Below are 144,179 nucleotides of genomic sequence, written 5' to 3' on the forward strand. Positions count from 1 at the left end.
TCATACATCTGCCACAATCTAATCCAACTCATGTACAATCCCTTCTTCATCAATGGGCTTCTTTTTAAAAATATGAAATAGGTTATTTTTAAAAAATTGAAATAGACTTTTAAAAAAATTTTTTGAAGCTTTGTCACCTTTTAGCATATAATCAAGAATTAAAAGTCTCCACTTGTAAAAAGCCAGGTCATGAATTCAGAGATTAAATCAGCATTTAGAAGCTAATTTTTATAGATGCCTTGAGCAACAGAAGTCAGATGTGCTAACCAGGTTGAGAAATTGGTGAATGAGTGTTCCAGCTCTTTGCTTCAATGAGGGTGCTTGCTTTGAGTTCAAATGAAACACCGGCTGGAAATGTAATATGCTTTCCCCTGCTGTGGAAAAATAAAAATCTAATTAAGCCACAGAATGTGCCACAGAGAACTCTGTTGAAGCCATAACATAATTAACAAACTAGGGACTCAAACAAGTGCAGTTATCACATGTAGACTCAAGCTATCATGATGGAGGTTGAGGGGGGTTAACACTGGGATTTATGTAAACCTAGTAACAGTCACAAGCTACAGATATTAGAATATTGCCAAAGTACAGCATCTCAAGCCTCTGCTTGAGTTCCTCTAAGCTATAATGTGTATGTGTTGGGGGGGGCAGGGTGTGTGTGCACACATGTATCTCAGACTGGCCTCCTGATCTTCATGTTTCTCTGCCTCTCAAGTTTGGGGATTATGGTATATACCATCTAAGCCAGCCAAAGGTACATTTGGAAATCAATGTGGTGATGTTAGAAGGCAGGGTGATGATATCAAGAGGCAGAGCTTAGATGAAGGTGGATAGGTCACTGGGAGCCCAGCTAGTTCCCAGGAGAGGGAACACTCACTTGTCCTCCCCCTCTCTGCCTTCAATCTCACCACGTGGTGTCCTTGGTTCCTTGGACCCCACCACAGTGACATCTGCAACAAAGGCCCTTACCAGGACTAGTGCCATCTGCTTAGACTTTCAGCCCCCAGAACCTGAGCCAAATAAGCCAGTTTTCTTTATAAATTATCCAGCCTTGAGTATTTTATTATGGAAACAGAGAACAGACAACAACACACTCCCCAATCAAAGACAAGGACTTAGAATACTAGAAAGGAATCTTGTTTTTACTTTTCAAGGGCCCCAAATCCTAGGCAGAGAATCTTCTCCCCAGGCTAGTGCAAAATTATATAAACAAGGTGTAGGGGTTTTATCTTGGTGAAAGTCCAGCATGCAGTCATTGAAAGGCATAGTTAAGAAAATAACATGAACTTAGACAACACTATGTAATGATAGCTGTCCTGAAACTCACTTTGCAGACCAAAGTGGTCACGAACTCACAGAGATCCGATTGTCTCTGCCTCCCATGTGCTGAGATTAAAGGCATGCACCACTATGCCTGGCACAATGGGGCACTTTTGTGTACTGAGTATGATAATCACTATAATAATGGTTAATAGGTCAGACTTTGAATTTAAAGCAACTATCCCATTCTCCTCACTTATTTACATGCATATACATACATACATACATACATATATACATGCATGCATGCATGCATGTATACATTAATGCATACATACATGTGTGCATGCACGCATACATACATACATACATACATACATACATACATACATACATACATACATAAGAGCCAGCCTGACCTGGACCCAATCTGAAAGAAAGATATGATCAGTCATATCTTTCTTATAGTTTATCTGTAAATGACAAGAATGTATGTAAATTGATGAAAAATCTAGAAACCACATACTGAAGGCACTTAGGCTGCTGAGAATGAAGAAACAATAGGCTCTCAGTAAGACTTGGGGCAGAGTAAGGAAGAATTCAGTGACCCAGAGAAACATTAATAAGATTATCTTGAATATGAAAATTCCCTCAAATATATTCTTTATTAACATATTATTCATAAGGCAAATCTAGCCCAAAGAATTGCTTGTACCCAGGCACAGTCTTTATGAATATATTATATAAAATGCAATTATATGAATATATTTTCTGGAATATGGTTTGAATGAATTAATTATATCTAATGAATCTATCATCTGAAGGCTGCAGTCTCACAGGAATATTCCTTTGAATTTGTGTATAATTCCCACTCCATCTCACTCCCCGAAGGCATGTTCTCTCAGCCTCCCTTGTTCTTCACTGTTGAGCTGCTGGCTTTGGTAAGAAGGCATCAGGGCAAAGATGACTTGAACATCCTTGAAGCTAATTCTACTATGACAGAGGGAAACTCAGCACACAAAAGTATCCTATTATGCCAGGCGCAGTGGTGCATGCCTTTAATCTCAGCACAAGGGAGGCAGAGGCAATCGGATCTCTGTGAGTTCGTGACCACCTTGGTCTGCATAGTAAGTTTCAGGACAGCTAGAGTTACACAGTGAGGCCCTGTCTCAGGGAAGATGAAAAAAGTACCCCCTTTCCTATTATTTCAGTTTTGTAGAAAGCATACAGTTAACGATTGAAAATGTGGCAAATCCAATTCTCTATGTACCGAGTTATATGGAAAAGGTAGAAAGGTGTAAGATTTTAGATGGCCACCAGACCAGTGTGAACCCGCTGTGACAATTAGCTAATAAGAAAACTAACTCACATTCTGGCTGTATCGATAATGACTCTGGCCTTAACCATGGTTGGGGAGTTGTAGTTGTAGGTGGTCAATGGACCCAAACAAGGTTAGAGTTCTCACCTAACACTCTTCTGGTTGAAACTGGGAGGGAGTATGCTCCTTCCTTGAGTACAGACTTGAGAAGAAAGATGGAGCTGTGGGCAAATGAGCAATCTTATCTCCGATCCAATGAAGGAAGTTACCGCATACAAGGAGTGAACAGACTGATAATTCTCAGATTAAAGGAGAGACTAGACACTGTCTAGGCACCTGAACATTGCTCTTCCTGAAGCCCTGCTGGCCCCCAATCTACCCAAAGGAGGAAGTGACTGGCTGTGGCCTGAGGAAATTAGTCAGGTCATGTTTGGAGTGAGCCTTGGAAAATGAGTGAGGGAGACCTGCATAAAAGGCAAATGTCTGTAAGGTGGCTGCTTAGATCAGGAAGCTGAGCAGAGATAGAGTCAAGTACATAGGGCTAGTTGTTAGGGAGCCAGAGCTGGACCTGGAAAAAAAAAACCTACCATCAGGGAGTTTGAGTATGTAAGTATGTAAAGAAAGGTGCTGAGGGGCCAGTAGGGAGGCTGCTGCAGGGACTTCATGCAGCAAGGAGGCCCAAATGGAGACGTAATCGAGTATCACTTTTATCGTCCCAAACCACCCATCAGGCTTTCCTACCTCTGCATGAGCCAAACTTCCCCAAATAGAGACGTGATCAAAAGGAAGAAAAATCAGAGCTTTCTGGATAGTTCCACCTGCTATACAGAGTTCCTGAAGCGCACATACCCTTCTCTGCCCAGCCAAGGCTCTCATAGAGTTAGGTGCCCACATGCCTACTATAGGATGCCAGAATCCTGCACATGTGTTCCCAGACCACTGTCAGAGTCAGCAGAGTCCCAGGCCAGTGGCACACAGAAGACCTGGCTCTCCTTTGCATGTGGTGGTTCTAGTCTAAGAATCTAGGTCAAGAGATTTTTTTGGTCTATAGCAGAGTATAGCACAGACTCCTGTGTGAAAACTTTCCCAACAACGTGAGGTCCTATGGGGCCCAGGCCCTAATTCCAATTTCCTTCTCTGACCTTGTTTTACCCTCATGTTAGTCCAGCATGGGAAAATGGAAGCTTGTTGCCAGAACACTGGAGAGTGGCCTTGTCCAGGCCCACTAATTCTTTGTGTGACCTAATTTCCCATCCTGCCCTGGGCCACTGACAAAATGCAGGCTATTGCCAAGCCTTCTGTCCTTCCACTTAAGGCATTCTGTCCAGCTCATTCTGGGTGTGGATAGGGCACATGATAATTTATGTGTGTCTATCAAATAGGCAGATGGGCTTATTCCTCTCACCTATTTTGTTGTATTTCTGCTTCATATTGCTCTGTCTGCACTAAAACCTGATAGCAATTACATAATGATATCCCTGCTAATGTAATTTCCTATATTATGCTGTATAACCAACCCAAGCCTCTTCTGATGTGCAAAGCTCTAAAGCCCTATTGTCCTACCCAGAAGCATCTTTCCCCTCTGCAGAGAGAGGGCTCTGGTAGGCTTCTTTGTTCTGTGTCCTACATGCAAAATCCCGCCATTTGTCACAGTGGGGTTTTGAGTGCTGTGCTGTCGTAGAAGGCAGCTTTCCTTGTGAGAAGGTGAGTTTTTCTCAGGGCCCTCTGAGATGTTAGCACTGAAGTGCTTAACAGTGCCTATTCTTCACAGCAGGGATAGAGCCTGCACTAGGAACACTGTGATAGCAGCACCTCTAGGCAGAGTTCTTCACAAGAAAGCATCTCAGATACCACAACCAGTATATTCTGTTGTGGAGTCACTCCAGTATTTCCCCAACACGGGGCTGCAGGTGAGGGGTGCACACAATTCAACAGAGACATAGCATGTTCCTCAAAAGAATCTAGTGTTGACATTATTTAGCACCACAGTAATCTCAAAGTTTCTCCAGCTTCATTACAGGTAATTATATACGTTCTTACATCATGGAAGTTTTCATAACTGCACTAAATAAAATAAAATAAAATACCATAAAATGAAACTCAGAATCTCAAACACGAGTTGGGCATAGACAACTAACAGTTTAGCATCGACCAACATAGCAGGCTCACCCCGGTGATGTACCAAGAGAGCTGATCTACTCCAATTCAGTACTTTTCCATTCCTAGCCCCTCCCCTAACTCCTCCCCTAACTCCTCCCCTAGCTCATCCGCTGGCTCTACCCCTAGCCCCTTGGTCCACAAAGGCAGGATGCTTTTGCTGGAAGTGTCTCAGCAGATGCCACCTACACCTCTCCCAATGTCCATCTGAAGGGAGCCAGACACTTTCTCTATGGGTTCCTTTACTTGCACAACCATCATGAGTGAACAAAGACTGTTGTTTTCAGTCTGGCTCACAGCCCAAAAATGACCCTGTGAACCAGACCAAGCACCTTACTATATGATCATCCACCCCTGTTTACCCGTAACTCAGAGCTTCCTTAGGACTTTGCGGAACAAAACTGGCATAGACTTAGGCAGACGGGGGAGTTGAACATGCCACTACTAACAGAGGAAGAAACCACCATGCTTTAAATTCAGAAACTGTCAATCCTTGTGATTTTTTTTTTCCTCAGACCAATGGATTGTTTAGAACTGTGTAATTAGGTACAGGGGGCTGGAGAGATTGCTCGGTTATTAAAAATGCTTACTGCTTTTGCAGAGGACCCAGTACCTAACACATCAGGAAGCTCTCACCTACCTCTACTTCCAGTTCTAAGGAAGCATATGCCCATTGGCCTCTGAGGGCACACAGGGCACACAGTGCACACAGTGCACATGAACTCATGCAGGTACACATACCTATAACTTCTTTAATCTTGACGTTTGAATGTAACATTTGAAACAATGTTATTGGGTTGAGGATGTAGCTCAGTGGAGAAGCCCTTGCTTGTCACTCGAGGCCCTGGCTTCAATCCCTCGCATGGCAAAAATAAAAATAAAATGAAATTGTATTACTTAATTTCTAAATATTTGATTTTCCAGATATTTTGTTTTTGCTTTCATTCATTTTTAAGTTATCACACAAAACAATGTTTTATTATTACATATATATCATTTTTCTGTACCCATGCTTACCCCATTACTCTCTTTTCTGTCCTTTTCTCTCTTTTTGGTCCCTTCCTCTCCTACGTAATACCCCCATGTGTTCTCTTATCATGTGTATGATCTTGTGTGTGTGTGTGTGTATAAGTCATACATACATTTGAAATATAGATCCTATCAATTATAAGTAAAATATGCTTTATAGGAAAATGTATTTAACAGGATTCACAACCTTTTGAAATTCGTTAAAATTTTGTTTTGTGGTCCAGCACAAAAATCTATCCTGGTGAGTGTTCCATTTATATGGGGAAAAGACTGTTTGTTCTCGGCCAAGAGTTCTATAAATGTCATCTAGGTCAAGATGGTTGCTAGTGCTGCCATAATCTTCCAAAGCTTTTTGTTGACCATGCTCTCCGTTCTGTCAGTAACTAAGAAGGGAATAGAAATACTCCTGCGATGCCCATTGGTTTGTCCGTTTTCCCTTTTATCCTGTTTTTTTTTCTTCCTGCATTTTGAAGCTCTGTTATGAAATACACACATATTTACAAATATTACAGCTTCCGATGGATCACACGCAGACCTTTCTTTGTTTCCCCATTATAAAAGGTCCCTCTTCATCTCCAGCAGTGTTCCTTATTTTGAAGTTTGGGTTAAATAATTCATAAGCTTCTTTATGACTCTAAAAGAAAAAAGTGGAAAAAAGCATGTTTGTCCCTGAAGCTGCCTGACTCATTTATACTCAGAGTTATCTGCTTTTTCATTCCCTCTCATAGTATGACAGATCTCAAGGCTTAAAACATCAGTAATGCAAAGGCCAATGATCTGTCAGAACAGATCCTCCCAAATGTGATTCCAATGTGGCTACCAGGGAAGCAGCTGTTTCCGCTGAGCTGCCCAAATGAACTGACAGTTTAACAGATTTCAGAACCTGCATGGCTGCTCCTGGATGTATCACACTGATGAGGCAGGTGCTAATGTTACTCTCTGTAAACCTCAAAAACACGGTGACCTTCTTGGTAACACACTCCTTCCTCCATCTTGTCCATCATATTCCCTACACAGAGATAGATTGGGGTCCCGAGGATCTTGAGCCTGTAGAATCAAATGATCAGTATATCAAGACCCACTCTGATGATCAAATTTACAGACTAGGCCGAAAGGTCAAAGGCACCTCTGTCAAGAAGCAACTTGAAAGTCTATTGAGGCTTAAATGGATGCAATACATCGTAGCAGAAACGTCATGGAGAAAGATACCCACAGCCAGAAAGCAGAGAGAGACAAAATAAATGCTGGTACTCAGATGGGATTTTTTTCTTTTTCTTCAGTCTGGGACCCAGCCCATGGGATGATGTGGCGCACTTTCAAGATGGGTTTTCCTTCTTCAAGTAACACCCTCCTAGATACACTCACGGGTGTGTTTCCATGGTGATTCTAAATCCTATAAAGCTGACAATCAAGATTAACCATCGATGCACCCCTGTAGTTTTCAAGTCAGAAGATGGGAAGAGCAGTGTTCCCAAGCTATGGACCATCTCATTTTACAGCTACACACATTCAGCATAAGGGTAGAACCTTGGATGTTAGGTATATACTTTTAGATGATTTGATGAATAATTTTAAGGCCTTGCTGCCAAAATGTGTTCTCAGAGGGAAACAGGGGAGGGGATATACTGGGTGTTAAACACTCCATTGGTTTTACATACTCTATTTATCAAATTTCGATTACAGACAACAGAATCACTCTAGCTATGTATGCCAAAATGAACGTTTCAGAGAGCCATGTGGTTACAAAGAATGAATAATCTCTAAGCTACCTTACGACATCTACAGAGCTGGGCCATTGAGAGAAGAAAGCAGAAGTTGCAGGCAGTAATTAGAACTCGTAGGTCCACACCACTATTAGGTAGAGCAGGAAGAGGGACCAAGACTTCTGGCTCCAAGACTATATGTGTCTGCTAGAACTTACCACAGGAAATAGATGCTGTAACTCTTACTGCTTAACTCTGATCTGAATTCAAGACCCAAATAAGTCTATCTGATCAGTGATCTGAACCCCATTCAGAGCTACACCTGCAGAGAGTAGGGGGACACACAATGTTCAACTTTCCAGGAACTACTTGAGAGGAACTTAGCCCAGAAAGAGGCTGGAGTAGATGCTTAATGCACTAGCCAGTGATCTCTACTAGGTGCCTAGTACAAAGGAAATTTGGGTTTAAAGTGACTCAGGAATATCGTGTTGGCTCCTAACGTAACCCAAGCTGAAGAGGCTGGAGCAGAGCCTTGAGTAGATAGGGAAGAAGACAGGAAGAGAAACTGGGAAAGGAAGAGTACACATGGAGAAAAACCAGTGAGGTTGGAGTGTAACCCATCTTTAGAAAACCTAATCAGCAGTAGGATTGAGAGGTCCCTTCCCTGTAAGACCAGGAGGGCTTATGGAATTTCCCAAACTCATGTGCTGAAGATTTGGTCCTCAGTGCAGAGTGCTCAGATGCAGGTCTTTGTGGATATGACCAGATCATAAAAGCTCTGATGTCTCAATTGTTCATGATCCTGTAAGTTGATGGCATCTAAGGATGTATGTAGAGCCATCTCTGAGGAAGCAGGTCATGGGAGGTATGTACTGGGAGACTTGTCTCTGGCCTCTTCCTTCCTTCCTCTCTGCCCCACTTCTACTCTATGGGCCTCTACTCCACCATGAAGCAGGCAGTAGCTTCCATTGTGATGTTTTGTCTGACCACGGGCCCAGAAACAACCAACTATGGACTGAAACCTCTGAAATCACTGGCCAAAGTAAACCTTGTCTCCTTTTAACTTCTATGTTGTGTATTTGGTTGTCATGGTGACAGAAGGATAACATAGATTGGCATAGCATCAAAGTCCAAATGCAAAATTTGTGCATTTCATGTATACCTTAGGCACATACACCAGAGATAAGTTTATATAATATTGTATACATGAAACAAAGTTTGTTTATTGCAGTTGAAGGACCTGGGAAGATTTTTCCCCTTAGGAATGCTGAGTAAACTATATATTATGTACCTACATTTTGATCTGACAAGAAGTCAGATATGAAATTTTCCACTTTGTAGGGCAAGAACTTATGAGCACTTAAAAACTTTGAGAGTTGAGTAGTTCAAATATACATTCTACATATTCTTCATTTGCATGTTATGAGATCATATATATCAATATAGACTTTAAAAAACAATGTTAGGGGTGGGAGAGATAGTTCAGCAGTTACCCTGATCCTAACCCTAACCCTTCTGCTGTTGCAGAGGACCCAGGTTCAGTTCCCAGCACCCTCAGGTAGCTCAACTACCTATAACTTCAGTTCCAGGGGCTCCAACATCTTCTGGCCTTTTAGGATACCTGTATTCACATGATGCACATAAGTTCAAGCAGGCCCACATACATATATACATATACATACATACATACATACATACATACATACATACATACATATATTTTTTAAATGTTCAGGAACCTGTGAAACTGCTCATTGTGTAAGAATACTTGCTACCAAACCTGATGATCTGAATTTAATTCCTGGGACCCTCATAGTAGAAAGAGAGAACCAACTTCCACAAATTGTCTTTTGACCTCTATACATGTGCCATGACACTTGCACATCAAATAAATAAAACTACACCAAATTACACACATTAAATAAATGTCAAAAAAAACAAACCAAAACAAAAACAATATTGGGCTAGAGAAATAGCTCAGTGATTAAGAGCACTGACTTCCAGAGAACCTTGCCCAAAACCCATATGGCAGCTCACAACCATCTATAACTCCAGGGGTTATGGTGCCCTTTTATGGTCTCCATAGGTACTAGGCACACATATGGTACACAGACACATGCAGGCAAAATACCCATACTGGGAAAATTAATTAATTAACTAATTGTTGAACAAAAAGCAAGATGTCAAAAATTACAGACAGGATCTTTTAAAAACACAAGTACACTAATACAAGTCTTGTTAACAGACACAAGTGTGGATGTTCATGTGAAAATGTGTATTGTGAAAATTTCCTCCAAACTGAAGCATTCTCTCTAGGAGGGGTAAGGGAGTCTCATGAAACTCAAGAAGTAAACAAACTCCACAAGTCCCAGAAAAGCTGAAACGTCCAAGATTTACCAGGACCCTTCTAAGTTTATAAAAGCAGCACATTGCTGAAAGGACAAACTCTCAGGCCTAAGAAACTGTCTGCAAGTAATGGAGAGAGTTGGAAAGAGCCTGCTTCTGTGAGCCATCACTCATGTTGGGGTGGGCTTTGCAGGAATTCTGAGCTGTCTATGAGTCACCCCTGTTCCTGTATATAACCTCAATAAAAAAACAAGTTGAACTGTGGTAGAATTATTACTTTGATCTGTCCTGGGTGCTCTCTCAGGAATAAATGTCATTTCACTGGCATGTACTTCCTGGCATGTGACGACTGGAGGTTAAATCAGACGCATGAGAGAATAAAATAGAATTAGCCATTGTCATGTCAAAGAGCTTTATCTCCATTCCTAGAATTTCTTTTTTTTAAAATACATAGAAGAAAATAGACAATATATTCACAGCTATTAATTTAGGTGGATAACAATGTGATTGTCAGATCCTTTGTGTAGTTTTCTATGAAGTCTATCTTCTCTTGAAAGAGTTTAGTTTTTGAAAAGGAGAAGGTAGTGACTCTAAAGTGGTTTTACACATTTAATGCAACTTGACCAACATTTGTTTCTAGATGACATTTGGATTTGCTGTATAGCAGGGTCAAGCACTGCAATCCCTGCTCTTCTGAGGTTTAGTCAAATTGATGAGACTTCAGGTGGCTCAGCCCACATACTGAGATGCAATTCAAAATCACCATAGCTTCTACTGTCCTCTGGAAGAGAGCAGGTGGGCTAGCTCAGAGCTGTAGTAAGAGAAATTTGGTCACAAGCAAGAGAGATAGCCCTGGAGGTCAGAAGCAGAAAAGATCCTCTCCAAGGGAGACAGGTTAGCTTAGAGAAGTGACAGAAGAGCTAGAGAAATGGGGTCAGCAGAGACCCTGGGAGAAGCCCTGGGTCTGGGGAGTAACATCTCTCTGGTCTGGGCACAGTCGTGGCCACCAGAATAAAGGTCCTTGGTCATCCTGAGAGTGTTCCCACAATTGCTCAGATTGAGTATATGTCCTTCCCAGCCTTACCAAGGCAAGACACCTTGATTTCTACTCCTATGAGGGCATATACAGTAAAATGGGTTTCTCTAAAAGGAAACCAAGGAACGTTCTCCCTAGAGGGCATAATAGAAATGCTGAGAAACAGCAAGGCTGACCAAACACACAGGATGTTATTATAATTGCCCATTTTACAGATGAGAGAAGTGAGTCCCAGAGAGATTAAATAATTTTGCCAGGATCACACATGTAGGGCAGAAATAAAGTTCTAGGTCTGCTCTTTGAGCCCCAAGCTCATCTCACTCGCCACTCTAAAGACCCTCCAAAGCCCATGAGAAGAGCACAGAGAACAAGTTCCTTGCCTGACATTTTCCTCAGAATAATGCCATTTGAACGCTACTGCTTCTCAGAATGTTCGTGCTTTTTCAGTCCAGATGGAAATTAAGGCCATGACCACATGTAGGATGTGCTGCTGTGCTTCAGGGCACTGCTGAAGGCATTGTCTTATCTCAGCACAGAGATGCAATTCCTCAGTCTGTTTGGCTGGGATACGTGTCTGTGAAGGACAAATTAGATAGCCTTGGTGAGACTAATCACATAATAAATGGCAGTTGCACTCACAAGAGCACAGATTCATGGAGAAGTGGCCCTGGACACTATTAAGGAGCCTGGATAAGCAAGCCTGTGTACACCTGCCTTTATGTTCATCCTTCCCCACGAGGCATTGGAGAGGCTAAGGATAGCAGGAAATTGGGTACCAAATGGGTCACTCTGGCATAATGAAATGAGCTTGTTTGTCTCTCCTGAAGAGCCCTATTGGTCATATTTGGAAGAAAATGTTTTGGATGAAGTCCCCTGGTAATCGTGTTACCATGATAATAACAAATGCCTAGGCTGTACAGTGGGGCTGAGAATAAGCAAAAAGAAAGACAGGGAGAGGCAACATTTGTGACATCTTCATTTGAAGATTATCTTCTTCATAAGAAGCAGGCAGCCTAGAGCTAGCCAGAAAGTGCTTCAGCTAAAGAAACGGCACTGTGTATGCTCTAAGGACAATTTCCTACCAAATCATGCTGGGTTAAGTGTGTGTGTGTGTGTGTGTGTGTGTGTGTGTGTGTGTGTGTGTGTACTACATTGCAGAGAACCCATGGAACCCATATTTATGAATTTTAACAATTATTTAAGAAAAGCATACTCTATTTAAACAATCAGATAATGGATCAGAGAAATGGATTAGTGAGTGGGTAAAGCATTTGGTGTGTAACCATCAGTCCCCAAACTCCATGTAAAAAGGGCTGAGCATAGTGGTGTAATGCCAGAGCTGGAGGAAGTGGAGACAAATGATTCCTGGAGCAATCACTGACTGGCAATCCTACTGACCATACCTGAAATAAAATGTTTTAGATATGATCCCCTGATAGTCATGTTACTATCACAATAACTAATATTAAGGCTGCACAGAGGGATTAGCTATGAAAGATGGGGGATTAAGAAATCTCAGTAGGCAAAAATGTCTGCTGTCTATCCTGGCATCCTGAGTTCATCCCTGGGACCCACATAGAGAAGGCAAAGAACCAGTTCCGACAAGCTGCCCGACTTCCACATACACACTACAGTTTCCATGTGCCCAACCGCACCCACATCCACAACCTTACATAAATTAATGTAATTTTAAAGGAAGGATCAACACCCAAGGGTGATCTCATGCCTCCACTTGTACATCTATACACAGGCACTCACACACACACACATACACACACACACACACACACACACACACACACACACACACACACGCACACACACAATAAGTAACATCATCTTGCAGGATAATTCTGACTCCTATCCCAGCCTCGTTGTGGACTTTCACTCATATCAGAACACTTGTTGAAACATATATGCACTTCCATCCCTTACTTCTTTCTCTAGTGTTGAAACATTTCCCCAAGTGCTGTGGAGCCCATCACTCCTGCCTCTGTTAGAGACTCAAAAGTGGTTGGCAGGACAGTGCAGATTCACAACCCCTTATAGTCACAGCCGCCAGCTCTGCTAGTGTGGGAGCCATCTTGTTCCTGGTCCCTCACACACACAACACTGGCTTTTCACGCCAACCACCACAGACCCAGGTGTGGTGCCTTTTCTAATCCACTTCTCCATTGCTGTGATAAACACATGACCAAAAGCAATTTGGAGACCAAAGGAATTGTTTCATCTTATATTTCCAGGTAACAGTTTGTCGCTGAGCTGAAACTCGGGGCAGGAAGCTGGAGGCTAGAACTGAAGCTGGGACTACACTGCTTGTTGGTTTCTTTTCTCTGACCTGCTCAGCTTGCTCCCTACAGCTCGGGTCCACCTGCCCAGGTGTAGCACCACCCACAGTGAGCTGGTACCTCTTACATCAACTAGCAGGAAAATGCCCCACAGACAGGTCAGTCTGAGAGATACAATTCCTCAATTCAGTTTTCATCTTCCCTGGTGACTCTAATTTGTGTCAAGATGACAAAAACTAACCAGCACAGTGCCTGATTTTCAAAGCTTCACTGATTTTCATGGGAAGTCCTCTCATGCATCTCAGCTTGGGTGGGCCACTATCCCTGTGGCAGTCTTCCTATGTCTAGTTCCCACACTATCCCTGGGAGCACCAGGAATATTTGGGTGAGGCTAGAGGCTAGAATATTTAGTCTGGCCCTACCTCCTGTTTGCTCTTTACTTCCTGGCTTTTAATACAATGTAAAAACCACCAGAAGTAGCTAGAACTCCTGCTATCTGCCGTGCCTTCCCCTCAGACCTGTGAGTTAAGAAATAAATAAATAAACCTTCTGCCTTGATAAATTGTCTCTTGGCAGTGTCAGGTACTTGGTTACAGTATTGAGAAAAATAATTAATATGAGAGGCCATTAAGGTTCAGTGATGTCATGGGGTCATACGTTTTTTAGGGGTGACCTAATTCCACAGATAAGACTAGTGTCTTTAAAAGGAAGAAAATATGTGGTAAGTCCATATCAAGAAGAAAGGTATAGTGGCATACACTTTTAACCCCCAGCAATTAGAGACAGAGGTAGGCAGATATCTAAATTTGAGGCCAGCCTGGCTGTGGTAGTTTGAATGTGCTTGGCCAGGGAGTGGCACTATTCAGAGGTGTGGCCTTATTGGAGTAGGTGTGGCCTTGTTGTGGGAAGTGTGTCACTGAGGGGGTGGACTTTGAGACCCTCCTCCTAGCCACATGGAAGCCAGTCTTCTTCTTTTGCCTTCAGAACAAGATGTAGAACTCTCAGCTCCTCCAGCACCATGTCTACCTATACGCTGCCATGCTCCTGCCTTGATGATGATAGGCTGAATGTCTGAACCTATAGGACAGCTCCAATTAAATGTTGTCCTTTATAAGAATTTCCTTGGTCATGGTGTCTCTTCACAGCAATGAAAACCCTAACTAAAACACTGACCTATAGAGTGAGTTTCAGGACAGCCAACTACACAGAGAAACACTGTCTGGGGGTGGTGGGCCCATGAGAATGCACTAAGAAAGTCCTTTCTGTAAACAGGAAGAGAGGCTCACCAGGAACCTGGCCTGGAGGCCACTTGACCTTGGACATCCAGCTGGAAAACAGTGGCTGAGTCTGAGCCATCCCATCTGTTGTATTCTGCCATAGAAGTCTGTATTAACTAACATGCACACACTGTGCCCACTGTCACAGACTGTCTTTTTCATTTAGCAGTAGTACATGGCAGACATCTTTGGCTCTTTTCCTATACTGGCTTCCTTACCATTCCTAATGCTACCACTTAGGCATTCCTGACAGCAAGGATTTTCAGCTCAAAGCAGGATAGAAAGATAGAGAAACTATGGGTCTATGAAAAAGGAGCCCAATTCCTCAGAATCTGGTTGAAACCTCTCCTACCAGCTGAGAATCAAGAATTCCAATACAAGTAATGGCCTAACTGAGTATGCATTTAATCCTAGGCAAAGGCAAGAAGACTTCTGTGAGTTTGAAGCTAGTCTGGTCTACATAAACAATTAATGTTTGTTTAAGGCCTTTCTCCCTTCCCAGCTATGATCCTGCAATCTCCCAAGAATCTCAATAGGAACTTCCTTTACCATAAATAGAAATACCCTATATATTTCTCCTGCAGCCCAAGTGGCTCCTGTTTTTTTGTTTTGTTTTGTTTTGTTTTGTTTTGTTTTGTTATTTAATCTGATGCCTCTGAAGCCTACCTATAATCTCACTTATTGAAACAAAATGAAAAAAAAAAGTTTTTTACCAAGTTGAGAGGAACCAGAATGCTACCTACATCAATGGCTACACACTTAACTTTGACTCCTCTTTGAGAAGGGCATACTTTGGGAGTCCCCATTCTTTCTCTCAAGTGCCTTACTGTCTATCTTTAATGACTCCAATTCTACTTCATACAGGTTCATCCTGAAATTCCTTCCATGTAGTGTGGCCAAGGATATAATTTTACCTGAGTCAGGGCCCCTAAATATTAAGGGAACTCCTTGGGCTGCTGGCCTGACATCGTGGAGTTACATCTCTATCTTTACTGCCACTGATAGTATGTGTCCAAATACACGTGTTCTGAGTTCAACTCCCCCACCCCCAGAGCAATTCTCAGAAGTCCCATAATGCAGTTCCCACATTCTGACACTGAGTAAAAACAGATGGTACCTACACTGGGACCAGTTGGGCCCTACTACACCTACTCTGGGATAGGTTCCTTCCCAAACCTGTTTTATCTTCTCACAAAAAGCTTCTCCAGTTCTGAGGTATCCCAGGCTCACGCCTTCCCAGCCTATGCTCCAGCCACTGCAGTAGGAACTTGTTCTGGAATAGTTCAGGCCTCAGTAATGTGACAATTAGAGATAATAGCACTGCATCAGACACGGACTGGCTTTTCAGCTGGTTTTTTTTTTTTTTCAAATAGATTGGCGAAAACATTGCTACCACCTTGCTGTTATAATCCATGCTCCAACTACCACCTTCCCTCCCAGCACCAGCTTTTCAGAATAGAAACTTCTCACTTGTAACTGGAAGGTGAGAGATATACCAGAGCTGGTGGCTGGGCTACAGGCTCCCTAAGGCTATGTGCTTCCAAAATCCAGAACCAGCCCTACAATCTCTGGAGGGTCGGTAAAACCTTAATAAGAAAACCTTCCCGCAACCCTGATGAACACTCCAAGGTCCCGGCCGGAGCCCTTACAACTCTCCAGGTGAATAGTTCCACCACCATCACCACTACTTGGGAGGTGGAGAAGAAGTGATCAATGGTTCCCTGCCTCTGTTTCCTCCTCTATATCATATCCTAAGTGAGGGTCAAGGTGGATTGGGCCTCATCCCCTCAGCCATCCCAACCTTTTTTTCTCCTCAAGGGCTGAAAGCTACCTCTAAAAAGCCCACATTCCTCCTCATTCCTAGACAGTTACAATGAGCAGCAGGCACCCTGCTCCTGAACTTCACTGAAAGCTCAGTGGGTCTGTCTGGGATATGTTAATCCTCTTCCCACCCACAGGAAGAAACAGATGCTCCGGAAGATGCTCCTGAGCCCAAAGCTCTGTCTCTGTGCACTGGCAAAGCATGGATGGTCCCCAGATAATAGAGGGGAAACCCACAGGATGGAAAGAGCTTCCCTTAGATGCTGCTCCAGACTCACCTGTGTACTGAGTCCTTGATCGGGACAGATGGACTGGCCACCTCACACTGGTTGTCTAATCATAGGGGCCACAACGACACATACCCTTACCTAGGGTGGGTTTCAGTATACCCCTGAAAGACTTCATGACAACACAGTGCACCTAGATGGAGCTTCCCAAGATGGCTTAGAATCTGACTGCCCTGCTATACTCAGGAATCTGGGGTAACCCAAACAAGCCCCATATCCCAGAAGCTGCTCCATCCCCTGAGCCCACAGCACATTATCCCAAGATATTTCCGTTCTAACTTGCTTTCATCCTTGATGTATTTGCCTTGTCTTGTCTGTTCTCTACCGGAAGCCTGGGGAGAAGGTCTGTGAAGAGCCAGGTCTATATACTTTATGGCCCAAGAACCTCCATTCAATCTAAAGATACCAGGCTCAGAACTATTTCTCTCAGACTCACCGCCCCCCCCCTTCATCTACACAATAGCCGTGACACTTACCCACAACTTGAAGGTAGAGATTGGACCATGTGACCCTCTGAAGGTGTGTCCTGTCTCAGGCTCTCTAAAGTGCTGATCACAGAGTCAGGATCACCCTTTAGGTCTTAAGTGGCTTCAAGACCTGCGGGTACTCAACAAAGGCTGTGAAGTTAATTCCTTTTCCCATGGTTCCTAGATATGACTCAAACCTTGCCTGTCTGTGACAGAATCCAGGCAGTGGGGCAGGCCCTTCAGGCTTCTCCCCTCCCCTCTATACCTCCCAGCAAGAGAGGCACAGCCAGCCCACAGGACAGCCAGTCAGTCTCCAGATGAGGGCTGGATGACTACTACCATCCCTTCATTACAGCTGCCATTTGGTCAGCACCATCATCTGATAACTATGGGAGGCTCCTCCCCTACAGAAACCAGCAAGCAAAGGCACAGCAAGTGGAGGCCTCATGATCTAGTGAGGTTTGGTCTGTTGCTACGTTATAATACTAAATTCTGTACCCGAAGGTCTAATTGTACTTGTGAATTCTCACATTTACCAGCTTTTGTTGTGCAAACCTTGTTCCTTAATTTAAAACTATTGGTTAAATCAAAATAGTACAGCCAATTACTGGAGGGATTAGAGGTGGGCAGGTTTTGAGTTACCTGGTTAGGAGTCGCAGAGAGAGAGAGAGAAAAGAGAAGGGTAGAGTAGGAGAGAGGACAGGGAAGAGGGGAGGAAGCCACCATGAGAGGAAAGATACCATGACCACACAAGCAGGAGAAACAGTGAGTATTTGGGGGTACACAACTGGGGAAGTAGCCAGGCCAGCAGGTAGGAAAATAAATTAGGGGTAGCCCCCCAGTAATTGTTAAAGCCAAATAAAATAACAATCGTCTGAGTCTCATTCATTTGTAAGCTAGACTAGGATAAGTTTAAATTGGTTCAACTACAATGATCTATTCTCCATAGTTCCCCTGGCTATGGAAGAAGATAGTATGCAGATTATCAAAGGAAGACATTCAGGGCTGCTAGGATTGTAAGGAACAGGAAGGTGCTGTATTCCCACTCACTCTGACCTGCTCTGTCTTGTCAGCCAAGTGACCTCTCAGAGGTGAAACTGGGTGTGACAGGCTTTGAGCCATGGGCCTGACTGTGCCATGAACTGGCTCTGCAGGCCCTAAGGCATCTGCCTGAGCTCATGGGTCAGCCTGGCCAATATTAACCAAACTACTCATTTCTTATGCTCAAGTATCAAGTTCAACATTTAGATAAAACTATTCTGTTTTCAATCATGGTTATAGCAGATACCTCAAAGATAAGCAGGGGAAAGAGTCTGGAAATTTTGAGGGGTTCTGCGACAGTTGAGGATTCACCCAACTGCCTATGCAATCTTACTACCCACCTCTCCCTGAGTTGTCTGCAAGATCCTCCATGGGACTCTCAAATGGCCACTCACTAGAGTGAGTCATTTGCCAAGGACCAACCAACTCAGAGAAGATAAAATATCACACATGTAAATTTCATGCAAATATTTAACAAAATTAGCATAAACTCTAAACTTCTTAAGTGGAATGTGGATAATTGGCTTTCTTTCCTTTTCATAAGCTACTAACCAGCAAATCAAACATGAAATTTAGTTATGCAGACACATGGGCCATTTGGCCAATTGATGCACCCATGATTGATGGTCAGAAGGCAACCCCTTGAGGCTGCACCTTCATGAGACCCCAGAGGAGCCTTTCTGTTCTTACAGTTGGAAAAGCACTCAATTTGGAGGAAAGGTTTTCAACCAGAGTCACCACTAACTTTAAAAAGCCAAATTAGCAACAGCTGTTAATTCCAGGACCTACTTTCATTGGCCAGAATTAAGCTTCCTCAGTAGTGTGTGTGTATGTGTGTGTGTGTGTATGTGTGTAAGGTCAACCTCAGCTCTCAGCTGCCATTCCTCAGACTCTATCCACCTTAGGTTATTTTTTGGTTTTTGGTTTTTGGTTTTTTTGGTTTTGGTTTTTTTTTTTTTTTTTGGTTGATTGGTTTGATTTGGTTTGGTTTGGTTTTAAGATCACATCTCTCACTGGCCTAGAGATCACTGCTTAGGCTAGACTGGATGGCCAGTGAACTCCAGACATACACCTGTTTCCAATTCCCCAGGGCTGTGATTGCAAGCATGTGTCAGGCTTAGTATTTTTATGTTGGATCTTGGAATCAGACTCAGGTCCTTCTGCCAGATCCAGACATAGAACTCTCAGCTACCTCTCCAGCACCATGTCTGCCAGCATGCTGCCATGCTTCCTGCCATGATAAAAGCTACCCCCAATCAAGTGCTTTCCTTTATAAGAGCTGCCATGGTCATAGTATCTCTTCAGAGCAGTAGAATGCTGACTAAGATGGGGCTTGTCTTAATTGATGAGCGGATCTGGAAAGGAGGCCCTCATTTCTTAGTAAGTCCAGACAACATGGAGGCAGCTGGGGCTGGGAAAAAGGATCAGGGGACAGCATTGAAGCTCGGAACCTAGCCCCCTGCAGCTTAAAGGCAAGGTTCTGGGAGTCTGCTCAGCAACCTTTCTAGCTCTATCCTCATCAGACTACCAAGGCTCTTATTAGAAAGGGTGGCTGGGCACATACTGCGTCCCTGATTCTGGATACTTGGGAAGAGACCCAGGAATTTCATTCCTCATAAAGTCTGTGCTGGTGGACCACTACTGACCAAAGAACTCCATCTTCAGAGACAGCTTGGTATATTGTTAGTATATTCAAAGCCTCACTCTGTCCTTTATGCTGTGTGACCCTGGCAAGTAGTTGATATCTCTGTGTACTAAAGTCCCTCATCTGTCAGATAAAGCTAAGGATAGTCATTGTGCCCTAAAGCTAGTATGGAGTAAGGAAAAATGACCACAGCACAAGGAATGCTGCCAAGGGCCATTTGACAAATGGCTTTAGAACTGATGGAAAGTGGCCCACCAGTTAGGTTTGCACACCCATAGTAGGTGTGCCTTGGTTAAGAGATAATCCTGAGGACTACATGTCCTGAGCACCTCATGCTGTTATGGAATTCTGTTCTTCTCATTGCCCTCACATTCCTCTTAATATGAAAACTGTGTGAAAACTCTAAGGGGGCTTCCAGCCCCTCATTGGGCAGCATCAGGCATTCACAATAATAGTGTTTGATTTCTTTCAGGCATTGCTGCTGGAGCAGATGTAGATTGTTAAGCAATGAGCACCATCCTTAGAAAGCATTTGGAAAAAATAAAATTGTTAGTGAGTCTAGGTTAAGATGTTTTTGCTACTGGTTCTGATGTAGAAAATCCTAAGGAACAATTTGAAGTTCAGAAGGGCACTCTTATTAGCTAAGCTAGGAACCTTTTATGGTCAGGGAACAAGAACAATGGCAGCACTGCATAATGTGACTCTCACTGAGGCTGGACTGGCAATGACTGATTTCTTATACCCCCTTTTTCTCTCAACTTCCTGATATGATTTATTAAGAATTGCTGATGAGTAGATATGTTCTGAGGACCTAAGGTAGATATGACTGCTTTTATATAAAAGTTTAGATTTGTGATTCTTTTAAGATTCTTATAAGGTTACTAATAAAATAATCCTTTCTTTGTAACTGCAAACTGCTGCCTTCCAGTAGGAGTGTCTTAGTTAGGGTTTCATTGCTGTGAAAAGAAACCATGACCAGGACAACTCTTATAAAAGACAACATTTAATTGGGGCTGGCTTACAAGTTCAGAGGTTCAGTCCATTATCATTATGCATGGCAGCATCCAGGTAGGCATGGCTCTGGAGGAGCTGAGAGTTCTACCTCTTCTTCAGAAGACAGCTAAGAGAAGACTGGCTTCCAGGCAGCTAGGCCAAGGGTCTTAACAACAATGCCCACAGTGACACATCTACTCCAACAAGGCCACACCCACTCCAACAAGGCCACACCTCCTAAGAGTGCCACTCCCTGAACCAAGCATATTCAAACCACCACAAAGAGAAACTGGCTGAGAAAACTATGTTCCTTGCTCACACTTTGTTAATATATAACAAGTTGCTTTGTTACAAATGTATGTGGGTTCTTGGGAATAATTAGTTTTGTTTACCTGTACTACATAATGTTATTTATTGTAAAGATATTAGAGAGCATACTGTTTTTTCATAGTAACTCACTAGATGAAAACTAGGACATAATTACATTGTAATTTTATACTACTTGAATACTATTTTGCTGGGATATGTACGATATGGGAGAAAAAATAAAGTTGTTGGAACATTGTTCCTTCCACCCTGCAAGTATGTGTATGAGTATGCGTATGCATATGTGTAATGTGTGTGAAATGCTTGGAGCCTGCTTGTTGGAACATTGTTCCTTTCACTGAATAACTATGTATATATACATATATATGTTTGTGTATATATGTATGTATATATATATATGTAAAGTTTGTGTGAGAATGTGTTGGAAATCTGTTCCATCCATCAAATCTGTATATATGTATATGTAAAGATTATGTAGGTATGTGTTGGAGCTTGCTTCATCTACCAACTGTGTTTATGTATGTATGTGGAATGTTTGAAACCCGTTTGTTGGAGCTTTGCTCCAGTCATTCAGTGTGTAGGTTTGTATATGTCTATCTGTATGTCTGTATGCATGTATGTATGTATTTGTATGTATGAAGTTATTGAAGTCTACCTCTTGCTTCAACTACTCAGTGTGTGTGTGTGTGTGTGTATGTGTGTGTGTATAAGAATTTTCTTTCTTTCCTTTTCTTTCTCATTGGCCCCTAAGAGTTAAAAGAGTTCGGTGCTTTTTGCTGGCCACAGGTAGTGCCAGCTCCAATAAATTAAGCTTCATTCCCTCAGAGAAAAGCCTGCTGAGCAATTCTCTAACCACTGGATACCATAGACAGTAGCCCCCATTGGTATCTGGACCGACCCCTGTCAGCTGCTCTCAGCACTTACCCGCACTGGCTGTCTGCCTCAGTTTACCCTGTGGTATCAAAGCTGGGCAATGGCAGAAGGCCTCTGGTGCTAATGTGCTGAGCTACAGCACGCACTAGTCTGGAAAGTTGTGTCTGTGATCCTCTCTCCTTCCAAGGATCAAGAGCATTTCACCAAATTCTTTTTTCTTCTAGGGCAAATGCTAGTAATATTAACTTTACATATGCAAAAGCTGATCAGAGAAGCAGAGACACTTGCCCAAAGTTGCATAGCTGATAGAGTTTGAATTTAAACCCTGGCCTCAGCCTCAGTTGGCCTCCTGCCTTTTCACAGCCATGGAAGTGACCTGACCTTGAACTCACCATGTCTGGGGATGGGCTTGGGTCCAGCAGGGGCAGTAACCTCGTAACTGTTGGGCATTCATTGCATTAAATAGACATAAACTCCAGTTTCACTGGCCTTATACACAAGAATTTTAGAACATTCTCATCTGCACACAAAGTATAGCCTTCTGTACATACATATGTAAGTATGTATGTATGTATGTGTGTATTATGTATATATTATGTATGTGTATATGTGAAATGCTCCCAGTAATTCCGGGTTTTTTCAGTTGCTCCCATCCCACAATTAGAATCGATGGCTGCAGGTCAGGTGAGGTGGCTGTGCTTGTAATCCCAAGTTTAGAAGAGGCAACGACAGGCAGATCCCTGGGTCTCACTGGCCAGCCAGCCTAACCTAATCTGTAAGTGTCAGACCAATGAAAGACCTCAAAAAACAAAGTGGATGCTTTCTCAAAGTTGGCCCTCCATGTGCATACATAATCGCAGAGAAAGTGGGAAGGGATGAAGAAAGACAGGGGAAGGGATGAAGAAAGACAGATAGGGCAGATAGGGCAAAGTAGAGACTAGAACCCTAAGTCTGGGCTCATAGGTATCAGGACCCCCAAGGGTTGTCAGTATCTGATACAAACTATACAATAAATAACTGCTGCATGGACAACTGAACTAATTGGTGTGCAGGTCAGAACCAGAGCACACAGTTTGCATTTGTGTCTGATGTTTGTGTGACACTGGACTATATAGCATAACTTCTCTGGGCCTCGTGGAGCTGCTGGGAAAAGGGACATGTTGGTGGGGAGAGAGAGTTTCACACATTGCTCAAGACTGCCATAGTCACTATAATGGGGAACGGAACAATGGTTCTTCCTATCTCTTGAAGACTGGGCACCATCCAGCCTAGCCTTGTCGCCATCAGGAATCACTGACTGTGCTGATAGGCCACCATTGTTTCTGCAGAGAGGACCCTAAGCTACCAGTGAGATAATTTTGATCTCTAATGGCCAGACACCTCCTTCTTTGTCTCCTGAAGTCCAGCCTGTGACAATAGAGTGTTGTTAACCTCTCCAGCTCCTGTTCTCTTTCCCTCTGGAGAACCTTAACAGGTCACTCCCAGATTAGGTGGGCTGGGGAGCAGTTCAAAGTGAGACTTTCCAGGCAGGTTCCTGAGCCCAGAGTCTCTTGCCTCCCTTCAATACGCTCTTCTATATTAGAACCCCAGGACGCCCCTGCAAGAGATTTCCCCATTTGTATTATCTCTATAGTCGTCTAAAGACTTCAATATAAGACCCAGAGGATAAGGCACACCTTTCTAATTTGAAACTCAGTGGCTAGGGATGCCCAGGCATTGCCTAAACATCCACTCAGCATCTTATTTCCTCAAACTTATTTCCTCAAAGCCTGAGGGGCCAGTAGCATCCCTTAATCGACAGTTCTCCTCACTACACAGTCAGATTCACCAATTGCAAAATCTATGGCAAGAACAAAAATCCTATCAAACAGTCTCCTCCCCCAGCAAAGAATGGACCTGGGCCTGGTTGCCAGAGTAACCATTCAAATCTATTTAGGAAGTCAAGCATTCTGTTTACATCCATTGATATAAGCCTTTGATTGCAAAGAGCACTTGAGGAGGGGCGCTCTACCACAAAGCCAGCTAGTTGAGTAAACCTGCACTCCAGTTAGGCCAGCAGCCACTGGGGCATTCTCCCTTGAACTGATGGAAGGAGGGAGCCCTCGAAGGCCCCTCATGAGATCCCAGCTGTAAGGCTAAGGGGAGAGGCAGCATGCACTCCAATAGGGCCTTGCATGGCTTTCTGCTAGATCTACCAGGAGCCCTCAGGCTCTTCCAGCAGTTGCCACGGACTTCATCCTGTTGACCTTGTACTCTGTGTCCCCATCAGCCCTGCCCCAAGTCCTCCTCCATAAAGAGAGCTCAGGGCACAGAGTCAGAATTGAATAAAAAGGTCACACAAATTGGGAGTCTAATTTTAGCCCTAAGATGAGAAAAATTAAAAGATGACTTAAGAATTAGTCTTCAAGCGGGCTGTGGTGTCACACACCTCTGATCTCAGTACTCGGGATGTGGTGACAGTAGGCACAAGAGTTCAAAGCCAATTTGAGCTACATGAAACCCCATCTTAAAAAAAAATTAAACAACAACAACAAACCCACTTCAATTAGACAGTATGGAAACTGGAATCTGAGACTTGATCCACCTTCTGCGTCTCCAAGAAGTTAGGCTTGCTGTGCACACCAGAGTCACCTGGAGTGTGGGGCTGAAGAACAGGTATCTGGACCACTGTACATATACAGATCCAGAACCACAGCCATGAGTAATGGGCAAGGAAGCCACATGACTGTCAAACTCTCTTAGTGACAGCTCTGCTCACAGGAGCTCAAGAGCTCTCTTCTTTTGCCAGTAAAGAAACAGAAGCTAGGTGGCCAGTGTCTGGGCCAGGCAAGACCAACTGGGTCTCAACTCTAGGAAACGCAGCTGCCACTGAGCTGGGACAGCTGAGTATGCCAGACTCAATTTCTGGAAGCCTCTGGACTCTTGCAGTAAGAAGATCTTAGATGCCTATAAAGGAAACCTGGATGCCGATGCAGCTGGGTCACTGTAGTCTGTCAGGAGATCTTCAGGGAAAGTCTTTCCTCCCAATCTCATCAGATTCCTGACCTGGAAGAAATCTGCTCATACCAAGTTCAGCTGCTACTTGCTTCTCTACCTTGTCACATCTGAGTAACCACTAGAGCCACTTCAGCCAAGAGGAAAGTAAGAGTTGCTCCTGGTGCAGACAGTATTTCAATTGCTGTCAGGAGCTACCTGATGCTGATGAGCTGGCTAAGCAGCCCTAGAGAGGAATATCAGGTTCTAGCTAAAGGTCCCAAAATTCTAAATTAGCTCAGTCTTCTTCTACTGTCGCATCCCCAGACATGCAGTGTGGCCCCGTACTGAGAACTATTGGATTCAGACCCCAAGTTAGACCAAACTCTATACTCATCAGACTCTGAGAATTTAGAAGGTCATGAAATTTCTCTGAACATTTCTTTACCTGCCCTGAGCTGTAAATGTTATCAGCTCCCAAAAATGGGGATATAGCTCAGTTTGTATGCTACCTGCCACACATACAGGAGCACTGGGTGTCATTTCCCAGTGCTACATCAACTAAGAGTGATGATGCATGCCTGTAATCCCAGGAGCCTAGAGGAAGGCAGGAAGAGCAGAAGTCCAAGGTCACCCTTCACTACATAGCAAGTTTGAGGTCATCCTGGGCTACATAAGATCTGATGGGGGTGAGTTTTTTTTATTTGTTTGTTTTTGTTTTTTTTAAACACTATCAATTCCCACTTAAAAAAAAACTCTTAAAATTAAAAGTCATTGATCATAAGAGGTGTTTCTTCAGCCCAAGAGAAGAAACACTCAATAACTGGAAGCCATTCCCTGTACCCAAGGATGAGGCCTTGGTAGAACTATAACATCGTATGCATGCTTTGGATTACCATGACAATCACATAATCCAATACACAGAGGCTGCTCTTTAAGCATTCATTGAATTAAGAGAAAATAAGACTCTAATTTGAGTTCCCCCAAAAGAAAGTTTAAAAGCAACAGGAATAATGGGCTATGGCTAGACAGCATGATAATTTGGTTTTCAACACATACAGGAAACTGCTTTCCTCTAAAGAACAAAAGCCTTCTTTGCCTGCTGATTGTAGCTATGATCATTTTCTGCCAGTTCTGGACAGGATGTGTCACCTGTACCAGTGGAGATTCAGGATGGGGTTGTACAACTGCAGGGGCAAAGCTCAGACAGTTTGCTCTGATCTCTTCAGATCCCTTCAGCATCCCAAACTCAATTCCAGGAAAGTGATACAACTGTTAGTTCCTCATGAGACTTTTGTCTCATGAGAGGAATAGCGAGAGGTCCACAAGGCACTCAAGGGATGTAGACACCAGTGTGCCATCTGGGTATGGAGGAATGAATGGCCCATGTGTGGGGGAGTGGGAACAAGAGGCCCAAATCTATCACCAGCTGCCCCCTTGCCCCAGTGTAAAAGAAGCCCCTGAGGTCAGAAGCCTTGAATTTTATCTGGAGAATGGAGTAAAAGACAACAACCTTCACACCATGTGGGGAGACATGGCACACTGTGAGAAGGGCTGTAAACAGGGCTTGTCTTCAAGCTCTCATGAATAGGCTGTACAGAGAATGGTGTTCTGCTCAGGACACACAGAAGCTTGGGGTGGCCATGGTGGCTTCTCCCTGGCTGGTGGTGGATGAGTGGACTGCCTCTGGCTGTCATTAAAGCCTGCTGTTTAGGGCAAGAATCCCCAATATGAGCTAGTCTCTAGCCCCTTGGTCTAGCCCCCACCCTGCAGAACATGGCAAGCCTTCTGAAAGCCAGAGAAGCTCTGCCCTATGGACCATATCCAAGGCTGTAGGCCAGCCCTGTGAACAATTGCTACAATGGCAGCTAGGATACTTCTGCTGCAGCCTGGTGTTGGGAAATGTGTTTTTCACCTTGTCAGGAAGGAGGGCAAAATCAATTTACAAATGGTCAGCCAGAGGTAACATGCAGCTAGAGGTGTTTGGCAGTTCATTAAACAGTGTGGATCAAGGCTTCGAGACATGTGCATCAGTGCCCACGTATCCAGAGCTGACAGGGACTGATGAGAAGGCTCTGGGGTTATTTTTCTGGTGAGTGATGAAGGATCAGGGGTTCTTAGAGACTCAGTCCCTGGCACTCCATTCTGTCCTCACCAACTCATTCAGAAACTCCATTCTTTAGTGCAGCAGAGCAGGAAGGCGGGGCCTTTATAAGGAACTATTGACAACATTAAGAGAGATTACTTCTGTCAATTGATGAATCTCATTCTTGGGAAAGAGTTTCCTATAAATGATACAACCCAGCACCATTTCCACGTCCCTTTCTCTACCGTGAGCCCAGGACTCCCTCACTAGAAGCCCTGTAAGAAGCCCTGCAACATTCTTAAAATTCTCTGCCTCTATAACTTTTGAGCTAATTAAATCTATTCTTCATCATGTACTTAAGTCTCAAGAATTTTGTTGTTACAACACAAAGAGGGCTAGGACAGGGAGTAACCCAGAAAGTGTCCCTTTTGTTTACAAAAAGATGAAAAGACTGTCAAGTAGCCCTCTTTAGATGTATTTATTCCCTTGCTTACCCTATTCACAGCTGCTCCAAATGGGTAACAAAGACCCCACTTACGGAGAAGGAATTCTATGGAAGGCAGAAGCCCACAAGAGCTTTCCGAAGAGTCTCAGACTTCAAGCAACAAAAACTGACTCATCTTTCAAGGTGAGTGAAGTAGAGCAGGTATGGAAGCTGATGAGGAATGGCAGTCACAAAAGAAAAGGCAAAACTGCGGCTTTAGGGAGGGCCAGTACCAGACAACACCAGGATCTCAACAGCAGAAGTCCAACAGTGCCCACTCCTGGCAAGGGCTGGTTCCTGCCATGGCAGACTTCAGCTCCTAAACAGCTGCAGCTCCAAGACAGAAGCTTAATTGACTAGGATCACATATCTATCTTCTCGTTGAGGGAGGCAGGTCCACTTCACCAATCATATCCCCATGGTTATGTTGAACAGAAGTACTGTCATGCAAATGACATGAATGGCAGGGAAAGGCCAACTATACCCCAGTGTTGGTGTCCTTTACCATAGCTAATTCCTTTATTTATTAAAGCACAGAGACATGGGCAATTAAAGGTTTGATGACTTACCTAGTGAACTAATGGTGCAGCTAGGATTCCCATTATGTATCTGATGATCCCTCCCTGCAAGAGTGTCCATCCTCCCCTAACATGCATGACTTTGGTGTGTACTTCCTGCCCTCTGCTCAATAACCCATGACCAGTCTTTCCATGGTGACCTATTTTCCTGGTCCTATCGACAGGACAGGATATGTACTGGAGTAGAAGGGGTCTCTGGCCTCACTAAAATTGTGCTCTGAACAGTCCTGTGAGGTATCTCTCCCTCCATGTGCCCACAAAGTCTGGCTTTGTATCTCCAAAATCAGGCACTTGGTTGGAACAGTCACCATGCCAGGAGCTCTGCCTCAATCTAAAGATAGCCCATGGATCAAGGGCTTGGTTGCTGCTGTGTGTTGAGGAAGAGGCTATGCTCACAGCCTGAGCATCTCTGCCACCATGGATCATAGCCTGCTCTGTGGACACAAGGGAGGATGTGGGTTTTTCCAGGCCTCCTGATCTATCCAGTGGTGTCACAGCTGCACCTTGAAGCCCTATACCAATGCTGGGCAGTATGACCAATAAGGCCAAGTAGCTCTGCCATGAAAGGGACATCACCAACATTTAGTAAACAAGAGAGTGAGTGGCAACAGGAGTAAAAGTGGGGACCATTTTGAGCCCTATGGCTGAGAAAACCAGGAGAAAGGAAAGGCATTGGGTTGCTGATTTTAAAGAATATACTAAGGTTCAAAGAGTTGAAATGATCTATATAGGGATACAACTTGTAGGCCCAAGAGCTACCTGACCTTAAAGATATCCAGGTCTAAGTTTGGCTCACCCACTGCAGTGTGGAGCCTCCCGAAAGTCCTGATCCCAGCCTCACCACGGCCTCACTCCCTCTATAAGAGTTCTCTGTCTTCTACTCATAAGGACTCATCCAGCATGCCAACATGGTATGAGATGGATTGCCCAGCTGACCAAGGCCTGGTGTGGCTAGCAGTCTTGTCTTTTGATATGGATTTATGACCAACCTTCCCACAGTACCTGCCTCACCATTTCTATTTCTTTCCTCAGCTCTGTGTACCCAGTAAACTGTCCCCTTTCAGGAGAAAGTCCTCACATGTCTGCTTCCAAGCTTTTGACAGTCTTCCTTGTTTTAGCAGACAGAGTTAGCACCTTTCATCTTCTCCAGGCTTTACTCGAAGGCTGGAAGCAATTCTTCACACTATCACAGGGTCTAGTCTGATTTCTCATCCTTTCCTCAGGCATAGGAACTCCAAGTGGAAGAATGACTATCACAGAAATCACTGTTGAAAAGCCCAAGAGCAGTTTGTGCTGAAGCCAAGTGCTCAGGGAATTTCCCCAGCCACTAAGAATCAGTGGCTAGTGACTTGAAATATCCCTTTCTCGTGTTTCCTCTGACTGGATACAAGGACATTATGGCTAAAGTTAAACTAATGTTACCTCCACTCTCCAATTCCTGACTGACAATCAAAAATGTACTGTCAAAGGCAATGAGGTACCATTGAGAATAAAACACAATGGAACTCATGTTGACCAGATGGCTCAGCAGATAAAGGGCCTCACATGATGTAAGGGTTGTCTTCTCAACTCCACAAGCTCCCCCAACACTTCATTCCCAAGAGTGAGAGTGCAAGAGAGAGAGAGAGAGAGAGAGAGAGAGAGAGAGAGAGAGAGAGTTGGCATATTCCAACTCAAACTATCTCAGAACAAAAAGCCCATTATCCTTGGTTATTAGTTTGAGTATGTTCCTCTGTTGCCCTACACTCAGACCTTTCCCACTGACAGGCACAAGAACCAATATCTCTGGGATATTTTGATGCACTTAAACTGACATCTTGGGGGCAGAGGTTTCTTCTGCTGGCTGGTATAGCAGCTGACTACTGTAGCAGCCAAGGGAACATGATGATGACCCAGCCAGCACAATGTTAAATGTTCTGTGTCTGGGACAAATACCCAAGAAAATAACCGCAGGAAGATTGATTTTACTTATGTTTTCAAAGGTGTCAGCCCATTGTTATGGAAAGAGCTGCTAACAGAGAATGTCAGCTCTCTAGGATTTCTTTTAGTATTTCATTCCATCTGGAACCCCAGCCAGTTGGATGGTGCTGCCCACATTCAGGGTACACTGTACTCCTTATTTAATGTTTTCTGAAGTACCTTCAAAAACACCCATATAATGTTTTACTATCACCAAGCTCTCCTCAACCCATGCGTCTATCAAATCTTCCCAGACATTCCTCAATCCACTCAAGATGACTATTATAATGAACCATCATGCCAAGGTTAGCCTGGCACAAAGTGAGAAGCAGCTCACTGATAGTTTCCAAAGAAACCCAGGACAAATGGCTGACATTTCTATTGACATATTAAAGCGGAAACTGGCCACCAGGCTCTCTCGGCACTGCAAGCACCCATTAACATGGTCCTTGCTCCTCTCAGCACTTATCATCCCGACTCCCTACCCTAAATCTCCAGCCTCTGAGTTTCATTTCCCTTCCCCCAGCTCTATCAGAGGATGTGGGTTTCACTCCCAGGGGTCCAAAAGCCTCTTCTGGCCTCCACAGGCACCAGGCATGCATGTTGTTCAAAGACTACATGCAGATAAAATACATCTATTACACATAAGTAAAGCATATACATATCCATATACATCATATACATCATATACATATACATATACATATACATATACATATACATATACATATACATATACATATACATATACATATACATATACATATAAAACAGTCAAACTTACAAGACACTCTAAGTTGTTTCTCTGCTTAAAAACAACGAAAAGAACAATGTTTGATGATTCTGTCAGTCTTATCCTGGAATGAGAAGTGTTTGTAAAGTGTTAGTAAGCCATCTAGAATGAATTTCCATAAAGTGAATGGGTAATACCTCTCTTTTTAAAAAAGATTTTTATGTGGGATTGCTTGAAGTATCTCTCCATTTAATTTGATATTGGCTGTTGGTTTGCTGTAAATTGCTTTTATTATGTTTAGGTATGGGCCTTGAATTCCTGATCTCTCCGATACTTTTAACATGAAGGGGTATTGTATTTTGTCAAATGCTTTTTCAGAATCTAGGGAGATGATAAAGAAAGAAATTAAAGACTTCCCGGAATTTAATGAAAATGATGACACAGCATACCCAAACTTATGGGACACAATGAAAGTGCTAAGAGGAAAATTCATAGCACCAAGTGCCCTGGTAAAGAAATTGGAAAGATCCTACACTAGCAACTTAATAGCACATCTGAGAGCTCTAGAACAAAAAGAAGCAAACACACCCAAGAGGAGTGGGCAGCAGGAAATTGTCAAACTCAGGGATAAAATCAACCAAATAGAAGCAAAGAGAATAATACAAAGAATCAACAAAAACAAAAGCTGGTTCTTTGAGAGAATCAACAAGATAGATAAACCCCTAGCCAAACTAACTAAAGGTCCAGAGATAGTATCCAGATTAACAAAATTAGAAGTGAAAAAGGAGACATAACAACAGAAACTGAGGAAATTAAAAAAAAATCATCAGATTCTACTACAAAAGCATATATTCCACAAAATTGGAAAATCTAGATGAAATGGATCATTTTCTAGACAAATACCACATAACAAAGTTAAATCAAGAGCAGGTAAGCTATCTAAACAGGCCCATATTCCTTAAGGAAATAGAGGTCATTAAAAATCTCCCAACCAAAAATAAAATAAATAAAATAAAATAATAAAAATAAAAACCAAAAGCCCAGGGCCAGAAGGCTTTAGTGCAGTACCTCAGACCCCAAAGGACATGCATGGTATGTACTCACTGATAAGTGGATATTAGGCAAAAAAGTACAGAATACCGAGGACACAATCCACAGAACTTAAGAAGGTTAACAAGCCTAAGGGCCCAAATGAGGATGCCTCAATCCACCTTGGGAGGGAGAAGAAAGCAATCAGGGAGGACAGAAGGAGGGAGGAATCTGGGTAGAAGAGGGGGTAGAGATGAGAAAGGGGAACATGATCATTTATTGTGGAGGGAGGACAGGACTGAAGCCCTGAGGGCCAGCAGAAAGAATGGAAACAGGCAACCTTGGGAGGTAGGAGGTGGGGAGATCCTCTTGAATGTACCAGAGACCTGGGAAGGGAGAGACTCTCAGAACTCAAAGGGAGGGACCTTAGATGAAATGCCCTACAGTGGGGAGAGGGAACTTGTAGAGTCCACCTCCAGTAGAAAGACAGAAAAGGAAGAGATGGGTTTGCCATCCCACAGTCAAAACCTCTGACCCAGAATTGTTCCTGTCTGAAAGAACTGCAGGGACAAAAATGGAGAAGAGACTGAGGGAAAGGAGGTCCAGTGATAGGCTCAACTTGGGATCCAGCTCAAGGGGAGGCCACAAGGCCTGACACTACTGATGCTATGTTGTGTGTAATAGTTTGTATATGCTTGGCCCAGGGAGTGGCCCTATTAGGAAGTGTGGCTTTGTTAGAGTAATTGTATCACTGTGGGCATGGGCTTAAAACCCTCACCCAGCTGCCTAGAAACCAGTATTCTGCTAAGCAGTCTTCAGATGAAGATGTGGTACATACCTTTAATCCCAGCATTACTGGAGACAGAGTCTTGTAGATTTCTGAGTTCAAGGTCAATCTACAGAGCAAGTTTAAGGAAAGCCAACCTTAGGCAGAGAGGGAGTCAGATAACAGAAAGCTGGTAATAGAATGGGGTGGGGGGTGAGGGCATGTTCCAGCCCCAGAAAGCAGCAGAACAAGACAGCTTCAGCCATGTGGCTTTGGTTTTAGAGTGAAAAAATAGAAGAGACTACTGGGACAACTGATGCTGGTTAGCTGGAACTAAGAAATTAGCAGTGATTAAGAAGAGACCAGCATCACTGCGGTGAAATCTTCTGGGAAGTGTTTTCTGAGAGCACAAAGAAGCAGTGGTCCAGAGATAGCCAAGGTTGTACCTCGTGCTGCAGCTGGACTTGGTAATGTGTAAGAGTCACCCAGATAGTACTAGTTTTGAAGGCACGAAGGGTTCATGAAGAGCAGCTGAAGCTTGGCACAGTGAGAGGCCATGGAAGGCCACTGGTGAAGTTGAGGACCCAGGACTAAAGGGGTCATGCAAAGGATTTGAAGCTTGGCACCATGAAGAAAGCCTATGAGAGGCTATTGGTGAAGCCTAGATGCAGCAGAAGACCCCAGCATATTGGAGACGCCAGCACCATGGGATTATCAGTTTGGAGTTTGCCCAGCTGGTTTCTTGTTTTGATTTGGGGATTATAGTTATGTGATTGGATAGATCTCAGAAAAGACTTTGAACTTTGGACTTTTAACATTGCTGAGACTGCTATAGACTATGGGGATTTTGGAAGTTGAACTAAATGTACTTTTTATTATGCTATGGATAGATATGGCCCCCACAGACTCATGTATTTGAACAAGCCTGGGGGAGGCAGGAAGTGGAATGTGATAGTTTGTATATGCTTGGCCCAAGGAGTGTGGTCTATTAGGAGGTGTGTGGTCTTGTTAGAGTATCACTATGAGCACCGGCTTAAGAGCCTCACCCTAGCTGCCTGGAAACCAGTCTTCTCCTAACAGCTTTCAGATGAAGATGTAGCACTCTCAGTACCTCCTGCACTATGCCGCCTTATTGCTGTCATGCTCCCACATTGATGATACTGGACTGACCCTCTGAACCTGTAAGCCAGCCCCAATTAAATGTTGTCCTTATAAGAGTTGCCTTGGTCATGATGTTGGTTCACAGCAGTAACACCCTAATTAAAACAATATATTTACAAACAGGAGCCTAGCACGACTGCCCTCCAAAAGGCCCAACAAGCAGCTGAAATAGTCAGATGCAGATATTTACACCCAACCAATAGACAGAAGCTGATAACCCCTGTGGTTGAATTAGTGAAAAGCTGGAAGAAGCTGAGGAGGTCAACCCTAGGAAGGAAGGCCAGCAATCTCAAATATTCTGGATCCCTGAGGTCTCTCAGACACTGAGCCATCAACCAGACAGCACACACCAGCTGAAATGAGGCCCCAACACATCTACAGCAGAGGACTGCCTGGTCTAGTCTCAGGGTGAGAAGCTGAACCTAACACTTAAGAGACTTGAGGCCCCAAGAAGTGAGGTCTAGTGGGGTGGGGACAGGTGTGGGGGGCATCCTCTTGGAGACACAGTGGGAGGTGAGGGGAGTTATGGGATGAGGAACAGTCAAAGGCTGGAAAGGGAGGGGGATAAAGCTTGAACTGTAAAAAAAAAATGAAAGAATAAAAAAATAAAAAGATTTTTATGAGTATTTTGCTGGCATGCAAGTATACTTGCATGCTGGCAACCCTCAGGCCAGAAGAGAGCATTAAATTTCCCAGTACCGAGTTACAGCCAGTTGCAAGCATGTAGGCTCTGGCGGTTAACCACTGAACCGCCCCTCCAGTCCTCACACCTGATTCTTCAAGGCAAATATAAAACACAAACAAGAAAAAGGGAAGTGGTGATTCAGTCAAAAGAAAGCCATGTTAAGGATACTTTGGGCTTATTAGATTTATGTTGAGTAAGGGCCTTTGTTGCTGTTGGGGAGGAAAGGGTTTATTTGGCTGATACCTCTGCATTACAGTCCATCATTAAATTAAGTCATAGTAGGAACCGGAGGCAGGAACTGAAACAGAGGCCACGCCAGAATGGTGCTTCCTAGGTTGCTCTTCATGGTTTGCTCAGCCTTTGTTAAAACGTGCCAGCAGCATCAGCCTAGGCATGGTACCACCCCCCAGTGTGCTGGGCCACCCCACACCATTAATCAAGACAATATCCCACAGACTGGCCTATGAGCCTGATTTTAGAGATATTTTCTCAATTAAGATTCCCTTTTCCCAGATATGTCTAGGTTTGTGACAAGTTGACAAAAATCAACCAGCACAATATGAAGTCAAAAATATCCCATGAAAATCTGTACTTCTAAAGGTAGGAAATAAAACCCCAGAATATGTTTCTCTGTTGTTTTTTTTTTTTGGCTGCTGTCAACAGTGGTAAAGACTGAATACATAAACTACTGATACTGAGAAATACGAAAATACCCAGATATTTCTTCTAAAAAACATTGCTATTTTGCACCAGAAGGTATTAACGAAATAGCTGTTTTCAAGTATGAAACAAGCCACTAAGTAGCTTCTAAAATCAAGCTTTAAGATAAACTTATCTTAGAACCAAAACACTGAGATCTTTGCATAAAGTAACAAAAGAAGAAGTGTCAGAAATAAAAGACAATTTTAAGGGCTGGAGCTGTAGTTCAGTGGTTCCCAGCACTATATTAAAAACAAAACAGCCGGGCGTGGTGGCGCACGCCTTTAATCCCAGCACTCGGGAGGCAGAGGCAGGCGGATTTCTGAGTTCAAGGCCAGCCTGGTCTACAAAGTGAGTTCCAGGACAGCCAGGGCTATACAGAGAAACCCTGTCTCAAAAAAAAAAAAAATTAAAAAACTGCATCTTTAAAAATGTAAATGTTTGTGTGTGACTTAGTGTGTTTTGATTCATAAGTTTTGAAATAATAAAGTGTGTTGGCTAGTTTTGTGTCAACTCTATACAGGATAGTCATTTAGGAGATGGGAACCAATTTAAAAAATATCCCCATAAGATGGGGTTGCAAGCAAACCTTAGTGATTGGGTGAGGGCCCAGCATATTGTGGGTAGCCATCCCTGGGCTGGTGGTCCTAGGTTTATCACCCTTCCATGGTCTCTGCATCAGCTTCTGCCTCCAGGTTCCTGCCCTGCAGATTTTCTTACATGAATTATGATTCGGAAATGTAAGGCAAATAAACCTGTTCCTCCACGATTGCTGTGTAAATTTTTCTGGGGAGAGGCACCCCAATAGGGATCCCAAGACAGACCAACATATGGATACCATCCAAATTCAACTTGTTGAACCAATGTGTTTTATTGGAGTTACTTATAGGATCAGAAATGACCCACAGACAATGGCATCACCAAGACCCATTCCAACATGGGTGACAGCTCACAAAACCTGGGCAACACGGAGGATAGCCTGTGTGGAGCCCAACAGGCTGGAGTGTATAATTTCCAAGTGACTCTGGTCTAAACCTCTTCTAGGCAACTAAACTGGTTTCTACTTCTTCCAGGCAGCTGGTTGGATCAGCCATTGTTGAACTTTTTTTTTTTTTTTCTTTGCAGCTCAGATTAGAAATCTTTGCAGTTTAGCACTTTCCTCTTAAACTCTCAGCTGTTTTTTACTCTGGCAGAAGGGGTATCTGGTCAGTTTTAGGGACTTCCTGAAGCTATTTTGATGAGTTCTTTACCTTTTTATTCAGAGAGCTTCTCTATAGGATGGAATGGTTTTGCTGGTTTTGGGTCCCTGTCCCACTTGTTTCCCTCTACCCCATCCCCTACCCTGCCCAGAGACAGGGTTTCTCTGTGTAGCCCTGACTGTCCTGGAATTTGCTATGTAGACCTGACTGGCCTCAAACTCAAGAGATCTGCCTGCCTCTGCTGAGATAAAAGGCTCCAAGAAAACTTGTTATTCAACACCAACCAGCTTTTGGTCATGGTGTTTCATCATAGCAATGGTAACCCTAACCCTAACTAAAGATGTAAAGTTTATAAAATATTGTGTATATGTGCCCAAATGCATTCCCATGAACACATGCCACAGTTCAAAGTCATCAAGGGATAATCCTGGCTGTGGCTCCTTGTCTTCCAATGCCAGGCTAACTGGCCATCAAGCTTCCAGATACTCTGTCCTTATCTCCAGTCTTGTAGGAATGTTAGCTAGCAGATAGCATTCATGGTCTTTAGGACTCAAACTTTGGTCTTCACACATACATAGCAAACTCTACTGGGTGATTTCCTCAGCCTCAAATTATCTTCCAATTGCATGTCTCTTACTTTAAAACCTCACCCCCCATTCTTTTAATCCTAGCACTTGGGAGGCAGATGGATCTCTGAGTCTGAAGCCAACCTGGTTTACAGAGGGAATTTCAGGATAGCCGGGGTATACTCAGAGAAATCCCGTCTCAAGAAACAACAAAACAAATAAAGAGGGGAAAAGGCATTTTTTAAAAAGAGAACAGTTTTAAAAGATACAAATTCTACCCAAAATGTTTTGTCTTATGTGTATTAATATATGAGCACAATTTGGGGCAGAATAGATGGCTCCACATTGAGCGCATTCCTTTTACAGAGGACCCGAGTTTGGTTCCCAGCACACCCATCAACTTGTTTTGTTTTTTTGTTTTGTTGTTGTTGTTTTTGAGACAGGGTTTCTCTGTATAGCCCTGGCTGTCCTGGAACTCACTTTGTAGACCAGGCTGGCCTCCAATTCGGAAATCCGCCTGCCTCTGCCTCCCGAGTGCTGGGATTAAAGGCGTGGGACACCATGCCTGGCACACCCATAAACTTGTAACTATCTCTAGTTTAGTGGTTTTCAACCTTCTGAAAACTGCCGTTAATATAGTTCATGTTATGGTGACCCCTAACTATAAAATCATTTTCATTTATGTCAAAATTATAATTTTTGCTAGTTATGAATCATAATATAAATATCAGATAGGCAGGATTTCTGATATGCCATCCCTCTTAAAAGGTTGTTTGACCCCCTAACAACTCACAAGTTGAGAACTGATGTCCTAGTTCTAGATTAGTGGTCTTCTGGCCTCTGTATGGACATGGTACATATAAATTCATGCAGGCCACATACATAAATTAAAATTTTAAAAATGTATCCATAAATACACACGCTGAACCCTCCACAGAGCACAAAGGCAGATGACACATCTACAGCACTTGTGTCTCTTGTGTCTCATAATTGCCCTTCAAAGAAACTTCTCAGTTCCTGGAGATGGGGAGTCATACTGACTTTTTTGTGCTATGCTTTTAAATTTAATTTTTAGTCCATCTGCACTTTCTTTGATGAATGGGCTGACAGCAATCAATTTAATTTTCTCCAACAGTTTTCAATGAACAATTCCTCGTGGCCAGAATAACTCTTAAAAGCCATTGTTAATGTATGCCGTCAATCCTATTTTTTTACCCATTTCCCATTAACCCAGCTATGTTTACACCATTATAACTGCTTTAAATTTAATAATGCTTCTGAAAATGTGATGTATCTTTTTGGTACAGCAAGTTCCTTCTATTTTTTCTTCTTTCAATAGTATTTTCATCTGTTTATACTCCCATATGAGGTTTTAAATTATATTTAAAACAAGCCTTTTGGTCTTTGAACCAGACTCACATATTAATCCAAAAGGAAATGAGATGTTTACAACAGTCACAGTGTTATTAAATGCTTGTAAGACTCTGGGTTCCTCCACCAAGGAAATCATGTACATAATATATGCCTATAGCAAATGTGTACACTCACACTATGTATGCCCAAAGCGCACTGTACACACACACACACCATGTATGCCTACAGTACATGTGCAACACTACACCTATAGTACATTCATGTCTATACACTATATCTACAGTATGTGTACATACACACTATGAACACTCACAGTAAATGTGCACATACATACTATACCACCTACAGCATGCTTAGAATCACCTACAGTACATTCATAATATGCACTATATGCCTATAGTACACAAACTATAACCACAGTACATGTGTATAAACATACTATTATGCCTAAAGCACATGTAAAACAGTTTTGTAGTCACTGATAGAGAGGTTATGGCTGACTGTGTCTGAGTTGTAGCTACCATGTTACAGAGCACCCTGTAAGTGGAACTGAACGCCCATGTTACAACAGTTAAACCAGGTATCAAACCCAGGAACACCTGCACAAAACTTAAAAAGCAAGTTTAATGACATCTGTACAAGATTTATTTTTCATTAACCACAATACTTTAGAGTGAGAATATACAACTAATACAGAGGAGCGATTCAAAATCTACCATATGTTTATAAGGAGAGAGCCCAGGCCAGCAGCTTTGTACCCCAGCTCAGGAAGCGCTTTAGTCACGTTCAGCAAATAAGTAGTAAAGGACAGTGCCAGATGACAAATGTCAGGAAAAAAGACAGCAATGCTTCATTTGCTCTGCTATGCTGGTGGGTGGCAAACTCCTTTAGCCTGCACATGATCTCCAAATTTTGTATAAGCATTTATTTGAGCCAATTTCCCAGGACTTGATGTTCAAATAATTTCTCTGAATATCCATGGCTGTAACATTAACATATAAGACTAAAAAGAACCAACAGCATCACCACCTTGAGGAGAACACCCAGTCTTACTGAGTTTAGTAGTCACAATCAATACAAAGGGTTTTGTTTTGTTTTGTTTTACAAGTCACTCAACTCTTAACCCAAGAGCCATGCTGACAACCTTCCAAGAGGTGTAATCCAGCAGACCAAGCCTAAAAGATCTTCAAGGCAGAGAGATTGGTCCTGCACGAAGGGGGCAGACCCATCACTGACTCTGGAAGGAGGTTTAAGGTCTTCAATAGTGCAGGAGGGATGAGGCAGTGACTGCAGCTAAGCAGCAGGGGACCAGAGAGGGAGCATTTCCTTTGGGAAAGAACAAACACCTCCTTCCAAATATTCTTGGGGTCAGAAGCCAAGGAAAATTTCCATGTGGTAATAAAAGCACAACAGAGCCATTTCTCTAAGATTTCCCTATGATTTCTGCTTGAAATTCTGGTAAAAATGAACATTTTGCACAGTATTATACTAAAAGCAGTCATCAACAGAAAAAGTTGATACTTCAGATGTCAGTTAAGGGTGTCACATTCCAACCTTGAATTTTAACATCCCCCTAAGAAACCTATACTTGGATAAAAGCAAACAATATTCCAAGCTAAAAGCTCAAGAATATACCATTAAAAAACAAACTCTAACAGATGAATAGCTAATGCACGGTTTGTTTTTTTCTTTTTTAGTTGTTTCTTATCTCAGATTAGTGCATATTCATTGCATAATGCTTAGTTTAATGATAGCTGCTTAATGAACAGTTGAATCTTAGCTCAAGGGCAATTCCCCTACATACTAACCATAGAAATAATTACTGTGAGAGAGGGGAAGCAGAAAAGAAGAAAAAAACAAAAACAAACAAAAAACCATAGTTCTAATAAGCCAACAAAATCTGGAAGGTTTCTTACTCTGGTTATAGGGAGAAGTGGGAGGTCACTTAAACAAACTCTGTATGTGCTCCTCTTCCCATTACCTGCAGAAACCAGTTTTGTCTGCAAGCTCACCATGGCCTCTGCTAGTAGGTGTAGGAAGCCTCTTGTGCTGATAACCTTTAATGCTGTTTGGTCTATACAGAGTATACTGAGGTGAGGAGTGTGCAAACTGTTCCTGAGGGATCATTCATGTGTGCAAATTTGCAACCTGACAGAAAGTAAACGACAAGAGGGCAGCAGCTAGACAAAACTGGGCTCTAGAGACATACACAGTGTCATGTCATGACCAGGGACATCCATTCCTCTGCAGTCTCACCTACATACATACAAACCAACTTCACACTAGCAAAAAGGGGAATGAGTGACTTGTAATAAAAGACCTTGAGAAATTTTAGTAATGCACAATCATTACTAATTGCGCATGTAAGTGAACAACCCTGCCTAGGAACTATTAGGCAAGTCAGACCACTAAATTTTACTTTCTGGCCCCCAAGAAAATAATTCCTGCCAGGTCAGAATGCAGTTATGACAGCAGGTCAGTAGATAACATGGTGACCCAAGTGTAAGGTCAACTTTTAAAATGAGCATTGTCTCTCAACACCATCATCTGTTTATTCTTTCAAACCATTACTTGAAGATAACCCTCCTGGCTTTTAATTTTTTAAAGGCCTTTTAGGCAAATGTACACATTTGCCCTTTAGCCAAATCAACTGTATTTCAGTGACTAACTGAGCTACACAAAATTTGAGCTTTAAGGATCTGATTGAGAAAGCGGTCCTCAGCAGGGATAGAAAAACTGTACTTGCAAGACCACAAGTACACATGAAAATACTTTCAGGAAATACAAAATGAGAGTGAACAGATTTTATTTCCTCATAGTTGGCGACTAAGACTCCTGTAGAGATTTCAGTTAACAAGAAGTGTCCATTTCAGCTGAAGTTTTACAAACTGTAAAGCCTTGCTTAACTTACTGGTTACCAGGACGAATCCATCAGCAGCACACTCACTTTCCTGCCCCACGCCTTTCAGTACCAGCACAGTGGTACCCACCCAGCTCTGACTCAGAGAACAAGAACTTCACAGGTTTTCCCTGCCTATTTTGTGCTAACACAGAATTAGTATGACTGTTTCTCCATTAATTTACTAACACAACAGCACCCACGTTAATGCCAATTTATTTAATATAATGCTTTTATATAGGCAAAATTCTTTTAGAGAAAAAGAAGAGCACTCTCTCCTGGGGGGGGGGGAGGGTATAATTAAGACACGGAACCACTAACCTATTATGTTTCAAGAAGTGTTCCAACTTTACTATTGTCAAAAATATTAAAGCTGTGTAGAAGAAACCAGTTCAAAATGATATTTACAACTCTGTGGTGAGCATTCCATCAGAAAAGTAAACTGGGCTTTTTGATAAAATGAAAACTTTCCCCTCGACATTAGAGCAGAAAAGGCTGTACAGACCATAGTATGAGTCCACTTGTCCCTACTCAGATTCTTCAATATAACCCAAATGGAATGAAGCCAATTAACCCCCCCCCCCCCATAAATTCTACCAACTGCAGACAAGTACCTGAAAGATTCAAGCTATCAGCTTTTAACTGTTCTTCCCCTGGAACATTGTTTACAAACACAGGACTGCTACTGGGTAATGTTCTTGTCCCTGGTATTCCATTTCTAACTCTGCTGCCCACTGAGATGGTAGCAGTAGCTTGGGGGGAGGCATTCTCTGAATGGTCAGCATCACTGTCAGATGGAGCCTGGTAGCACAAAGCCAACGCTCACTTCACATTCAAGCAAAACTGAGAAGGAAAATACTTTTCCCTTGCCATGTCTAGTTTTGTTTATTATTGAGACACAACTAAATAAGCTTCAGACTTTTGCGAAGAACTGTTGTTTTGTTGCACTGTTGGTGTAGCAAAACAGGTAATATAGCTTTACCGGAGCCTTCAAACAGCACACTCTCCCTGGTGCATTCAAATATCAAACATGATGTTTACAAGATACAGAGTGGAGCTGACCTTTTATATGTATTAAACGCACCCATTAAAATGAGATGGGCCAAGAACTATTCACCATATTTGGCTTTAAAAACTACTCGGCCCAAGAGGGATCCAGGGAGTAGCTCCCACTGTTGGCAGTCTCTACAGTATCATAGCCTGAAAACAGGGCTCCACTCCACTCGAGGCTGATATCGGGTGAGGCAGTAGCAGAATGGAAACCACTCAGTAAGAGTTGGTCCCCATGAGAGCTGGGACAGCAGGGTAAATTCTGACCAGCCTCAAGTGCTTCCATTTTCTCAATCAGGTTCTGCTACAAACACAAAGCCATACCAGAGGCTTTGGTGAGCCGGTCTGAGACATCAACTTCTTCAGGAAGCATCGTGAGATTGATGACATGGTCACATAGCTGCAAAGTGCACAAAGCTCAAGGCACACAGTTGAAAACGGGAATTAATAGGGAAAGAAATAGTAAAAGCAGTTATTAGCATTTTCCTCCACAAGGCTAACTGCTAAACACAGACCAATCTGAATTTAAAACAGATTGTTTGGGGCATGGGTGAAAACACTGTATTATAACATCTGCTTGGTTTTAAGCAAAGATATCTTGACATGAGACACCATGTTCCAAGTCCACAAATGAACAAGATGAGTGCTTTTAAAAAAAACAAAACAAAACAAAACAAAACAAAAAGATTCTTTCGTTCTTGTATTTCTGGAGGAAGCTGATTCAAACATTGAGCTTCACTTTATCAACGGCCACTCTCCAAGACACTTGCTCTGTAGATAAAAGATTGTCCCATTTCATAATCACCCCCCAGTCTAGCAGCAATTGTTTTTGTTAGTTCTTGTTTTTAAAAACTGAAAAATCAAAGAAAGAAGTCCGGTATCCTCTCTGAGAACAGCCTTTGACAGAGCTCCTGAGTGGTGCAGGCCTCACTGTGCCTGGAACAGTTTCTGTAGCTCCAGTGTGTCTTCTCTTGGGAGAAACATAGTTCAACCGTCACTATCTATACCCCCTGGAACTTGCACAAGCAGATGGACTGTCTGAAAAAAAGTCAGAAGAAGAAAAACCATGAGGGACAGACACTCTGCACATGCAAGCCCATTTTCCTCCTGATCTGTATGCCCTGGTGTGTTTATTTTAAAAACTTTGAAAAGCAACACAGTTCTGAGAAAAGTGACAATGAACCAATATCACCAGGGACTGATCTTGGGGCATCACCTCACCCCTGAGCTGAGTATGATAAAGAATCTGGGTGGTCTCTTGGCACCTGCTTAAGCCCAAGGCCTGAATGAACCCAACTCCACATGCTAAGCTGTGCCATCTAGACTATACTCCTACCCACATGGTCTCCATACTCATCCCTAGAAGCTGGCCCATGTCATGAACCCATCAAAACAGGAAAAACATTATCACTTACTATAAGCCAACTCATCTCCAGCTCTCTTCCGGGACTGATCACCTCTAGGGATAAGAAAAGAGGAAGCAGTCAACAAAACTCACTGGCTTCTTTACACACAAAACCAACAGAAATAAACTGATGTATGTGATAGTGCAAATAGCAAATGCTTAATTAAGGTTCTAACCCAACAGCCTGTTTAAATACACTGAACATCAGCTGAGTCTTTTACCCTGAGTATTCTTAGCTCAAGGGTATATATAGTCTGTTAAATATACAAAGTTATTCGATGGAGGATCATCTATAAATACGTTACACTGAGTACTAGAAACAGGTGCAAACTAACATACATGTTTTAAAAACAACTCAGGATTCTGCTAACAATATCCCTAGTAACCTGCATGAACTAGCAAAAACTTTAATTATCAAACAGAAGTTAAAAATCTTCCCCTCAGGCCCCAAACTGAGACTTTGAGAGTCTCAAAGCCTTTGGAAGTCCTAATCTATGGTGCTTGAAGACCTTTGGGGTGGAAAACACAAATCTTCAGATATAATACCCAGCCTACTGCAGTCAAGTTCTGCACTACAGTTAAGAGTGGTTGTGAACGGGCTATAAGTCACCCATGAATCCCATTTCTGGCTTCCCAGACACTAACTCAGACTCCAATGCTTAAGCAATGAGTAGTAAGGGCGCCAGTTGCTTGTTAGTCAACCAAAGATGAAACTCAAACCATCTTTCCTGAACTCTTTCTTTTCTTAGCTTCTTCTGAGCTTTCTCCTATTCACTGTTGTTGGCTCTGCTGAATAATGTCACAAGCCACTTTTTCTTCTCTATATACATTCTTCCTTCTTTTCTAAGATGCAGAGCATACCAGCTCTGTGGCTCTCACTCAGATTTATAGGCAGCTCTGATTTCTGAGATTTGAAGGCCCAGCATCTTTATCATTAGAGACATAATGAAAATTTACCATATCCACAATACAATATACGTTCAGCTCCATCCCCACACTATCTTCAAGCTTCCTATTATTCTTGATAAGAGCAACATATATAAAGGTATAAGTAAGATAGTTCACACCTCTGATTAAAACCCATCATAGCTTTCCATTAGTTCAAAATCAATTCCAATTCATTTCCCAGTCCAGTGTCAAGGCTCTGGCCTGTCTTTTCCACCTCATTTTCCAGCTTGCTTTGGAGCTAGTGATCTTTTTCTGTTTACCACTCTCTTCCCAAGACAGTCACATAGCTGTCTCTTTCTCCTCCCCTCAGCTCAGTTATCCTCTTGAAGGCCACTGATACATCACTGATAACCCCAACTCTACTTCATTCTCTAATTCTCTTCACAGCACTTATTTTTTTCCTTGAAATTAAATGTGTTTTTGCAAGCTTATTACTTATTTGCCAACAGAATTATATAGTAAGTACATGAAAGTGAGGACTTTGCCTTTCTTGACCACCCTGGTGCCTCAGTGTCTAACACATAAGAGAATTAACAAATTTGTCAATAATTCATAATCTCAAATGATTACTAAAATGCTGATCTAAGCATCCCACACTTCAATTATCAAACAAGAAAACAGTATCTGATTACTACACCAATGATAATTTTTAAATAATTTTCCAGATATTTTAAAGTTTATTCTTTCATTCTCTCATACCAGGACAGACATCTCTTGCTAGGCTAAGGATCCTTGATGGATGACAGGGAAACATTATTACATGACTGAAGTATGAGATTCTTTACAATGAGCATTTAGAAAAAAATCCATTGTGTTTTCCAGGAATAGCCCTGAACAGCCTAAAAAGAAAATATCCAACTTTGTGACATACCAAAGCCAGAAAGCAACTTACATGGTTATAATGCTGATTAAAACCAAAGATACATAACTTTGTGTTGGGAACCTCTACTTCTAAAGAAAGCATCCATTCCCACCTTCTCTCTTTTTTTTTTTAAAAAAGATGGGTAAGTAACAGGCTGAAATGCAGATGTGATAACAGCAGGCAGAACAGAGTAATTGGTGTAAATGGCAAAGACAATACCTGATTTGTGAAGTCTGCCATCTGTACATTGTCTTCTGATATGAAACGAAAAAGCCCACATTCAGGGGCCACCATCTCAACTCAAAACACAGCAGTATCTTTACAAGGTTCTCCAGAAACCGAGGATACCACTTCTCAGATGGAATATTTTATTTGTGAGATGTTTGTCAGGACTTGGAACTAGATGTATGGTACATTCTAGCCCAGGCCCATGTTTTCTGTTTCCCAATAAACTTAATCTCCACAAGGTAATTTCTGACAGCAGGCATGAACCTGTTTCCCCTCCCCAGCCAATTCAGTTGCTCACAAGAAAGGCTACGGATGTTTTTAGCTTACTATGTCTATTCTAATCTTTTTTGTATTTCCAACATCTAAAGATCCGATACAGAGGATAGATCTGAAGACATTTGCATATTATGTAAAAACATTTCAAAGATCTTGATACAAATACAGAGCTTGGAACAGGGGTGACATAAAACTTACAAATAAGTAGTAAAAGTGTTATTTGGCAGTCTGTGTGTTTGAGTTTCTCTCCCCTTTCACATTAGTGAACATAATTTTTCTCTAAAATAATCCTAGCTAGCTAATGATTAACGAGAACATTAGAGTGAGAGTGCATTACATAGAAGGTCCATGACCCAAGCAGTGATAGGCCTTCAACTATTTATAAGGCAAAGTTTAATCCTCCCAGTAAAAGAAAAATTAAAGCAAAAGAAATACTGTCTGATAGTGTCCAGAGTCAGCTACTCATCTCTTCCCAACCCAAGACTGACAGAGCCATATACCCAGCAGCTCCACACTCTGTTCACGTGTTCTAGTCTCCAAAAGGGGCCTAGGAGATGCCTCTGGATGAACCTCAAGAGCTCGGTTGTGGCCATGAAAAGCATTATGCAAAATGGCAGCATTGTATCTACCCTTGATCCAGCCAAGCTATTTCTGAGATACACACCCAACAAGCACTGAATGAGGCGTATTTTTGCTTCTCCACTGCAGGTCTGTTTGTATTACCAAAAAAAACTACTTGGGGTCTAGTTAAGTAAGTACCTTGTTAAGCAAGTAAAATGTCTAATAGTCTAAAGTGACACACACTTGGGGGAGGGGAGGAGTAAATATAAAGGAATACTTAAATGTTTCCTTGTATCTATAATTTTAAAAAATTGAATTAAAAAATCTAATAATAATGGTTACTTAATCAGTTGAGGTAGACAACAAGTAGAAATAAAAATCACTGTTTATTTTTATATTATTTAAAGATAAATATGGGTAGGAGAAATTCCCGAGGCTCCACCTCTAGCTGAGGCCGTAGATGGATGCTAGGGGAGGCAAAGTCACTTTGGGATGGGGATGGAGGGTGTGGGGCTGGCAAGTTGCCTACACCCCAGGAGGTAACCCTACCCATGTACACATGGACAGCAATAATTGGATTCTGTGTTATTAAAACAAAACAAAAAGGCAAAGAGGATATGAAGTTGAAAAGGAGATATACTGAGAAATATGGCAGATAATGGAGAGATGACTATGATTAAGATGCATTAAAGACAGCCATGAAATTGTCAAAAATATAACAGTAATAGCTTCACTCTGTGTACAAATACTCTAGTTAGTAATATTGGGAGATAAATGAGTCCTCAATCTCAAAGAGAAAAGCCATCTACTCACATTTGAAGCACCACCCCTCTGCACTGACATTTCTGGAATAAGCTGTTAGGGAAGGAAGTGAATGGCCAGTAGACTTCTCAGTGCCTCTACTACCTCATGACTACAAGATGTTATAATGACAAAACAAAAGAAAAAAAGCCATAAAATCTCATCTGTGGACCAACAAAGAATACTAAACAACAATTACAAAACTCTTTTTCTTAACCAAAATAGATGAAGTGAGTGATACAGGTAAAGGCTGGTTTTTTGTTTGTTTTTTTGTTTTTTTTTTTGGGGGGGGGGGCAGGGATATTGTTGTTTTTCTGGATTTTTGATCCCATGAAATTCAGTTTGGTCTCAGAATTGTTTAGAAGAATGTCCATCCCTGTCTTTTTTATAAAAAAGTTTCCTCAATATTAGGTATTCAGATACCAGAAGATAGGTGAGATAGCTAAACGTAAAAAATATGAAAACTTAAGTTACTAGTGTATCCTTGAACAACTGCTTCCTGACTTTTATATTAATTCATTTAAATTTAAATATTAAAACAAAAAAAAAAAAGAAAAAAGAACTGTACTTTTCCAGATTTTTCTGTGATATAGGTATAATAAGAAATTGCAAACATTTTAGAAAAATAAAGCCTATATACCAAAAGCAAGGGAAGCAAACTTTCTGAACATTTATAAAGAGATACTCTACTTTTAAAGAACATTTAGATTTAGAGAAAACATGAAAGACATTTTAGTGGGAAAATGCATAGTAATTCTTTGTAATGTTTCAATAATGTTTTTGTTGTGCTCAAGATTAATGTTAGAAACTCCAAGCCAGAAGAGACGTGTCCGTCTAACTGCCCATTCTCCACAATGCATACAGAAACGAGCAGCTTCCACCACAGTAAGTATCCTGCAGGCCTGGCTCTCAGCGACTCCTCTGCCCAAGATGTTCAGCAGTATGCCAGGCCAGGCTAGAAGCCTAGAGAAATGGGAAGTCGTCACTAAGGAAAAGCCCACTTGCCTGGTAAAACCGTTCTGTATAAGTTCTCTTTGAAGCTTTTGATCTTGGGCAGCGTACTCAGAAAGTTCAGATTCCACAGCCGGGGGAAGAATGTTTGGAATAAACTTAGAAAACAATGTCGGAGCCATCTGAACCCATTCTGTCAAGGAAAACAAATGATTCATCAAGGAAATAATAATTTAAATAAGACAAACAAGTTTCTTATTTAAATAACAAAAAGTTGAATTAAACCAAATAATAAAACCTAGTATAGCCCTGTTTTGGTGAACATACAAAAATATTTTTGTATATATTATACAAAATTATATCTAAAATTATAAAGAAAACGGACATTTTTACATGATTGATTCAAGAAAATGGAATCTGTAACTTTTTAGTAAATATTACAAAAAAATTCTAAAGATGTAGGCAAACATAAGTGAGATAACTAGGCAATTCCAATGGAAGAGAATGTGGAGAGGGCAGCCTGAGGGCAACCCCAGCTCTAGGAGCTCACTAATCAAACAACAAAGCAGCCCAGACCACACTTCAGAAGGCAGAGAACCAGCAGATGCTTTAGAAATAAAAATCTTCTCACTCCTGGTTGAATTACAACCCCATGTGGGAGAGGGAGCAAAGCAGTAAAGGTAAGGAAAACTGCATGATCATGAAGAGACCAAAAGAATAATCTATAGAAAATAAAAAAGCAAGGAGAGGTCATAGGAATATATGTTTCAACAGACATGACAAAAATGTCAGGTTCAGGGATGAGTAAAATACAGGAATGGATAATTTGAAGAAAAAAAGATACAGAGAATTAAAAAGGCTCGTAAATACTAAATTTTACTATGCAAAGTAAAGCATATATGCACACTGGTCTTCCACTCAGGGATGGCACTGATGCCTCCCTCACCTTCCTGACTGGGTTCTTCATGAGCACGGCTCAGCCTTTTCAAATATCTCAGGTTAAGGCTTTCAAGATTCCTCTGTAAACAGCGTGGCTGTTTATACTGGAAAACCATGAACATGCCAATGCTCTGTAAGCCCATAAGCCACTTGAAAAGTTGCAATCTGAAATGGCCACAGTTTTGATGCCACATAGTGGTGGGCCAATGAAGAGTTAAAAAGTAGGGGGGGAAAATGTCCAATTGGAGAAGAGCTAAGTTAAAGGAAACATGCAGTGTAGGAAGTGGAGCAACCCAGCCTACACCTCCCTTGCTCAGCATCATGGCAAATGCTCTCAGTGGTGTGCCCCTCTGGCATGTGGTTTTAGAAAGTCATTAGGGTCTTCTGGGTAATGACTAGCCAATCATCTGAGGCACAGAAACCAAATCCTTCCACCAGTTGGTGTGATTTCTAGTTATTAAAATAAAGATAAGAAACAAAAGTGTTTACAGTAGCTGAAAAGAAGCAGGGTAAGATGGCTGAAGCTGGTTCCAGCTGAGTTTCTAAAAACTCTAATGAAAATTTAGCATTAATGCTAAGTCCTCCAAATTGCCAGTGGGTTGGGGCAGGAATCTAAGGTTGAAAACCTCCCAAGGTGACTCGACTGTGGCACAGAAAGGCTAACATTATCAAGGACACCTGTGACAGAAGACACTTCTACATTTAAAATTCAGCTTTGAAATATTCCAACCTTTATCTGTCAGGTGCCTAGAATTTTACTAGACCAGGAACATAATGGGTACTGCCAAGACATGGAAATGTCAAAACATGTTTAATAACATCTCTGAAAGCGCCTAGGGCAGCAAAAGGTTAGCCTCTGATAAAATTCACCTTTTGAAAAGAACAATTCTCAAACACAGAATTTTCTTCACAAGGAGTATAAATCCTATTACAAGAACCCAACCTGGATAAAACAGCATTTAGATAAACAGGCACCTACATTTTTCTTCTACCCACAGTGATAATAGCTTTATTCTGCAATTTTGCTGCATGTGTAAAAGGTCATGGCTAATAAAGGCAGATTTTGTCATATTACACTGGGAAGACTTCCAACATAAAAGAAAAACATCATCTATAACCTAGTATACAAGAAATATTCATGAGGCATTTTAATAACACTATAAAAATGAAATTCAAATATTAGAAAAACTAGAAGAAAAATACCAGCTTACTAGAACATGTAATAAAATATTTTGGTAACTTTATATAAGTATTTTATACAAATGATTTGTTAAAAGTAACAAAGAATAGAGTTTAAGACCAAAGCCAGTTGCATAAACAGGACACTCTACATGTCACTGATCATTTTATAGTGGCCTCAGAAAGAGACTATTTCTTGGATCTACTTCCTTAATACCAGTTTCACTTTGTTCTTATTTTAGCAAGCCAAATTTTAAAGTGTCTTTTAAGTTAATTACCATCAGTTATGAGTTCATTAAAATAATCAAATTCAAGTGGTGAGTAACTACAGCGAAAAATGTTGACTGGTATTACTATTGGTAAACACACTTCACTCACATTTTATTTCTTTGAATCTCTAGATATCAAAATTTCACAGAATAGTAATTTCTGTTTTGGGTGGGTTTTTTTGTTTGTTTGTTTGTTTTTTAAAAAGCATCCTTTGTGTTAACCGACTGTAGGACAATGTTTTGCCCTGAGATTTCTCAAACTTCCCCTATGGGCATGTTGTAAATGGCTAGATAACAGGAAGGCAGCTGCAGGGCTCTTTGGATTTCTTTGCAACCATATGTTTGCTATGAAATAGTCACACGAAGGTCATTTACAGGTCTTGCTTATAAGTAAAAGCACTGTTTATGTATGTTCCCTTTATCAACTGCTCTGGATCCCTTGCCTGTATGTAATGTACTAGAAAACGTAATTTGAGTGTGTATTCCTATGCATATTTACAGTGTGAAATGAAGGAACTGCATAACAACAAAGCCAAAACTAAGACAAAACATTTTTCTTTTCATTTTTCATGCTTTGTTCTGCAACAGCTAGGTATGCAGCATTCAGACTCTACACTCCTGCCTCAGCACCACAAAGGATGGCACTTGCGAGTGTCACCACCACACCCAGTAAATGTATCCAGCCAATTATTTTGTGAATCTCTCTTAAGGTGATATAAAAACCAAAGCAGATGCTTTTTACTGATAGAAAATAGTTCCAAGTGAGTCCTAAACCAACATTTCACTTTGATTTGAGTTCCAGGATTTCTGCTACCTTAATCCCAATTGTCTCAATGGGTTAATCCCAATAGCCTCATGAAGCATGTAAAGACAACTGCCTTCTTGGATAAGGCTGTAATAAATAGAAACACAAGCCCAATCCCAACAGAAATGACAGGTGTTTACCTGGTCTGAGAGTGTACAGGCCTTTCACAATATTTGCCATAGTTGAAGGTGTGACCTGAAATGGTGTTGACTGGGCTTCTAAAAGTAAAGCTGGAATAAGAAGAAAAAACAGGTAAAAAAAAAAAAAAAAAAAAAGAAAAAAAAAGAAAAAAGAAAGAAAAAAAAAAAGAAAAAGGGGAAAAAATATCAGAAGAGGAAAAAAGAAAGAAAAAAAAACAAATGAAAAAGAATAAAAGAAAAAAGCATGTAACACTTGCTAACAGTAAAAGTTCTATTAGTATTTCTAAGGCTAAATGAGTAAATACCACAAGAAAAGAGCAGCACAAGACAGAGCAAGGGCTTACACACAAAAGATTACACAAGCCTGCAGCACAGCACTCAATAAAACAAGAGTCTGCACTGGTTACTGCAGCAGTAATAAGCAAAGCAGTGGAGAGAGAGGAGTCTGAGAAAAGTGAAGCCTTCTAAAGCAACAGCTCTAGGGCACTCAAAGTAGCAACATGCCTAAGTGGGAAGAAAATGAATGACACCTGACACCCTTCTTTCTTCAAATCACTTGTCTAAAATGCTTGGATCACAAGTCTCGAGCATCCCTAAATGCAACAAATCTGAAATACTCCAATTTCTGTCATGCTCAAAGTACTACAGATTTCAGCTGGAAATGGTGGTAAAAGCCTTTAATACTGCTCTTTCTGAGTTAGAGGTCAGTCATAACTACATACTGGACACCCTCCCTCTCAAAAACAAAGTAAATATAGATTTCTGAGCATTCTGGATTTGCAGATTAGGGATACTCAACCAATAGCAAATATATTAACTGTATCAAAGCCTACTTTTGAAAATGCCATAACTCCATCTTCTTGGGGAAACAAAAAACAAAAAAAACAAAAAAACCCTTCCTATACAAAAGGCCAGAGAAGATGACAATTCACCTTTTCTACTTTTCTAACTGTGGCAACGACAAAGCTAACTCTGACTTTTAACTGTGAACAAAGAGTTAGCTTTCTTTTATATTACCTACTACATTTCCTTCGTTTTTAAAACAAGTAATTACTTTAATAGCACTTCTAGATTGTATCATCAGACACTAATAACTATTGGACAGAGCAAGTGCTACTGCCCTAAAATTGTTCATTTCTAATCTCTTAAGATTAAAAAACGAAAACAAAAGGCAAAAGACAAAAACAAACAAAACGCCCACTATCTTACTATTCAAACCAAAAGAGGGAAAGGGGAGAAAAAAAGAAAGGAAGAAGAAAACTAAATAGTGGAATTTTATATAAACCAGATTTGTACCTAACTGTTTTCCTTTATAAAATGGAAAGTATCTTCTTCCTTCAAGGATTTGGTAACTTCAGACATAGGAACTTCCATGAGATTTACTAACGAAGGTTACAGGCTGATTTGTTTATTCTTCCCATCTCATCATCCACAGATAACAAATTTAATTTTGAGTGACAAATTTTAAAGATGATAAATGGAAACTTACAAATCATGATACTCTAAAATATAGTTTTTAAAAACTGAATTTCTAAATGAATGTCTATATCCTGAAAGCCTTAGGTATTCAGCATGCACTTCAAATGTAAATGCTCGTTTTATTCTATTTTTTTGACCAATGCCTGAGGCCTTCATTCTTAACTACATACTCAAACTGTGGCTAAGTCCTAATCTCTGCCAACAGCCCCTACCATAATTTCTATGTCAACCTGGCAGCTATGAAGTAACGGCAAATTTTAAAGACACATGCGACTTATGAAATGGGTACAAAAAATTTGGGATGAACTAACTGTAAATAATTATATTCAAAAATAAATATTACTAGAAGCTGGGACATAGCTCAGTTTGGTAGTTTTTACCTACCTACCTATCATGTACAAAGTCCTGGGTTTGATCCCCAGCACCACAGAAACCAGGAAGGTGAAAGGGAGATCAGAAGTTCAAGGTTATCTTTGAGAGTTTTGGGCCAGTTTAACCTACAAGAGACTCCATATCTCAATAAAGCAAAATAAAACCTCCAACTTGTAAAGAAAGGATTATTAAGAGTTGATAAGTTATTTTAGTAATTTGCTAACATCCCTTCTTCTTGAAACTCTTTTGATAAAGTATTTAAATTTAAAGCATTTTCCAGCTTTTTCCCCCTAAGGAACTGGGACCGGCTTAGGATGAAATGGGTGTGTGTTTCGGGGTGGGGGTGGGGCGGTGGTTACTGAACCCAGTAAGAGCTAGTCTTTGTCATCTTTGTTTGCAAACTAGATGAGCAACGACCCCTATACCACACACACACACACACACACACACACACACACACACACACACACACACACACACACACCTATCTAAAATCACAGAGCTAGCTGATGGCAGAAGAGGCTGTAAAATTGAACTCCCTATAGCCCCTGTACATGTTCCACCTTCAAATAGGAACTGGAACTAGGAAAGTATCATCTTAGTAAGTGGTTTCTTCTGAAAGCCATGTATTAAAGAGCCGTGTCCTTCAACAAGCCTGTTTCTCCCAGATGTATATCAATCATAGGGTGTCAAGCCTAGGGGTAAATGTCTAGTCCTGAAATTATAATATTAAAGTCTTAAGTATCTTGGTGGGTCCTGAGCTCCTCTGATGTTTCAAATGTTCCTTGGTGCTATGATATTGCACATTTTCATTATATTTATTTATATTGTGTGTGTATGTGTGTGGAGGTCAGAAGATAACTGACAAAAGCCACTTCTCTCCATTTACTCTACAGCAACCTGACATATGGAGCCATCGTACCGTTATTTGACTCTGCAAAGTAAACTTTAACTGCAAAAGTCAACACATTATACTTTCTCTGGAAATGTCCAGCTTAATTGCTACATTTGATTGTCACATCTGCTCAGTAGAGCACCAAGCAATACTTTAACTAATGTAAAACCTCCTAGCTATGCTTTCAGTTTAATTCAAGGTGAAAACTAATTTGTAGGGAGTAATTTTGTTACCAGTCAAAACCATAAGTCAGTTTATTTTCTAAGGACACATGAGCATTCACAGCACTGAGAGAAAACTAGCCTCACCTACAATGATGAACCTCAACATTAATATTCACAAAACATAATTTATGAGCATGAGGGCATTGAAAACCAATTTGGTTTTGGCACACAAGATCATTCTGCCTTGGCTTACTAAGTGTAAGATATGGACTCCAGACTAGTTTGAAACACCTCCCATTGAGAAATGGGGATACATGATCTACCCCCAGGAGCCTAGGTTCTGTGACTGCGCTTACCCAGTAGAATGCAAGAATTCTTTTCTGAGTCCAGGAGTTTAGACATTTATAGTTTCCAAGTTGCTACTTTCTGAATCTTGGAACATCCACTGTAGGAGAAAACTAAAAACCACACTAATGTCTGAATCATGTAAACCACCAATAGAAAGCCCCAGCTGGTTCACATCACCTCACTAAGCCCATTCCAGACTGCAGTTAACTAAGATGCTGCTGGCTAAAGCCTCTGTTTCCGAATGACAGTAAATGGAACTGCAGCATGTCCAGGTGTGTAAAAGCCAAAGGAAACTAATGCTCAGACTTTTAGACATTACAGAGACTGGGTATACTTACTTGCTTTGCTGTAGCCACTACAGCCAAGACACAAACCCTGAGTCACTAATGTTTGGACTTTATTTTTTTTTTAAAGATTTGTTTTTTATTTATATGAGTACACTGCAGCTGTCTTCAGTGCATTGGAAGAGTGCATTGGATCCCATTTCAGGTAGCTGTGAGCCACTATGTGGTTGCTGGGAATTGAGCACACGACCTCTGGCAGAGCAGTCAGTACTCTTAACTGCTGAGCCATCTCTGCAGCCCCCTTTTTCTTTTTTCTTTTTGGACTTTATTTTTTATCTCTCTGACTCAATTTCTATGGTAATGACCACTTATCCTACAGTGTCATAAAATGTAATACTTTAAATACTTGTAAAGAATCTAGAAGAGGTCCTGTTACATGTAAACTGTGTGTATTATCTGTTTAAAAATCTTTGTGATGATCACCTATGCAACTGTTAAAACATTTATAAGGCTTCCTCTCCTGGGACCAAAACCAGTGTGACTAGCAGTCACTCTCTGTGTCCTCCATCGTTAGTATAATACCTAGTAACTGTTCAATAAATATTTAATATGTTTAGTTTTATCCAACTTATAAAAACGTAAGGTTTTTTTTTTTCCATTTGCTGGGAAAAGGATATATCTGCCTTTAAATATCAATTTTATGAGAAATTCAAACTAGGAAATACTCTTACCCAATCTAAGTACAAAATTCTCTTCAATATTCTTCCTATGTGTCCAATAAAGTTGACTTCCAAATTATTAACAGTATAAAGACATATTTAGAAATGAAATACATTCTACCAGATGTAGCATTTCTCTATGGAATTTTAACAAAGAAGAAAATGTGCTTTAGGAATCTAAAAACAATGTCAGTATTCAATGCTATAACCAATGGCTAGAAGCTGGTATAATAGTACACCTCTACCATCTAGAACTTGGGAAACTCAGGCAGGAGGATTACTTAAACTTCCACAAGCAAGACCCTCTCTCAAAACCAAAGTAAGTGGAATATCTCAGAATTAATGTACAAAAATCTTATGTAAGTATCTGACGAGTCTTAAAAATAATGCATGTTAGAATCCAAGCTTATGGTTCTCCTATTTTGGACTCTGGACTCTCTGGGAGTATGATGTCAATTGAATCTACATTATTGAGTGAAAACTGTACCTTGCAAAAGTGAACCGGCCCAGTATATAAATCCTTGTCTTCATTTAAAAGCAAAAGTGAAAACAAGAGCTGTGGTCAAGCTTTAAAACAATTACTTTGTAAAATTTCAGTAAAACCTCTGTGTGGCAGCAACTAATTACAACTAAAAGTTTTCAATAAAATATAAACTACAATCCACATTAGTTACAGAATACTAAAGACTGCCTTGCTGAATACTGACCAAAACATGAGCTTCTGAAGGTGCTTAGTAACTAGTGATGGTTTACCTGGAGTCTACTCGGGAAAGGGAAACTCTCTTAAGGAGGAAATAATGCCAGGGACTGGGAAAGACTGAATGAGCTTGGAACCTGGATCCTAATTAGCTATCTAAACAACCATACTAAATATTTTACAGATGCTAATCCACAGGAAGCTAGCAACTTGCTAACATGGTAAATAGCAGCCACACTAGACTAACAGTAGAACCAGAGAGAGCCTGTGCTCGCCTTCACAGACACCCAGTGCTCTTTCAGAAGTCACTGGTGACACGTGACTTTCCTAATCATACTCCTGCTCAGGGAAGGAATGGCAACACAGAACAGGCCAAGTACACTGTCCAATAAAAGAGCTGCCTAAGTGGCCCAGAACAGTAGGTGACTGTTAAACCAGTTTCAATCGTGTCTCTCTATAGACTGAGGTAGACTTAACTTCCTGCTCTCTGGCTCTAGAGATGTCAATATTGGAGTTTAGAGACAGTGTTCTCAGATGAAAGAAAAGAGTAAGAGTGAGCTGGAGAAGAAAGGGAAAAAGGAAAAAGGAGACCATGGCTAGTGCTGTCTCACCCCCAAAGGAAGTAAAAGTATACTTACGCATTAGGCTGTAAATGTGCTTCTCTGCAACATGTTCCGTAAACAGTTTTATAAGGTCATCTTTTAAGTCTCTGTTAAGCTTAGTTTCTATGTAAAACTTATTCTGAAAAAAAAAAAAGAAAATAAGTTTTTATATATCAATAGGGAAAAGTAATCACTCGCATGAATAGGAGAACTAAATACTGTTTTAGAGAATGAATAAATATATTGATTAATAAAATAATAATAAAATTAAAAAAGCCCTGCAAACTGCAAAACCCAGCCATTCCTAGTCACAGGTTTTCTTGGCATGAGGTTGAAAGATCCAATTATTAACTTCACAATATGGAAACAGTGCAGTACAGAGCCATGCTGTGTGCCATGCCTTTAAGAGTTCATCCCCAGGGCTGGAGAGATAGCTCAGAGGTTAAGAGCACTGACTTCTCTTCCAAAGGTTCTGAATTCAATTCATAGCAATCACATGGTGGCTCATAACCATTTATAATGAGATCTGGTGCCCTCTTCTGGCCTGCAGGCATAGACACAGGCATAATACTGTATGCATCATAAATAAATAAATAAATCTTTAAAAACAAAAAACAAGCTCATCGCCAGCATCAAAAGGCAATGCAGGAAGACTCGAGAAAGGCACTCCTCAGCATCCAAAGCTTAGGGCAAGCAGGTAGTGGAAGCCACTAGGAAAAGTCCCTTTATACAGGCCCTTCAGTAATGGCCACTATACCAAATTCTAGATACCATCTCTGCTCAGAAGCAGATACCCTAATCAGGCTAACCACAAGCAGTGATTAAAGGAAAAGTTCTTCATTTATATCCAATAAAAGATAATTCTATGGTGTACAGCAAGTTATAAAACAGAAACCCTGACTCCCAACATACCTGGGAACTGCCTACTCTCAAGGTCTGTTACAAGATGGACTGCCATTCCTTATTTAACAGAGTCACTTTGAATCAAGTTTTCCCTTTCTTACCAAAATCCACCTGACTAGGAAAACAAATAAAAATCTGAAACTGTTAAATGTGTTCATGTTTTAAATGCTAGCTCAATGACCAAGAGTAGAAAACACAAAGGGAATGAAAACAAATTTTTCAGTCACTCTCTTAGTTCAGCAGTATTTCCCTCTCTGTTTGTTTTTTGCTTTTTTTTTTTTTTAAAGGGGAATCTAAAAATAACATGCAAACCCTTGGTTAAAAACTACAGCTATGCCAATGGGTTAACGCCTTCCAGAGCTGATCCTGTGTTTTAGCTTTATAGGTCCCATTCTATAGAGAAAATGACATGATACACTTGTTTTGAAACACTCCTTACATGGGAACCACTCCTCTCCCCACTGAGTACTACATACTGCTTGTAGCTTAGTACCTGGCACTTTTACCCTAATGTTAGGACCTAGGAGACATTTCTCCACAAAAATATAGAAACATGCCATGGTATTAACTGTGTTATTTTCTTGTTTTCCACAAATTGTTAAAACAATCCCCAACTGATGACAATACAAATATGTCCAATGTTCTGCTATTAAAATGTATGTATGCACGTGCATGTGTGTGTGTATATATATACACACATACACATATATATGTGTATATATACACTTAGTGTTTATATCTATTTATGAACTTGAGAAATTTTACACATAAAATCTGAGTCTTTCAAGGCAATTTTAGCAATTCATTTCTACTCTAAATTATAGGTCTGTTTCTTTTACAGATTCATCAAAAATAAGTATTTCCAAGCACTTTTTAAAGAGTAATTTAAAAGTAATTGTAAGTTACATTTAACAATGGCATGATATATTTTTCCTTTTTAATGATATATATATGTATATGTATTCTGTGAACTATCTAATTCATATCAGACAAAAACATAGTATTGCTGACTTTTTTCTAATTAATCCATAAAAGTTAATTATCAAAGACAATAAATCTGTGTCTAGTATTTTACAAATTTCCTACAATGTTCCCCATCTACTTTTGTTTTGGGTATTTTTCTGAACAAAGGTGTTTCAAGCTTTCCTCATCTAATACTCTCCTTCCTGACAGGATTTAAAGGTCTCCTCTCAGCAAGTACATAGGAATGAGACCTGTGGGGATCCTGGGGGGTGGGGGACAGCACAGAGGAAGAGAGGGTTAGAGAAAAACACATGCAGAATGTACTATATACACGTATGAAACTGTTAAAGAACAAATTTAATAAAAGAAAATTGTGGGAGGGATGGAGAAGAAATGCCCTTCTAGCTTTCTCACCTCCAATTTCTGGCTTATTCCACTTAGATGTGCTGTAAGAATAAGGTGGTGAATTAGGCTCCATATTCATAAACACACCCATCTGTAAACTGACTCAGGAATGGGAAAAAATTATAACTATAGTAAATAAAAACAGAACACAATTAGCCTTGCATGGTTTGGGAAAGAAAGGGTGACAGAGCTCTAACTTACCATATATATGAAAAGAGGCACGATGCTCTGCAATGCTCCCATATACTGTCCCAGAGCTATATTAAATCTTTCAATATAGAGGTCTGGAGGGCTGGCCTGTGGGAAAGAATATCAACGTAAGTACTCTGGGAAACCAGCTGAAAGTACTTCTTCAACCCCAGCAATATAAACTCAGAAAGAACCTAAAATGGGGAGGTACTTATACTCTAAAGTCAGTTCAGATTTTTTTTTGTTCCAAAGTCTATTCTATGACACTTTAGTCACTTTAAAAAACTATATGGCTTTAACATATTAGCTAAAAAGTATGATTTTAATAAATCACCACTGAATTAGAGATAGTTCTTAAAGGAATCAAACCATATTAGGACCTGGAATTAGGGGGGACAGAATTCAAGTAAGTAAAGCAGGCTCTAGACACTACCAGAGGCTGAATTGATGTCAAGCAGTTAAGCATGCTTGCTCCTCTTACAAAAGAACCAAGGTTCAGCTTCCATCACCCACATGGTAGCTGACAACCACCTAAACCTTTGGTTCTAGGGAATCCAATACTATCTTCTGGTCTCCACAAGCACTGTATCATGTGGTATACAAACATACAATGAAGTAAAGCACTGACAAGTATAAAATAAAGTAAACCAATCTTTTAAGACACTATTAGAGTGGCTAATACATTTTTAAATTTTATCTCCATTGTAAACAGCTTCTCTAGTTAACCAACTGTCAACAAGAGAAGTAAGGACTCAAATGATTCACATATACCTGCAGGTCTAGACTGAAGTACAGTATAATGCACATCTAACGTCACTCACTCCTACAAAATACTAAGTCACAAATTCACCAAGGAACCTCTCCAAATTTACTGTACGTTGACTGAACATGTCTTGTCTCCCAGTATAGCTATAACTGAAGTAAGGAAATAATTAAAATTCCATGAAGTCATAAGGGCATGGCCCCACATCCTACAAAGACCATGCCCTTAAAGAGACAAAGGGTTTCTAAATCTTTGCTATCAAAATGTGGCACGGAGAAGGCTTTGGTGAGAATGTTTCAGCTGCAATCCAGGAGGAGTCTTCACCAGGAACCCATAAGCCAGAACCTCAATCTAGAAACTTCTCCGCTTCCAAACCGATATAAGAAATAACTTAAACTGCCCAGTCTATGGTATTTTGTTGTAGTACCATAAGATGATATGTTTTACAAAACTATATCCATGTACTATTTTATTTTATTCTTTAAGTTAATTTAACATTAAAGAAGCCTAAATAAAAGATTAAATTAATTAAATTTTAAAAGATTAAATTTTAGCAAATGATAATTAAATTATAAATTATAATTAAATTACTTAAATTAAATAAATTTAAATTAAATTATTAATTAAATTTTAAAATGTTAAATTTAAAGGGATTAAAATATTAGCAAATGATAAGATACATGAACTAAAAATTTCTGAGCCACAGTGTTGGGGAATGGGAAGGTATAAAATATAAAAACAAAACATTCCACACATAAGGTCTGTTCTTTGAAAACTTCATCACCTGACAACCAGACCTTAAAGACAACATCATGCTTTCATGTTCTACCACACTAAGACTCCTAAGTACCAAGTTCAACCATATGAAATTAGGGGGCTGGAGAAATGGCTCAGTGGTTAAGGGTGCTTGCTGTTCTCCCAGAAGACCTGAGTTTGGATCCCAGAACCCTATCAAGCAGCTCACAACCTGTAATTCCAGAACCAAGGATTCCAGCCCTCTAACTGGCCTCTTCAGGTACCCATCCACTCATATACAGAGACATACACATAAACTAAGTAAAATTATACAAACTGTGCCTTAAGCTATTTGAGAAATGTTGAATGTTCTAATACCTCTAAAGGAGTCACCTCATAATGCTTCTACCTAGGAGCTTGGAATATATGCTGGGAACTATCTCTACTTCATCTTTCATTACAGAGTACTTAAAGGTCTGGTGTTTATCTTCCCATTTCTTTTCCTAGTCTTCCTAACTACCTGTGGAATAAAAGTTGTCTCTATCATACATAAGAGGGAAACAGCTCAGAAATATTTAACCATTTGAGTATGATCCCAAGCTAATAAGCACTAAGACTCAATCAGATTCCAGCAACTTCTTAGTACTCCAAAATCCCCACTACCATCTTTTTTCTTAAGTTCACACCTCTCAATTTAGAGCACACTGTCTACTTCTGATTCCACAGCCTACACCTTCTTTCTTATACACAACCCAGCTCAGTACATGGACCAACTAACCAATCCCAAGTAGAATCAGTGTTGTTCTGTCTGCCCAAACATCTCTCTACCCACGCCTCACCAAACTTACTCTTTTCCTTCAAGTTTTGTCACTTTCTCAAAACATCTGAGTTCCCTTCAGTGGAGCAAACCACTTACTGCTCCTACTGAGTAATCTCTGCTACTAACTGCAAGCCCCTGAGGCAACAATCTGTACCTTACCTGCTCTTCTCCAATCTAACCACAATGCCTAGAATACAGGATACAGGGAGAGGTATATTTTTCAAAAGCAGGGTCTTTTGAAATCTAAACTTTACAACATCTAAATCTAACCTAGCACTGTTTAAATCTAAATTTCTACTTTAGTATTATCAAGGTTCTAGTGTACTGAGCAACTAATGCATCACTTTGAATTTCAATTTCTATGCTAAGGAGCAATACTCACACTATGCTATTTCTGAGAATGTGGCAAAAATAAGAGAAAATCTGGAACCGCTTTGAAAAAAGACACATACTGTAAAACTATATATGAGCAAGGGTGCACAGCAGCCATGTGCCTAACACTTAGAAAAATCCATTCATATTTTAAAAAGCAATCTTCGCCAACCAGAGAACTTAGGAGAAATGGCTTGCATCACAAGCAAGCCTAACTACCCTTAATGAACAGACTGGCATACACCATCTTCCTCAAAGAAGCTTCAAAGAACTTAGGAAATGATATTCAGCACTCAAAGAAGTAAATTCTACCCATATAGAAGAAAAAATTTGAAAAGCTATTACATTAAAATTTTTTTTTCATTTTCATAAAAGGACACTTCGTCTAAGTGTTAAAAAAAACATGAACACTGATCAAAAGGCACATTTAACAGCAGAGAGAATAAATACAATTGAACTCCTTATTCCTTTACAAAGTCATAAAGCCTCAAAGGTTAGGAGTATTAAAAAGTACTTTTTGTGCTAAATCAAATGTCAGAACACTTAACTTTTTTACTTCCACATTTCATGTTGCACTTACTCAAAACCTTTGAAATGACAGGACTATAAATTATGACAGTCTGAGAAAATAAACTCCATCTATTCCAGGAAACTAGAAATAAATGTGACTTTGAAAATCCTAATCAAACTGTTCCTCTTTAAAACTTACATCCAATAAACTCTGGTCCCCACTGAGAAAAATGATGCCTAGTTGAGTTTCACTATTCCAAAATGGTATTATTTGGCTTGAACATTAATTGGAAAAATAATCCATCATATCAAAAAGGAAGAAACAAGCTGCAGAAAAAAATAATAATTATTCTAAACTTCTTGCAATTTTTAGGGGAAGTAGTGCAGGTGCTTTGGACAGAACCCACAGCTAAACCCTCAGCCCCCTCCTTATTTAGTTTAAAATTTTAGTCAGTTCAAATGGGTTTAGTGTTTTAAGTTAACTTCCTACTCCCTGAAACCACCACTTAATTATTTTCTATCCTTCTGAAAAATACATTGCTTGTAGAAATAAGAGTATGATAGCTCTCTATACACATGTGAATATCAATCTGTAATCTATCTTGGAGTAAGTTTTATTGTATTGCATCTTAAACATTTTGGCCTCAGGAACCATTTGCACTATTTAAATAACTGAAGATGGGGCTGAAGAGATGGCTCAGTAGTTAAGAGCACCTACTGCTCTTATAGGGAACCCAGGATTGGATTCCAGCTCACGCATGACAGTTCACAGGGATCTGATGCTGTCTTCTTGCTGCCATAGGGTCCTGTACCCATATAAAGCACATAAACTCATGTGGATGCACAAATACACATGAAAATAATAAATGATAAATCTTTAAGCCTGAAGGCTCCAAAAAGCCTTTAGTTTTATGTGGGCTACAGCAAATGCTTTTCTATCTGGAATTAGTAAAGGTGCAGTGAAGAGCCCCTGTACTCCCACGGAGACTGAGAACGGCCTGGGCAACAAGTGAGAATGTGTAGTTCAAAAACAAATAAAACTGGACTTTATCAACAGGGGACACTCCACCTCTTAAACATCTAGAGCCCAGACAGCAAGGTGTATTTAGTAAACATTATACTACTACTCACCAAATCATGTCCAATCCCTAAAGCCAAATTATAGACATTTTTAAGATGAGTGACTTGGTTAGCAATGGTGTTTAGACATACTAGCTCCCAACAAAATCTACTCTATTGCCAAGCTCAAAGCTGATTAAGGAACTGTGAAAAGTTAAAGCCTACAAATAAAATGTTCAGCACCTACTAGTACCCTTGGGTATTGCCCAAGTAGGAAATGAAAAGCACTGTGACTTAAACACAGCAGGAAATATTCATTTGTACAAACATGGTGGGTGAGCAGAAGCAGACTACATTAGGCACAATGAGTTTCACAGGCATTGCAGACTAGAGGAAATGGGCTTCACAGATGAGGGTCCAAAGAATAAGTCCTTCAGTTTTCAAGAGACATAAAACCAAGGGTTGTGAATTGTATGGTGTGTCTTCAAAAGTACACCAGCACACACACCAGTAACACATATTTCTTACATATTTGCTGCTATCAAGAGTCTATTAGCTACTATTCTGCCATGAGTCTAGTCTCTTCTGCTGCAGCCAAATCACTGCCACTTCATTGTGCATTACTGTAAAGAGCAAAGGCTTAGTGTTTCTGAAACCATCCAACTGCTTCATAGTATAAGCAGCTGAAAGCATGTTTACTCCAGGGTTGACCTTCTTTGCTATACAATAAACAAACAAACAAAAAAGGGAACATGTTTTGCAATAAAGTCAACATGGATGTAGAGGTCTTTGATAAAAAAGAGCATTTTTGATAAAATTATCCAATCAGCAACATCCTAAGATTTTGTTACATTATGTACCATTATATAACCCTTTTTTCTTTAATGTGTTTTAGGAAGCAGGTATATTGCTATGATAAAACAAATTAGGTTTAAAAGTTAAGACATAGCTTTGAAAAAAGGTGTATTGCATGATGTTCACCAGATACAGTACACAATTGTTTAAAATTCTGGCTTTCAGGGAGAGAATAAAGTTGAATAATTTTCATTAAACATTTTCTTAGAAATGTAACTATGAACCCCCAGAGCAGGTGAGGGATCCATCTTGTCTCCCAGATCCCTCTGAGACCAGTCTGCGCAGGTGAGAGTGCGGATTGCAGAAGTGACACAGCTTCTGGGACAGGCCCTGTTTTGGGCTGTAGACATCCGGGAACTTTCCCCACCAGAGGAAAGGTGACCACCTGGGAGGGCTCTGACCTCCAGAGCAGGTTAGGGAACCATCTTGTGTCTTGGGTCCCTCGGAGACCAGTCTGTGCAGGTGACCACGCAGACTTCAGAGGCAACCCATCTTCTGGGACAGGCCCTGTTTCGGGCCTTCATCTTCAGCCAGAGGCAGGTCTGAACGCCAGACCGCTGTGCACCTTCCCTGCAAGAGGAGAGTACTCTGACCACTGAGACTCAGAAGAGAGCTGGACTCCCAGGACAGCTGACATGCTAACAGAATCACAGGAGAAACAGGCTCCAGCCAGAGACAACCATAACAACTAACACCAGAGATTACCAGATGGCAAAAGGCAAATGCAAGAATCTTACCAACAGAAACCAAGACTGCTCACCATCATCAGAATCCAGCACTCCCACCTCAGCCAGTCCTGGATACCCCAACACACCCAAAAAGCAAGACTCGGATTCAAAATCATCTCTCATTATGATGGTAGAAGACATCAAGATGGGCTTTAATAACTTAAATAAATACAGGAGAACACTGTTAAACAGGTAGAAGTCCTTAAAGAATCACAGAAAAACACTGCTAAACTGGTAGAAGTCCTTAAAGAGGAAACACAAAAATCCCTTAAAGAATTAAAGGAAAACACAACCAAACAGGCACTCACTGATAAGTGGATTTTAGCCTAGAAACTTTGAATACCCAAGATACAATTTGCAAAACACAAGAAAATCAAGAAGAACGAAGACCAAAGTGTGGATAACTTCATTCCTTCTTAGAATAGGGAACAAAACACCCATGGAAGGAGTTACAGAGACAAAATTTGGAGCCAAGACGAAAGGATGTACCATCCAGAGACTACCCCACCCAGGGAGCCATCCCATAATCAGCCACCAAACCCAGACACTATTGCATATGCCAGCAAGATTTTGCTGAAGGGACCCTGTTATAGCTGTCTCTTGTGAGGCTATGCCAGTGCCTGGCAAACACAGAAGTGGATACTCACAGTCATCTATGGGATGGAACACAGGGCCCCCAATGGAGGAGCTAGAGAAAGTACCCAAGGAGCTGAAGGGGTCTGCAACCCTATAGGTGGAACAACAATATGAACTAACCAGTACCCCCAGAGCTCGTGTCTCTTTGCAGTCACCTGCGCCTCTGCCTCTGCCCCTCGGCCCCTCTGCCTCTGCCTCCCCAGTGGTATACACGTGTCACTCATACCCTACCATATAGGACATTCCCAAGTGAGATTGGTTGCTTTATTTTCTAATTCACACATGTACAATTTGATCCACCACTGCTTGCATTATCATTGCAAATGTCAACAAAATTACAGGGGAAATAATACACAGTAGAAAGCCTGTATTTAGCAGAGCCTTGAACAAGTTTAAGGGCCCCCAGAGTTACTCTAGTGAGCATATCAGGTGAACTGAGTTCTAAGGACTGGTCATGCTAGGTCCTTTGAAGAACAGCAAGCATTCTGAACAGCTAAACAGCTGAACAGTTCCAGTTAGTTCCTAAGGATTTATTTCTTAAAGGAAAATTTCCCCTATCTTTTGAAACAAGCACATAGCTGTCTCAAAGCAAACCTTAAAAAATAACATATTCTATGATCTATGGGAGCAAAACGAGATGTCTCAGAAGTAAAGGGCCTTTTTAAAACCTTTTTAGGGCTGGTGAGATGGCTCAGTGGGTTAGAGCACCCGACTGCTCTTCCGAAGGTCCAGAGTTCAAATCCCAGCAACCACATGGTGGCTCACAACCATCCGTAACGAGATCTGACTCCCTCTTCTGGTGTGTCTGAAGACAGCTACAATGTACTTACATATAATAAATAAATAAATCTAAAAAAAAAAAAAAAAACCTTTTTAAAAAATATAATCTATATAAATATATTCTACAGTCTGGTAATAAGCAAATGTAGGTAGTATCTGCTTGTCCTTCTATCTGTCTCAACTGAAACAAGCAGATGCTTCAAAAATCTTAACTGTACTGCAGATATGTGCTTTCTAGCAACTTACAGAATGTCACTTCTGAATCTGTCTGAGAACCTAAGATCATGCTAAGCCTGCAATGAAACAGGTTAAGGAGAAGTCTCTACCCTCAGAGGCTCATGATGAACATTAAAACCACTGTCTGAATGAGCACTTGTGGAAATGGCTCAGGGTTAGATTAGATTGTCTCACTGGAAAATTCTCCTGTAAGAACGACTTTCTGTAGGCAACTGCTTCAGTGAAAAGCCTTCAGCAGTTCACAAGTAAAAGAGTTACTAATGGTAATGATATCTATTTTGCTTGAGGTCTAGGAAGAAAGGTAACCAGGTAAATTTCTTTTAAGGTAGGGAGAGAGGGAAGGAGGGAGGATGTGTGTGTGTGTATGTGTGTGTGTGTGAGAGAGAGAGAGAGAGAGAGAGACAGAGACAGAGAGACAGAGACAGTAACCTCATGTGCATGGGTATCCATGGAGTCCAGAACAGTACATCAGAACCTCTTAGAGCTGGAGTTACAGGCTGCTGTGAGCTGCCCAATGTAAGTGGTAAGATCAAATTCTAGTTCTGCACAAGAGCTATAAACACTTTTAACCATTTCTTCAGTCCAATAACTTTATTACCTAAAATCTTCAGTCTAGCAAGAAGAAAAGAAGTATACTTGGGGAAGTAAAGAGGTTATTTGTTCATCTGCTTGTTTTAAGACACACTTTGAATGTCAACAGATTTAAATTTTAAGGCCTTTATTTTTTTCATTTTGCCAAGACAACTGCAAGCAACCAGTTGGATTGTACTGCCACCCACTGGGCAAAAAGCAAATAGCAATGCAACACCTGCCCAGCTTTAACACCATCAAAAGATGGATGGCCCTTTACTTGCAGCTGGACAAGAAGGCTTATATATAAGTAGATGTTTGTACAGACTGAATAAAATTAAGTAAAAGAGACTAGCTATAGCTTAGTTCCAACTAATTTTATTATTGATCTGTCAATTATAGTAACTAGAAACCTAAGATATATTTAGCTTAAACATATCAAAAGTATTAATTTTATTAAAATATTTTAAGTGTACCTAATCAACTTCCTTTTAATTAAAACAGCTAACAAACACCTCTCTAAACTGCTGTTTAGAAATTTAAGAATGAAAATGTGTACCATTCCACAGCCCCCTTGCTCTGGATCTGAACAGAAAATTATCTGTGCTGTTTCCCCCACTTTAATGTTATTTATTGTCTTTCCCTGGAAGCAGACTGCTTAAACAACTTAGTAATGTGAAGTTCCAAACTACTGAAAATGAGCAACTCTTAATGGTCAGTGAACTGCATCAAAAGCCACAACGCTCAGGTGGCTAAAGTGAAGATGCACTACAGTTCAACCAAGTGCACTTAACTTATCCACAAAATGCTTAGGAAAAAGTGGTTCACAACTGTTCCAATGGATTCTGCATCACATACATACACAAACACACACGGGGGGGGGGGGGAGATAAAATACAGCTTTCTTGCTCACTCATGTTGTATACCTGTGCTGAGAGTTTGATCCACGTTATCCTTACTTAGGACCAGAATTAAGAGGAACCTTTGCAGCTGAAGGGGTTTGTAACTCCATAGGAAGAATAACAATATCAACCAACCAGACCCCTGCCCAAGACTCCCAAGGACTAAACCACCAACCAAAGAGTACACAGGGAGGGACCCATGGCTCCAGCTGCATATGTAGCAGAGAATTGCTTTATCTGGCAATGGGAGGGGAGGGCCTTGGTCCTGTGAAGGATCAATGCCCCAGTGTAGGGGAATGCTAGGGCAGTAAGGCAGGAGTGGGTGGGTGTGAGAGCACCCTCATAAAAGCAGGGAGGAGGGGGATAGGATCGGGGATTTGCAGAGGGGAAACAAAGTAGGGGGGATAACTTTGAAATGTAAATAAAGATGAACATTTGCCATTGGGAACACCAAGGCAAGGAAGCAGCAACATAAGGAACTGCAGAGCCAACATTAAGTATTCCTGCGTTTGTGGACACACTACTTTCAGGAACAACTCATGTGCCAAAAGTCATTTGGTATGGCCTAATTTCAAGGTAGTGAGCGAGTACAACTCTACTATATCTGCAGACGGAACTGGGAACTGGAAACAAGGTCAGCAGCACTACAGCTGGCACATTCACCTCAAGTCCTAAATCAAGGCCATGGTAGGCTGACAGACACTAGCATGAGTCATTCAGATTGCAATTCTCAAAAGTACACACTGTTCAAAAGATGGCATCCTGATGGATAGTTAAACACAACAACCCGCACAATAGTTAGCATGACAGTGGCAACATAAACATTAAAGTCTGCCAGGGGTAGAGGATTCAAAGTGGAGGCAACCATAGCAGAGCAGCAGAACACTTCCTTGGCAGGAAAGAGGAGCTACTGGAAAAAGAAACCAGATGGGAAAAAGATCTGAATATGTAAAGGTGCAATCAACCAAAAAGCAAAATACTGCTGTGCAGTTCTCATGGAAAGGTAATTACACAAGGAGTCTTCAACTCCTCATCAAGGGCTACTGTCTTGCTCTGGAAGGAATGAAGTCAGAGAGTTAAGAAAAGGTGCACAGATATATTTGAAAATTTTTCACAGTAGAGAAAATTAGCCAGGACTTGGAACTCAGTTTATTTTCCTACTCAGTCACTCTTGACATCACAGAATATTAAAATGATCATTATGTCTTTTTCCATAAAAGCTGCTAAAGAATAAAGCTGCAATTTTTCTGTAATTCTAGCATCTAGGTACTGTATACTAAGGCCTAGCATACATAGCATAAATATTTGTTAATGGTTCATGGTTTTTACACTAAGACTAGAGCCACATGTATACCTTATTTTACTCAGAGCTTGGAAAATTTTGAAGGCACTATGATAGGGCTCCAGTAAGACCTGAGACCACACACTGATATTTCTGGGAAAGTTAAAGGGTCCCAGTAAATTATTCACACAAATTAAGATCAAGTTTTGGGTTGTATTTTATGTGTATGAGTGTTTTGCCTGCATGTATGCATGTGTACGACTTGCAAACTTGATGCTCAGACCTGTCAGAGGTGGCATCAGAATCCCTGGAACTAAAGTTGTAGATGGCATAAGCTACCATGGAGGAGCTGAAAATTGAACCTAGAGAGCAACAAGTGCTCTCAACCACTGAGCCATCTCTCTCACCCCATATCAAATTTTAATACATCAGTTTCAATACCAATTTAAAGACATCCCCCTTTCAGAGTTTCAATTTTTTAGATTCTGGAACTGCAGATGACCTGTTAGTCTGCCACCAACAGCACTTCCCCATACCCCATCATTCCTAAACCAGTCCATTTTCTATGCTTCTAACACTGATGCTCTAAGATGTAGTTCCTGGCATTCAGTGGTTTCTGCAATCTGAATCTGGTCTGCCTTGTCTAGCTTTTCCCCTCTCCCAACCCCACTGGAACATCATTCGCTGTCTTCTTCACAGGACTGCTTCTTAAGGCCCGAGTAAGCACCACAAAGGAGCCTCTGCCCACAAAGTTCTCTTGTCCCTTGTCCATGACAACTCTTTGTTGGTGAGGCCATCTTCACTGCCCTAACTAAGCTGAGATTAGTCAAGTTTTACTCTGAATCATGGCTGTCTGGATGGCTCTAAACAATGCAGCAGTCTAACAAAGAGCCATTGTGCTTTAATGCTTTCTTTAAGTTCCACACCTGCTGTTGAGAAAAATGCTAAGGCTTTTGATTTTCCAAATTTTATTATTTTCTAACCTTGTGTTTTAAATTCTATTCCAAATTAAATTTTCTTAAAACCAACACCCTACCTTCACCTTGTTTGATATGGGGGCTCTTTTTGCTGCTGTTGTCATCATTTTCCTGATGGATGCCAGGCTACCTGGCCCATAAGCTTCCAGGGGTTCTCCTGCCTCTTCCACCATCTCCCTGTAGAAGCATGAGGGTTAAGTGTCTGGCTTATGAATGGGCTCTAGGGATTTAAATTTCCCACTGAGCCATCTCACCAGCCCTTGTCTAACATGTCCAACATTTACTTTCAATTTTTCTGTTTCCTTACTATCTTTCAGCTGTGGTTCTTGGCAGCAATATTTGATAAAGTTGCAGGATTTCATACTGTCTGATTATTGCTTCTCAAAGCAGTCCTTAGCTTTTATCATTTCATATAATGATAGACAGGGTAAAATTTAAGTTATTCCTTATTCTATGCCTCATCTGTTCTTTGTGCCTTTTCCCTCCTTTTCGTGGCTTGATTATTTTCTATTATTATTATTAAATCTTCTTTTACAGTCATTACCAACCTTCCTGGTCCATCCTCTGACAGTTCTTCATTCCATCCCTCCCCCACCCCCACACCCCATCTCCAAGAGGATGTCCCTACCCCACCCCACCCAACCCATTAGACCTCCCACTCCTTATGATCTCAAGTCTCTGGAGGGTTAGATGTATCTTCTCTCAGTGAGGCCAGACCAGGCAACACTCGGCTGTATCTGTGTTGGGGGCATCAGACCAGCTAATATATGCTGCCTGTTTGGTGGCTCAGTGTCTGAGAGATCTCAGGAGTCCAGGTTATTTGAGATTGCTGGTCACTCTCCTCCTATGGTCACTCTCCTCCTCAGTGTCTTCTAGACTTTCTCTAATTTAACCACAGGGGTCCCTGGCTTCTGTCCATTGGTTGGGTATAAGTATCTGCAAGCTTGATTATTTTTTAATTACATTTTCTCCCTCTATCATCATGTTAATTATGCATATGGAGGTTAGCCTACAATTACAGATTGTATGCTACCAAACCGTTACACACTATTGCTGTAAGTTCTGCTTACATGTATCTTTTATACTCTCTTCATCATTTGGGTCAGTGAGATGGCTCAGTGGGTAAGGTACCTTGCTGCCAAGCCTGAGGACCTTAGGTTGATCCCTAGGACTGACATGGTGAAGATAATCAACTCCTGCAACTATCCTCTGATTGCCACATGTGCACTGTGGTATGTAAAAGAGTCTCTCCTCTCCCCCCGTCCCTACCCTGATGTTCTTGTAAGTCTGTCACACTGTCACACACACACACACACACACACACACACACACACAAATGTAAAATAAACATTATCACATTTATATAATCTCGGCTTATCTTTTTGTTATTGTACTTTACTCCAACCTGAATCACCAAATTTTCACCTATAAACATCTATCCAAATATTCTATTTTTTCATTTTTCCTTTGTTCAAAATAGATTCTTTTCTCGTAAAATATATCCTGATTGCATCTCCCCATTCTCTACTTACTCCCAGTTCCTTCCCAAGTCCCCTCCACTCTAGATCCACTCCCTTTCTGTCTCTCATTAGAAAAAAACAGGCTTCTAAGAGATATCAACCAAACTTGACAAAATAAAATGTAGTAAGATAAAGCAAAAACTATCACACCAAGACATTGATCAGAAGAATACTCTGTATTATTTCTTTAAAGAGACTACTGGTGGTTCTCAATTCTTGTCTGATATTTCTCAAAACTTTACAATCACATTTCCAACTCTGACTACTTCTGATATAATACCAGACAATGATTATGAAAAATTAACAACTCATGCCTAGGAAAGTATCTTCTCCAAAAAGAATCTACTTTTGCTTCTCATGACTCAAGGTGCCAGCCAGTCTAGACCACCATAACTAAGCAAGAAGAAAGTTTCTGTGCCAAAGGTCACTCTATAGCTTGTCAATCTGACTGCTGCTGGGAGCTATTCCTCCAGTTTGATGAGCTTTGATAATCTATTATATATCTTCTATTCAAGTCTATCAGAGCTCTATTAAATTTGACAGTGCAGAGTGCAGAGTTGAGGATGCAGCTCCATAGCACAGTACATAAATGAATTTTAGAGTACAGTGGCCTCCCCCCACTTCCAGAATAGGAAGGTGGCCCAAGAAGTAGTTAGTTCAAGTGTCACTCTCCTCTCTCTGAAGTTTCCTTTTCTCAGATCTTGGCCCTATATATAACTCCTTGGTTTTCTGTTCTACTCTGGTCTTGTTTTTTGTTTGTTTGTTTGTTTTTCTTGGTTTGGTTTGGTTTGGTTTAGTTAGTTTGTTTTTAAATTGTTCTCAGCAGGAGTAAACCAATCATATCTTCTTATCAAAGACATATCTACTTTACCTAACAGAATACGCTGCATATTTAGACAGAAAAGTATTAGCTACATCAAATTTCTCACCAGAAATGCCTGAAACAAATAAACCAATTTAGTTGTTCTTTGTTTTCGGACTTTTTTGTTTGTTTCTTCTAATAATGATGAAAAAATTCAACTATGATTAGTTGAAACAAGTGGTGGTAGTATTTTTAAGTTTCTGAACAGGAATATATGCCCACAAACTAGGTATAATGGCACATAGCTTTGATCCCAAAATTCAAGAACCAGAGACAGTTTGAGACCAGCTGAGATTACATAGTGAGGTTCTGTCACCTCATACACAGACCCACATGACACACCTCAGAATACATGCCCACAAATTATGGATTTTAAAGATATTAAAACTGAATGAGCCGGGCGTGGTGTCGCACACCTTTAATCCCAGCACTCGGAAGGCAGAGGCAGGCAGATTTCTGAGTTTGAGGCCAGCCTGGTCTACAAAGTGACCAGGACAGCCAGGGCTACACAGAGAAACCCTGTCTTAAAAAACAAACAAACAAAAAACAAAAACAAAAAAACAAAACAAAACAAAACTGAATGAAGACTCTGTAGAGGCAAACAAGAAAACATTGCATGTGTCAGGCAATGTTAGAGCAGAGTGCCAGCAGCAATTAGTGTGACAGCCTACTAACTGGCCATTTCCTGAAAGCAAAGGAAAGAGAGAAAAGAGGAGCCAAATATGAACGTGGGATCTCAAGCCTGAGATAGTGAGCTGGGTAGAGGCATTCCAACTTGGCTATGAATGCAACATATATATCAGAAGTAATTCAAACTCAGCAGGCATGCTGGAAGTCCTAGTCCAAGCCCTCAGCCTAAATATGATGGTGTCTACAAATGTGAAGAGAACTTTGCAAAACTAAGCAGCTGGGTCAAGAGTTGTAGTGCACACTTTTAATTCTAACACTGGGGAGTCAGAGGAAGGTAGATCTTTCTGAGACTAGCCTAGTCTACATACAAGTTCCAGATCAGCCAGGGCTACATACTAAAATACTGTCTCAGAAACAAACAACAAAAATAAAAACTAAGCAGATTATTTAGTAAGACAATTTTCTGTATATAACTATTTCTATTCATTTGTGAATCAAAACCCAAGAATTTGAAGATTCCAGAGATAAACAAAAGGAAAAAACAAAACCCTGCATTTCCTTATGAAAGCTAAAAGGAGAATGGAATTACAGTATCATAGAAATATAGACAGTCATCAAGTGAAATAACAAGTGAGAAGGACACTTTAGTGGGTTTAGCTAACTGATCAATTCAACAAGCAACTATTTTAGTTATTGAAAGGATACAAAAGACACTATTCTAAAATGAAAGATGTATAGGGGAGTATGTTTTAAAACGCAAAGACTGATACCATACAATAATATTTAGGTTTGACAGACTAATATATTAAAATTTGAAAATATTATTCTCTAGCTTTTAGGTCAACACCAAAAATAAATATGGAATGCTCATTCCTACAGCACTTTGGGTGTTTCCAACAGAATGTGTTTTTAAATATGGATAAACAAGCCAAACCAGTAGCTATTTTAAGGTGCCCTTGACAAAAACTGATGCCCTGTGGGTCCAATTCATTAATCTGTCAACTGCATCTGCTTATCTGCCAAATGCAACTCATCCCACAATACTGTTTTAGCTCAAGAATTTTAAAAAAATCAGGTTGCAAATAACATGTTCCATCCAAATACAATGCCCTGCCCTGTGCAAAGCTACCTAAGCATCTACAGAACATGAGTCAAAACTTAGCTAATGAGCATTCACTCAACAAATGTTTTCTGAGTTACAGTTGTACCAGATATTAAGGCTAAAAAGAGAAACAGGACAGAGTCCTTACCTCACAGGAGAGCCAGAGAAGTAGTCAGATATGAATACAAACACAGTACACACACAACACCACAACCCTAACAGGATTGTTACTGCTAAGAGGCTCTGGGTCCTGACATATGCCAACGGTCTGTTTTGTTCTATTCTGTTTTGTATTGTTTTGAGAGTTGGACAAGAATTCCAGGAAGGCTATCCATAAGTTACCAGAAATGATATATTACTGAGAAAGAAGGTTCTGCAAGGCAGGAAGCAGAAGGAAAAAAGTATCTTACAACTTAGTATAAAGGGACCACAGATATTTCAATAAAGCTACTTGACATTAATGAAGAAAAATTGACAAAATGATTTTAATACGTTTTTTTAAAAAGAGCCTAAAACTGCTGAATGACAAAGCTGAGACCAGAGTCTTAGGTCCTCATGCTGTTTCCTACTTTAAAGCTATTTATAACTGGTTACAACTTCCAAAATAAGTCATTTTAAATACTGGCAGGGTGGGGCATGCTTATAATCCCAGCACCAGGGAAGCTGAGGCTGGATGTCCACATCAAGGCCAGCCGGCTCAACTACAACTGTGAAGCCCAGGTGAGCCTATCTCAAGAACGCCAACAGCTAGCACAGCTGGGGGGTGGGGGGTGGCGGGTGGGGGGCAGGGGGGCAAGACCCTGAGGGTTTGATTCCCAGAACCTCAAAGAAGAAGCTTTAAATATTTTTCAAACTTAGTGAGATGTGTATTAACTCTAAATTTAAAGTCCCTGACATTTAGTTTTTGAAATACTAAAAAGAGCACCTTTGTCTTGATTTAATCTTTAATAAGTCCTTCCTAAAAGAAGTTAAAACTTAGTTTTGTAAAATGCTTAGTTTTGACTAAAACCAGGAGTCTAATCTGGTTACTTTGTGAATGGCAAGATATTACTTACCAACTTGATTCCGTCAAAGTGTTGTTAGTTTAAAAGCTACCTAAAGACCAATCAATCAAAAGCTAGCTAAGTAAACTTAGATACATAACGTAAGGGAGAACAACCACCAAAGCACCAGTGAGAGGACGGCGACAGAGACCAGAAGAGGCAAACATAATGACAGACAGGGCAGAAAGCTGTCTTTCAGGGATTCAGAGAGTTGAGAATTAAAAAGCAAACTATTTAAAACATAATAAACAGCTTTTGGGTTTCATCTACAACTGGCACACGATATCTTGGCTGTAGGTACAACTAACTCTCTCTCTCTCTCTCTCTCTATATATATATATATATTATATATATATTATATATATTATATATATATTATATATATATATATGAATAAGTTGTTTTCAGTTAAAAAAGGTAAAAACAATTTAATAGGCAAAGTTGTATATTTTAGAAAATGTAGCTCTGGCTATAATTGAGGAAAAAGGAAACAAAACAAAACCCTTGGGCAAATGAGGAGGTTCAGCATGTAAAGATGAGATACCTCACACCAAGCCTAATGACTTTTGAGTTTACCCTGGGACCCACGCAGAGGGAGGAAAACACCAACTACAGCACAACAGCATGTGGCACATGTACACACTGCCTTCCATACACAAGATAAATGTAAAGAAGAATACAAGGTGAGCGGAAAACAGTCTCAAACACAGTCTACTGTTGCTATTGCTCATCTTAATGTGAACCTGATTACCTAATGGGAGTCAGCTTTCTAGGCCCTGTTACTTCTACTCAGAATCCAAGTAGGATCAGGCTCTGGCGCAAAGCTAGTGTGTGTTTGAGGGAAAGACCAGGAGGCCAGGCACCCCAATGAGGGTTTTCTGCTGTCACCCAGATATTAAGATCAGCTGCAAGAGTTTGACAATAGCTGGCTTCAGTTGTTCATACTGAAAGTGTTAGAAACTAGTAGGAGAAAACACTCACTCTTGAAAAAGAACTCAAATTCAAAAAACAAAATATGTATGTATGTGCATATGTATTTATTTTTAATTTTTACCAGATAGTGAAGTTAACAGAGAAAAACACGGTTTTAAATAAAAGAAATGCAGACATGGTGCTAAGTGGAATCAGTTATGGATAAAATAGATCCCAAAGAAAAAAGACACATAATTCATATCAAATTTTCAATCTACTCTGAGGATTAGATCACTTAGTCAGTATCTAACTAGAAAGTATAAACTTGTGTGTTTAATCAAACTGATAAGATCCCAACTGTTCGTGTGGCAGCCTAGCTCCACCTTATCAGAAACATTCAAAGCAGCAAACACCGATGCACTCAACTTCTTACCTGCAGCTCCTTGGAGACTCGCTCTAAGTGGCTGGTTATTTTTTTAATCAGATCACTGTACATCTGTTCTGAGTGCTGCTGGCACACACACTTATACACACAACTGCAAGAAACAAGGCATAGAAACCAAGTCAATGAAGAAGCATTCCACGCAATTCCATGTTAAAGCACACATACAAAATATAAATCACCAACCTAAAACAGCTGCTAATCAACCAGAAACTGAGATAAACCTTCCATCCCTAGTCAGTCCTCTAGTGGAAAGGACATTGCCAACTAACCTTAAATGTACTGGGTAGTACATATTAGATAGGCAAAGGAATCAAAAATTGAGTGATAATATATGGTCTAAATATGGTAACTCCTTATAAACTACCTGCTCACACTCTTTTTAAAAAAATACATGTCAAAATAAGAAATAAGAGTAATAACCAGCATAAAGAAGTTTCTAACTCACAAAGATGTCTGCAATACATCCTCCTTGTATGCCAGTTGTGGGGAACAACTTAGCTGTCACTTCTTCCTGTCACTGTTCAGCTCAGCTCATTTCCCACCCTAGTTCCTAATCTGATGCATCCATTTACCAGAGGCTAGGTAACAAAATATCAAAGAGAACTAGAATTGCACATCACTAAGCATCAACAGAGCTAACGAGGATCTCCCTGAAAGAAAAAAAAAGAAAGAAAGAAAAAAAAAAAAAAACATGTATTTTTATAGCAGATACTTCACTAGTTTTTTTACTGGCCTCAGATGATTTTTATTCTATATGACAAAGAAAGGCAAGCAAGCAGAGGCAGAAATTAATAGAGTATCTTGATTTGAAAACCACTTCTGAATCAAACCTCCAATACAGCAGTATGGAGAATATATATATATATATATATATATACACACACACACACACACATACATATATCCAACTTCATTTTACATACTTTATACATCATATTCATGCTGTCAGCAATCAAATCCCATTCAAACTCAGGAAAATTAAATGGTGACTTACCTGTAAATCTGTTCATAGGATATAGGTATATAGTCACCAGGACTCTGGGTTAAAAGTTGATCTATGGCACCATCTAATTTTGGCCAGTATGTGCTCTTATAATCTTCAATTGTTATAACATTCATTACTACAAGTAAAAGTAAAATAAGCATTACTATGTGCCACCCACATGGTATTACAAATCATAGCAAGTGTATACTAATTCAAAATCTTTCCTTCCATTATTTACCCAACCCATTTCAACTTGTAAAATGAGAGAAAAAAAGAGAAATGTAGCCCGGCAGCGGTGGCACACGCTTTTGATCCCAGCACCTGGAAATCAGGCAGTGAGTTTGAAGCCAGCCTGGCTTACAGAGAAAGTTCCAGGGCTATTTGAAGAAACTCTGTCTTGAAAAACGAGAGAGACAGAGAGAGACGTGGGGGGGGGGGAGAGACAGGGAGGGAGGGAGGGAGGGAGGGAGAGAGAGAGAGAATATGAATGAATGAATGAATGAGAATGAATGAGAATTAGGAGGCAGAGGCAGCCTCTCTGGTTCTAGGACATTCTGATCTACACAATGAGCTCTGAGAAAGTTTAGTGACACTGTCTCATAAAAGGAGGGGGGAAGGGAAGAGAGAAAGAGAGATGAGAGAGAAAGAATGAGCTGAAGCAAGAATGAGAGCATAAAGCACAAAGAATCTGGTCAGTAGAATTAAGCAGCCATTGGTTGCTTTCCCAGGCCGCCGTAGTAAAGCACTCTGAAATATACCCTGACCTTCAGGACATTATTATCACAATTATGTGCCATAATGAGTCATTAATGAACCACAGAAAGATTCCAGGAACTATGGCCTTCCATAATTAATCTTTATAGACATCCCTGGGAAAAATCTATCTAATGACTGAACTACAGGCCTGATATTTAAATAATGCTGTAGTCCCAAAAGAGGCTTCCACAAAATATGCTGAGATTTAATGTATCACCAGTCCCACTCAGACATACTAACTTGGGCTCTAAGTACCTGGAACTTAACAAGTCCAAGGAAAAAGAAATGGCCTAGAAACCTTGCACCAAAGGCTCACCTCATTCCAAAGGACAGACTCAAACCCTTAAGCAGTGGTCCTTCCAAAGCCTCAGCAAGATGTTCCGAAGTCCAGTGTGATAGGTTCTTTACAACAAGATGCTAATATTAAAGGGATCCCTAAATACCTAGGGAGATAACTTCCAGATCAAGTATCTTATTGCTCATTTTACAAAAAAGCTGGGAAGCAGGAAAGTTTAATGGTTTCCTTCAGAATATATGGCTGATTCCAGACAGAGAGGCCAGGTCAAAAGAAACCTTAGTATTACACTCCTAACATCTAACCATTAAGGGTCAAGATTTTTTGATATATATACCAGTACTATCATTATTATTCAATTTTCTCTAAATCAATTCACTTTTAGTGCTATACAATGTATGTTAATGACTTTTATTGACTCATGAGACGTGGTAAATCTTTTTTTAATAAGACAAGGTCTCGTGTAGCTCTTAAAATCTCTGTATTGCCAAGGAAGACCTTCAACTCCTGCTCATCCTGCCTCTACCTCCCAAATGCTGTGACTACAGCTGTGTGCCAACATGTTCAGCTTCGGTATAGCGTAATCTTAAGTACATTTTGCTAGGGCTGGGGATGTAGTTCAGTAGAATACTTGCCTAGTAATATGAGAAGCCCTGGTTCCTGTTATCAATATCATGGTAGGGGAGGGGTGCTAATGAAAAAAACAGATCCAAAAGTCTCCTCTCCATATCTGTAAGAATTCCATGTATATAATACTAACATAGGCAAGACTTTAAGGATAAAAACATATCAGTAATTGCCAGGGAGTTGTCAATAAGGAAAAGTCTTATCTATAAATGGTTAACAGGGAGATCGTTATTTAGGGCAATGAGATTTGTTGTATAAAATTGAAATAACAATACACTACTCAGTGTCAAAACCAACTGTAAGCTATACAGTGAATCATCAAAGTTGTAGGCTATAGAGGTAAAAATGAAATGGAAATGTGACAAGTCTAACTGGCAAATGAATCACAGAGCCAACAGTGAAAAAAAATAGGCATGGAAAGTTCTGACAACATAAAGCTGAGGAGATATATATGTCAATTATAGAGCATTTGCCTAGCATGAAACCCTAGGTTTGACTCTTTCTAATGTTGGGGGGGGGGGCACACAATTCTCCTAGAGACTTTTAATATTCTAAATATCTATTTGGGAAACTTAAGCCCAGTGGCTGAGAACTCAAGTGTCTGTCACAGCCTGGCATATGGTGCACACCTAAAATCCTAGTGCTTGGAATGCTGAGGACGGAAGATGGCTGAATTACACAGTAAATGCAAGGCCAGCCTGGAATGCATGATGAAAAAAGAATGAAAAGCAAGTGAACCAGAAGGTGTGAGTTCACAAAGAAACATGCCAACTAAAAATAAAACAACTGCCACAAAGGTAAGGCTCAAAATACATGTGGGAAACAACAAACTCAAAACAACCTGACTCTGCAAAGGTAGTTAAACCTACCATTAGTGCAACAAAATGAAACCAAGTTTAAAACACATATAGCTGGAACCTGGGGCTTGGGAGATACTATACAGCTGCTAAAAGCTAGGAAACTGTCAGAGTCACAGCTGGCACTTTCATCAACCAAATACCTTATTAAAATATCACATGCTGGACAGTTGTGATGGCTCACACCTTTAATCTCAGGCAGAGGTAGGTGGACCTGAGTTTGAGGCCAGCCTGATCTACAAAGCAAGTTCCAGGACAGGTAGGGCTAACCTGCCTAGAGGTGGGGAGGATTTGACACAATCACCATAGAGCCCCAACTCCGAACTGCTGATAAGTAGTCATAAAGTCTGCAAGTGAACTAACTACCTTAGACCAAATTAAGTACTTGTTGGAGAAACAATGCAAGGTATACTATTTGCTGGCTGGAATTCAATTTCACATAGGCTGCTGCAAATCAAGTTGGTCCTACTACTTAACCCTCTTGCATTTACTTATACTTTTCATCAGACTGGTCTACCTAATGCAGACTGATGGTTCCACTCCCAACAGTGGCTCTCAAAGCCTAATGGCTAGAGGAGAAGGAGCATCATGTAGAAGGTAGCTAGTCATATGAACTGTTAGATTCCACCCTAGGCCTAATCAGAACACCAGAGTTGAAAGACACCCTAGAATCTGTTCAACATGCCCTTCCCATATGACCCTGAAGACTGCTCAGGTTTGAGAACCACTGCCCCATATCATAAACAGTTCAGTGTAGCCAGGGAAGGTCACACCTACTTTCTTCCCTGGATTGTTAGTAAACTGTCATCTTACACTGTGGTCAATTAAATGTATAAATAAATATATCAAAGACAATATTAAAAGAGCAGCAAAGAAGTGCTTTCATACAAACTCACCAAAGTTCCACTTGGTACCCCTATTCCCCACCAAGAATGCCACCTTAAATAGTGCTGACTCTCAACTCAGTAATGGTGATTTTAAAATAAGCTAAGTTAAATTACATCTGAAATAAAGCTTTTTAAATTAACTGTAACTAATAACTAAGTGTCAGATGGGATGGAGAAAGTGAATGTTTTCTAATAGAAAATCATCACTTATCACCACATGCTCACCTTGGTATAACAAGCCAGTCTCTCACCATTGCTCAAAACATTACATCAGGCAGAACATTCTGCTCCCTCCATCAAGAGGTTGACTGAACTCTTTCAAGCACTAGACGGAAGAGCTGAGGCCAATAATAATAATACTTTCAGAATGGGAAGAAGTCTTTGGGTGTAAGGGGAGCAAATGGTCAAAACAAAAACAAGATAATATATTCTAATAAATAAAAGTATTTAAAAACTCTTGCTGAAAAGGAAAATAACTTAACTAGGGTATAGCTTAGTTGGTAGAGCACTTGCCTAGCAAGCACAAAACTCTGGGTTGACCCCAGCACCACAGAAAGCATAAACTGAATGTGGAAGTGTATTCCTGCAACCTCAGGACTCCAGAAGTAAAGGTATGAGAATCATCTCAAAACAAAAACAAGAACAAAAAACACAGAACAGTGAAACAGTTGTTATTAGGAGAACAATTTAAAAACAAAAACTCCTCATTATAAATAGCCTGAGGAGAGAAAACCCAGCTCTGTACCACCTATTTGGCAATGTTTTTGTTTGCCAATAGAAGAGAACAGCTATCTGGAACCTAGTGGAGTTACATAGATTCTTTCTACTTGGTCAAATTCTATGAAAAGGCTTTGGGTATTTGGGGGACTTAAGAGTTCAGGGATTTGGAGACACTATAGAGAACTTAAAATGTCTATTGTAGATACTATGAAGTCACTCTTCCTGTAGGTTCTAGAGTTACATTCACATCACCAGATAATATTAACATGTTTATTAGGAGTTCTTTGCTACTAACCTGCCCAAAAGATGTGCTGTAGTCTAGGCAAGCCTATCTAACATACGTTTTTGCTTCAAATGAAGTGCATTTTTCCAGACACTGAAAGGTTGTAAAGCTTTAGATAACTACATCATTATGTTCTACTACTTAGAACCCATTTCTTCATGAGGAATAGTAGAATGCCTTCAACAGAACACTCAATGCCGTCGCTATTGCCTAAGATGGAAATTTCTACAAGGGACTGCATGACAAATACTGCTCTACAATTCTACCATCACATTTGAACTTGACACAGCTATGAACAAAAACCCATCATGACAGTACACTTATGAAATGGTCAGGGCTATCATGACATCTATTATGGTACCAATTCCATCTAATCCAAACTCTCACCAAAGTGAAAGTATTTAAAAAAGGAAATCTGTTCTCAACTACACTAATTACAAGTATACCATCACTTTAAAATTCTTTATTCTCTCTTAACATTTCAACAGGTCTATAACTCTTTGGCACTGAATCCTAAAATATCTGAGCTCTGAAGATGGAACAAAGCAGGAGCCAAACATTCAAGACCAGAGGCCAGGAACTGTGGGTTACTTCCACACAGCTGGGAAGTAGAGCTGTAAACTAAACAGTAAAAAGTTAAATCAGTTCTGAAAGACCTAGACAGATGAGGGCTGGCGGGGCATGTAAAGTCCAGAGCTGGTAGACTATGCAGAGGTGGAAACTGCTCACTATCAAACCTAACCCTATACTTCTGAGGGCTATCAACCAAGAGAAATACACTATACTTCCTAATCCACTTATTCACCCCTTCTTTTTCTCAGAATGAAAATCCTTTCCTTAGAAACTGAAAACCCCCAAAGAAAGACACTCATATACTAGTACTTAGCAGTTCATCAGCTAAACTGCAAGACTGCATCTGATCAGCGTAAAATGAAGCACAGCACTATCAACTTGGCAAAGTGCCCTATAAACACAGACCTGCCAAACAGTCTCAATTTTAACTAAGAATAGATGGTGAGGGGTGATCATCATGGAGAACAAAACAAAAAATGACAAGCTAAAAGCAAAGGTAATTCAAAAGGTAGAAATCATTTTTAAAAATATCTGTAATTACTATTTTCAAAATTATATAAATAGAGCTGGCAAAAGGCTTAAAATGCTTATAATAAGCCTGAGGATCTGAGTTCAATCTTGGAACCAAAGAGGTGGAAGGAGAAAGCCAACTCCTGCAAACTGTCCTCTGACCTCCACATGTGCTCTGTGGTACACAGGAGCATGCTAACATGAACACAAATATACACAATAGCAAATGTAATTTTAAAAGATACAATTAAAAGCTGTCATGACAAAAATTCCAGATGTTTAAAAAAAAACTAAAAATACAGCCAAAATCTAAGAGAGGGATGAAGAAATAATCAGGGACCTTTCCCAGACCATTTAAAGAAGTAGGAGATATCAGAATCTAGCTAACCATCAGAAAAAAATGAATGGGAAATTCCACAGGTCTACCAATAATTCAAGAGAATGAGGAGAAGGGAGAAATGTAAGTTCCAGGCTAGCCAGGGCTACAATGAGACTCTGCCTTAAAAAAAAGAGAGTAGGTTCAACAAAAATATGCCAAAGTTCCAGATCAAAGAGAGTGTGGTATGAGTACATTTCAGTGACTATCAGCAAATAGCTTTTATTAAACCAGAAATTAATTATTAAAATACCTTAATTGTGGTAAGTCAAGTGTGTCGAGTGAGAAACTAAGTGACGACAACAAAATACCATGAACTGTGGGTAAACACCACAAGAGGTGCTGATTCCAGCAAGTAACTGACTCCTGGGAAAACTCTAGAACAGGGAAAGCACTGCTCCAGATCTCTGATTCTGTCTTCCCATACAATTGCGTGTTTCCAGCACAAAACTGTATTTAAAAAAAAATTTTATTTATTTTATTTATGAGCATACTGTAGCTGTTTTTGGACACACCAGAAGAGGGTATCAGATCCCATTACAGATGGTTGTGAGCCACCATGTGGTTGCTGGGTATTGAACTGAGGACCTCTGGAAGAGCAGTCAGTGCTCTTAACCGCTGCCATGTGTCCAGCCCATAAAACTGTATTTTTAAAATATATTCTATATATTTATGTATGCCTGCATTTGTTTATGTATGACTCATTCATGCAGATGCCCACAGAGAACAAAAAGAAGGATGTTAGATCCTCTGGAACTGTAGTCACAAGTGGTGGTGAGCCATCCAATGTAGGTGCTGAGAACTGAACTCAGGTCTTCTACAAGAGCAGCAAGTGTTCTTAACCACTGAGCTAATCTCTATCGCCCCCAAAACTTGTATTATTTTTAATAACAGCAAAAATCTTTAGTGAAACTGCTGTTTTAGGATTTCTAATATTCTAAGATTGGAGAAATGAAGACGTTCAGAGTTCAAACCATCAATCTTTCATCCTCCCTTCTTCAGCCCAAAATTCTGTAGACACCCTAAAACCTATCAAAATCTGAAAGCCCCTTCTCCAAAGTTTTGTTCATTCAGGTTCTATTTCCTGCCTACAATCATTACCATCTCAAACTGGTAATTGTCTCTAATTCCTCCACTCACACTAAAACCCAACAAGGGTGCTTATTCCCTTAACACTTAGTGGCATGGTTCCCATTCTTATCATTTCTATCCATTGGGATGTGATTTGTGCCACTCCTTTCTTACACCCTCTGCTCCCCAAAAAAACCCTGGTTCACAGGTTGCTCCCTCTACAAGGACATTCAAGTCCAACTACTCCCCATTTCTCCACTCTTCTGGCAAACATCTTGTAAGGATTCTCTCTCTCCTCTATGCTATCAGCTCTGTGATACACAACTCTTTAATATCTAGTCATAACACACCAGCATCTGTCTGTTCATCATCTCACACTGTGTCTCATTCCATTTCATTATCAAAAGCTGAAGCACTACTTTGCCATACAATAAACACTCGCCGAATAAAATACCACTCAAATGTCTAATTAGCACATCTGTAACTATGTATTAGTAGATCTACAGAGGCTAACAGCCAACTGTCAGCTAAAACAGAGACACAAGACCAGTTTATGGTACTGAGACACACTGCAAAGGGACAAGGTCAGCAAACGTCACAAAGTGTCTAACAACAAACAGTGCTGGTTTGCAAAAGAAGTAAACTCTGTTTTCTTCAGATTTGAAACTAAGCTCTATATACAAAACTGGATTTCTCTTTATCAATGACATTTCATGTGATATCAGTTTTTAAAAATAAAAAACAAAAAGGAGATGAAGAGCCTCAGTAAGATTCTGAAGTTCAGCCAATGGATCATATTCATAGTGATGCTTGCCAAACACATCTACTAAGCTAGAAGGTAATAAGATGCCAAACACCATCAAAAGCTGAGCCCATCAACCACTTTGCAAACTGGAGGATAGACCCTGATAACCAAAAGATTTAGTAAAAAAAAAAAAATCAGTTAATATTTTCAATAATTCAAAAGTTAACTAAAAACTAGAAAAACATCAATTTCATTAGGTTAAATTTGAAATATTATGAATTGCCTGCTCACATGGGAGCAAGAAATATTAGTGCTGTGGGTTACTAAGTCTCCTCCGATCAATGATGCCAAGGTTATCCTCTAGCCTCTACACATACTCTCATATATGTAGCTCATTGGGATCAATGCATGTAAGACCTCCGCAAAACCCAAAGGACCTCTTAACTATTAGAGGTACTAGGCTGACATACTGAAGATAGATAGATAGATAGATAGATAGATAGATAGATAGATAGATAGATAGATAGATAGACAGACAGACAGATAAATGGAATACTTAAGATTATGGAATCCAAGATATTTAATCCAATGCCTAAACACACCTATTAAGGGAAAAAAAAATATACAATACCTGTGATATAGCAGAACTCTGAGCCCCAGAATGAAGCCAGCATGGCAAAAGCTGATCAATCTGAGAGCCCAAGCTGTCTCAAGACCTCTAGCTAGAATAAGACTTCACAGAAAAGAAAGTTCCAAGTAATGAAAAAGAGGTTAGTAACATCCATAAAAACACCTAAGACTGAATACACGTGGAAATGGATCTTGAGGGTGCCAAGCACCAAGGGAGTTAACTTCAGATAAGACCTTAGAAGTAAGCTTACGGGCTGGTGAGATGGCTCAGTGGGTTAGAGCACCCGACTGCTCTTCCGAAGGTCCAGAGTTCAAATCCCAGCAACCACATGGTGGCTCACAACCATCCGTAACAAGATCTGACTCCCTCTTCTGGAGTGTCTGAAGACAGCTACAGTGTACTTACATATAATAAATAAATAAATCTTTAAAAAAAAAAAAAAAAAAAAAAAAAAAGAAGAAGTAAGCTTACTAAAGGCTCTCTGCTCACCACACCACTGAGGATTTGTTCAATTAACAACACCTAGTCTGGATGTCAACCTGCACTACAGTCAATCCCCAGTAAATCTGTATCAATAGATTGGACACTAAAAATGAACATCAGGGAGCACACACACAAAGCAATAAAACAAGTAGGCTGACCAGACAGCTCAACAAATAAAGCCTGAAACCCTAAATTCAATCTATAGAATCCATATAAAGACAGGAGAGCACTAACTCCACAGTCTTCATCCTCTGGGAAACACTCACACACACACACACACACACACACACACACGCATGCACAGCATGCACAGTTTTTAGAGAACTATTTTTGTTCAAAGAGCAAACAAATGAGCGGTGCTTCACTACTCATAAAGCAAAAGTACTCTACCAAGTGGAAATGGGGGTGGGTTGGGGGAGATAATCTGACAAATTCTAAATTCAGGAAAATCAAGGAAGATAAACACAGAAAAACTGGTCCTTTGGGAATATCACAGTTAAATTGCTGATTGCTAAAAAGATAAAGCAGGGCCAGAGATGTGGCTCAGTTCATAGAGTGCTTCAAAATGCCCTGGGTTAGATAATCGGCAGGTATAAGCTAGGCACAATCCCAGATTTCCTGGCGTGAAGGCAGGAGAGTGAAAAATTCAAAGTCATCCTCAGTTACCAAGACTGCTAGAGCCAAAAGATCCTATAAGAATAAATAAATAAAATATATTGTATGCATATGTGATATCCTCAAAGAATAAAAATGATTTTAAGTTAACAATAAAGGTCAAGAGACAATAGAAAGATGCTAATGAGAAAAGGGGGCTATACATATAGAATTTTATAGATACTATACATACACAATTCAGTAAAACATAGTCTTAGAAAATAAAGACTTCTATAGTCAAGCAAAAGCTAACTAAGTCAAGGACAACAGAACCAAAGCAATCCCTGCCAATTTGGAGGGAAATGTGCCGAGCTGTACTTGGAAGATCTAGAGAGACACTGCTAGCCTGCCTTCCTTAGAGCCTCAAGCTATCTTTACATCTGTCAGCTTGGATTCACAAACAAGAGCCTAGCATAACTCACCTCTGAGAGGCTCCACCCAGATGACAGAAACATGCAGAGACCCAGACTCAGCTCAGAAAGTCTGGTGGAACAGTTGGGGAAAGGATTGAAGAACCCAAAAGGGACATGACTCCACGAGAAGACCAACAGAGTCTAACTTGGACCCTTGGGGGCTACCAGAGACTCCATCAACAAACAAAGAGCAGTCAAGGGCTGGACCTAACTGCCACCTATCCTGCTTCCACATATGTAGATGTACAGCTTGGTCTTCATATGGGTCCCCTAACAACTGGAGCAGGGGCTTACCCTGACTCTGCTGCCTACCTATGGACTGTGCTCCTCTAACTGGGCTGTCTTGTCTAGCCTCAGAGGGAGAGGATGTACCTAGTCCTCAGTGACTTGAGGTGCCAGGATGGGTTGATTCCAAGGGATGAACCTCCCCCTTCTCAGAGGTGAAGAGAAGGGTAGGGGTGGAGGAAGGTCGGTGTGAGGGAGGGACTGGAAGGCAAGGAGGCTGCAATGGGGATGTAAAGTGAATGAATGAATGAATAAATAAATGGGGGGAGGGATATTACCATGCTGGGTGGTGGCAGCAGAGGAGGGTCACCCAGCACTCAGGAGGCAAGAGGCAGGTGAAGAGTTTGAGGCCAGTCTGATCTACTGAATGAGTTCCAGAAGTACCTGGGCTACAAATATAAACAAGTGTCTCAGAAAAAAAAAAAAAAAATTAGCTAAAATTTTTATGGAAGCCAAAATCTAAAGGAAGAACAGCAACACAAAGGATAATATAAAAGATTTCTTTCCCAGCTGTCTTAGTCATTCTATTGAAGTGAGGTGACACCAGGACCACAGCAACTCTAATAAAGGAAAGCATTTAACTGAGAGCTTGCTTACAGTGTCAGAGGCTTAGGGAGCATGGTGACAGGCATGATGCTAGAGTTGAGCTCTACATCCTAATCCACAGGCAGAGACAGAGACTGTGCCCGGTATGGGCTTTGGCCAATGACACTGTCCAACAAGGTCACACCTCCTAATCCTCAAATAGTGCCACTTCCTGACTATTAATCATTCAAATATAAGAATCTAAAGAGGCCATTCTTACTCAAAAAAAAAAAAAAAAAAAAAAGACTAGGTTCTGACTCTCTAAAAAGTAAATCTCATCTTATGATTCTAGAAAAGATAAGCACACACACACACACACACACACACACACACACACACACACACAAAAACATGGCAGATTAGGAGATGCCAGGAGGTGGAAGGAGGAGTGAGGACTGATTGTATAATGGGTATAAACATTTATTTGGAAGTGATAAAAACAGCATAAAACTAGAAAAAGCAGTGATTGTACCACACAATGTACTGAATGCCTCGCAACTATTCACTCTAAGATGGCCAATAAGTTGTGTAGTTTTCACTTTAAAAAATATTGAATGGCTACCATTAAACAATGGTCACCTAGGTCATGGGATACCTAAGTGTTTAACAGCTATCTACAGCAGTAGCACACAAATAGGATAAAAGAAAGGAAGATGAAGAACTACAGATTTTCAAACTCTATGTGAGAGAGTCTAGCAAAGGCCATACTTTACTTGAATTTCCACACTGCAACTCTTCGGGTTACCACTAAGGAGCAAAATGGATGATAATAAGCCAAACTGAAGTCATATTTCATCAAAAGTGGGCTAAACATTTAAGATCCACACAACATATGGGTATGGCCAAGGACTTCCTCCCTGGGACTGGAGTTTAAAGTCAGTTTAAGACCAGCCAGGGCCTCAAAAAAAAAAAAAAAAAAAAAAAAAAAAGTATCAAAAGATAAAAAACTAAGAGAAAGAAAATAGATAATGGACTTCAACCTTACAGTAAATGTGAAAAATCTTCAATTGAGCTTTTGAAAGAGGCTTGGGGCGGAGCATGGTGGCCATTCCTTTAATCTTGAAGGCACAGGCAGGTGGAACTCTGAGTTCCAGGACAACCAGGGCTACAAAGAAAATCTCCATCTCAAAACCAGAAGGAAAGAAAAGAAAGGAAAAAGAGAGGGGGTTAGAGAAATAGGGGAGGAGAAAGGAAGAAAGGAAGGAGGACAGACTGATAGACTGCCATAAATTTTTTAAAAAGCAAGATCCAACCACATTTTGTGCACAACAAATGCAGTTTAGATTAAAAACAAAAGGACTAAAAAAGACATCACACAATGAACCTGGAAATCTAAAGTCACTGGACACTACCAAGGACAAACAGACATTCCATCATAAAACACCCAGTCAAGGACACAACAATCCTGAACATGACACCCCACATAAAGGGGCTCGTGAACAGAATTGAAATCTATACATATATTGTCAGTTACTTTCTTACAAAACTGTCAAAATGGCAAGGGTAGTTTTAAATTGAATACTGCTGACACAACTGGACATATATGAGGAAAAGAATGTGTCTCTCACACCACACACACATAAGCTCATAATTCAGGCCACAGGTTAAAAGCTAAACTCACAACATTTCTAGGTGAAAATGTAGAGGAATTTTAATCCAGTAACACAGCTAGTCTTGCAAGGGATCACATCCAAAGACCTTCTAGTTCTATGTGATCTGGCTGGAATACAGACAGGCCTTTAATCCTGGGAGACAGAGGTCTGCTCTGAGTTCAAGGATAGCTTGGCATAGAGCAAGTTTCTTGTGTAAAAAAAAAAAAAAACAAAAATAAAAATAAAAACCAAAACAAACAAACAAACAAACAAACAAAAAAACCACCTTAGGTCTGGGAATGATAATACTGCCATCCAGCACTCAGGAAACAGGTAGGCATTCGGGTCTCTAGTTCCAGTCAGTCAGTTTTGTTCAGTCAGTTAGGTTCAGTTCAGGAGAGCTGAGTTTGTTCATGAGTCCATGCAGTTCAGAGCAGGTCAGCAGAGGCAGGTGAAGCCAGAGAATAAGGAGGAGCCAGAGGATTAAAATACCACTTTCAAGTCAAGCAGAGCAATTCAGTGAAAAGCTGAGAAAAGCTAGATTGAATCAGTTAGCTAGAAGAGCTTGAGCCAGAACAGCTGAGATGAACCACCTCAGAAAGAACTAAAAAGGGAGAACATAGGCCTCCAAGAAAGCAATCACATCAGGCAAGTAAAAAAGATATAAGAAAAATTTTGACTTTGAGTTACACAAGTATTTCTCAGGATACAAAACAAACAAACAAACAGGCCATAGAAGAAAAAGACTGATAAAAATCAATTAACATTGAAGCTAAAAGCATCTTCTCTTCAGAAAAACACCAAGAAAAATACAAACCACAGGGAGAGGACATTCCGAATGCATGCCCAAAGTTCACAAGGATGTCTTTAAACTCAGCAACACCAACAACCCAAGAGCAAGTAGCAGATCTGAAGTCTCATAAGACAGACCAGAAATCACCTGACAGCGGCAGAGGCACATGTAAATAAAAGACAGCAGAACCCACTACTGCCCACCTCTGTCAGGCTACAAGAGCAGCCAGCACTGTGTCAAAAGTAATGGAGTTTGTCAAACAAATCAAACAATGTTGGTGGTACTTAAATTGAATTTCTAGATTCAAATGGAGAAAAGGGACATTCCTATAATAATTTGATTCAAGAACATGGAAACAAGCCATTTAGCGAATTCTTCCTCAGTTACTTATTAAAATTACACTGTCCTTAAGTCTTGTGTATTATGAGGTTATTTCAGTTATAGACACTATAATTTGTTAAACTATTATACAGATATCTATTTTTGGTACCATTGCTACTAGTATACATTTTATCTTTTCTAGGCTGGTCTTCAACCTAACAATCCATCTACATTGTGTTTTTCTTTTGGTTTCAGTGGTTCTTGATAAATGAAATTATTACCAAATTCTAAAGGGTTTGTTTCAGGGGTCTTGTTTGTTTGTTTTCTTGAGACAGAGTCTACCTTGGCTGACCTGGAACTCAAAAGATCGTGGTGTGTGTGTGTGTGTGTGTGTATTTGGGGGGGTGGAATTAAAAATGTGAACCACCATGCAAGCAACAAGGACTTTTCTTATTATGTTAAGGAACACCCATGGGTAGTTACCATCTTATAGTGACTATACTGAAAATGTCTCCATTATTATTCCTATTAGCTACAGGTATTGACTTTTAAATAGTTATCCTGCACTCTCTGAATTACTAAGTTATCCTTGTATCAAGTACCACAATATCAACTAGGTACTGGATATTGGCATTTAAAAAAGTTATCAAGTCGTGACTTTTTTCCAACCTACTGAGATAAATCACAGCAATATATCGAAAAAAAACTTGGACAAACCGTGAATCACAATTCTTTTGACATAGTTAGATCTGATGAGCTAATAGTATACAGGATTTTCATTTCTATGCTAACAGGTGTTAACACAACTATAATCTTACCTAGTTTTAAATCAATATTTCACTAAACCTATAAAATGGACTTGGGGTTTTAGTTTTGTCTTGCTTCTGTGCCCTACATTCCAGAATTTATAAAAAGAAAAGGTTATGGAAATGAAATGGAGCTTGTATACAAGAATATCTGGACCAAGAGATTTGAAAGGGAAAGTCTTCATCACTACTAGCACTACTACTAGTCTCAGCTTAGTCCATCCATGCTTAGATAACTTAGATAACTTCTGAGTTAATAGTTCCCTAACTATCATATATTTCATTTACCTTTTCAAATTTATTACCATATAATAAAATCTAATATTCTATTTTTATTTTTCATTTATTTGCAACTTTTCCCCTTGACCAATCTTTAACAGGTCTTAGCTTCCTAGCCTTTTTGTTTTGTTTTGTGACAGGGTCTCACATATCACAGGCTGGCCTTTAACAGGATATGCAGCTAAGGAAGATGAAATTCTTGATCATCCTGCCTCTACCTCCAGAGTGCTGGGATTGCAGCTGTGAGCCACCAGGTCAGGTTTTATAAGTTGCTGGGATCAAATCTGGGGCTTCCTGACTGCTAGACAAGCACTCTTTCAACCTGGCTGCATTCCTAACTCCCTTTATTAATCTTTTCAAGAAATAACCTTTAAGTGTGGCAAATTCTTTTGCTCTGAGCTTAGCTGATGACGACTTCTGCTCTTAATGTTCATTTCTTAACTCATCAAAGAAAGTCTACTTAAGCATTAATCCAAACTGTCTTCAGCATTTAAGGTAAATCACACTGCAACTATAAAGTCTAGTTTCACAACTTAATCAACATACAAACTGCATTGTGTAAATGACTGTCATGTGTATGTCTAACAGGGAATAATCATAAACAAAAGTTCCTTTCTACACCCACACCAAAGTGTCTGCCTAAAGCAGTATCTTGAAGGCAAATAAGTAATGTGTGCTAGTCCCATAAATACTTTTTTCTAAGGTTGTGACTATCTGCATCAGGACAAAAAAAAATTTCAACAGCTAGGTGGGCAATTACTGTTATAGCTTAATAAAACTTAACTAGAAATAAAATCTCCAGTTACATTAGGAGATGCCATTCTAAATTTGCAGCTAACAAGGACCTGGCCACCACGTTCCTTTTACACTGTCACCACCACTCTGAACTAAAAAGCACTACTACCTTATTCTTTACCTAGCTATGGAAGCACACTGCCTGATTGTGAACATTTTGGGGTCAGTTTTTATCTTCTATCTGCAAGTGAATTTCAAGGCAGACCGCTAAAAAGTTCAACCTGCGGTAGGATCCTGGTTACAGTCACTTGCTGAACCGCTTCTCTGGAACGTGATTTTACACATCAACTTCAAAGACTTGTAGCAGTTCCCACTACATAGTAGAAGTAACTAAGAATTCCCTGACAGGATGCAAAAACTCACAGAGAACAAAGAGTTGCTAGAGACCAACGTTCAGAAGCCCGATTTGCTAAAAGTACAGCGGCAAAGAATACAAGAACACATTTCTTTGCTCTCTGGTTGAAAAAAAAAGACGAAAGGCCTCTAACGAAATTCAAGACCGCCTTACTTTTCCCTCTCGCTCTGTAAGGTGAAACTTTGAAGGGGACACCCTAGAGAAGAGCTTACTAATGTTGAGAGATGATCAGGAGTATTAAAGATCTTTTCTAAAGCATAAGCTGAGGCTGCGCAGGTGTAACAGGCAACACTGGCTGGCTGGCCGGATACTGGCCGCAGACACCGAATCAGGGTGGGAGGGTTAAGAGAAGGAAAGAGAACTAAGCCTGGAACAAAGGAAGTGGAGTTACTCTCAGGGCGGGGGGATTCCACGAGCTGGTGTGGAGAAGCCTGGCTGGGGGGTGGGGGTGGGGTCGTGGAGGAGGGACAGACTCACGGAACTTGGAGGTGGAGGTGTTGATGTTGATAGTGGAGCTGGAGGTGGGGGCAGGGGCCGTCTTGGCCACCGCGGCGGCTGCGTCGCAGCTCTTCAACATCATGATCACCCCGTTTGGTTCCGGCAAGGGCGGAGGCCCCATCGGGAGCCCTTCCTTAGGACCCTTCCTCTCCATGGAGCCCGCGTGCACAGCCAGCAGCTGTCCCCCCGGGAGTTCTCGGCCTGGATCCGGGATGGACGACGAGGGCCGCGGCGGCGGCGGCGGGGGCAGCGGCGGGGCCGGCGGAGGCTGGCGGAAACTGTCCGCGGCGGCCTCCCAGTTGTTGTGATTCTGGTCGTCCATCATTGCCTCGTAGGTGAGCATTTCCTCCTCCTCCATGCTCTCCTCCATCCCGCCGGGCCGCGGCTTCCCAGGCACCTGCCCGCCCACCTCAGCCCCCGGGCCTGGGAGCGCAGAAGCCGCCTCGAGTTCACATCGCCCGGAGCCCTCGCGGGTGCGGCGGAAAATCCAGTGGCGCACCGAGCGCTTTCGCCCTCCGTCAAGACGACTCCGCCGGAGGAACCGCTGACTGAGGTGGGCACTCCCGGGGTCTGGTTCTGAGAGGCAGCCGCAAAGGGCTGACGTCCCTCACGACATTTTACAGCAGTTTCTTCTGGCCTTTGGAAAGGGCTCTGGGGGAGCGGCCAGGAAGGCACGTGATGCGAGGGACGGCCTGGAGAAAGCTGGGCGAAAAGGGGGCGGGAGCTATGAGTCACCTCAAGGCGAATGCACCCAGCGGCGCGATTCCCTCTCCCTCCCCTCCCCACTCCCCCCTCCCCATCAGTTTAGACCAGGTGTCCAGACCCGGATTCGCTGGCCCCGCCCCCGGCCGACATTACGTGATAAAGGACTTTGGTCTGCGCACGCGCATTCTCTAACTTGTTGCCACAACTAGTCTGGGTGTGCCCGAGAGTGGACCCAAAAACGGCGCACCAACGCTCTTATGTTTAACAGCCCCCTTCCCTTTTCTTTTTTAGTCTTTTCGTCTTTTCTTTTTTCTTTTTGTACTCCAAACTGGGCTCCAACTAACTCCAAGCAGTCCTCTTTCCTCAGCCTTCTGAGTGTCCCTTCATACCCCATGCTGGCTAACCTTTCCATAGTGAGGGTCCCCCACCGACACAGGCTTTTTGCCACCCAGACCTTGACCTCGCAGCCTGAGCCTTTGCTTGGGGAATGAAAGGACAGTGTGGCAGTAGGCCCTGGGTACAGACTCCAAAGGGTAGACTGTTGGTGTGTGCCGTTTTTTAGCCCTAGGTATCCCAAACTAAGAAGGACAGAATATTGATTCAGAAATTGCACAATATACATTCCTTCCCAGAGTATGTGAAACATTTACAAAAGATAAACATACTGTGTCTCTAAGCAAGTGTCTCTGCATGTCTGAGGACTGACATAACCACATTCTCTGACCACTGTGCAGTTAGAAACTATTAGGGTTCTCTAGAGTCACAGAACTTATGGAATGTCTCTATGTATTAAGAGAAATTATTGGGATGAATGACAGTCTGCAGTCCAGCTAACTTAGCAATGGCCAGCTGTGATGGGGAGCTCTAAGAATCTAAGTAGTTGCTCAATCCCACCAGGCTAAGTCAGCTGGTCTTCTGTATAAACTAGAATCCTGAAGAAATAGGTTCCAACAGATGTGTTGGCAAGTGCAAGCAGGCAAAGAATGAATGCTTTTTCCATTGTCCTTATGTAGACCTCCAGCAGAAGGTGCGGCCCAGATTAAAGATGTGTACCACCATGCCTGGACCTAAGCTTTTGTTTAATGGAACTTGCTCTGTCTCAGGCTGGGCTTGAACTCAGAGATATGCTTGCCTCTGTCTCCTGGGATTAAATGTGTATACCATCTTGTCTGGGCCTAAGCTTTTCCTGGGCACTGTGCCTCAAGTTCTAGATCAAAAGTGTGTGTCATCCCATGTCAAGACCTGGGTGTCTTCCAGCTTCAAGATCGGGATTGCAGGTGTTCCCTCCATTTCTGGATTGTAGTTCATTCCAGGTGTAGTCAAATTGACAAACCAGAAATAGCCATCACAGAAACCATTAACTGAAGGATAACTGGTAAGTCCCCACTGTGTTAATCTTTTATCAACTCATCAATCTGAAAGTGACTATGAAAACTTTTAGAACTGATGAGATTGGTACAATTATAGTAAACTTTCCTAGAAGGCCCTACTCTAAGGAGTTTTTCCCAGCACACTGTTAAATACTGAACTGTTCATGTGTATTTTGTTAAGATACTCCATATATAACAAGCTTTCATTAACGTGGAAAAGCATAACAGGCTGAGCCAGAGAAATCTTTGATAGAGTCTATTTAGGTGGCCATGGGTAAGAAACAGAAGGGAAGGTGAATGGGCATTCGATACGTGGTTGATTTTTATTTAGAACTTTGTGAGCAATTATTAAATTAGACCTCAAGGAGTTCTGGTAGCTATTCTTGGTGGTCAACTTGACTATATTTGGAATGAACTACAATCCAGGTTTCAAGGACACACATGGGATCCAGATCTTTAGGTGGGAAGACAAACATTTAGTCTGAACCACACCTTCTGCTAGAAGCCTATATATGGACATGGAAGAAGAAAGCTTTTACTCTTTGCCTGCTTGTCCTCACTTTTCTAGATCATCCATTCCTTCATGAGCATTGGAGCCTACTTCTTCAGGATTCCAGCATATACAGAAGACCAGCTGAGACACCCATTCTTGTGAGACTGGGGAACTGCTAGATTCATGGACTTTTTGTTCACAGCTAGCCATTGTTGGATTAGTTGGACTGCAGCCTATATAAAAGTCATCCCAATAAATTCCACGTATATGTATATATATGCATATATATGTGTGTGTGTGTGTGTGTGTGTGTGTGTGTGTGTGTGTGTGCGCGCATTTCATAAGTTCTTGGATTCTAAAGAACCCTGACTAGTACAGGTATATTATGCTTTAATAGTTATTAACTTAAAACCATTTCTGGTTTGTTCAGTATTTAGAGACAATTACAACAAAATAAGGAATGCTGACCCAACAGTGGGCCCAGGTTAATAATTACTATATCCTTCCACAGTCCCAGAAGTTAGCCTCTTTGTTTGGTTTTTCTGTTTGTTTCTGTTTCCTAGTAAGATAAGAATTTTATTAAAACAGTACAAATATACCTATATAATATATGTTTAAGTTTGTATACTTAGAGAGAACACCAATTTAAAATATCCATGTGTATTAGTCAGGGTTCTCTAGAGTCACAGAACTTATGGGTAGTCTCTATATAGTAAGGGAATTTGTTGATGACTTACAGTCTGTAGTCCAACTCCCCAACAATGGTCAGCAGCAGCTGTGAATGGAAGTCCAAGGATCTAGCAGTTGCTCAGTCCCACGAGGCAAGCAGGCAAAGAACAGAGAGCAAATCTTCCTTCTTCCAATGTCCTTATGTAGGTCTCCAGCAGAAGTTGTGGCCCAGATTAAAGGTGTATACTACCATGCCTGGATCTGGGACTTGCTTTGTTCCAGATGACCTTGAACTCAGAGATCTCCCCATCTTAATCTTCTGGGATTCCTAGCCACTTTCTTTTTTGTTGTTGTTGTTGTTGGGCTTTTTTTGGTTTTTTTTTTTTTTTTTTTTTTGGGTTTTTCAAGACAGGGTTTCTCTGTGTAGCCCTGGCTGTCCTGGAACTCACTTTGTAGACCAGGCTGGCCTAGAACTCAGAAATCCACCTGTCTCTGCCTCCCAAGTGCTGGGAATAAAGACATGCGCCATCACTCCCGGCTCCTAGCCACTTTCATGCCAAGATCCAGGTCAGAAACTTGTATCTCACAGCCTCCAGATTAGGGTCACAGGTGAGCCTTCCAATTCTGGATTGTAGTTTATTCCAGTTATAGTCAAGTTGAAAACAAGGAATAGCCACTACACCATGGTAGTTTATCTGGGTAGGAGGGGTAATGATTCTTTAATCTTTGTTCTTATGGATTTGTTGTTGTTATAGTTGTTGTTTTATCTCTACAACAAGCGTTGTTGGAGACCCAAAGGTCCAGTCACCCACAGAGCACTAAGGAAACCAGGAATGTTAAACATACGTCTCCTCAATAAAGGGAATAAAATGCCTGCATTCCACGAAGAAAGCTGGGAATAGATGTTTTTCACAACCTGAGGACCTTTGGCTATTTGTAGAGCCAGACCTCACTCAATTCCCCCAGAATGATTATCCCAGACTTTATCTTCCCTCCCTAGACCTTTATCTTCCCTCCCTAGACCTTTATCTTCAGCTTCCAATTAATAGAAACCATCCTTAGGGAACATTGAAGTAGAATTTTCTAGATATGCCATGTGATGTAAAATCACATGGTATTTTGCTAAGGCAAACTCATGTGTTGTTTTGTTGAGACAAGACAGGTAGGAGGATATATGATGTTTGGAGAAAGAAGTATAAATAGGGTTCAACCGACAGCTAGCCTTGCAATGCTTTGTTGGTCTGGAGTCCTTAATCTTTGCCTTTGCTGGTCTTCAGTCTCTTGTCCTCTGGCTGGCCCTGGTGGGTCCCACTGACTCGTGCTAATCTGGCAGAGGCCTGGCAGTTTCTGCTGGATGGTGCCACCACTGATGATTCCTTTTTTTTTTTAATATCTAATTTTTTATTAGGAATTTTTCTTCATTTACATTTCAATGCTATCCCAAAAGTCCCCCATACCCTCCCCCCCACTCCCCTACCCACCCACTCTCACTTCTTGGCCCTGGCGTTCCCCTGTACTGAGGCATATAAAGTTTGCAAGACCAAGGGGCCTCTCTTCCCAATGATGGCCAACTAGGCCATTTTCTGCTACATATGCAGCTAGAGACACAAGCTCCAGGGGTACTAGTTAGTTCATATTGTTGTTCCACCTATAGGGTTGCAGACCCTTTTAGCTCCTTGGGTAATTTCTCTAGTTCCTCCATTGGGGGCCCTGTGTTCCATCCAATAGCTGACTGTGAGCATCCAATTCTGTGTTTGCCAGGCACCGGCATAGCCTTACAAGAGACTATGCTGACACTACTGAACTGGACTGCTGGTGTCCTGATTGGAATTGCCCCAAAGAACTACTTCTAAAAAGGTTCAAATCTCGTTGTCCTATTTACTATCTTTTTTCCCCTACATTTGAACAGTGATACAAGCGGGGGGGGGGGGGGGGCTCAAAGCATTTGAGAACCCTTATTAAAAGTAAATTTTTTAAAAATCTAAGCCTACATGGCATGTCACGTGAAGTTTATAGCCTGCTTACCTCTATACTATCTCAGTCAGAGACCACACCAGATCATAGACCTTAGCTATAGAACCCATTTTCACGGGCACATGTACTTTGTGAAGGAGTCTCTATATAGTCATGTCTTAAACTGCATTGTGTACCTGGAATTGGAGTGATTGTTTCCTGGAAACCCAAGTTATACTGTTTAAATATGCTTATAATGAACTGCCTATCATCAGACTTGTTAGAAGTTTGATCCAGACTGACTAAGTCAGCCTGAACTGAGTTTATATTCTTTTTTTTTTAAAGATTTATTTATTATTTATTATATGTAAGTACACTGTAGCTGTCTTCAGACACACCAGAAGAGGGCATCAGATCTCATTATGGATGGTTGTGAGCCACCATGTGGTTGCTGGGATTTGAACTCTGGACCTTTGGAAGAGCAGTCAGTGCTCTTAACCACTGAGCCATCTCTCCAGCCCCTGAGTTTATATTCTCATCTCACTGAAGCTTGCAAGGACCCCCACAAAGCACTTACTATTTTTATAGAAAGAAAAATGTTTTAACCCTTAATGATTAACAAAACCAATATATGGATAAGTTAAAAATGTTTGTACTGCCTTTCAAAAAAATTATGTTAAATCTATGATTCATTTCTGATCTAAGCATTGCTTTAAAAAGTCACAAGTCCATTTGCTCTGATGTCAGAAAAATAAAGTTTCCCCATTTTGAAATTAGTAAAAATCATCCAAAAAATCAGTGTCCCCAGATAAGATGCCTAATTTTTCATTAGTCTCAATAAAACAATAAAGTCTTGATTTAAACATAATTAGTAATTTACTTAATGAAAGAACATTAACATTTGTGAAGTAAATTTGTGTGACACTTACTTGGCCTACCAAAAAATCACCCAGGTATAGTTAGTCATATACCTTACCACATATTTACCCCTGTTTTAATTTTGTCATAAAAATCTACTTATCAAGGGAGGAAAATGGTACCTGTGTTATTTAACAGTTTGTTGACTGAATGTTTAACATCTAAATGTTTCAGCTCTTATTAGAAAGGAGCCTGGGAATGGACCAGAGAAAGAAAAGGGCTATGCGTGTGGGTGCTGGGAGTCCCTCATGAGAATGATGACAGTGCAGAGATAAAGATGATCCAGGAAAGAAGAGAGGGGTGCATGAGCTCAAGACCAGGAGATGTCACTCTGAGGAGGTAAAACGCCCCTGTAGTTTAAGTTAGGAAAGGAACGAAGAAAGTGAAATGGCAGCCAGGGGGCCCCATCACATCTTCCCTGCTCCCAGATAGAGCATGCCTTTAGGAGGTAACCATGAAGCCAATACTCAAAGGACTGTTAAGTTCAGGGTCAGACAGAGATCTGGAAGAAGTGATTGAACAAACAAACAAACAACAAAAAAACAAAAACAAGTGCGTAAAACTCGGAGGGAGGGCTGGGGAGATAAATCAGCAAGCAGTTAAGAGCACTTGCTAATCTTACAGAGCACCTACATGGCAACTCACATCTATAACTGGCTCCAGGGGATCTGACACTCTCTTCTAGCCTCTACACAAACTATACACACAGACTGCACAACTATACATGCAGGCATGACACTCATACACATAAACTAAAATAAATAAATATGTTTTACATAAAAAGATAGGCTGGTCCCACTATGGAGCCAGAGTTCTAAAAGTCACCATGAAGAGATCGGAGCATGTAAGAGAAAAAGAATGCAAATTATATCAGAGCATCACCGAGAAGTTTGAAGAAGACAAATGAGAAGTGTTTTCAGGATGGTGACATGCCAGAGCCATACAACAATGCCTATTCCCAGTGGCATGTCAGTGGAGGAGGATACCCAGACCAAATGCAGCTCAGCTGTGCCCTGCTAGGTCCGATCTGAGGGAGTTGAAATGCACGATTGGTCTTCTGCCATCAGCCAGTACACCAGGTGCCACAGTATCCATGATTGGCACCACTGAGCACAAGACACCTGACTTTTCATGGCTGGTCAATCCAGGCAATTCTCATCAGCACCCCAGGTGTTTGGACCAAGATGCTTCACGAACTTGGCCCCAGCACTCCAGGGATTAGCCTTGGGCAGAGACTGGGATTACTTTTACGGATGTGGCTGATGATCTGGGAGGAATTGTTTCTATCTTGTCATATGGAAGAGGAGGCCCGTACAAATTAATCCCAATTTCTGTTTATTCCAGACACAATCAGCACATTCATACATACTACCTGAAATTGCCTCCTGTACTTTAACTCCAGATGTTTCCAACAAGAGGGAGAGGGAGGGGGGAGGGGAGGGGGAGAAGGAGAGGGAGAGAGGTATGTGCGGGTGCATGCAGCTGATCGATCCCCTGAAGTGGGAGTTAGTTATGAGCTGCCTGATGTGGGTGATGGGGTCAAAACTCTAGCCCTCTGTAAGAGCTATGTTTTTAACTGCCTAGCCATCTCTCCAGATGTACTCCTCATAGTATTAGAAAAATAAGTAGAAAATGGAAAACTGGATGAATTTATATTAGTGATTTTCTCTCACTATGTAGTCCTAGAACTATGTAGAACAGGCTGACCTAAAACACACAGAGATCCACCTCTGCCTGCATACCAAGTGCTGGAATTAAAGGCATGCACCACCACACCTAATACTAGTGATTTTCTTAAAAAAAAAATGTAAAGAAGCTGGGTATGATGGTACATGCCTTTAATTCCATTACTTAGTAGGCAGAAGCAGGTGGATCTCTGATTTTGAGGTTAGCCTGGTCTACAAAACAATTCCTAAACAGTCAGACCTACACAGAGAAACTCGGTCTTGAGAAAACAAAACAAAAAAGAGAAGAAACTATAAAGATAACCCATCTACACAGGTAGATCATTAGATCTTGGAGTTTTAGTCTCTATCACTCATTCCCTGAACTTCAGCTGGTTGTAGTAATAATTGTGTAGGAAAAAATTAAATTCATATTGCCAGGCATGGTAACACTTGTAATCCCAGCATTCCTGGTTCTGGGGCAGGAGGATTTACAGGAGTTGGAGCCCATCTTGGGTTACATAATGAGTTCCAGATTAGCCTGGACTACTGTTGGGAGCTATTAAGACAACTCTTGATCTCTGAATTGGGCCTCTCCCACCGAGAAGAAAAAGGGGTCAAAAGCCGGCCACATGGATTCGGAGAACCACTGGATGTTCCAGCCCTAGGTCATCACCAATGTCCTGACCACACCCTGATACCACCAAGTTCCTGCTTCCCCGTGTAGCTGCTAAAAGAAAGAATTTCTATTGCCCCCCCTCCCATAAGTACTTCTCCTTTTGCTTGTATTGACCCACCCCTCCCGCTGATAAGTGTCTGAACTTACCCTTTTGCTTGTGCATTTAAGCCTTGGACCTTTCTCAATACATTGGGGTCTTAATACAACTTCAGAACGGTTTCCGTGTCGTTACTCGTACAAGACCCTCGTCTCTCTCTACCCCCCCCATTTGGTTATTAGGAGGAGGTCCCCTCGAGATCCTCGAATAACTGGACCTGCTGGATGGGTCAGACTACAGAGAGAAACTCTGTCTCAGAAAGAGGGGAGGAGAGGAGCAACAAAACACTGGCACTGAGTATCTGAAGGGACTTTTGTAATTGTAGATTTTGTGACATCCTTAGCTTTCTGAGGATAATCCAGCCTCCTAAGATCATGTGGTTTCATTATTCAACTTGTGTGCTTCATCTGACTAAAATTTTGTGGAACCTATGTTGTAAGAAAGTCTACAGAGCCTCCAAATGGTGACCTTTTTCCTGGTGTACCATGCCTCCATCGGGACAGCTGTAGCAACTCTGAGGGTTGACTGGAAAGAGAATGGAGATATTATGAAGGTAGCTGCATGATTTTAAGTTAAGAAAGTGACTAATATAGGGGAGCAGGGTGAGGGGAGGGTATAGGAGACTTCGGGATAATATTTGAAATGTAAATGAAGAAAATATCTAATAAAAATTGAAAAAAAAAGAAAGTGACTAATAGTTGTTGTGGCATATTTACCAGAGAAGACTGTTTGGTCATGAGTTTAAACCAATCTTAAACCAGTCAGCTTTATTACCCAGCTGATGACTACCCTGGGTGTTCAGGATCCCAGTGTAGCCCTGAGCCTTTCTCCAGGTAAGCTTTTAAATACAAAAACCAAATCCTGTGTTGACATAGTTCAGTTAACAAGAACAGTTAGCTGGAAGCAGAACTACAGAAGCCAAAAAAAAAAAAAAATCAAGGTTAGTACATTTAGAGACTTTCCCAGAACTGTGGACTTTGATGGGTTCATTTTGGCAGGCGATACTGTCTACATGCTAAATTTTATGGCCTGAATGGTACTTCTATCATGGAGTCATTTGTTCTAAGGCCTTACTAAGGTCCGGTGCCCTGTTACAATTGTCACTGTCTACCTACTGTGGACTGGGCATACCACATAGGACAAAACCATTGGTTTTGTCCTCCAGTGGGAGATGCCTGTCCTCTGGACTTACTCTAAAAATACAGAGAGAGAGTCAGGTGTAAGTTGGCAGGACATGACAGCTTCTCTAGATAGAACACTGTGGATAATCATATCAGCAATCATAACATGAGCAAACCACCATTGCTTGCTAACTCCATGCCAGACATTCTGCTAAGCATGTCCTGTGTGGTTTATTATTTAATTTTCACAAGAAGCCTCGAGTTCCTGAGACTAAATTAATAGGAGGAAACCTCCCCCTTGGAATGCAGGTAAGAGAAGCTGGAGTGCAAGTTTATCCCAATCCCCTTGGCCTGTCTTAGCTGGTGAAATGCTTCAAACAGATCCAGGGTGAAAGGCTCCTTTCCCTTCCCTTCCTCAATTTTCAGTCTTTCCACTCCTAGTCTCTACCATCAGCACAGGTTTCAGGAAACCATGGTCTCCAAAATGAACTACAGGATGAATGTTGCTGAGGGTTGATTCAAGAACAAATTGGCACTGCAGTTCTGGCCAAAGAGTTTAGAGGGGGGTCTGTGGAAGCCAAAATACACATGATGAGACGTGTGACAGGAGTGGTTCTCTCTGAGGGAAAAGCTTGGGCCAGAACCAACCATCTAACAACGCAATAGGGTCAAGCCTGAGGCTGGAAGTCAGCACTTGATAAATTTGCTGCACAAAAAAGATGGAGTGTGCTTGAGTCACAGATGTCTCAAAAGTGTACCAGCCAGCCTTGGAACTGACTGACCTCTGAGCTTCTCACTGCATGATTTTTAAGCCCCCTTGGGGTCTGAGCTACTTCTCTTTGTGTGTTCATTACTGAGAAAGCCTTTGCTACCAATAAGATATACCAGGTCCAAGTCTGCGCTAGGTTGAGGGTGCCCAAGAACATTGGTTACCAACATCCCAGACCTTTGGGCAAAATGAAATGTGGAACTTTCTCAGAGACCAAGAAAACTGTCAGAGAAGTTTCCTATAAAGCCTAATTGAAAACAAGAGCTCCTTAATCTAAATTTACAGCATAATCAGCCTTCTGGTTAACTAATTATAATTAAATTAGTATGGTGGTGTATTTCATATTATGCTAATTAAAATCACAGAAAGGATAAGCTGTATTTGCTATCTAGGGTTTCTACTACTTCCTCCTGGAGTTGGGGGTGAGAATTGCCTGGCCTGCAAAGTGGGAGACCTGAATTCGAGTCCCTGTCTCTGCTCTCAATGGCTGTGTGACTTGGAGCAAGTGCCTTAGCCCCTCTGATTCTCTCTGTATTCTCATCTGTCAAATTCCAAAGCAAAGAGACTCTTGGAGATAGCATATGGCATTACACAAAGAATCATCACTTAATTTTGCCCATTCTTTTTTGTTTTGTTTTTTGAGATAGGGTGTGATGGCTACTTTTGGTTGTCAACTTGACTAGATCTGGAATGTACTACAATTCAGATATCAAGGGCACACTTGTAAGAGATATTCTGCTTGGTTTGAAGTGAGTGAATCCACTTCTAGTCTAAACCTTTGAGGTAGGAAGAAACATCTCTGATCCGGATCTTGAGGCTGGAAGACACACCTTTAGTCTGGGCCACACCTTCTGCTAGAAGCCTATGTAAGGATATGGAAGAAGGAAGCTTTTGCTCTTTGCCTGATTGCCCTTGCCTTGCCAACAAGCCCATTCCTTCACTGGTGTTGAAGCCTACTTCTAGCATATACAGAAGACCAGCTGAGACACCCAGTCTTGTAAGACTGAGAAACTACTAGATTCTTGGACTTTCTGTTCATAGCTAGCCATTGTTGGATTAGTTGGACTGCAGCCTGTAAATCATTAAAATAAATTATGTATTCCATAAGTTCTGTGATTCTAGAGAACCCTGACTGATACACAGGGTTTCTCCATGTAGTCCTGGTTGTCCTGGAACTCGATCTGTAGACCAAGTTGACCTCGAACTCATGTAGATCCACCTGCCTCTGCTTCTTGAGTGCTAGGACTAAAGGTCACCATGCCTAGATAGTTTTACCTGTTTTTATGAGTGTGTGCTTACATGTATGAGGAGGTATGCATAGGTGGAACTCCAGGTACTTACACACACACACACACAAACACACACACTTGTACTGAGGCCAGAAGTCAATCTCAGAATACTATATACACATTGTTTTCTGACACAGAGTTCCTCTCTGGCCTGGAAGTTGTCCATTCAGCTAGTGACGCTGTGAGCCATCCCCAGTGATCTACTTCTCTTCATCTCAGGGCAGGACACAACACCTGAATTTTTTTATGTGGGTTTTGGAAATCTCAATCAGGTCTTTATGTCCTATAAGCACTGTAGTGCCTAAGGTGTTCCTAAAACCCATTATGCCTATTTATGAATGCCATATAACTAAAAGTATGCAATAAGTATTAATTTGTGTCTAGTAAGAAACCTGGGGGGCTGGAGAGATGGCTCAGAGGTTAAGAGGACTGACTGCTCTTCTGAGGTCCTGAGTTCAATTCCCAGCAACCACATGGTGGCTCACAACTATCTGTAATGGGCTTTGATGCCCTCTTCTGGTGTATCTGAAGATAGCTACAGTGTACTCATATACATAAATAAATCTTTGGGGCTGGAGAGATGGCTCAGCGGGTAAGAGCACTGACTGCTCTTCCAAAGGTCATGAGTTCAAATCTCAGCAACCACATGGTGGCTCACAACCATCTTTAATAAGATCTGATGCCCTCTTCTGGTGTGTCTGAAGAGACAGCTATAGTGTACTTAGATATAATAATAAATAAATCTTTTTTTTTAAAGAAACCTGGGCCACTTTTTTTTTAACACAAGGTCTCACTGTTATCCTAGATGGCCTCAAACTCAGAGCTTGCCTGCCAAGTGCTGGGATTCAAGGCATGTACCACCATGCCCAGCCTAGCCTCTGACACTTCTGAGGGCACCTTATTGTCAGAAAATTGATGAGTCCAATCTAGCAAAGGTTATCCACTGATAGACATTGATGTTTCTACATTTGGACTATTATAATTAATGCTACTACAAACATGTCTATATATTTCACTTGAATGCCTATTTTTAAACTGGGAATGAAATATATAGCTAGAAGGGGGGATTGCTGAATCAGATGATATAATTTGAATATAATATGTGTGTTTGAACATCTGGTCTACAGGAGCTGGCTTTGTTTTGAGGGAGTTATGGAAACTCTGCAATGTGGAGCCTAGCTAAGTCAGTTGGGTTTTAAAAGTGATATCTGCTTCTGGTTATGGGTCAAGTTGTCTGCTTCCTGACCTACCAAGGTGTGAACAAGCCATGGTATAAATTCCCACCTCCATAGACAAAGTGCTGTGACAAGAAATCTTTCCTATTTTATTTTCATCAGGCATTTTCCTTTCACAACAATGAGAGTAATAAATGAAGGTGATTATAATCCTATTCAGCTCTTTTAAATGGGAAGGTGGAACAGTATCTTGCTATGAGTTTTTTCCTGGCTTAGCCTCCCCATGCTGATTTTGCAGGAGTAACTGACAATGTCTGGCCTGTTTACTGCCTACAGACAAGGCTTATTGCTTCCTAAAACATCAGACACTAGTATTTTAGTGAAGATCAGTGACTGCTTCTCCCTATAGTGACTCTCAATCTGTGGAGTCAACTGACCCTTTCACAGGGGTTGCCTAAGACCAGCGGAAAACACAGATATTTGCAATTTATAACAGCAAATTTACAGTTATGAAGTAGCAACAAAAATAATTAGGAAGGTTGAGAACTGAAGTGGACATTTCTGGCTTCTTTGGAAACTAAAAAGAACACCTAATATTAACCTAGGGCTTGCACATACATGTGCATACACACACACACCTGTTCATATTCTCTCTGTTACTGTGTCTTTGTCTCTCTGTTTCTCTCTCTTCTTTCCTGTCCTCTCCCTCCCCTTCCATTTCCTCTACTATCTCCCCCTCTCTCTGTTTCAGTAAAGAACTTGTGTGCACACACAGGGTCATAAGCATGTATGTTGGAGCATGGGGAAAATAGCAGAAATGTGAACACAACATTGACTACTCACCAAAGATGAGTAGTTTCACATGTTTTCCTGGAAGTTGTCTTGAGAGAAGATGTTTTGCTGAAGCAGACACATGAGAAGGCATTGATGTTTAGAAAGACTATAAATGGAACCCCACAAACAGTGAAAGGTTGCTCTTGCATTGCAACACCGTGCAACACTTCACTGGGGTTTGCTGGGCTTCAGTTCATAGAGGGAAACACACCAAAGAACTTCTCGTGGTAATCCAGTTGATTCTGGCCCCTTCCGCTGACTCATGCCAAAACAGAGCCTTGTGGCTCCTGGTGGATCCTGCCACTGCTACTGATTCATATTTGGTGTTTGCTATTAGACTGGACTGCTGATATCCTAACAATGAAGAGTTGAATTGCCCCAAAGAACAACTTCTGAACAGATTCACAAACCCCCTTTTCCTATAAACCTTCTTTTTTCCCCAACCTGTTGTCAGTGGGCTAGAAGAGAGGTTGAATTATTCAAAAATCCTAAATAAAGTAGGCTTAGAAAACTCTAAGCCTCCAGAGAACCACTGCCATGAGAGCAGCCCACTTAAGGCTGACTACAGAAGACTCCAAGGAGCCACAAAACAGATGGAAAGATCCAGTCTCTGGATAAAGCCTAAGCAACCAGGAATAACCACTCACTGTGGCATAAAAACGAATCACCTGAGGCCACAGAGGTAGAGTTCAACATAGTGCTCCTCTTGCACATCCCACATGTCCATCCTTCCTCCATACAAGAATTGTGGGTTGCAGTGAGCAGAAACACCCAAACCAAATGAAGCACACTTGACCAGAAGGCTGCTGAGACCTGGTAATCTTTGGAGACAGAATGCAACATGCATCTGAGCCTCCTGAACGTTATTAGAGATAAGGCAAAGAAAGGGCATGTGTCCCTGAGTACCTGTACAGGAGAACTGTAAAAGGTATTTTTTCTATTTTGGTTTCCCTTCTTTTCCTTCTTTCCTTCCTTCCTTCCTTCCTTCCTTCCTTCCTTCCTTCCTTCCTTCCTTCCTTCCTTCCTTCCTTCTTCCCTCCCTCCCTCCCTCCCTCTCACCCTCCCTTCCTTCCTTTCTTCCTTTCTTCCTTTCTTCCTTCCTTCTTTCCAGATAGGATCTCTTGAGGCCCAGGCTGGCCTTGAATGTTGATCTACCTACCTCCACTTCTCAAGTGCTGGCACTCTAGACATAAACCACCATGTAGTTTGTGTGCATGTTTATAATCACATATAAAACCATGTGAAGCATTTACAATCACACCCAGGGCTTCATGCACACTAGGTAAGTTTTCTACCTGAGGAGTCATATTCCCAACCCATCTATTTAAGTTTTCATTGAGCTATCATCTTTAAATAGGTTGACACTGAAACCTATTGCTGTGTATTTAGTATTCATTTCAAGGCAAACCTGGTCCCCAACTCCATTTCCTTGTCTTAGCCTTTGGTAATAACAATCCTGATGTCCAGCCACAGGAAATCAAGGCAAGTGATGTGACCAAGTTCCATTTAGGTAGGCTCATGTGATCTTTGGCCTCTGTCCCACACTATCAAACTGCCTTCTTCTCTGAGCTGCTTCCAGCTGAGCTTGTTAGCCACTCTAAATGGTCCCATCCTGTCAACTGGAATGTGTAGGTATCATCTGCCTCCCTCGTGAGTATGGTACACATCTACTTGTCACCTGGCACTCATTGCCCTGTGTGGCTGCCTCCCTTTGCAATGTGTGTCTAAATCACTCCAGGGCAGATGCAGGACCTGTTTCCATCATGTGCTACCTTCAGACTTTGAGCAAGTTATTTCACATGTCTGGACCTATGCTTACTATCATGGTGTTTTCTCTCTCAATATCTCTCTCTCTCTCTCTGTTTGTGTGTGTGTGTGTGTGTGTGTGTGTGTGTGTGTGTTAAGAAAGTTGAGACTCGGTGTGAGCTGTCAGTAGTTCTTAGACTTTTTTTTTTAAGGAAAAGTCTCTGTTTGCATCACCATACCTCAAAATCTGAATTCCAAGAATGGGTTTGGAAATCTGAAAATCAAACAAGCTCCCTTCCCTTCAGGGAGAACCCCACCAAGCCTGAAGGGCCACCTGCCCAGAGCAACAGGAAGAAAAGAACCAGTTTTGTCCTATGGAGGTCTTTCTCAGGGAGGCACAGGAACTCTTTTAGTGCAAACTTTGTTCCATGTTCAGTCCTTAAATAAGTGGCTGTCTCTTGTGTCCCCCTATGGTTGTTGACAGCTTTTTGCACTGCAAGCCCTGCCTTGTTTATTCTGAAGTCTTCTTGCTCAGGTCTCTGCCCTCACCAGAAGGCCCTAGCCCTTGGTGGTCATAACATGTTTGGTAAGGACTCACCTAACCAGACCTATGGGGGAGGGAGTCACCTTCCTCTTCTCTGAGAAGATACGGACAGGGCTTAATCTACCTGGAGACCATTCCCTCTTCCTCCAGTATCTTGGACATAGGGGTTTTATTTCAGTGTGGCCATGGTGTTCCCTGGATCAGGGCTTGAGAGGATACTTGCCTTGCTTTTCAGATGCTGATGGTTTGTTAGCTGCAGACATACATTTGCATGGACCCAAGTGGAGTATTCCTGTTTGAGCATCCTGATTCCACTCTCCCACCCTCCCAGAGCTTAACTGGCAAGTATAACCTGAGTTATACCACCAAACCCAGACACTATTGCATATGCCAGCAAGATTTTGCTGACAGGACCCTGATATCTCTCTTGTGAGGCTATGCCAGTGCCTGGCAAATACAGAAGTGGATGCTCACAGTCATCTATTGGATGGAACACAGGGCCCCTAAAGAAGGAGCTATAGAAAGTAACCAAGTAGCTAAAGGGGTTGGCAACCCTATAGGAGGATCAACAATATGAACTAACCAGTACCACCACCACCCCAGAACTGTGTCTCTAGTTGCATATGTAGCAGAGGGAGTCAGCCATCAATGGGAGGAGAGGCCACTGATGGTCTTGAGAAGATCATATGCCCCAATACAGGGGAATGCCAGGGCCAGGAAGCAGGAGTGGGTGGATTGGGGAGCAGGGCACGGGGGAGGGTATAGGGAACTTTGGGGATAATATTTGAAATGTAAATGAAGAAAATATCTAATAAAAAAGTATTTAAAAGTAACCTGAGTTATAGCCACAGATGTCCAGATCTAGGGGCCCTTTCCCCCTGAAGGCACCTTTATGCACCTGATTACACAGTAGGCTCATACAACTGGGCTTCAGGTCCTGCCTGCTTAATAAGACATCATATAATCTGCTCCATAAGTTTCTTTCCAGCCCTATTCCCCCTGCTTAATGGGACAATAAGAAATTGGATCATACAGAGCTGGAGCCTTATCTGATCAGCCTACAGTGAGAGTCGCCCAGAAGTACCCCCAACAACTACTACCAGGAATTCTTTACCAACTTTCCCCCTTTACTGGGCTTCAATGCAATGAGAGATACAGCATCACACCTTGGGGAGGAAAATAAACTCCCCTTCTCCCAGGAGGCATACACAGAGTAACTTTCTGTTATAAGCTCAAGACCCCCATCACAGGTAAGTCTTATGTTATAGCCTGTCTTTAAAGGAAACCCTCCTTGATCTTCTGATCCAGGCTTGGTCATGGACAGTGAGCCATGGGTGTCATAAGTGCCTTCAAACACAGGGGTGAAACGAAATTATTGCTTCCTCCTCCTACCCCTTTCCTCCATTAAGTCTTCTAGTAGAAAGAGAGTGCATTTAACTTCTAGGAGGTGATCCTTACAGTGGTGAAGTCTTCCTTCATTCTAATGGTTAGAAGGTAAATGTGATGGCTGGAACTGCAGCATCTTAGACTGTAATGTAGACTTATGAGAGCCAGGTCAAGAAGCAGGAGTCACAATTCCTGACAATGGTGGAATTAATCACCTTTCTAGTCCTGAGATGCTGTCTGCGTCTCAGGGTCTCTGTTTCATTTACATAAATTTCTTTTCAGGTTTTCTGCCTCTCACAGCTAAATGTCACCATGAAAGTCTGATTGTGAGCCGGAAGACTCTCTTTTCCAGAGAAAAATAATTCCTTGAGATTTCTTATTTAATTACTATTGAATGTGTGTGGAGAGGAAATGCTGTGTGGGACATTATTGCCTTTTCTAAAGAGGCGTGTGCACTAAGCAAGGACTTCCTCTTACCACAGGGGTCAACTGCCTCATTCTGAAAGAGTGGTCCTCATAGAGTTGGACATGATGAGAATATGTTAAAGTTGCTGGCTGTTCGAACATGAGCAAGCCATCTAAACCTTACTTTCCTGGTTTTTTTTTTTTTAATTGAAATAGTGAAAACAGGAATTGGAAAGATAGCTAAAGTGGAAGTTCCTGGCTATGCCATGTGATTCAGACTCATGTGCTTTGCTGAGTCAAGATCCATGGAGGACATGTGGTGTTTGGAGAGAGTATAAATAGAACCCAACGGACAGTTATGCCGACGGTTGCATAGCTAGTTTTGCAGCTCATCGTTGGTCTCTGGTCTTTGCTGATATTAGCTTTGTGAGTAGCATGGCAAAGAACTTTTCCTGGGTGATCCTGGTCACTCCGGCTGATTTGGTTGAGGTCTGACTGTTTCTGCTGGATCATGTCACACTGCTGCTGATTCCTATTTTCTGACACTACTGAACTGGACTGCTGGTATCCTGAGAAATGGAGATTGGAATCACTTCAAAGAACTACTTTTCAACAGGTCCATATCCCCTTGTTCTATTTACCATCTTTTCTCCCTTACCTTTGGACAGTGGGCTAGAAGGGATGTTGAAGCATTCAAATTCCCTTATTATAAGTAGGTTTTTAAAAATCTAAGCTTACAGATAGCTCCGTGGTTAAGAGAGCTTGTTTTTCTTCCAGAGGACCAGAATTCTATTTCCTGGACCCACATCAGGTGACTCACAAATATTTGCAACTCCAGCACCAGGAGTTCCAGTGTCCTTTTCTGGCCTCCAAGGGGCACCTACATATATGTGGCACACGCACACACACATAAATAAAAAAAAAGTTCCCCTTTAGAGCATGTGATTTTTGTCTTTGAGTTTGTTTATATAGTGGATTACTTTGATGGATTTCCATATATTAAACCATCCCTGCATCCCTGGGATGAAGCCTACTTGGTCATGATGAATGATCATTTTGATGTGTTCTTGGATTTGGTTTGTGAGGATGTTATTGAGTATTTTTCAATCTATATTCATAAGAGAAATTGGTCTGAAGTTCTCTTTCTTTGTTGGATCTTTGTGTGGTTTAGGTATTAGAGTAATTGTGGCTTCATAGAATGAATTGGGTGAGTACCTTCTGTTTCTATTTTGTGGAATAGTTTGAGGAGTATTGGAGTTAGGTCTTCTTTAAAGGTCTGATAGAACTCTGCACTAAACCCATGTGGTCCTGGGCTTTTTTTGGTTGGCAGACTATTAATGACTGCTTCTATTTCTTTAGGGGAAATGGGAGTGTTTAGATTGTTAATCTGATCCTGATTTAACTTTGGTACCTGGTATCTGTTTAGGAAGTTGTCCATTTCATCCAGGTTTTCCAGTTTTGTTGAGTATAGCCTTTTGTAGTAGGATCTGATGATGTTTTGGATTTCTTCAGGTTCTGTTGTTATGTCTCCTTTTTCATTTCTGATTTTGTTCATTAGAATACTGTCCCTGTGCCCTCTAGTTAGTCTGGCTAAGGGTTTATCTATCTTGTTGATTTTCTCAAAGAATCAGCTCCTGGTTTGATTGATTCTTTGAATAGTTCTTTTTGTTCCCACTTGGGTGATTTCAGCCCTGAGTTTGATTATTTCCTGCCATCTACTCCTCTTGGGTGAATTTGCTTCCTTTAGTTCTAGAGCTTCTAGGTGTGCTGTCAGGCTGCTAGTGTATACTCTCTCTAGTTTCTTTTTGGAGGCACTCAGAGCTATAAGTTTTACTCTTAGGATTGCCTTCATCGTGTCCCATAAGTTTGGGTATGTTGTGGCTTCATTTTCATTAAACTCTAAAAAGTCTTTTATTTCTTTATTTCTTCCTTGACCAAGGTATCATTGATTAGAGTGTTGTTCAGTTTCCATGTGAATGTTGGCTTTCTATTATTTATGCTGTTATTGAAGATCAGCCTTAGTCCGTGGTGATCTGATAATTTCAATATTTTTGTATCTGTTGAGGCCTGTTTTATGACCAATTATATGGTCAGTTTTGGAGAAGACACCATGAGATGCTGAGAAGAAGGTATATCCTTTTGTTTTAGGATAAAATGTTCTGTAGATATCAATTAAACCCATTTGTTTCATAACTTCTGTTAGTGTCCATGTGTCTCTGTTTAGTTTCTGTTTCCATTGGTGAGAGTGGGGTGTTGAAGTCTCCCACTATTATTGTGTGAGGTGCAATGTGTGCTTTGAGCTTTACTAAAGTTTCTTTAATGAATGTGGCTCCCTTGTATTTGGAACATAGATATTCAGAATTGAGAGTTCCTCTTGGTAGATTTTACCTTTGATGAGTATAAAGTGCCCCTCCTTGTCTTTTTTGATAACTTTGGGTTGAAAGTCAATTTTATTCGATATTAGAATGGCTACTCCAGCTTGTTTCTTCAGACCATTTGCTTGGAAAATTGTTTCCCAGCCTTTCACTCTGAGGTAGTGTCTGTCTTTTTCCGTGAGGTGGGTTTCCTGTAAGCAGCAAAATGTTGGGACATGTTTCTGTAGCCAGTCTATTAGTCTATGTCTTTTTAATGGGGAATTGAGTCCATTGATGTTAAGAGAAATTAAAGAAAAGTAATTGTTGCTTCCTGTTATTTTTGTTGTTAAAGTTGGGATTCTGTTCTCGGGGATGTCTTCTTTTAGGTTTGTTGAAGGATTACTTTCTTGCTTTTTCTAGGGTGTAATTTCCGTCCTTGTATTGGTGTTTTCCCTTTATTATCCTTTGAGGGCTGGATTTGTGGAAAGATATTGTGTGAATTTGGTTTTGTCATGGAATACTTTGGTTTCTCCATCTATGGTAATTGAGAGTTTTGATGGCTATAGTAGCCTGGGCTGGCATTTGTGTTCTCTTAGTGTCTGTATAACATCTGTCCAGGATCTTCTGGCTTTCATAGTCTCTGGTGAGAAGTCTGGTGTAATTCTAATAGGCCTGCCTTTATATGTTACTTGACCTTTTTCCCTTAGTGCTTTTAATATTTTATCTTTATTTAGTGTATTTGTTGTTCTGATTATTATGTGTCGGGAGGAATTTCTTTTCTGGTTCAGTCTATTTGGAGTTCTGTAGGCTTCTTGTATGTTCATGGGCATCTCTTTCTTTAGATTAGGGAAGTTTTCTTCTATAATTTTGTTGAAGATATTTGCTGGCCCTTTAAGTTGAAATTTTTCATTCTCATCTACTCCTATTATCCGTAGGTTTGGTCTTCTCATTGTGTCCTGGATTTTCTGGATGTTTTGAGTTAGGATCTCTTTGCATTTTGCATTTTCTCTGATTGTTGTGTCCATATTCCCTATGAAATCTTCTACACCTGAGATTCTCTCTTCCATCTCTTGTATTCTATTGCTGATGCTCTCACATCTATGGTTCCTGATTTCTTTCTTAAGGTTTCTATCTCCAGAGTTGTCTCCCTTTGGGTTTTCTTCATTGTTTCTACTTTCATTTTTAGATCTTGGATGGTTTTGTTCAATTCCATTGCCTGTTTGGTTGTGTTTTCCTGTAATTCTTTAAGGAATTTTTGTGTTTCTTCTACCTGTTTAGCAGTGTTTGCCTGACGTTCTTTAAGGACCTCTACCTGTTTAGCAGTGTTCTCCTGTAATTCCTTGAGGGATTTTTGTGCTTCCTCTTTAAGGGCTTCTACCTGTTTAGCAGTGTTCTCCTGTATTTCTTTAAGTGAGTTATTAATGCCCTTCTTAAAATCTTCTACCACCATCATGAGATATGATTTTAAATCCTAATCTTGCTTTTCGGGTGTGTTGGGATATCCAGTACCCGTTGTGGTGGGCGTACTAGGTTCTGATGATGCCCAATGTTCTTGGTTTCTGTTAGTAAGATTCTTACATTTGCCTTTTGCCATCTGGAAATCTCTGGTGTTAATGTTCAAGCTGTCTCTGGTTGGAGCTTGATCCTCCTGTGATTCTTTTAGCCTCTGTCAGCACTCCTGGGAGTCCAACTCTCTCCTGAGTTCCAGTGGTCAGAGCACTATTTGCAGGCAAGCTCTCCTCTTTCAGGGCAGGTATCCAGCAGTCTGGAGTGCTGATCCACCTCCTGAGTTCTGGGGTCAGAACTCTCTCTGTAGGCAGACTCTCCTCTGGCAAGGAATGTGCCCAGGGGTCTGGGTCTGATGGGTCCCTGACCAAGAAGCTCTGTTGCTTCTATCGCCCACATGCTCACAGGTGATCAGGAGGTCCTGGGTGTGCTAGGGGTCCTCTGGCATGGAGAGTCCTCTGGTGCCCTAGACACCCTCGGCAGGGTTCACGCAGAAGATGGCGGGGCTGGCCCCGACCTGAATGGATCCCAGCCTCTGGTCAGGTGGGTTTCCTTTGTCCCTATTCCTGCTGGCACAAGACCCTCCGTGATTTTTTGGAGCTGATGTTGCGTTCCACTCACCCGTGATCCCGAGGTGATCCCGAGGTCCTGCGGTGTGGAGAGCACTCTGGAGCCCTTAGCGGCCTCCGCTGGGCTCAGAAGGAAGATATAAATAAAAATTTTTTAAATAATTAGAATAACAATGTCTTCAAGAATTGACCTTGCCTGGTATCGTAGTGCATCCCCGAAATCCCAGAACTCAGGAGTCAAAAGCATGAGGATCATAATTTTGTGGCCAGCTGAGGCGATGCCAGACCCCCTGTCTCCCAAAATACTCAACTGATTTTTTTTTTCTTATTTTTGTGACAGGGTCTTGCTATGTTGCCTAGAGTTGCCTAGAACTTAAGATTCTTTTGTCTCTACCTCTCAAGTGCTGATTATACGTACAGGCAACCTAGCAATTTCTAAAATATTTTATTTAAAAGTGTGTACTGGGGGAGGGAATGCAAGTGTACAAGGGAGGCCAGAAGAGGGCACTGGATCTCCTAGAGCTGGAGTCACAGGAAATTCTGAGGTGCATTGGTGCTAGGAACCACACTCAGGTCCTCTACAAGAGCAATTGAGTGCTCTTAACCTCTGAGCCATATCTCCAGCCCAACCCAGAAATTTTTATTTCACACCTATTATCTGCATGGCATTATGTTGATGATGGGATGGAGAAAAAGACAAACAAAATTTTGAATTCATGGAACTTAAGGTTAGTTGGGGAAAGATGGTAAAGAAAGCCTATAAAAATAGACTGGGGGTGTAGCATGCCCAGGATGTGTGAGGTGCTGAGTCACGAGTGTCATTGAGGAAAGGCAAAATGGATCTAGAAACAGAACACAGAAGCAAACAACAGAAAGGAGTCCTAGGAACTGAGATATGGAAGGGTCTAGGTGAATAACCAGTTACCAGAAAAGTCTTCCTCTGGATCTAGCCAGCAGGGATTACAGCCCACTATTACCAAAGCCAGTGGCACAGCATGTAGCTTGTGCATAGACCTTGCTCTCCAATCTGTGCTGTTTCTGTCCTTCCAAGCCTGGACTGAAGGCAAGATGGACAAACAGAAGCTTTACATACACTGTCCCGGCATAGTGATTGGCCATTCCTGCCTGGCATAGATCCCTCCACTGAAGCTGGCTTTAGCTCTTCACATAATGGGCACCACCTGGGTCCCGGGATTGCATCTGGTATCAACTAGTTCTAAGCCCAAGCTGGAGCAGTACCCTGGCTCCCCTCGTAGCTACTGGCTTTGGAAGCTGCCAGCTCCTGACTGGGTGTCTTTTACTCCTAATGACCTCTATTAGTGACCACCATTGTAGACCCACCAGGTCCACAGCTGTCACTATCACAACTAACCTGGTTCTAGGGAAAATGGATCAGCTGTCAGCTTCCACTGTGTGCCTTAAGGACCTGGAGACTGGTTTAAGCAACAGAGAGAGTATGAACATGTTATTTCCAGCTTCCACAGATAAAACCACATTCCATGCAGAATGATGCCTTGCCTAGAATCCTGGGAATGTATGCAGTACTCCTAAGGCTGCTTGAAGACAGATGGATGGAAGAGAGCTCACCCTTACTTGGCCATTCTAGTGGTCTGATCTTATATTGCATAGTAACTTATATTGCAATCTCTAAGCCTCAAATGCCCTGTTTTTAAATGGGCATGATAAAGAATTTACTGCATATGTGGGACAAAAATTAAGTAAAATAATCCATGCAGTGCACTTAAAAATATTTAATGTATGTCCTGTCCAGTGATGTGGGGACCACTAATGGATGAGTCCAGAACCTTAGGCTGATCCACAAAGGAAGAATGCCAACCCACTACCAAAGCCCCTGGTATCAGTTCACCCTCCCAAACAAAAACCCCAAACGGGTGACTCTGGAGGTCCCTCAATGTTTGGGGTGACCCTGCCCTGTTGTATCTAGTAGCAGCCGAAATGTTAAAGGGAAATTCAGTCCTAAGGAGCCTCTTTCTCCAGATGAGCATCCCATCCCACTCTGTATTCAGTTCCTCTAAGCAACACACTGTCATTAGATGTCATCTAAGCTTGCTGACTATTTAGGTAACCTGATTGTTCTGGTCATATCCTGGGCTCATCAGAAAAAGCTCAAGGCAGGCTAGCACTGGCTTTGCTAGAGTGCGCCTTTAACAAACGGGACCCAAAAGATAATAAAAGATAACTGAATCTCAGGCCACCCTGTGGACTTGCCCAGTTTTCTTCTACCTAAGTGGAACCTCTCTGGCTCTTGTATAAGAACATCTGTCTTCTGCTAACTGCCTGGCAAACTGCTCACCTTCCATCAAAGTTCAAATGTCAGTTTCTTGGATACTGCTACGTGGAAAGTGGCTGAAGTTGGGTCAGCCTGAAAGGGAACCCAGCTCTGTCCCCAGAGAAGAAGGTGACGGTGGCTAAAAAGTCTAGCTTTTCTAAGGAAAGCAGATTTCCCCCAGTTGTAATATATGAATTCAAATTATAGCTCAGAGTTGCCCTGCCTAAGGCTGAACTGAGCCTGTGTGAAGGGCCCTAGCATAGAACACGAGACTCAGTCTATGCAGGCTGGGGACTGGGGCACCTTGCCATGAAATCACAAAACTTCTACTCAGCGGCTAGGGAAGCGGTTCTGGTGGTAAATTGTTTGCTATACAAATATGAGGACCTGAGTTCCTATTTCCAGAACTCATATAAAAACTGTGCACCTGTAATTCCAAATATTGGGGATGCAGAGTCAGAAAGAGCCATGGCTGGCTGGCAAGTCTAGCTGAATTGATGAGTTCAGTGAGAGACTTTGTTGGCAAAAATCAGATATAGGACAGGAAACATGGCTCCACAGTTAGGAGCACTTGTTGCTTTCCCAGAGGACCTGAGTTTGGTTCCTAGCATCCATGTCAGGTGGCTCACAACTGTCTATAACTCCAGTTTCAGAGGATCTGACACGTCTGGCCTCTGCAGGCATCTGCACTCACAGACAAACATAGACAGGCAAACATACATGCAAACATACACTCATACACAGCTAGAAATAATAGGAAAAAATCTTTAAAAAATAAAATATAGATACATTGTATTCACATATGAAATCACCAAAGAATAGATTCAATAGGTGCTAGCCCCCCACCTCTACCTCCCACACCCCACACAGACCTTCAAAACTGCAGAACTGCTCTTTTCAAGTTTAAATGAAGTACTAGGCATAGTCAGAAGGCAAGTTCTGGTCGTGGGCACCTGAGAGGCCCATGCATTCCAAACAAGTTCTAGAGTGTGTGGAAGGCATAGGCACCAGGACCATGCACAGGAAAAAAGCATAGAGCTTGAAAGGAACTGATATTTACCTATGGAGGCCCACAAAGCTGCCGGGAAAGGCAGACCAGACCACTCTGCTTCATGGAGTTGAACGGTAATTCATTCATTGTTTAAAACAGCTGCTAATCACAAACCATGGGAGTTTTCTCTGTCCTTCGCAAGACTTCCTCCACTGCAAGAGCCAACACTTTCACTTGCTAACCAAAGGAAGTTATTTTTTCCAAATTCTCTGAGATGGGAGGAAAAAGAAGTGAGCTGAGCAATCTCAAGAAGAAAGACCTTCAGCTAATAGTGGCGGTCTGATAGAAAGCAGCCATAACTTACATGTCTAGGAAGCCAGGAAGGGATTAGGGACAATCATTTCCCTTCCAACATGGTTACAGACTGCCACATTAGAAAAACATATAATTCACTCCTTTTTGAGGGACACCAGCCAGCAGCTCTTCTGTGTGGCATGTTCAGATGGGCCCTGTGGGATTCCTAAGTGTACTCTGGAGTTGTTCCACGATTGAGAAGAGGCCATTTGTCTGCTGCACCAAAGAGGGGCTGCTCCTCCCACAACAGACCTATTCCATGAGCTCCACTCCCTGTTCTCCACAACTGATTTTTCCTTCCACTGAGCAATGACCAAAGCTAGGCCCATTTCCCCAGGCTCAACTAGAAAGGGACCAAGGACAGGGAGAGGAGAGGGCTGGAACCCACCAGTTCTCAAGTGTGAACCTGTCAAGACTGGATTCTGTACTAAGGCTGGTGCCTGGTAAGCTCCTGGAACTACAGCCCCAGTGGATTGTCCCATCGAGTTTGGGAAATGGAAACAAATCAATCACTGGGTGCCATTTATATCCAAAAAATCAAGAAGAACACAGAGGGCCATGTACCTAGAGAAGGCACATCCATTCTCCTTCAACATGGACTCAGGTAATTCTTGCCATTTCCTACCAGCACACTCTCACACATCTTCGTGATGTGCCCTGGAAATAAATGGTACATCTAGCTTATATCTTCAAATAGTCCACAATTCTGTAAAAGGCATGATACAAATGTGCTGCAATGTGTTTGTCAACACACAAAAAGTCATGTGGGATGAGGAATGTCCAATTGAAGAAATGCTTCTATCAGATTGGCATATAGGCAAGTCCAAAGGGGCTTCTTGATTGTTGATTGGTTTGTGAGTGGCCAGCCTGCTGTGGGTGGTGTCACATCTGGGAAAGTGATTCTGGAAAGCGTGAGAAAGATAACTGGACATAAGCCATGGAATCAAGCAGAGTCCCTGTTAGTTCTTGCCTCTGCCCCTGCTTGAATCCTTTACCTGATTTTCCTCCATGATGAACTATGACCTGTAAGTTTCCTCCAGAGTTGCTCTTGGTCAGTGCTTTGTGACAACAACAGAAACCAAACAACCAAACTAGGACACAGATTTCTAGGAAATAAATACTCTGTGAGGAGGATTGCCGAGGGAGGACATGAATCTTAGCCTTGCCCATTATAGTTTCATGGTTTTATAGTCTCAACGTTCCCAGGAATGTCTCAAATATGGGACAAGTCTAATTTTTAAAAAAATTAACCATAGATATTGTTTGTAGGCAGCCTTCTGTTTTATACATGTGTATAAAATTAACTGTACAAAACTAGAACAAGAGACTTGTGCATTATAAATGGATGTTCATCCTTGGCAGCTCTGCACTGTTGGGCATATTGTACACTGGCAGCATCTGGTTATGGATTTAGCAGGGACTGAAACTCACCTGTGTATCTTGGTACAGAGTTATATTTACATAGAGGAGGGGGAAAAAGAACCCCTTTTCTAATTTGCACAAGACACCCTTCCACTGGTAGTAGTCCTGAATCTAAGAGATCAACTATTTCATATCCAGGGATAGAGATATAGCTCAGCTGAGAGAGTGTTTGGATAGCATGAATGAAGACTTAGGTTTGATCCCAACACTGCATAAATCAGAGATAGTAGAGCTTGCCACCTTAACTATCAGTACTTGGAAGGTAGAGATAGGATGATTGCAGGTTCAAGGTCATCTTCAGCTACCGAAGCTAGACTGAGATCACCCTTGGCTACATGAGCAACCTAAGATCTTTTTTTATTTTTGAGATTTTATTTATTTTATGCATATGAGTACACTGTAGCTGTCTTCAGACACACCAGAAGAGGGCGTTGAATCCTATTACAGATGGTTGTGAGCTACCATGTGGTTGCTGGGAATTGAGCTCAGAACCTCTGTAAGAGCAGTCAATGCTCTTAACCACTGAGCCATCTCTACAGCACAAGAGCCTATCTTTTTAAGAAGTGTTTTACAACTATTAAATTTTATAGACTGTTTTCTTTCATGTTTTCTTTTTTCCCTTTTCTTTTCTTTTCCTTTCTTTTCTTTTCTTTTCTTTTTTCTTTTTAACCATTAAGCCTCCAGTAGAACCATTTAGGACAAGGATCATCTATTTGAGCCCAAAGATTGGCAAATGAATTTCCTCCTGGAAGCAGGTATACTAAGCATGATATACTAAAGGTTTCTATTACTGTGATAAAATACTGTGACCAAAAGCAACTTAGAGAAAGAAGGGTTTATTTCAGTTTGTAGTCCACCATCCAGGGAAGTCAGGGCAGGAACCTGGAGACAGGAAGTGATGCAGAAACGAGGGTGGGGGGGATTGGAGAGGGGTTACTGCTTACTGGCTTGCTCACCATGCATGGCTTGCTCACCCTACTTTCTTATAGCACCCAGGACCAGCAGCCAATGAGTGTCACTGCCTACAGTGAGCTGGGCTCTCCCATATTAGTCTGCACGCAAGAAAATGCACCACAGCCCAGCTGAGGCATTTTCTCAATTGAGGTTCTTTCTTTCCAGAATGATTTCATGCATCAAGTTGACATAAAAGTAGCCAGCACACACGGAAATGTTGTTTGGCTTAGCTCTAATATTAGCACTTTCTCTTTCTCCCAGTTCCCACTTGTTTTTGATAAAGAAACATGGGGAAATTTCAATGACATTTTGAAGTAGGTGCACACATACTGCTGAACAGAGCTGTGCCTGCTGCTGGCAGGCAGCGCCACTTAGCGGTAGCTCAAGTTATAACTTCAGTAGCTGGCACATGACAGTCCAGGTTTGTGCTGGGAAGGCAGATTAGGTGCCTTTGCGCATAACATTAACAGAGAACAACTCTAACCCTCACGCAAACATAAGATGGTGTTACAGCATGCTGAGTGTCCCCTAAAGATCTGTATGGCAAGTGTTTGGGCCCCAGACTGTGGTACCATCAGTAGGTGGTAGAAACTTTATGAAATAAGACCCAATAGGAGGACTTTAGGATGTGTGCCTTGAAGGGGATAGGAAGTTACTATGGTGGTTGATAACACATATGTCAGATGTTCCATCTGGAACATGGCAGGTGCTCATAGCACAGAGAATAGGGTTTCAATGGTTTGTGGAGTGAAAAATTCCAAGTGAGATTTCCAGGGGCTCAACTTCCTGACTTTCAGATGGGGAGGGAGACAAGGTTCCAGTCAGGTTGCTGGCATGTAAGTACGTATCCTCTAGCCTTTCCCTGGCATCACAGCACACAAGTGGTTAGTTATAGACACTTTTTAAAGCCCCACAATCAGGTTGTCAGGCTTTTCACTCCCTCTGGGAGATGGAAGCACTAAGATGTCCTATGAAAGCTCTGTGCTGTTGGGGTTTGGGAGTAGGCAGGAATTATAATCTGTGCCTCTTCTCACCTACCATGGATCCCTGAAGTAATACTAGCACTGCCTGGGCCTGCTGACAGTCAGTGTCTTGACAGCATTGGTGATGCCAGCCCTGAGGCTGAGGACAGGTCCTGCTGCTCACAGCCTTGATGTATGACCAAGTCACTCTAAAAGGCTTAACGGTGCCTAGCCATGGCTCGGTCCAACAAGGCCAACAAGATTCTTACTTCAATTTCCATATCTGCTCCATTCATCACTCAACAGGCACTTGGCTTAGCTCCTGTTTGATTAGATGTTCCCAGAATCCTGTGTTCTTCTAGCGCCTCCTGGACTCCCAGCCCCACTGCAAATATGTCGACCCTGACAGTAGTCGTTTGAGTGACCTTGCTGAGACTATACCTGACATGCACTTGGCCCTCTCCCCATAGTCAGTTACCTGGTCTGACTATGACCTGACTCTCAACTTGAACTTGTTCCCTTTCTCTTCCTATAGTCCCTCAGAGTCTGGACATTGTGGTTCAATAGCTGGACAAAGTCTTGATCATCACTTACTAAGGTCAGAAAAGAGCTAAAGGGAGCAGAGAGGAGAAGAACCTTGTGTCCCCTAGGTAAAAATGCTGCTGTTACAGAATCAGAAGAGAGAGAGGAAAGGAGCTGGGGGGAGGATCAGATTCAGAACAAACACTAACGTGGCAAAAACAAAACAAAACAACAAAAAAACAAAAACAAAAAAAACCAAAAAACAAAAACAAAAAAAAACAAAAAAAAAAACCAGCATCTGTGGGCAAGATGAACCATAATTTGGTTTCTATTTCATATCATATTTGATAGCTCACAACTGTCTATAACTCCATCTTCCAGGGGGATACACCACCTCTGGCCTCTGTAGTCACACACATGCACATGTGCATAGCCACACAGAGACAGGCACATATACATATAATCAAAATATTTTAGATTTATTATTCTATGTATGTCCTGCCTGAATGTATGTATGTGCATGTTTGATGCCAATAGAGGTCAAAAGAGGGTGTTGGGTCCCTGGGAACTAGAGTTACAGATGGCTGTGAGTCACCATGTGGGTATTGGTAACTGAACTCTGAACATCTTCAAAAGAAGCACGCCCTGAACCATCTATCCAGTCCCTGAAATATATATATATATATATTAAAAAAAAACAGAGATCTTGTATAGATTTAACAGTCAAGCTCTGGGTAGTTGAAAAGTCTGACTACCAGATTCCAATAACCCCTAGTGACTTTGGGTACATTTCATTTCTCTAGAAATCATCTGGATTTCCTTATCTGAAAATCTTCCAGATTCAGGGAATCTCCCCACAAGCATCTCAGAAGTGACACAGAGGTCATTTCAAAGGTGAGGATTCAGTCTGGTCACCAGGAAGAAAAACACCTTTTCTAAGGCGCAGGGATGTTGAACCTCAGAACGTTACACATTCCTTCCAAAACAGTAGGCTGAGGGAAAAGCTATTTTCAGGCAGGACGTGACACATGGGCCAGTGCCCATGGAAGGTGAGGCAGACTGCTTAAACTGAAGTTAGAGGCTCAGCTTCTAGCTTTTCCTCTTCACTGGACTGGGTCACAGGCTAAACTGCGGGGTGGGATTCTGGAATGATCAGCTTGGTTCTGTGAATGGCTGTTTGCCATGGCAACAGGCATTGCAGAAATTCTGAGCCTGTTCTAATAGGAGCCTGCTCTAACAGACACCTGCTGCCCAGAGCTCTTTATCACGGGAGCAGGCTGCTTCTAGGATGCCTTCCTGGATCTTGGACTGGAGAAAAGCCCCCATGCTCTCTCCTCAGAGTCCACTTTTCCTCCAGAGTGCTTTCTTTTCTTCTGTCTTAGGTAAGCACACAGTGGATGTGGAAAAGCAAACTGGGCACACAATTTGTTCATAGCAACCTCGCAGGTTCCCCGGCCTTGGCTTCCACCAGTAGAAGGCAGCAAGCTGGAAAATGCTCTTTCCCCGCCCCAACCCCCTTGCTGAGCCTCCAAGCATTGCTGCTTCCCCTAGGAGGTTCACCCGGTCAATGCATCCTTATGTCCAATGCTCCAGCAGCTACAGTGGGTTGACAAGAATTGACAGGCTTTCCAGAGAGCAGTGGAGGCCGCGCCAGGTCTCCCCCTGGCGGCAGCCAGGATCCACCCAGGTTCTAGAACTTCTACCAGTACCTCTCTCCTCTCTTCCATGTTGCTGATAGGGACTACTACCACCAAACACCACGAGGCTCCCCAAATGTCACCTTCTCGAAGTGGCTATGATTCTCCACGCAAAGAATAAAAATAGTCCCAGCTGTCAGCCTGTTCTGGAGAGGATCTCCACTAAAGGGAACTCCCGACTCAGTGTTCCTTCCTGATAGCTCAAACTGTATTATGATCCTGCCCCCCTCTCACCCCAAGTTGGAACTTCCCCATTTTTAGTTGACTTGGCCTTTATAGTAAAATGCCATCAATGGGATGGAGAGAGGGAGGTGGCTATTAAGAACGGAAGAATATTTCCTGTAGTATGGAAGCTTACAGAGTTCAACCAAGCTCCTGGAGTGTTCCTTCTGATGAGGGACTTCTTGCCTGGTATTGACACTGCACCTACCGGTCCAGGGTCTCTCTTGGCTTCCTTTATGTAGGTGTTAAGGCTCTGTACCTATGACCAAATTACCTCTTCTTTCCTTGGGATGAGGATTTCAACACAGGAATTGAGGGGGGTGAGAGATACATTTATGTTCAGAGCTCACTGCATGCTCACAATTCAGTGTAGTGCTGTTCTTTTTCCTTTCCTCCTACACTCCTGCCACCACTGTTCAAATTAAGGCTGGATCCACCAAGCCAGGGGAAGCAAGAGGCAATAGAAAGGAAAAGAAGGCTGTCCATCGGCAACTAAGATTCAGAAACTTCAACATAATTGATAAAAACCCAAATGTCTTATAAAGACAGAGCTTGACTTCCTAGAGACAAGAAGGCTCAACAGGTAAAAGCATGTACCACCAAGCCTGACTTTGGCCCCTAGGACTCACATGGTAGAAGGAGAAAACAAACTCCTGCAAGTTGTCCTCTGAGCTCTACAGGCATGCTGTGGCGTGCACATACAAACAAATACAAGAACAACAAGAAATGATACTCAAGGCCAGAATATTTGGACATTGAGTTTGATTCCATCAGCACTCCTCTCTTATCTCTAAGTCTAAACAATATACCTCATTAAATCTCCTTATAGAACTACTGAGATGGCTCAGATAGTAAAGTAACTGCCTTGTAAATACCGAGTCTGATCCCCAAAATCATGCTTAAAAAAATGAAAAAAAAATTACAGGCATGGTGCATGCTTACAATTCTGGCCTTGGGGAAGCAGAGACAGGCAGATCCTTGGCCAGTCATCCTAGCCTACATGGCAAGGGTCAGGACAGTGAGAGGCCCTGTCTCAGAAACCAACATGGGGACTGAAAAAATGTTTCAGCAGTCAAAGAACTTACTGCTCTATCAGAAGATGGGAGTCCAGATCCCAGAACCCACTGTTTGGCTCACAAATGCCAACTTTAGTTCTAAGAGATGCAATAATTCCCTTTGACCTTCATGGGTACCTCTACACACATGTGCACATACACAGACATACATAAAACATGGACAATGCCTGAAAACAACACCCCAAGATATTCTCTGACTTCCACATACAGCACACATCAACACATGTACACCCAAACAGAAACAAGCTACACAATGCACACACACACACACATATTTACAAAAAAAAATTTATTGTAAGAGAAATAAGTAACCAGTTAGTATACTTTTACTTAATTTTTAAACTTGAATTTTAAACTTTGTTCTATCTTTGAACCTTGTTTTGAACTACATCCTTTGACCAACATAATTTTAAAAGCCACAAAAACACACACAGTCACCATAGACACTAAGGGTGACTCCTTCTCTTGAGAAGCCCATATTTATGTTCAATTTCACTGAGGCCACAGCAGTTCTTTGAATTTTCAAATCCTGCAAAGACACTCTAATGTCCCAAATTCCTTTCCAGTGTCCGAAGGGCTGGCAGTACCCACTGAAAGCCTTCTGCTTCACAAGACAGAGAGCTGGTCTGCAGATCTACCCCTTTAAAAGCCAGTGTGGTACAGATACTGAGGCTTGGAAACTCGCTGCAGAACAAGCCACTGGTTACCACTGTGGGCTCATGTACGTAAAACAACTTATCTAGTTTTACCAGGGTCTTTCCACCCCTTAAGATCTGAATAGCTACCTCAGACATCCTCAACAACCCTAGGCTTCCCCAGAGCTTACATTTCTGCTTCCCCAAGCTCTGGTTTGTGCCACCCAGATTGCTACAAGATCCATGGTTGTTTGTGTTCATGTGAGCCCTGTTTGACCACAGGACACAGACCCTAACCCATCCCAAGGTGGAGCCTGGTGACTAAGAAGCATGGTGGGCAGAAGGTGGTTGATCTCCTTTGTCAACTGAACTGGATTTGGAATCATCCAGGAGATAAAACCCTGAGACTCTGTCTAAAGGAGGAAGTGAGCTGAGCACCAGCAATCATCGCTCTGTATCCCACATATGGACTCATACCAAAACTGCCTTTTGCTCCTACCATCACAGCCTAGAGCTGTTCTCACCCCCACATCTTCCCTGCCATGACAGACTGTATCCTCAAAGTGGTAGGAAAAGCAACTCTTCCTGCCTTAGGTACCCACCGCAATGCCCATCTATGCAGTCACATGACACACACAAACGTCACCTAAGCATCTACCTAAAGTATGCTACCTACTCTTCCCCAGAGGGCACACACCCTGGAGTCAGCTTGGGTTCTTGACCCCAGGATTTTATTTTAGAGCTGCACACTGGATTCTGCCCTTGTCCTGCCCAACTCTTTTGTCTGATCTTGCTTTCTATTTCACAAGTAGAGTTGGGCTGTGAATGTCCAGGATCCTGGCTTTGCAAGCAGTCTGCTTGAATCCATTAGGGGACCAAGAGGACATCAATCACAACCCTCACAAAGCTAGGTCAAATGTTTGATGTGAACAGCATTGCCTGGGGTATAGGGGTTCCAGATGGTTTGTAGACAGGTCCTGGAGTTGGGATCTCCCCAGCCCTTATTCCAGCCTAAAGATAGCTCTGTTTGGGTATCCACTGGTGAGATGATCACAGAACAGCTGTTCTTCCCAGAACTCTTAGCAAGCACCTCATCTTTGCTAGTTCTCTACAATATAAAAGCAAATGGCCGCTGGGCAGTGGTGGCACACATCTTTAATCCCAGCACTTGGGAGGCAGAGGCAGGTGGATTTCTGAGTTCAAGGCCAGCCTGGTCTACAAAGTGAGTTCCAGGACAGCCAGGGCTACACAGAGAAACTCTGTTTCGAAAAAACCAAAAACAAAAAACCAAAACCAAAAAACCAAGAACAAGAAACAAAAAACAAACTGGGAACAGTAGCCCATATCTGTAATCCCAGCACTCAAGAGTAAAAGCAGGGGATCCGAAGTTCAAGGCTATCCTCAGCTACATAGTAAACTCGAGGACAGCCTTGGTTATGTTCTTCTTAGTCTCCAGGTTCAGAACTGGGATGGGTAATGGGATATATCACATGAGCACAAGGATACATGGACCCTACTGCAGTCAACAGGAAATCAGGGGCAGCACAAATCAGAGCCTAGGGCTGCAGAAATATAAGCTTTGGAATGAAGTCAGAGATACTATTCCCTGAATCTTAAGGGGGCAGGAAGACCCTGGTGAAACTAGACAAGTGATATTAGCCACTTGAGCCCACTCTGGTGGCTTGTTTTAAAATAGTAAAAATAAGTAATAAAAAAAAATAGAAGTTTAATAGCTAGTTGGCTCACACCTGGAGACTCGCCATGCCATGGTCAGGGCACCTTGTGGTTTACTTGGGCTCTCTTTTCTCCACTGCCCCGTTGCCCACACCTTCCTGGGAGCATTTTCACCCTCTGTTAGGTACCATCTGGCGATGGTATTGGGAGGCTGGAGAACAGCCAGGAGCTGGCACAAACTGAGAGTGAAGATTACGGGTCTACATGCTGGACGTGGCTCAAGGGACCTTGGCTCTCTCCTGATTTGATGGCTGGAGAGGGCTCCAGCTGCATGAAGAGTGGCTTCCCAGAGCTGACAGATGGGCAGCCCTGGGAAAAGCCACATGGCAGGGCTTGTTGTTAAATGCAGCTCATTAGATTTTATCCACAAGATGCTGCAAACTTGGCAGGGACACACCTGTCCCTCCCAGGAGCAACCCACAGTGGACTTCAGTGGGAGAGACTAGAATGGTCATACACCTCTCCCATACCTCAGCACCCCTCTTTCTTTTGGGGTGATTCAGAAAAAGCCTGAAGAGCATGTAGACTATGGCACTAAGCCAAGGAACTTCATTTTCAAGCCTCCCCAGGGAAAGTGGAGCAGCCAAGGCAAAAGCAAGGCCAGGTCTCTCTACTGGCAGAGGCTAGACTCAGAAAACAAGCACACCAGGGACCAAATAGCAATCACTTTAAGCATTGTAAACCAAGACCCAACATGTGAATATAATGTCAAGATTTGAAATATTGAAAAATGAAGCCATACAAACAGCAGGCCATAGTTTGCCAAGACCTAGAGTTTTCCTGGGTCAGAATGCCATCAGAAGAGCACCCGTGGCTCTCCTCTGAAACAGTGCTCTTTCATGTGGGCACTATGAAGTTTTCTGGGGAGAGCTGAGCTTTCAAGACCTGTGCATGCCAAACTCTGTCACAAAACTTGCATTACTTCTTGTCACTGTGACCAAATACCTGGCCAGACAGGCAGCAGGGTTTATTCTGAATCTCTGGAGGATCCAGATCTTTGAGAGGAGACTGGAGAGAGGAATCTGGATCATGGTAGAGAAACACATCAGTGGGACCAGCACCCCCTAGTCTGTGTGCAGAAATGACTTCAAAGGGTACTGCATAGAAACCTCCAGCTGTGCTCAGTCTTGCTGTTGCACCAACAGTTGTTACCTGTTTCTAGATATTCTGATCAGTGCTAGGCCTGCACGCCTATCTTAGGATGAGTCCATAGTCTAGCAGGAATTATTACCTCTAGGCACTAAGCCAGTGGAGGTATAGCCACTTAAGCCATTCTGGGACTCTTGCCTACTAACTGTTCTTACTTACCCTTCCTATTCTTGGAAAAAGAGCAGAAAGAGGCTTGAGTGTGACACCAAGTAAGCTGGCCAGAAATCTTGCCAGGGACCTGTGGAGCTTTTGTCCATTATCAATAGGGTAGGGAGCATGGTGCTGGAGAAGTAGTTGAGAGATACATCCTGATCTGAAAGGAGGGAGGGAGAAAAGGAGAGGGGGGGGAGAGGGAGAGGGAGAGGGAGGGGGGAGGAGGGGAAGGGGGAGGGGAGGGGGAGAGGGAGAGGGAGAGAGAGAGAGAGGGGGAGAGAGAGAGAGAGAATGAGAGAGAGAGAGAGAGAGAGAGAGAGAGAGAGAGAGAGAGAGAGAGAGAGAGAGAGAGAGAGAGAGGGAGAAAGACTGGACTGGATCTGGCATGGGCTTTTGAAACCTCAAAGCTAACCACCCCCAGTGACACACTTCCTCCAACAAGGCCACACCTACTCCAACAAGAGCACACCTCCTAATCTTTTTAAAATAGTGCCACTCCCTCGTGACTAAGCATTCAATTATATGAGCCTAGAGGGGAGGGATATTAGTCAAATCACAATTGTTCTCTGCTTTCCAGTTGCAAATGTGCTGTGAACAGTTATATCAGCTGCTGTTATCAACTGGACTATGCCTCACAATAGGCCTTTTCTCCTTTAGGTTGCTCTTTTCAGAATATGTCATCACAGCCTCAGAAAAAGTAACTAAAACAGACACAGTGTTAGGAAGAGGTGTAGAGTGGGGGAAACCTATGGCCTTTCTTTCACAAGGTATCTTTACATTCCTTCCATCCCTAACTGGGAGTTGACACCACTTTTGCCTGGGAAAAGGTCTTACCATCAACCTCTTAGGTGAAATGAATGATTAAGTCTAGGTTCTTCTGGAGAACTATGTATTATCAGCTGAGACTCCAATGATATGCCTGAGGAAAGTCTCAAAACTAGACCACATAAGTTTGCTCTATGAAAGGATCTCCTCCAATCCATGAGCATGGGAGATCTTTCCATCTTCTGAGATCTTCTTTAATTTCTTTCTTCAGAGATTTGAAGTTTTTATCATACAGATCTTTCACCTCCTTAGTTAGAGTCACGCCAAGATATTTTATATTATTTGTGACTATTGAGAAGGGTGTTGTTTCCCTAATTTCTTTCTCAGCCTGTTTATTCTTTGTATAGAGAAAGGCCATTGACTTGTTTGAGTTTATTTTATATCCAGCTACTTCACCGAAGCTGTTTATCAGGTTTAGGAGTTCTCTGGTAGAATTTTTAGGGTCACTTATATATACTATCATATCATCTGCAAAAAGTGATATTTTGACTTCCTCTTTTCCAATTTGTATCCCCTTGATCTCCTTTTGTTGTCGAATTGCTCTGGCTAATACTTCAAGTACTATGTATAAGACCTTTAGTCACCTCTGCTTCTGCCACTGGCCCATGATGGCTGGGGATCTGGACTTGGGAAATAAGTAGCATCCCAAAACACCTGCCTTAAACTGGAAGGTGTCAGAAATGGAGAGATGGCTCAATAGTTAAGAGTGATTTCTGCTCTTACAGAGAACTTGAGTTCTGTTCCCAGAACACAATCAGGCAGCTGACAACCACCTGTAACTCTAGTTTCTGGGGATCTCACAGCCTCTTCTGGCCCTTCACACATGTAGTATACATAAATTCATACAGGTAGGTATACACACACACACACACACACACACACACACTTTTCTATATGTATAGGTGGTTTGCCTGCATTTGTTTCATGTACCATTTGTATGCCTGGTCTCCACAGAGGCCACAAGAGGGTATCAGATCCCGTGGAACTGCACTTAGAGACAATTGTGAGCTGACATATGGGCTCTGGAAATTTAATCTAGGTCCTCTGGAAGAGCAGCCAGTGCTCTTAGCCATCTCTCCAGCCCCTACATATAAACTAAAACCTGGAAGTTATCTAATTGAATATTAAATGTCCCCACTGTCTTGAGTATTGAAAACTTCTTCCAGAAATGATGGTGGAAGGTGGTGGAGACTTTAGGAGGTGAGGTGCAGCTGAAGGAGGTGGGTTACTAGGAGACTGACTTTGGAGGTTGTAAAGAAGATCCTCTACAGTTATGCTACCATGATGTTTTGATCAAGTACACGGGGCCAAGCAACCAAAAACTGAACTCTTAAAAAAAATCAATCAAAATAAGTCTTCCCTCATTTATATTGTTCCTATATGTATTTGTTCATACCCATGATGAAACAGACTAGCACATGTCTAACATAACAAGCATGAGAGCTGGAGACTCAGATAGGGATCACATCTCCATGATATAGGGCTACTCTGGGAGCTTATCTCACCACTCTTGCTTCCCTGGTTTTAAGATTAATGTTGCAGGCATCATTCCTCACAAAACACTTGCATCCCTGACATGGAGAGAGATACTTTCTCATCTAAATCAAGATCTTCAAAGTACCATTGGCCAGAAATGGGTCACATGTCCAATCCTAAAGCAATCCTTGGCAAGGGAGAGACTCTGGCAAATCCTGAGCCAGAGTTTAGCCCCCCACCCACCCAGCAATCATGCCCTATATCAGACCACAGCTGAATCCTGTTGGAGAGAGACAGTGGGAGAGTTGTGGTGGAAACAATGTCAGGCTTTACTGAAGTTTTTGCTTTTTAGTCTGAATATTTCTAACTAGAGAGATTATACTGTCAAAACGAGTGAATCATCATTCCCCTCTCTGACTGAAGTCTGGTGAGTTAGGGCTTCCATCCAGATTCCCGAGGAGACACGAATTCATGGGCAGAATCAGGCAATGAAAATGTTGGGCTATCCTTGCAATGTCATTATCAGAGCAGGAGCTGAGAGACTGCGGCTAGAGAGAGGAGCTGGGCTGGAGTTCCTTGCATAAGGATTTTGTAATTAATGACTTTTATTCATCCAGTCTATGATGGGCACTCTGCTAAGACACAAAAGAAATGGTTCATAAAACACTGAGAGGAAAAACAAATTGGATTTTTCAAATACTTCATGCATGGCTCCAACAGGGATGGGATAGAAGCACTCTCTGGCTCTGTTGAACACTGAAATGGTTGAGCAGCCATAATGACAATAGAACAGGAACAGAAAAGTACTAGCATTTTTATTCTAGCTGAGTCACCAACTCTGGTCCTCCAGTACTTCTTCATTTGTAAAATCAGCTTTGAGTATCAAAGTCAAAATCTTTGCAGTTTTATCTTCTGTGACTGCAACATGGTACCATGAATAGTAACAGAGCCAGAGGTCTGAAACCACCATCCCTATAGATCATGCTCATTCTTTAGACTGATCAAAACAATGTCCTGGTGATAACTACAATATTACTGACTGATGATGATGATGATGACGACAATATTGGTGACTGATAATGATGGTAGTAGTGATGATGGTGGCAATCATAATGATGATGGCAATGATGATAATTAACAGTGCTTGTGATGATAATAGTGGTGGTGATGGTGATAGGTGGGATGACAATGATGGTGATGATATTGGCAATGATGCTTAGCACACTGAGTCCTTGCTGTATGCTGTGCATTGGTGTACTTGAAAGAGGTTTTAAATTGCTCAAGAACAACAACAACAACAAAAACCACTCACTTTTTAAAAATGAGGCAAGGTCTCATTTAGTCCAGCCTAGCCTCAAATTCTTTATGTAACCAAGAATGACCTGAAACTTCTGATCCTCCTCATACATTTCCTGAGTACTGAGATCACAGGTTTGCGCCACCATGCCAATCAACTAGTTGCTTTTATTATTATCATGTAACAGATACAGCAACTGAGATTTAGAAAGGTTCTTTGTTTAGGTCATTTGTTATTAAAGCTCTAAACCCCAATGTGGCCAATTCAAGACACATAATTTAGGTTATATAAAGTTGTAAGTGTAAGGTTCCAACTCAATATGATTGGTTTCCTTAAAAGAAAAGGAAGAGAGGTTAGAGAAATTATTCCATGGTTAAGAGTACTGGATGCTCTTGCAGAGGACCCAGGTTCTGTTCCCAGCACCTACATGGCAGTCTGTAACTATCTGTAATTCTGGTCCCAATGGATCAAATGCCCTCTCCTGGCTTCTACAAGCACTGCACACACATGATACAGATAGCCATACAAGCAAACTGCCCATACACATGATTTTTTTTCTTAAATAAGAGGAAGAAACAAGAGAGAAAGCATGTATAGTCATAGTAAAGTGACAGCCATCTGCAAGCCAGAGACCTCAGAAGCAACCAATTCTGCTTACATTTGACCTTGGGCATCTACAGTATTTGTATGGCATTCCCAGTTGACCAATAAATACCCAATGATAGAACCAACACAAGAACTAGATAGTTAGGCTCCAGGGTGATATTCCTAAGGGTCTTCATAATCTACAATCTAACCCTTTTTTTGCAGGAATGAAAAGTAAGTATCTTTATGACTAAGGTAGGCATAAAGCATACAGATGGTTACTTCTCATCCCATTCCCTCCTTCCTTTATATGATGGATGATAATCTATTCAAAAGTAGCCAAGACCCATGTTTTGGATAGAATTAGGCCCAGGGAAATATGACTGAGAACAGTGGGTAGCTAGAGCCATCTGGGTAATTTGCAGGACTGGGTCATACCTAAAATGACTGCAGGCATGGAAGAGATTTGAACAATAAATGGACAACACTATCACCATCTGCTTCCCATGAAGCCTTGGATGCAATTCCAACCAAACAGCTCTGAGTTTCACTCCTGCCTTCCCTGAGGTGTGGGGCCTTGGGCAAGTCACTTCTGCCTCTGAGCCTATCTCTCCATCTGTCACATAGAGAGTAGCAGCTGACTCTGCAGCAGGCCTGTGAGGATGAGAGCAGTTGCTCCATGAGAAGCTGCTTCACAGATGGTCTGAATTCAGGACCACTTAACCCCAGGGACCACCTAAATCTTAATATCATCAAAGCAAAACCCACAGTTACAAATCCCCTAGCAAATGCCACAAGTTCTTTCTGGAAGGAGCGGGGTATAAATTATAGATCACAGCTTCTTGGGTCAGCTGCAATTCTGGATTGTGCCTGCTTACACACTGGTTTCTGGGCTGGCTGTCCTTGGAGTGCTGTTCATAGCCCCAGGGTTCTCTACTTCTGTAGTTCTAACCTCTTGCTCCAGATTTCCTTCGCAAAGAACAAACATTCTGTGCTCTGGTATTGAGAAGACACTATAGAAGGACTTCCAGAAAATGTCCTCCCATTGGCCCCCAAAACTTGGAACCCCAACACCTGAGCCATAGCCCAACTCCACTGAGTATGCCTACTGTATCTGCCTCTATCTTTGGGCAAAGACTCCATATGAGAAAATCCAGAAAGAGAAGCAGAATCTCTTGATGACATTCTGTCTATAAGACTAGGAGAATATCAAGAGGCCAGTTCTCTGCAGGATCTTACCTGCCTGTGGGATTCAAGAAGGTTCTTTGGCTTCCATTCTATAGATCCCACCCTTCTCACCCACACTAAAGTCATGCTTCCAAAGTCATGTGAGGCAATGTGCTCCATTTCCTTTCCCTATCCTGCTTCCAGGTATCCCAGTCAGAAGAGTAGAAGACCATTGGCTCACACTGTCACCTTCAGTTTTGCCTTTGAACAAGTATGTTATCCCTCTAAGCTCTTTTCCTCATTAGGAAATGAACTTGAACAAAGAACAAAATTTCTGGCAACATTCACATCACCAATACTGTTGTGAGAATTAAAGGAAATGATACATCAAAATGCTTAGTGCAGGCCTGATGGATGAGTCTCGATCCCATGTTAGCTAGGTGATGCACACCTGGCTTCCCAGGGTATAACACCTAAGTGTAACCTTGTGACAGTGAAGGCTTCCTTAATTTTTGTGCCTTGGACAACTTGATTATTTCAGTCCTACTCTAAAAATGTATGTAGGTGACCTAGAGAGACATGCAAGACCTTGAAAGTGATGCAAGAAGGCTTGGATCACCTGACATTGGTCTTAGCCTGTAGGAGAATGGAGAGCAGTACTCAGCCTGCAGGAAGCACAGTTTCTGGCATCAGCAATACTTCTATGTTCTTCTCTGGGGCTGTATTCTCATCATAAAAGCTCCTAAGATTGGTCCCTCTTCATTATCCCCATCACAGAGCTGTGTGAAACCAAACAAGATACCAGAGGGAAAGGCTTTGTAGACCACTGTGGGTTGGACCACTCAAAAGGTTATGTTTATGAAAATGGTTGCTACAGTCAGATGCCACTCAACTCTTTTGCTTTGTATCTTTGTATTTGAAGTAAAAGAAGTAAAATTATCTAACAGGAGCTGGTGATGAAGTGCCCAGTGGTCAGACCCATTCATCTCTCTTCCAATTTAGTTTTTAAACCACTGCTACAAATTGTCAGTCACCACTTTCATTTAATTAAATTGTAAGGAAATTTAAGAAACAGCTCTGATTTTAATCAATGTTTGCCTTAACCATGAAAAAAAAGAGACTCCTATTTTGCCTAACACTAATCAGAAGTGTTAATTATCTTGGTTACATGCTAGCAAATTAATTATGAGCTAATGAAGTTAAAGGAGGTCATTTGTTAAGGGAAACCATCACATATTAACTCTGGGGAATTAAATGGAAAACCATTGTTAGGAAAATGGTTTTAAAAATTAGACCCAATATTTGATTTGTGAAGTTGCCCAGTGGACAGGATGCATAACAAAGTGCCCCTCCTCCATTCCACAGATCACAGAGGGCATTTCTCACCTGTAGGGTGGTTAGGGTTGACAGACTGTAACTCTAGAAGTTCCTTTTCTAAATATGTACATATATGAGTTGGGGGGATTTATTTGAGTGCATTAAAAAGACAGTTGGTATGCTAGGGAGATAGTTCAGTCAGTAAACTGTTAGCCCTGAAAACGTATAAGTCTGAGTTCAATTTCCTCAGAACCCACACAAAAAAGCTGGGCACAGTAGCATGTGCTTATGATTGCAACACTGGGGGGATGGAAATGAAGACAAGCTTTTCTGAGGCTCACTAGTTGACCACTTTAGGCCTAGATCTCTCTAAACCTACTTTATTTAGAGTTCTCAAATATTTCAGCTTCCCTTCTAGACCACTGAGTAGAGGTATGGGAGAAAGAAAGTTAATAGGAAATGGAGTTTGTGGACCTGTTTAGTAGTTCTTCTCCTCCTCCTCCTCCTCCTCCTCCTCATTCTTCTTCTTCGAAGTAGTTCTTTAGGGCAAATCTACTCTTCATTGTCAGGATACCAGCAGTCTAGTTCAACACCAAACACCAAACACAAATCAGTAGCAGCTGCAAGATCCAGCAGAAACCACAAGGCTCCACCAAATCAGCCTGACTCAATGGAAGCAGCAAGAGAAGTTCTTTGTTGGCTTCTCTCTATGAAGTGAAGATCAGCACAGAAGCAAAGCATTGCACAGCATAGCAATGCAATATTGTCCTCTCGCTGTTTGTGGGGTTCCATTTATATCCGTTCTAAACATCATGTGCCCTCTCAAGTGTCTGTTTTCAGCAAAATATCACAGGCCTCCTTACAAGACAGTTTCCAGAAAAACATGTGACATACCTGAGTTGTTAAAGAAACCAAAAATTTCCACATCCAGACCAGACTAGTCAATTCAGCAATTTCCAAGCCAGTGAGAAGTACTGTCTCAACAAATAAACCAAGGTGGATCATCCTAAAGAATGACATCAAGACTAACTTCTGGCTTCCACATATATATGCACACATGTGCAGGCATAACTACAAAACACGCAAACTCATACAATGTACGTACATATTATGCCAAAAATGGGGGGAGAGGTAGCAAGAAAGTGTGTGCAGAGAGCATGTCTTGAGAGTCAGAGCAAGTCAGAGAGTATGCTTGAGAGAGTGGGACATGAATACCCTAGTATACACTGTAACCTCCAGCCCAGCCCTAAGGCAGTGCTGTCTTCCCCATATGTGAGTCCATTGTGGTGAATGGAAACTGCCATATTGGCTCAGGTTTCCAAAAGCTGAACCAAACTCAGGATTTCTGGTTTAGTCAACAACCTGTTATCCATTTAGACACACAAGCCAAGAGAGGTGAATAACATTTCTCCATGTCCCCCTGTTGAGATGAGCCACATCTGCGATGCAGAAAGAGGGGAGCAGATCGGGCTCTCTGGTGTGAAGTATGTCCAAGGATTTGACGGCCCTGCAGAGGGTGATGACAACTGTGACTTGTCTGCATTGTTAGTCACTTGTCTCACAAGTGTGACCATATACCAGGCAAGTAGCAACTTAAGGGAAGAAGGATTTATTTGGGGTCATGATTTGAGGGTACAATATATCATGCCAAGGAAGGCAAGGATAAAAGTTCAGATGTGATGGTGGGGGCGTATTAGGAAAAAAAAATACAGTCAGCAAGTGGAGCCAGGCTATAACCCTCAAGTCCTGCCCCCAGTGATATACTTCCTTCAATGAGGCTCCACCTCCTAAAGTTCCTACAAGCTTCCAAAACAGCACTACCTGCTAGGAACTAAGTATACAAACACATGGTGCCTACAAGGGGCATTTCAAACTCAAACCACAATGCCCACCAGTGCCTATTTCACCTGTTCTTAGAATCCCCGGTGTAGTCACCCAACGTGCCTACCTTGCACTCCAGTGATGAACTCTTACTCGGGGAAATGTAGGCAGAGAAATGTAGCTAATTACAATTTCTGAAGAAAATAGCTGATTTGTTTTTCCTTTTCTCTACCTCCTTTTCCTCACCAGGCTGTAGACATGATGGCTGAAACTTCAATGCTGAGCAATTTGAAGAAGAGGCAACCTTGAAGATGAAAGCCACTTACTTACTGATGGTGGCAGTACAGAAAAAGCAGATGCCTGGGCTCCTGAATGCTGTTCACCCCTATGCCATCCCTGCACCCTCTTTAGCTGCATGAGAGGGAAAATACCTGATTTGATGTATTTTCACCATGGTTCTTATTAGATGGTGTGGTGAGGCTCTCTATTCTGCACTGAATACTCTCTACAAGTCATACAATGAGAAATATGGTCATCTGAGTATGAACAAATATCTCCAAAGCTTTGGTTTCTTGACTAGAATGGGAAACAACCACTTCTAAGGGGAAACTCCTGTGAAGGGGGAAAGCAAAAATCCAGCCATGGTGACCTCTGAGTGCATTTTAGACATACTAGCTCTGTTCCCCATTTTCCAACAGATTTATAACATTCCAGCTCACTTGGGGTTCTAGTTCACCTTTGTGCTCCAGAAAGGAGAACTGCATAGCTGTGGAGAATTGCTGGGAGCTAGCTAAATGGTCTTTGGCTTCCTATATTCCATAGAATTAGTTAACTTGTTTCATTATGATAAAATACCAAATAGAAGCAATTTACAGGAAGAAGGATTGATTCCAGCTCACAGTTATAAAGAGAGTCCATCCACTGTGGTGAAGAAATCATGATAGTTAGATATCTCCATCTGGGCATTAGGAGGTTGGGGCATGCTTGTTCACATCTTGATGGATCAAGAAGCAGAGGAAATGGAACCACAAGTGATACTGGGGCATGACTGTTAAAGGCACACCCTGTGTGCCCCACTCTGTTAGCCAGTCCCTGTAACATCCCCAGGTTAACCCCCCCCAAAATTTGGTGACAAGGTGTTAAAATATGAACCAAGCTCCAGGAGCATTTTGAGTCCAAGTCTTACTATCCTGCTCCAGCCTCCACAGGCTCATACAGGAATATGAATAAAAATCAGCTTCAAGAGACAAAATAGTTTTGACAGCCCCAACACTTCAAAGTCCAAAGTTCAAAATCTCTTTGATACTCAAAGAAAACTCAACAAAATAGTGAGTTACATCCTCTCAATGTACAATGGCATAGAATAAACATTCTCATCAAAGAGAGAAACAGGAGGATAGCAAAGAAAAAGGACTAAAGCAAGACCAAAAAGTTAGCATGGTACACAGTCAACCCTGTAACTCCATGAGTAGCATAGTGTAATGTGCACTCTAGTGGGCTTGGAACCCTATCCCTATCGCTCTGCCACCTAGAGCACACAGAGACTCCCTCTTAGGCTCATTTCATTCAGTGCTTGAAGCTTTTCTTAGAAAATACCCTCACATTCCTAGAATCTCTTACTTAGGCTACCCTATTCAAGCAAGGGGTTTCAGCACTCTCCTTTCAAATTAAGGTCCTTCAAGTGTTTTTTTTCAGTACTATTATTGGAGCATTCAGTGGTAGGGTCTTTCCCATAAGCCATTTTTTCTTATGTTCTAGTGCAAAAAGCTTATTTTTTTCGCTAATGGTTTGTCCACACCCACTTTGCCCACAATTTTAAGTATATTCATGCTCCTTCCCATATCAAATTCCATGTTTTTTATATCTCTATGCTATGTGGTTTTTATTCTGGATACGCAGTGTAAATCTGACTAAAAGCAGCAAGAAACAACCATGCCACTTCTTGGCTACTTTGCTTTCTTGAAATTTCTTCTACAAATAAATTAGTCCATTATTTTAAAAATCATCCTCATTTGGATTTTCAGTACAGGACCAAAATACATCCAGATTATTTGGCAAAACGTAACATAAATGGCTCTAGTCAATTCCAACCGAGTCTTTGTTTCTCTGAGAAACCACATGAGCACAATCTTTGCTATCTGCATTTCCACTAAATCTCACCATAAAATCCCATTGCTATCTTCTTTTTTTTTTTTTTTTTTTTTTTGGGTTTTCGAGACAGGGTTTCTCTGTATAGCCCTGGCTGTCCTGGAACTCACTTTGTAGACCAGGCTGGCCTCGAACTCAGAAATCCGCCTGCCTCTGCCTCCCAAGTGCTGGGATTAAAGGCGTGCGCCACCACGCCCAGCTACCATTGCTATCTTCTTAAAGCACCCACTAACCTGACACTTCAAACTCTTCCACAATCTGGTTCTGAAGGCCACAACCATATAGCCAGGCACACCACAACACACACCACTGCAACCCCACTTTTTGGTATCAATTTTCTGTATGAGTTACTTTATTCCATGCTCCACAAAATATAGAACAAAAGCACCTTAAGGAAGGAGGGATTTACACTGGCTCACTGGGTATCAGTTCACCATGGGAGTGAAGACATAGCAGGTTTACATTGGCTCACAGTTTCAGGGGTATCAGCTCACTATGACAGTGAAGACACAGCCGCTTCATTTGTGGTTGTGGAAACTTGCAGCATGGCTAGTTCCTGGTGGAAGGAAACATAAAGAACAGAATTGCAAATAGGGCTGGGCTACAGCCCTCAAATGCTCACAACCAGTGACCTACCGTAGCCAACCCATCCTTGCAATCTTCCAAAATAACACCACCAGTCAAGCCTCAGGTGTTTAAACACATAGGCCTGCAGATACACTTCAGATCCAAACCATCATATGCATCTTCATCCAGCTTTGATTTGAAATCCTCTGTCCAAAAAGATGCTATTACACTGCTCTCCTAAACCTGTAAAACTGACCATATGACTCTATTGGGCCAGAAACTAGTGTCAGGAACACCTTTTACCCTCCATGGTAAAGATGAGCTAGGAAGACTCCTATCCACTTCTCTTAGCACAGCAGGGGCCTCAATGATGACCTCAACCCTCCATGTCCCATCAAGAAGAAACTGAGAGGCAAGAGACACAGAGATGTGGCCAACTTTTAACCCCACAGAGTCAGAGACAAACATGGATTCCTCTGGCCTCTCATAACCTCCCAGGATGGATTAATGAGAACCTTTAGTCTTGGAAGCCTTGTTAATTAAGGGTCAGAGAGTCTATTCATAACACTTCTTTATAGTATTCACCTTAGGCATTTACTCTGCAAGCATTACCTTAGCCGTATTCTAGAAAGCATGTCTGCTAAAATACACATGCATGAATCAGATTTTCTAGTAGCTACGCTGAGCAAAAGGAAACAGATAAACATCAAATTTTATATTTAATTGAAGTATATACTTTCAAAATAGTACCATTTTCTTAAATTACTCTTTATTTATTGATAATGTCAGAGAGCATGGGTGCACATACACTATGGAGCTCAAGTGAATATCAGAGGATAATTCTATGAAGTCTATTCTCTCCTTCTCTTTCTGTAGATTACAAGGATTAAACTCAGGTTGTCAGGCTTATGTGGCAAGAGTTTAGGTTTTTGTTTGTTTAGTTTTGTTTTTGTTTTAACCTCCTGACCAAATAGTGCTATTTTAACTTTTAAACATATAAAAATATGAGATGTTTTACATTACCTTTAAGGTCTGGTATATACTTTGTAGTTTCAGCACACCTCATTTCTGACTGGCCACATTCCAATGCTCAATAGTCACATATGGCAAGCAAGCACAAGCTCTAAAATACTTGCAGAAACACACACATAGTTTCGTTTGTTTGTTTGTTTGTTTGTTTTTGTAAAGCATTCAATGGAGACGAACATTCAATTATAAATCCCAGCCACAGCTAAGAATGCCTTTTTCCTGTGTCCTTCCCAGGCCTATGAATGGGGTCTTTTCCCAATTCCCAGTGTGTTTCTAAAATAAATACCCAAATATATATATATATATACCCTGACTGTCCTGAAACTCACTCTGTAGACCAGGCTGGCCTAGAACTCAGAAATCCACCTGCCTCTGCTTTCCAAGTGCTGGGATTAAAGGTGTGTGCCACCACTGCCTGGTTCCCAAGTATATTTTAATACAGTGGTTTTCATCCTTCCAATTGCTGTGCCCCTTAAATGTAGTTCCTCACATTACAGTGATCCACAACTATAAAATTATTTTCATTGTTACTTCATAACTGTAGTTTTGCTACTGTTATGAATAGTGATATAAATATCTGCTAAGCAGGATATCTGATGTGCAACCCCCACAAAGAAAACAGATAACCCCACAGGTTGAGGAGCATTGTTTTAATAGGTTATTAAGTAAAACTTTTGCTCTTTCAATTATCTTAGCTGTATCCTTTACTTGGTTTTAAATATTTATTTTACTTTTAATTGTATGTTATGTATGTATGTGTGGGGTTGTGGGTATGTGCATATTAATGCAGGACCAGATGTGGGTGTTGAGAACCAAACTGGGTCCTCTGAAAAAGAAGTATAGGCTTTAAATAACTGTACTCACTCCAACTTCATCCTTTGCCTGTTTTAAAAACTGGAGTCTATTTGACTTTGTTCTCACTGAGTCTATTAAATATGTTAGGTCTTTGTTAGAGATAAAGTCTGATGCCTGTGCCTCTTTCTCTCTGTGTGGTGCTTTGTGTTGATCTGAGTTGTTTTTAAACAGTCTAGTATGCCAGCCTGCTGTTTATAGCATCTGGATTTTTTTTTTGACTTGCTGAAGAAGGCTTACACTCCCACAAGATGACAAAAATACCTGCCTATATTTTCTA

At 41.4% G+C, this 144,179-nt stretch overlaps 1 protein-coding gene and 2 long non-coding RNA genes across 7 annotated transcripts; 1 reads left to right on the top strand and 2 right to left on the bottom strand.

Moving 5' to 3' along the window:
* Positions 1-38,755: 38,755 nt before the first annotated feature.
* On the bottom strand, positions 38,756-95,083 carry Cacul1 (CDK2 associated, cullin domain 1). Of its 4 annotated transcripts, none has more exons than NM_030197.2 (9): positions 94,388-95,083; positions 78,228-78,354; positions 77,222-77,324; positions 59,506-59,601; positions 57,070-57,172; positions 51,474-51,563; positions 48,196-48,334; positions 43,525-43,568; positions 38,756-43,147 (listed from the first exon to the last, which is right to left on the bottom strand). In NM_030197.2, the coding sequence occupies exons 1-9, from the start codon at positions 94,776-94,778 to the stop codon at positions 43,107-43,109; spliced, it is 1,134 nt and encodes a 377-aa protein (NP_084473.1). In that variant the 5' UTR covers positions 94,779-95,083; the 3' UTR covers positions 38,756-43,106. The 4 variants fall into 4 exon arrangements, with proteins under 4 accessions (NP_084473.1, NP_001165567.1, NP_001165568.1 ...); XM_006527468.4 differs by lacking the exon at positions 94,388-95,083 and adding an exon at positions 90,848-94,353 and having other exon boundaries at positions 38,766-43,147; NM_001172096.1 differs by lacking the exon at positions 51,474-51,563.
* Gm41884 lies at positions 61,490-65,172 on the bottom strand. Its single transcript, XR_877980.1, has 2 exons — positions 65,009-65,172; positions 61,490-63,020 (listed from the first exon to the last, which is right to left on the bottom strand). It is a non-coding gene; the product is annotated as a predicted gene, 41884 (long non-coding RNA).
* Positions 95,084-125,289: 30,206 nt separating the features above from the next.
* Gm46652 lies at positions 125,290-144,021 on the top strand. Of its 2 annotated transcripts, XR_001782669.2 has the most exons (3): positions 125,290-125,531; positions 136,370-136,436; positions 138,052-139,546. It is a non-coding gene; the product is annotated as a predicted gene, 46652 (long non-coding RNA). The 2 variants fall into 2 exon arrangements; XR_003952898.1 differs by lacking the exons at positions 136,370-136,436; positions 138,052-139,546 and adding an exon at positions 139,553-144,021.
* Positions 144,022-144,179: the final 158 nt, after the last annotated feature.

This window comes from Mus musculus, chromosome 19, assembly GCF_000001635.26.
Source record: "Mus musculus strain C57BL/6J chromosome 19, GRCm38.p6 C57BL/6J".
Taxonomy (NCBI): domain Eukaryota; kingdom Metazoa; phylum Chordata; class Mammalia; order Rodentia; family Muridae; genus Mus; species Mus musculus.

What these genes read in the sequence shown, in the direction of transcription:
- Cacul1 (NM_030197.2), bottom strand. Translation starts at nt 94,778, where the DNA reads ATGGAGGAGAGCATGGAGGAGGAGGAAATGCTCACCTACGAGGCAATG. An exon ending in TCCTATGAACAGATTTACAG is followed by an intron (nt 77,325 to 78,227) that starts GTAAGTCACCAT and finishes TGTTTCTTGCAG; the next exon opens with TTGTGTGTATAAGTGTGTGT. An exon ending in CCTGTACACTCTCAGACCAG is followed by an intron (nt 48,335 to 51,473) that starts GTAAACACCTGT and finishes TTTCCTTGACAG; the next exon opens with AATGGGTTCAGATGGCTCCG.